Here is a 121279-nt window from a genome sequence, read left to right as displayed (position 1 = left end):
ACAGGTTCGCAAGCTTGAGATAGAGGCCGAGAAGGAAATTAAGTTACGACAGCTTGATTTGGAGGCCCTGAGGATCTCTTCTGGGCAGGGGGCAGCAAAACCTTTTGATGATTTTGCATCTTCTGTGGCTCCATCCAAATTAAGTTTTGATGTGAGTAAACATATTGCCTTGGTGCCAACATTTAGGGAGTCAGAAGTTGACTCCTACTTTAGTGCATTTGAGAGGATTGCTACTGCACTAAATTGGCCTAAGGATATGTGGTCTGTTTTGCTTCATTGTAAACTGGTAGGTAAAGCTCAGGAGGTTGTGTCCTCTCTTTCATTAGAGGAAAGCCTGCAGTATGATATACTTAAAGAGTCTATCCTTCGTGCTTATGAGCTTGTGCCAGAAGCCTACAGACAAAGATTTAGGAGCCACAAGAAATCTAGTGGTCAAACATTTGTTGAGTTTGCACGAGAAAAAGGGGTTCTCTTTGACAAGTGGTGCACCTCTAGTGATGTCAATGGTGACTTTGACTCTCTTCGTCAGTTAATGTTGTTGGAGGATTTTAAGAATGCTTTACCAGATAGAGTGGTAGTATTCCTCAATGAGCAGAAAGTGACTTCATTGCAAAAAGCAGCCATATTGGCTGATGAATTTGTGTTGACGCATAAAAATGTGTTTGTGTCTTCCTCCCGCTCAGACAGAGTTTCTGTTTCACGCCGGGTGGGACATGATCCTGGTTACCTCCCTTCTGAAAACCTTAAGAGTCCACCATCACCTCCCCGTGTAGATCGTGAGTGCTTCTACTGCCATAAGAAGGGTCATCTAATTGCTGATTGTCTTTCTTTGAAGCGTAAACAATCTACCCCGAGTTCTTCCCAGCCAAAAAGCGTGGCCCTAATTAAGAGTGTGTCACGACCCAGTCCGGACATCATTCTGTCACAAAATGAAGATAGAGAACCTGATTCCTGTTTCAAACCGTTCATTTCTGAGGGCTTTGTTTCATTAACAGGGCGTCCAGTGGATCGCCGGCCAGTAAGAATTCTGAGGGATACAGCTGGATCACAATCCATCATTCTTGAGGGTGTTTTACCCCTGTCAAGCTCATCGGCCTGTGCTTCAAGTGCACTTGTTCAGGGTGTAGGAATGGAGTTTGTGCCTGCCCCTTTACATAACATCTATGTTCACTCTTCGCTGGTCAGTGGGTTCTTTAAAGTTGCTGTCCTTCCAGTCTTACCAATAAATGGGGTTGACTTTATTTTGAGTAACGACCTGGCTGGTGGCAAGGTTTTTCCTGTTCCTGAGGTTCTGGACAGTCCTCATTCAAGCCCAGGGTCAGATGATGTTGCCCACAAGCACCCTGGCGTTTTTCCAGCATGTGTGGTTACCAGAGCCCAGTCCAAGAACAATGATCTGGACTTGTCTGACACTTTCCTGGTCACTGAATCACTTCCCAACAATGACCTAACAGAGCCTGAACGTTCACATAATCCACCTGACATGGAGTCACCCCGCTTTAGTTTTGGTGATGTCTGCCTGCCAGCGACCAGAGAAGAGTTTATTGCAGCACAAAAGACTGATGTTACCCTGTCAAAATGTCTCTCTTCTGTCCTTAGTCAGGAGGAAGCCCAGAAGAAGAGACTAGCCTACATAAGTGACAGTGGCTTACTGATTCGTCGTTGGGCCGGTGACATGGATGGTGAATGGAGTGCAACTTACCAAGTTGTGGTGCCTACAGCTTACCGCTCTCAGGTATTGTCGTTGGCTCATGACCACCCATGGTCAGGCCACATGGGGGTCACTAAAACCTATCAGAGAATCCTCAAACATTTCTTTTGGCCAGGACTTAAGTCTGATGTTGTCAGTTACTGTCGTACCTGTCATGTGTGCCAAGTAGCAGGAAAACCTAATCAAGTGATTCCTCCTGCTCCTCTCCATCCAATTCCTGTGATGGGGGAGCCATTTGAAAAGGTGATTGTTGATTGTGTGGGACCATTGCCAAAGACTAAAGCTGGGAACCAGTTTCTGTTAACCATTATGTGTGCTTCCACCAGATTCCCAGAAGCAATGCCACTACGGAAAATCACCGCTCCAGTTGTCACCAAAGCCTTGGTAAAGTTCTTTACTGTGTTTGGCCTGCCTAAAGTAGTTCAAACTGACCAAGGCACCAACTTTAAGTCTAAAGTGTTTGCCCAGGCTCTTAGAATGTTAGGTATTAAACATGTGACATCCAGTTCATACCATCCGGAAACCCAAGGGGCACTAGAGCGGTTTCACCAGACTATGAAGTCCATGTTACGCAAACACTGCTATGACTCTGAGAGGACATGGGATGACAGTGTCCCACTTGTTTTGTTCGCTGCCCGCGAGGCAGTCCAGGATTCCACAGGATTTAGTCCTGCTCAGTTAGTCTTCGGACATGAGGTCAGGGGTCCTCTGAAAGTCCTAAAAGAGCATTTGATCACCCCAGTGAAATCAGTCAAGAGTCTCCCAGAGTATGTTACTGAGCTCAGAAATCGTCTACAGCAAGCCTGCACTTTAGCAAGAGAGACATTAACCTCAACCCAGACCAGGATGAAGCAGCGCTATGATCGGAAAGCAGTTGTTCCCATGATTCAACCAGGTGACAAGGTCCTGGTCCTGTTGCCTATACCTGGCTCAACACTCTCCAACAAGTTTTCTGGTCCTTACATTGTGGAGAAGAAGCTCAGTGATACAAACTATGTTATCCACACCCCTGATCGCAGACGAGGAACTAGGGTGTGTCATGTCAACATGTTGAAACCGTACTACTCCAGAGAAGCTCAAGGAGGAACATCAACCGATCAGAACATGACAACCGTTTCACCGGTTGCTTTGATTACTGTGAGCTCTTCTGATGATGGCGATAATGGCTTGGTTATGCGTAATGCCACACCACAAGGGGCAAGGTTAAGTAACAGTGAGGTGCTGTCTAATTTACCTCACTACTTGACTCACCTCCCTGCTAACCAACACAGTGACATGGAAAAACTTTTAGGTGAGTTTCCTTGTCTGTTTACTGATGTTCCCTCACAGACTTCTGTTGTCATGCATGACATTGTTCTGACTAACCCTCGACCAATCAAGCAACATGCTTATCGGGTTAATCCAGTTAAGAGGGAAATCATGAAGAAGGAGGTTGACTATCTTGTGCAGAATGGCTTTGCAGTACCGAGTTCAAGCCCATGGAGTTCACCTTGTCTTCTAGATGCCAAGTCTGATGGAAGCCCCAGGTTTTGCACGGATTATCGCAGGGTGAATGCAGTCACTGTGCCAGATGCACATCCTTTGCCTCTAATTGACGACTGTATTGATGAAGTTGGGCCTGCAACTTATGTCACAAAGCTGGATTTGTTAAAAGGATATTGGCAAGTTCCTTTAACGCCACGTGCCTCTGAAATTTCTGCTTTTGTGACCCCTGACAACTTCCTCCAGTACACAGTCATGCCCTTTGGGATGTGTAATGCTCCTGCAACCTTTCAGAGGCTGGTAAATAAGGTGCTAGGAGATATTCCGAACTGTCGATCATACCTTGATGACATTGTTATTTACTCTGATGACTGGGTAAGTCATATATCTACACTAAGGGAAGTTTTCAGACGCCTTTCAGCAGCTTCCCTTACCTTAAATCTTGCCAAATGTGAATTTGGGAGGGGTACTGTGCTCTACCTCGGTCATCAGGTTGGTGGTGGACGAGTGTGCCCTGTAGACGCCAAGGTCTCAGCGATTACAGGATTCCCTGTACCTAGCACTAGGAGACAACTACGACGTTTCCTTGGAATGGCTGGATATTATCGTCGGTTCTGTAGAAATTTTTCTTCTGTTGCAGCTCCGCTAACTGCTTTGACCAGTCCCTCCCAGACCTTTGTGTGGACTGGTGAGTGCCAAAAGGCCTTTGAAAGTCTTAAAGGTATCCTGTGTTGCACCCCTGTTCTGTCTGCCCCAGATTTTTCCAGACCTTTTAAGCTTGAAGTTGATGCCAGTGCTGCTGGAGCTGGGGCTGTTCTCCTGCAGGAGGACGATGAAGGTATTGACCATCCTGTAAGTTACTTCTCTCGCAAGTTTGACAGACACCAGGTAAAGTATTCTACTATTGAGAAGGAGACTCTGGCATTACTGTTTGCCTTACAGCATTATGAGGTTTATCTGGGGTCGAGTGTTAAACCCATCCAGGTCTTTACTGACCACAACCCCTTGGTGTTTCTCTCAAGGATGTATAACAATAATCAGCGCCTCATGCGCTGGTCTCTCATTGTGCAAAACTACAACCTCGAAATTAACCATAAGAGGGGGTCAGAAAATATCCTTGCAGATGCTTTGTCCCGTGCTGTGTAAAATAGTGGAGATACTGTGTAGTTCCAAACATGTTTGGACTTATATGGGAGGGGGTGTTACATGCAGGCAGGTTTGTGTGTGTCTCTTGTTCCCTGTTGTGTTCCACAGGTATCAGCTGTGAGTGGGTCCACCTGTGCTGCCGGGCTGCCCTGCTGATTGGTTCATTGGAACTTACATCTGGCCAATCATCATTCAGGGACATGGTTATATATAGGCCAGCACACCTGTCTGCGCTCGCTCTCTCTCTCTCTCGCTCTCTGGATTGGTCTGTGTTTGTCAAGCAGAAAAAAACTAAAGGTAAAAGTATGTGGTGGGAGATTTTGGCGAAGTAGGTGAGTTTGGGGTACCCCATACATTTGTGCAGCACATAGTGGTTTTTGTTAATGCACACTAGGGTTATTGGTTGGTGCCACCCGCTGTATTTAATTTATTTAAGTCCTTTTTTTTAGATCAGAGACAGGTAGGCCTTTTGTTTGTTCTTTTGTTCTTAGCAGTTAAGTGTAGTTAGGCCTAGTTTTTTGTACTGTTTTCGATTCTTTTGGCACAACCACTCACTCCCAAGTCTCCCCCACATTTGTTTAGAGTTCATTTCTGTTGTTCCAGTTGTATTTGGTTTCTGATGAATAAAAGCATTTTTACTTTTCTCCACCACATGGACTCCTTCAAATTGTTTGGTTGAGGTGTTACAGCTTCCAGCATTCCCCTAGATTCCACCTCAATGGGGCCGTAACATTGGTATTTAATAAGATAAGATAAACCTTAATAAGTTCTCAGGTGATTCTCAGCACAAATTTAATTCCTGACAGTGTGGAGAAGGCTTTGAAACTCCATGTAGAACTTAATGTTTGGAAATAGAATTAGCAGTGTGCACGAATCAACAATTAATTGAATAAAAAGGGAAAATTCCCCAAAAGAAAAATTGTAATAATTACAGATATTATATTCTAGACACATCAACGTAAATGATAAGTTTGCAAGTTTGCTGTAAGACCATGAAGGTCTGTAATTAGAAAGACCACACATCCAAAAGTCAGTGTGATATTGTCTCATTTAACCAAACTTTCTAGAGTCGAGTCCCACATGTGAGCTCTCAACACTTTTGATTTGATTTTCCAAGCTGTGCCAAGCTAACGGCCGTGTTGGTGTTGGCGACTGTGACTCAGTCCAGACCAGCCAAGGTTAAACAAAGCAACCACGAACAATTTTCCAATATTGTGACGATGATATTCACTACACAGACAAAAGTATTGGGACAACTGACCATCACACCAACAGGGACTTTAATGGCATCTGATTCTAAACACACAGACAGCTTTGCAGCTCTAACAGCTTCCACTCTTCTGTGAAGGCTTTCCACAACATTTTGAAGTGTCTCCATGTGAATTTGTGCCCATTCATGTAGAAGCATTTGTGAGGTCAGACTCTGATATTGGACCAAAAGGCCTGGCTCACAATCTCTGTTCCAGTTCATCCCAAAGGTGTTGGATGGGGTTGAGGTCAGGACTCTGTGTGGGCCAGTCAAGTTCTTCCACACCAAACTCATCCAACCACGTCTTTATGGAGCTTTGCTTTGTGCACTGGGGCACAGTCATGCTGGAATAGAAAAGGGCCTTCAACAAACTGTTGCCACAAAGTTGGAAGCATAGCATTGTCCAAAATGTCTTGGTATGCTGAAGCATTAAGATTTCCCTTCACTGGAAGTCAGGGGCTGAGCCCAAACCCTGAAAAACAGCCCCATACCACACCTGAATTCAATAACAAAGAGATGTGTCCCAATACTTTTGTCTATTTATTGTGTGGCAGACATAGTTGATGGTCAAAATGGACAAAAACCCAAAACCATCAGATCACTGTTGGACTTCAGTGTTGACAAAATCCTCCATTTGCATCTCCTGAAAGTGTCTCTTATGTGTCATGACCTCAATGCTTCTCTTCCTCCCATCTTTCTCCACTTTCTGCTCAGGATTTTTCAACACTCACTGGATCATATACTCTGTATCCACAGCTGCCAAAACGGACAATGAGGCTCGAACGAGAATATGAAAATGAAATATGAAACAGTGGTGTGATAAACTGGTAGATAATCATCTTTTCATTAAACTTTCATCCCAAGTGACTTAAATATTCAAGAGCCCAATTACAGAGCTTGCATCTCTCTCCCTCACACACACACTCACACACTCGCTCTCACTCTCCTTCACTCTTGCTTTTCTTAACAAGAACAGTCGGGGGGGTGAGTGGCTCAGGGGTTGAGTGGGAGCATCATTATGGAGCGGTCACACGGGGGGCGTGGAAGGAGGTGACCCGTCGTCCCTCAACGAGGACGGGGAGCAGCAGGCCCGACGCGAGCCTGTCCAAACACTGGGATGAAAGAAGCAGAGGAGTGTGGATGGAAGACGGGCAGCAGATAAGACGTGTAGAGTGTGCATCCATGCAGGTCTGACGGATGGAGGGATGGTGGGAGACAGAGAAAGAGACAGAAACAGACAGACGAGCAGAGAGAGAGAGAGGAGTATAGATTTTCCAGGCAGATAGTGGAAAGATGTGTGCATCCTGATGAGTGCCACAAACAGGGCGCATGACTCTCTTGTCTGCCTGCGTGTGTGTGTGTGTGTGTGTGAGAGAGAGAGAGAGAGAGAGTGTATTAGCAGTCAGAGCACTGAAGCCCACGGGCGATTCCTGTGTGTGCTTGCGATAAAGGGAAAAAGGGAGGAAGTATAACGGGGGAAGCAGGGCATGGAGGAGGGGGTGCGGGGTGGGTGGGGTTGTATAGGGTGAGGGGTGGGTGAGAAGAGAGAGGAGGAAGTTGGTGGGTGGGGGGTGGTGTATATGGAGGGAGAGAGAGAGAGAAGAAGAGAGAGGAAAGAGCATCGAGCAGAGAGCTTCCTCTGTGCTGTCAAAGCCTCTGGATCACGTCCCCATTGGTCTTTCTCTCTCTCTCTCTCTCTCACACACACACACACACACACGTTTCCTCACCCAATTCCTCTCTTCTCCCTCAAACCAGCCCCTCTCCTCCCCTCCCCTCCCCTCCCTCTCATGAAAAGAGTGTCTTGGCAGGGTAATTAAGAATGGCCTCTAAACACAGGAGTATGGCAGGAACGCTCCAGATGAAAGTAAATGATTAAAATAATTACAGGCTGAGAGCTGACGAGCCGGAGTGTGGGGTGGCCGCCGGACATTTGTCGGTAATTAGATAATTAATCTGAATGCAAATGATGAGCCCTAACGAAGCAGTCAAGCTGAACCAGCGACAACTGCCGTGAGTGAAATGTGAAGGGGGGGGGGGGGGGAGCAGAGGAGAAAGAGGAAAGAGGGAAGAAAAACACATGAATATGAGTGTAAAATATCAAACCCCCCCTCCAAAAAAAAAACCCTCAGCATGAACAGACTCAAAAGCAGAAGCAGTGGATGCAGCAGTGTTGTAAATCAATAACTGTGACAGCTGTCAGAACCCCCCCCCCCCACACACACACACACACACTTCACCCCGTTTGTAACTTTCAGCCGTAGTGGCAAGCAGACATGAACACCTTGTTAAAAATATACAAAAGGCGAGCCAGCATGTGTTGTGCTGTGCAAAAAGCAAAGCGAAAGCAAAGCGAAAACAGTCTCCTCTCCCAAGGAGCTGAAAATGCCAAATGAAGGGTATGAACATGAAATGGCACCCGAGGAAGGAAAACAGAGCACGCTTTGCGCACCCTAAAATGCGTGAGCAAATTGTGGATTTACTCGCTCGCTGCTTGCACCTCCCGCACCTGCACGCACCTCATTATCTCTCTCTCTCTCTGTGTCTCTGTCTCACTCACAAATACTATCAGCATGGCGTACGTGCTCTGAGTAGATGTAAATAACAGACTTCATAGCTCATTCAGACGGATTGTATTTTGTTTTCTTTCTCAAGGCTGGTATAACAGGTGTAGATACACCTGTCAGCATCCTCCCAAAGACTGCGCATCACTTCTTTAGATTTAAGTAAAGATCTTCAGGAGGATTTATGATAAGTGATTTACTGAATCCCCAAATCTCATCTAAATGGAAGAGCAGCTGTGTTTCTACTCGTGCTGGGCCTCGTTTGAACATTTTCAGTTCGACTGCAGAGCTTTAATACAGATGCACAGACATCTGCACTTCATTTTCATTTCACGAGCTTCTAAAATGTTTAACGTAGTATAAACCCAACTAGAGCCACTAGAACCTCTGTTATGTAAATTACAGTATGGACAGCAGCAGAATTATGACTGTTTCTGGAGTCTCTTTAACTCTTCAGGTGAGATTAACAGCATCATTTAAAGGCTTTTGGTCTCATTTGGTGCTATGCTGTGAATATCTCCCAGCGACATTCTGCTGGATTGAGATCTGCTAACTATATAATCCACAGCACAATTCACATCACTTCTCACATGAGCTAATGACCTCTTGTGTCCTGTATAGAAACATCTGTATTTATGTTATCCAATCAGTTATCTGGGTTCTACTTTAATGTGTCACTTGTCTGTACATCTGCTGAAAACTACAGTTAAAGCCAACTCAATCCATACAGATCCAGTTTACCTAAGGCTGCAGTCAGAGGCAGACATGAGGGTTGGTAACCCCCCCCTTGTTAGTGCAAATTATACAACACATCCATTTACACCTTTAAGAGACTCTAGAGGACGTTTTACCTGTCCACCATTCTCATTAAATCCAGACAGATCGCCCACTCACTCACTCGTTCAGTCGGCCTCATCATAATCACTGGTGACTAACGATGTGTACAGGAAATACGCTGTTAGCAAAGCGTTTGGCTAGCAGCTTATGAAACATTAGCATTATTGGTGACAAGTAGCATCATTCCCCAGAATCTAAACTGCACGTGTCCAAAAGGCAACAATACTTTTGGGCTGATTTTTTTTTAAATGGGTTCTTAACAGGGGTGTCATGGTGTAAATGTGGACAAGACTTGAGATACTGGAAAAGTATTACACTATGCTTTAAACAAGATCAAACTACTTCCTCTCAGATGATCAGCTCACAATACAGTGATTTGGCAGAATTAAAGATTTCTCTGAAACAGACAGTATCAGGACTTGAACCTCCAGATCTAGCATTTCTTCGTGTTTATTTACATTTACAAGCAAGTGAAAGATAAAAAATAGATTCTCTTTTATGTTTAAAACGGGACAGATGTAGCTTAAAGTGAGCAGTCAAGGAACAACACAGGTGCTGCTTTACAGTCTTATCCTGAAAGTTTCTGACAATTAAATGTAGATGTAAAACATTATTAAAGAGTGGTTACAGACCTCTGAACTGCTGCCCACTTTTCCGTTGCTTTTCAATGAGTCAAATACAATGAGCAATGAAGAAACACAAAATGCCAATCGCGTCTCGTCAGTTTTCTCCTGATTGAAAATAATCCCCACCTATTGCTTTCACATCCACAAATAATGTTTTACAAACTAATTTCCACATGTAATTACAATCCATAAGTGGCACATGTTTTGCTTCGATGTCTCAAGAGCACAATCAAACAGTTTGTGCTTAAAGTTGATTGGAACAGTCAAAAAACCTTGAAAAAACAAACTTAATGAATGCAGTTTTGTCAAGCTGAATCTTTAAAGATGAGATGCATGAGATGAATGATCACAAGAAAGAATATCTGCAGAAAAGTTTCGATAACAACCAAAATAAAGAACATGCTTTGGGCTTGACTTGTTTAACTATTGGTCATTTTGAAATCAAAACAAATCAGATGTGACCATACTATGTTATACCACCACATAATAATCTAAACAACCACATTAAGAGCATTTACGAATTTCAAAGAATAAAAATGTACAATAGAGCTGGAAATATACAAAAACACGAATGCTTTGAGTATGAAACACACAGGTAAGTATTATCTTCCCATTGTTTGTGTCTATCAGCATGTCAGGGGATAAACTCAACATGCTATATAGTCTTTCAACGTCTGTCAGTCGCGGCAGTTTGTTTACTCCACGACCAGCTCAAACACCTCTGCCGCCTCAAACTCAGCGTTCATCTCTGCAGCCATTGCGTCCAGCTCTGTTTCGTCTATCTGCTGGACCTTCTTCCTCCTCCTCTTCTCCTTCACCACAGCCACTCCGGGGATGTTCGTGTCCGGTTCGGGGAAAGCTGATCCACAGTCATCCGCCTCGAGCAAAGACGTGAATGAGTTCAGACCAGACAAGGGTCCAGAAACCTCCAGACCTGTCTTGGATTGCCCGACTCTCCGGACCACCTCGGGGGTTTTCAGCTTTTCAAAGCCGAACAAGGTCTCACGGGAGTCAGGGCTGTTGAGAGACTTGTCGCTGAGCCTGCTGTAGGACCGGCGCACTTTCTGCGACCACACCGCATCCTCTGGGTCCAGGGCCGTCTGCTGGGGGCGAGAAAGGGGCGGCGGTGAAGAGGGGAGGATCGGTGAGGGCATAGTGGCCTTCGTCCTCTTCTTGGCCGAGGAGGAATCCCGACGGCCTGGTACAGGACCTGGGGTGGAGACATTTGGCTTCTTCTGCTGGATGCCTTCTGACCCCGAACGTCTTGGCGTGTTCTCCTTGTTGTGTTCCGACGGTGCGACAGTTTTTCTGGGTGCTATTTTCCTCACAGTGATGGAGCGTTTAACAGCAACAGAGGGCAGCGCCATTTTGTTGTCAGCTTTTGCGTTAGCCTGAGGAGGAGAACTCAATCGCGCTGACCGTCTTCGCTGTGAGTGGTTAAGGTTATTAGATTCCGCCATTGTGTTTTAAGGCTCCGCTCGTTAATACCGACCTTTTCCTGGCAAAGTAACGGATTCTTCTTGGATTTACTTTACAATTGACACAGTAGAATAACAACACGGGCGACAGGACAACAGCAGTCCGCTCAAATTGCCCGCCTATGTCGCATAGAAAGGACGAAGAAACTTTTTCCGGTGACGTCAACAGTGTGCGCCATCCATCTCAAAGTTTTGCTGTGTAATCTGCTCAGGGGAGGAAAAGAGACGTCTGCTATTTCAGACTATCGTTGAAATATATCAACTCATAGCTCTCGCAAAGAATGGAATATTTAATTGGGATCCAGGGTCCTGATTTCGTCCTGGTCGCTGCGGATAATGTTGCAGCCAGCAGCATCATTCAGATGAAACATGGTATGACAACGCGTTAGCTTAGCGATAGCCACTGAGCCGGTTATTTTAGCTACACCTGCTAGCAGACCAGTTTTCATAGTTTTTGTTGACATTAAAGTCGGCTTTGTTACTGATAAATTGCTCCTAGTGCCCATTCTCTTTTATCTTGACTTGTGGTGTGTGTAACCTTCCCTCTTGCCACATTATAACCGTAGTTTCTGAATGTAACGAGTCAGTGTGCTAGCAAAGCTAAACGTAGCCAAGTTACTGTAAGTTGAAATTCCTTAGCGGATAAATCTTTCTCATTCTGCTTTTACAGTCTTTGGATATTTTCCTGTCCTTAAGCAATTATAGTATTTATAAGACAATAACCATGTACTGCTCTGGGTTCATTTTTGACAATCAAACCAAGGTTAGCATAAGCTGAGCGAGCAGGCTTCCGACTATGAAAGTGAAAGTAACTGCTGATTTAACGCTGCTCACTCTGGTAGTCAGTAAATTGCCAATCAAATAATTTATGAACACAAGGATAATTAAGAAATGAATGTGTGTGTTTTTCAGACTATGACAAGATGTTCAAACTAAGTGAGAAGATTTTGCTGCTGTGCGTTGGAGAAGCAGGAGACACAGTACAGTTTGCAGAGTACATTCAGAAAAACGTTCAGCTTTACAAAATGAGGAATGGTAAGGACCTATGAGATGATACCTGTGTGCTAAAACCCTTCTTTCACCTTCAGAAGTCTCCAGTTTAAATCTAAAGTATCCACTCATTGACAGTGAAGTCATACTGAAAGGCAGAGTGTGTTTTCTGAAACACTGTTGACATTTTTTGCCTCTAATTTCATTAGGTTATGAACTCAGTCCAGCAGCAGCAGCGAACTTCACAAGAAAGAACCTTGCAGAATACCTTCGGAGCAGGGTAACTATCACGATACTCACAAAGTACTAACCCTCTGCAACGTGTAAATGAATATATAAACGACAAGAGCTCCAAGCTGTCTTTGTAGCTTCATCGAGTGAAATATCCTGGAGGGTCTCCACTAACTGAGTGGTTTTGTGGACACTGACTATTGATGATTTACACATCATAATTGCTAGTGATTCAAAATAAATAAATTAAGTTTGCTTGTAACGGCTCAAAGAGTCGACAAAGTCAGATCAGTGTTTTATGACAGCACACGTAAAACCCTTTAGGCCCTGGCATCCAGCGTGCAGGTAATAATTCATGTTCACACAAACTGTAGAGATTTAGCTGTCTCTTTAACTTAAATTAACTTTAAATTAACTTAATTTAACTGATATGATTCATTTTGTCTTATGAAAGAGTGGATTTTCTGTCGGCATTGACCTTTACTAAGTGCTATCAGTGTCCCATAACTCAGTAACTATTACTTTGTGAGATTTGTTTTCTCCTGCCTTTGGAAAATTGTGTTTGTTTTAGGTAACGGTATATTGAGAGATCTGACTGTGATAATAACCAATAATTCTTTGTGTTGAGGGCCACATTGTCTTGATTGATTCTCATTATCAGCATAACATAAAGAGATGATGACTTTTTGTAGCACAGCTTTATGTCTTCTCCACTTTTGGTCCTCACACCAGATATACAGTGAAGTTATAGCACTGAGTTTTGATTTCATTCTACTAACGTCTTGTGCTACACTGACAAATAGAATTAAGTGAAATTGAAAATTGTCTTTGAAAGTGAGACCACACATGGTCAGTCATGGAAAATGAGTTGAAGAGCCTTGTGGTGTCTCCAGGAATATAAATTCAACTTGCAAAGCTGCACTATCCACTCCATGTTGTATAGGCATGTATTCTTTCACCTGATCCATCTTTTATGCCTTTTGTGCACTTTTTTCTGTGACCTTAAACATTTTCTGACCCACTGTAAAGACTTTCAGCATCACTATCTTTGTAAATTTTCTCAGTAGCTAATGAATCTCTTGTACCAGTGGTCGGCATCGGAATTAACCACATTCATCGTGGGGTAATGAGTGAACACACGTAATACTGTACTGTAATTTCTATTTTAACTTAATTACCTTTCTCCGTTAGCGTTTGCAATCTCATTTTGCTTTAGGGAAGAAAAGATAGAATCACAAATTAATTCCCATAAGTTAAAGTAATGCTCCCTCCAAGTGGCATGGACAGTCACCATATGTGGTACGTTTATTCATCTCTATCAAAAATGTATTCATTTCTACTTTTAAATGATTTAATTGTTTGAAACAATTTCTTTTAACATCTAAACACAACCGAGGCCTTGTTTGTCTTGATGACGTGACTGCTGAGATGTGGTATTAAGGATGGTGAATTTCAGGTGGAATCTAAGTCTTACTTGCAGTAATGTGTGTGTTGTTATCAGCTTGAGACACTGAAGCTGAAACATCAGATGCATTTTGGCAGCAGCAGGTACATTTGTCAGCTGGTTGTGAATGATGACGAAGGTTTTTCCCTTTGAGACTTCATGACAACACCTGAGCCTCCAACCCCCCCCCCCCCCCCCCCCCTAACTGCACAATTGCTCCGGGTATATTGTTAAAATACCTTGATTTTGACCTTCGGTATCTTTTTTTTTTTTCTTTTTTTTTTTTTGTACCAAACAAAAACACTTGGAGGTGTGTTTTTTTTTTCCTCCTCCATTTGTTTGCATGTTTGTGAACTGGTTCGTTTATTTATGCTGAACATGTCTTGAAAAGTGCAGTGATTTTTGAAATTATTATGTGTGTCCTTGAGGCCTCGCGGAGCCCTGAGAGCCTCACAGAAGCAGAATACACTCATCTTTCAGGCAGTACAGAAGAGTGCACTCAAGCAAGAACTAGAATTAGGTATTTATATTGTATATTCAAACAAATGTAGAGATAAGCTCTCTCAATTCAGTTATTTGTTTACATATTTTATTAGTGAGTCCTGTGCTTTACACTTAAGTGTTGATTGGTGAAGTTTTTAGGGTCAGGATAGTTTCAATTACACCCTCACAAGTAAGAATATTGAACATATTCATTATGTCCCAATAATTCCAAATCAGTCCTCAAAGGGCTTTACAATCTGTTTAAGTGTAGAGGGAAAAATAGCAGAAACCCTTTAACAGGAACAGAACATGCCAGAGTGCTCAAAGTGTTAGTGTTAGCAAACTTTGATTAATCAAAAAAGTGAGAAAAGTTTCCTGATGTAAAATGTGTAAATTAAAGTATAGATAAACACGCCTAGAACCTGATGAACTTTTTGGTACTTGAAACTTTTCAGTACTCGATGTTGTAAACCATTTAATACCTACAACCCAAATCGCACGTCATGCATATTTTTGGCCCCTGCCATCCCAAAATCTGAGACTCTGTAGGATAAACGGCCATTTATATCTTAATGTTAGTTTTTTGGTCCATAAAATATCTTAAAACAGTGAATACGGGCCGTCACAGTTTCCCATGGTCCTTGATCTCATCTTGTATCTGATCAGTGGTCGCAGTAGGACTGGAAAAGCAGCAAGTCCTCACATTTGAGAAGCTAGAACAAGATAATGTTTGACATTTTTTGCTTAAAAGTGACTTAAAACCATGAATGAACCCACTATTAAAATATTTTATCTTCTTTTCAGTTTTCTGTTGAAAACCGTTTGTCGACTAATTGTTTCAGCCTTGCGCAGTTTACATGAGTTTTAACTTGTTGTGCGCAGTCACATTTGTGTTTTGAGATGTAAGCTCTGCTCCGCGTACACATTAATTTGTTAAGAGTGGTGCAGCCGCTGCCTGTCACAATAGCAGAAGGGTGAAAATAATTACAAAAAACAATTAGTGTGGCAGAGAAGGGAATGTGGGACACATCGAACGGGGGATAAGGGTAGAGCAGCGGCAGCGGCAGGAGGAGGTGTGTGTGTGTGTGGAGAGAGGGGGTGTTGGTGGTCCCAAGGGGGGACAGCCAGACCCAGTAGACAACACTATGTAGACTGGAGTGTGAGAACGAGTAGGAGTCAACGCACACACAAATACAATAAGCATGCACACAGAGGGACCTATAGGATCAGGATCATTTTATTCTGTCAAGGTTGTACATGTTGTGGAGGATAACATTTATATTCATGTCTTGCCATAAGCTGCAAGTGTATCGTTATTTTTGTGCCCCACGGTGACGAATTTGGTTTTATGAGTGCAGGATTTACTAATGCTGCGTTCTCAGGAGTGCTCAGAAAGTGAAGCAATAGCACTTTCTCCTCTGCATCCCACACCTTCCTCAAGCTATGCTCTTCTCACATTCATCAACCTCCAGAGTACATGGACATTTGCAAATTATGTTGTATAAACAGTTTTTTTTATGGTGTTTTTTTCCCCCCCAGAACATCTTGAGTATGTAGAATATGTAATGTGTGCTGTCTGCTCGAATGTGAAACAGAGACGAATTGTCTGCTCGAGTCCTGAATGGTTTGATAGCAGGTACGGAAGTAACATTTTTTAACTGATGTACAGGACACAGAGAAGCGTCTGAAGCGTTACTTAAATCTTTAGTGCAATTACTGCCCCACAGGTGCCATTGATGGTTCCTTATTTTCATCATCCATCAGTCCACATTAATAGATTAGTTGTTTGGTCTCCACAGTGTCAGAAATGAGATCATTTACCTTGAAAAGACAGCAGAAGTGTTGAAGTGAAGTAAATTACCTTTCTATTCTAACTAACATTTCACAGAATGATAAGATTTTTTATTTTAAGTTGTGCAGGACAGAAAATAACTGTCAATTTTATTAATTATTTCAGTCAATGTTAAAGACAAACTGCCAAAACTTCCCCAGTGAAATTCTCTCAAATGTGAGAATTTTGATGGGAATCTTTTGTTTTTAACTCCTTGGTGATCTAACATGCTATAATGAAAACAGAAATTTGAAGTTCATCTGTGAGGGTCGACAAGGAAAACGAAAGTAAAACGTGTGCGGCGTAAATGAACTTTGACATCACGAGCTGAAATTTGTCAACTAAAGCAAAATGTTGTGCTCAGTGGTTGAAAAAGCCTGTAGTCCAAGACTTGATTCTTGTCTGGGGAACTGGCGGCTTATGTTGGAATTTATTTTAATTAATCTGATTAAATCAATGCAGATTAAAGTTCAACCCGGACAGAAAGGAAAGATAATGATCTGCTTTTGTACAACAAATCTCCTTTCCCCCCCTTTTCTACCATCCTTAAATAATTCTCGGACTCCCTAAACCCCCCACAACAACAAAAAAAAAATCAGCACGTGATCTCACTGGCATGTCCAGACCCCTAGGTTAAAAACCACTGTCTGATAAATGAATCAGTGGTATATTGTTAATTCTGATGACCTTATTCCTGCAGGATAAATTACACATGAGTCCTTCAGTCTGAAAGATGTCGTACCCCAGTGGCTGCGGACCTCCGGGAGGTGTAGTTAGCTAAAGTCAGCTGAGCATGTCGGTGCAGAAGAAGCGAAACCCTGTTCATATACGACTGTGCGCTTACCAGCCTGCCGTCCAGAAAAACAACTCCGCTAACCTCTGGAGTACTGCATTCACTCAAGCTTTAGACAAAAAAAAAAACAGCAGTAATCACCTGAGGCCTTGACTCCGCTGCATGCATATCAGTAATGATACACATGAAATTCAGCACAAAGCAAAACAACCACTGCAAAGTTTTAGGGGCATAGAAACTCACTATCAGCTCTGTCCGTCTTTGTTTTAGATTCCTGTCTGATGTGCTGTAATATGTGCGCATGAATTGATGTTTAATTGACAGGTAGAGCAGCGAGATAGTCAAAAGTTTTGGTGAGTGTGGGAGGCATGAGACATGAAGTCAAACTGACAAATCAAAACTCAGGAGGCAGATGGTTTATAAATATCACATTTGATTTTTTTTTTTTTTTGGAGAATATGTAGAAGCCTAAAAGCCTTACAGTCATATAGGTGGTTGTTGGCTCTGCTGTATACTAAAGAAGTAAACTAAAAAAGAGTTTGAGCTGTTCGTGTTCAGATTTTTTTCTATAGGGCCAAGCAACAGTTTAGTCTCTGTGCTGTGGTGATCTACAGCTGGCCCTGTATGAGTTTGTACGATATATTTTCTTTTTTTTCTGAAGCACAGGCACGCAATGGGCACAAATAATTACTGGCGCCATATTGCACACGGCTCCCCTGCTCCTGCACAGATGAACAATTAATACAGCAGATTGAGGAGAAATGCCAATAAAGAGAACATGCCCCGGGGCAGAGTGCAAAAATAGGGGGGAAGGAGGGAGGAAAGGGAGGAAGGAGGGAGTGCTGGAACGTGAAAGAAGAGGAGTTTGGGGATGAGTTTGCGATGACCTAGCTTAGATTAGCACCAGTTGTGGTAAACAGCTGTCCACTGGTAACAAAACCTGCTTACCAGGGCCTCTAAAGCTCACTATTTAACACTATAAAAGAATAGTTTTTGTATAGTTTCCTTTAAAAAAAAAAGTGTAAATATTCCCATATTTTTTACTTGGTATGTTTTCACTCTATCTGCAATGGGAACTTCCCCATTGCAGGACTGATAAAGTCCTATCTTATCCACTACTAGATATCTTTGGACAGGCCCAGGCTAACAGTTTTCCTGTTTCCAGTCTTTGTGCTAAGCTAAGCAAAGCAGCTACCTTCTCTTATCCTGAACTTTTGGCAAATTAGTGTGTTTTTCAAAATTCCAGTCTATTTTTTGTGTCTGCTGAAAGTGATGGTGGCAGCACGCAGGTGAAGGTTTCATTTCATGGCAGGACGGTGGCCTTGTTTGGCTGAGAGCGAGAGCATCGCGGCGGGCGGGCGCGGGGGGGATAAAACATATGTGTATTGTTTGCATGTGAACCAGGGTGTGAGTTCAGGTGGCTGGGTTAACAAGGTGCCTGGTTCCCTCTGAGGTGACATGGGAAGGGAAGGTTATTTTGATGCCAAGTCCGCATTACTGTTACATTGTAACCAGTGAGACAGGTGTCTGGTGGGTGGGGGGGGTGACGCCACTGGGGCTTTCGCAGGCTCACGGAGGAGTTAAAGCGCACACATAAACACACACACACATAGATATTCATCCTGAGATTCACACCCGTTGTGCACCCTCACAAACACACTGTTTCTCTTTCTCCCGTGTGTGTGTGTGCACTCAAAACCATCGTTAACACACAGAGTAAAGCCGACTCCACAGGGAACGATCATCATTGCCCTTGTGGCAAACGTAGCGCTAACACACAAGTCATAGAAATAAGCAGGTCGGCTGAGAGATGAATTGAAATGAGAGGGCAGGTGTGTGGATCACAGCTCGCTTGGCTTCATATGAATCATATTTGCCTCACTGCACGACAGAGGAGGCAATTTTACATTTATTCCTGTTGCCTTTTAATAACCCCCCCCCCCCAAAAAACACTGCGGTGCTTCTACCTCCGTCAAGAATTTAGGCCATAAGTTGTTTTGAAATCGAAAAAATTGTCTAGCTTTAAAGGGATTTTTTTATTATTATTATTATTATTTCAAATGGGGAACACTGGCTCACAACAGCGAAAGGAGAAAATTAGTGTTTTGGAGGAAGAGAAGGGAGAAGAGGCTGGGAGCGTAAAAGATGTAATTTAACAAGAGGGAAGCGGGGGGGTGAGGAAGGGGCAAGAGAAATGACTTTAGAAGTTTTTAATGAGCCCTGGCGCTACTCCAGGGCACAGGGTGAAGGCGGAGGAGAGGGGAGGAGGGAGGGAGTTAAAGAAGGGATGAAGAGGGAGGGAGGGTGCGATGGAGGGAGCAACAGGGGTGTTGACTCCCAGCAGATGTCACACTGCCAGTGACACCCTAACGCCCCCCCCTTCCCAGCACACACACACACACACTCAAACACACACTCCTCTGTCCTGTCACGCCCTTTCACCTCTCCTCTCCCTACATCACTCTCCAGCTATTCCTCCCCTTGCCCTCCCCCCTGTTTATGCTGTGCTTGTGCAGTGTTGTGAAACTATTTTGAGCGACAATGAAGTGAGATGAGGTACAGCCAGTGACACCAGTATAACCGTACATATTGATGGCACTTCTGACTGTGGAAAAGAAGTAGTTATTTAAACGCAGTAATCTCACCGACTACACAGAGCAAATACTCGTGTGTTTAAAGGCATAAAGCTGCCCGGTGTAATGCAATGCTGGAAAGTTGGCATGACAACGTTTTATCTATCTTCATAACAATCACGATGTAAACAGCGGGGACACTGATTTTATGTTGACATCGGAGTCTGCACATGTGACATGTATGTGACGATGAAGCCTTGAGCCCGGTTAAACTTTGTCATCATGCTGAGGGTTGAGACTGGCCTTACAGTTGACTTAATTTTTGAACACAGTGTCTGCATTAGTAGCTGAAGGTGATAGAGTTGAGAGAAGAAGGCATGAAGGAGTTAAGGTGGGGTCTCATGATGAAAGATGCTATGTTATGGAAAGCTGCCTTGTATGCTGATGCTGCTTTGTGGGATCCAGTGTTTTCAGAGCTTGACCCGTGCTGGGACTGAAAGTCAAGTTACATGCGATAGCATATGAAACTGGAGTAAAGAAAAAAATGATTGGATTTCACAGTGAATTTGTCACTTGGAGTGGCTTTCAGAGCAGTTGGTTTTTATATCAGAATTTCTGAGTCTTTTTATGAACCAAAAAACTGCATCAGAAAGCCCAAATGTGATGATTGAAGAGTTTGGTGTGAACCATCCAACAGTAACATTGAATTTGATCAAACAAACGCCTTGTAAAAACCTTTCTTTTAGATTAGAATATTAATCCCCCCTTCCCTCCCCCCAATCTCTCCTCCGTTTCCAGACTCCGTATCATGTGAACCTGTTGCTGGCGGGCTACGATGACACAGACGGCCCAGGTCTCTACTACATGGACTACCTGTCTTCCCTGGCCAAGGCCCCCTTCGCTGCCCACGGCTACGGAGCTTTCCTCACTCTCTCCATTCTGGACCGGCACTACAGACCAGGTCAGTGCAGAGACAAGCCTCATGCATGATTCTCCTCTTTATTGTTCCCGTGAGGCTGACTGGCAAGACAAGTGAGAGGAATAAAGAATATGATTCGAGCTCGTACTGCTTCTGCGGCGGAGGCTATGCAGTCGGGCCACACTGTGGTCACGATACAGACTGATGGCTTGGTGAGGGGGTCTCGTTAAATAGAATTGTTTGACCTAATGGCAGGTGATAACAGCAGAAACAAGACAACAGTGTGGCCCTTTTGTCCATACACTGCAACATCCTCTTAATTCATCTGTTAATGATGCAACTTTCTCCTCTTTATTTAAATCTAATACGTGTCTTCCATCATTCCCATTTTGTCCCGATGTTTCGCGATTCTCATTTTCTCGTGTTTTGTTCTAGATCTGACCCGAGAAGAGGCAGTGGATCTGCTGAAGAAATGCATTGCAGAAGTGAGTTTTACGTTAATAATGAGCATCTTGTTTATTCCTGTATTATGTTGCTCAGCCTCTTGGATAGCAATTTAGCGCTGCAAAAAGCAGCCTCAGACCAGTTTTCATTGTGTTCACATGGCACAGTGGTACTGCTAAGAAGGAAAATTCACTCTCAATTTGGCTCGTGTGGATTTAGTTTTAATATTCTGAATCCACATCAAATACAAGACTGGAGCAGCACGTCAGTCTGTTCGGTCCACACCGACTCCGACCTCCGTCCGGCTGTCGAGTGCTGGGGACAGCTGGCAGCCAAACTGTCTTCAGCAGGCCGACTGACAGCACAATGAAAATAGTTTTCATGCAAGCTCAAACAAGAAGATAAACCAGTCAACTTTGTTTTATTCGTTGATTCATTGATGTTAAGGGGGGAATCTGCCCACAGTGAAACCGACATGCTCGCAGCCATGCCGGGAGTCTCGATCAGTCATTACAGATACCGTTAATAAGTTTGCAACATATAAACAGCAGGACATTTGTGTGATTTAAACAGCTGTCTGTGGAGATTATGCTTCACGAAGCATGCCAGAGGAAAAGAAAACAGACTTGAGTGTTAACAACAAAAAAAAAACAAAAACAACAAACGCGGGGGTCCTGCAGTGTCTCGGAGTCAATGTGGATTGATACTCTTAATAAAAGGGAAGACTGTGTCAGGGGTCAGCTGAATGACAGGTGTCAAAAACATGTTCTCTGTGGATTAGCCTTTTTAGCCTTAACCGTCAGTTTATTTAATCGCTTCTTTTTGATTTATTTATTTTTTTTTGACTCAAAGAGTTTCACTTGATTCTGCACCCGATTCTGCCTTTATTTTAACATTTCTGCCTCCGCTGTGTCTCTCCCTCTCTCTCTCTCTCTCTCTCTCTCTCTCTCTCTCTCTCTCTCTCCCTCCCTCCTCCAGCTGAACAAGCGCTTCATCCTGAACCTCCCGTCCTTCAACGTCCGTTTGATTGACAAGGAGGGCATCCACGACCTGGAGAAACTCACCTCTGGCACCGAGTGACCGCTCACTGCTCAGCTACCAACCCTCACGCCCTCGTTTCTTCCCCTTCTTTTTTTTTTCTTTTCTTTTTATTTTGTACCGTTGACCTCCTTGCTCTTTCTGTTCCAATAAAAAGTGACACACACAGTTGAGATACAAGCTCTTTGTCCCTGTGGTGCTTTCTCATTGCTCTCTATTCTACTCATCTGCGCATGGAAAGAGAACAGCCTTCTGGCTGTGTACTTTTGCACTTGTACTCAGTGAGGATGTGTGTGGGTAATGTACACTTGCTCATGCTTGTACACGTGTAATAAACACGCGTGCACATATAATGTTACTTAAAAAAAAGGAAAAGTAGTTTTCTCATAGAATTTTGCCTGAGTGACCAATCTGCATAGAAATATTGACAATATTTACTGTGAGGTTAAATGTTTTTAGTGTAAAGGTCTGTGTGCTTGTATAAATGCTTTATTGCTTTAAATCACAAAAGATTTAAAGCAACACAGCTCACAGGTGAATGTACTTAATGTTAGCTACTAACAAGCAAAAATCTGACATTGGTAGATAATAATAGCAGTGTATTCGTGTAGTCAATTAAAACGCAGCACCACTGGTGTTAGTGAATGAATAAACATCACCTGCACACAGTTGGCATCGATTGCAGAACTAATGAATCGGGTTACCTTGTGCAGGTGTTCCGACTGTGATTCACTCTGTACCCAAGCGAGGCCGTCAAAAACAAATCCAGGTACCCTTCAGGAAATAATTGTTTTTTAAAGTAGTGTAGCCTGTTTATTTCAACATCAACCAACAAACACCACACCTTGAATTTAAATAAACGTGATCCGTGACCCAGACTCACCTTCCAACACCATCCACATCCCAGTTGAAAGCTCTGGAAAAAGAACAGAATTTAGATTTTATTTGGGGTTTTTTATGTTTACTATGTTTCTGAGGTAAACAACAAACTTTAATGGCAAGATGTGATTTCTAGGGATGTCACAAAGAGGTGACGTGTCAGTAATCCAATTTTTTTTTGTTTTTTTTTTAAAAAAAAGGTGTTAAAATTTTGCATTTAATGGTTTACCATTAGGGTGTAAGTGAATCAAAATAAATATGTTGCTAATGTGTAATGCACACGTGGTGGACAGGGGGTTGTGAAAAATAAAATAATTCAAAAGAAAGTGTTGCATTCCTGCAGACTGTCAGAACAGATAATACCGAAAAGCAACCTTTTCATTAAACATATTTTCCAAGCATCAAATTCACAATATGAAACAACACCTAAATGCAGCACAGCCGCAAGCTGTGTGTCGGAGTGGCTCGTATTTTTAGTATGTGGCGCTGATAGTGTGCAGGAATTTAACACTCTTAAAAAAAAAAAATAAAAAAATGATATGTTACTGAAATTAGTTTTGTGAGATCAGGAGTGGGCCTGTAGGTGGGTTTGCAGAAGATGTTTGGGGCGGTGAAAAAAAATAACTTCAACTGTAATGATTTGCTAAAAAGTAGCTGCTGAAATAAATTAATTTTGACTGTGTACAGGCAGCGTTACAGTAAATGAGCACACTTGTATGAAGCTGTAAATGGAAAAACCAGGCCAAGTTGGTAACAGCTGAATGTGTGTGTGTGTGTGTGTGTGTGTGTGTGTGGCTTTATCATCATCTCCTCTCTCCACCACAGACAGGTGATTAATAAACATTAAACAATCCCTCCTCTCTCAAACACACCGGAATCTGACGGGAAGAGCAGCATATGTTTGCCTGGAGGCACGGGGAGAGATGGAGAGCGGCCCCGCTGAGTGTCAGATAGAGGGAATAGGAGAGGGGCTGAGGGGGGGTGAGGAGGGTGAGGAGGAGGAGGAGGAGGAGGAGGAGGGGCTCGGTTACAAGAGAGGGAGATGAAGGGACGAGGGGGGGAATTGACACAAGAGGGTAATGAGATGGGAGGAGAGAAAGGGACATACGGCAGGTAGGGATGAGTGATGTTTGAGAGTGTACGAGCAGGCGACGTGTGTGTGTGTGTGTGTGTGTGTGTATGTGTGTGTGTGTGTGTGTGTGCTGTCCCTGGAAAGCAGTAATTGTGTCAAGTATCTCGTCCTGTGCAGGTGAGAGGCGGGTGTTGGGGAGAAGTGCAGAACATATGGGTTGAGGGGGAGCCAAGGTGTGACTTGTTGGGCACTTGGGCTTGAGGGGGGGGGTTACACCACTGTCCCCGTTCTCCCAGGTACAGCAGCTGTCTCCCCGGGCCCCTGCTGGAGCCCTACATGCATAGAGGGCCCTTGGGGTGCACGCAGAAAATTGGTCCAAAGCATGATGCATGAATGGCCTCCAATTCAGGCTGCTTTAAGATGTGCTCAGCGTCCACGAGACAAGTGCTAAAAATTGATTTACCGTTAAATACACTCCCAGAAAATTCATCATCATTTTAGCATTACATTAAATGCACAGTATGTAATTTCTGCGTCTTTAAAAGACATCAGTGACCACAAAAGATGTAGTTTGATAACTCAGCGAGACTAGTGTTGGATCAGGGGAGTTGTCTTCATAGCTTAATGAAAATCTATGTGACGTGACTCCAGCAGAAATGTTCGCAGATGAGCTAATGTTTTAGATTTTATTCATGTTAATTTTAGTCATGTTTTTCACGGCTTTCTTCCTCACTCTCTGACGTAACATCTGGTGTTTCCCAGGAAGTCATAGCAACAGACGACAAAATGAAACGCACTGTTCCTAAATTGTAAATTACGTTTTTCTCTGGTTTTGAACATAGTTGGAGTAATTAAAGTACACAACTCAATTGGATTTAGCTTTGAGCTAAATGCAAACATCAGCTAGCATGCTCACAATAATCATGATAACTTGTTTACCATATTCACCATCGTAATTTAGCGTGTTAGCATGCTAAACTTTGCTAATTAGAACAAAGCACATGTCAGGCTGATGGGAATGCCATTTTTTAAATTTGGTTATAAAATGAAGTCTTGAACAAATGAGGAGTTTGACCTGCCAGATGAAAAGTTGGTACAATTTGTTCTTAAGGAACATAAATTTGGTGGCTCTATGTCCCAATACACTTGTTGAAATTTTGAGAAATATTACTGGATAATGGAAAACTTTGATGATGGCAATGAATGAAAAGCTTGGAGATCACTAAAATTAGTAAAATTCATCCTCTGGGCACCACAAATGTCTGTACAAAATTTCAATCAATTCAATAGCTGCTGAGACATTTCAGTCGGGACAAAAGTGGTGCACAAATCAGCGTTGCCATCCCCAGATACATGCAGCTAGCATGGCTGACAATGCCATGCATTTACTGTTTTATCCTTTTCAATTTCATTTTAAATTTAATATCTTTTCATTTTGGACTGTTTGTCAGATAACACAAACAAACTGAAGATATCACTTTGGACTCTGGGCAACTCTAATGGACATCTTTCACTGTTTTCTAGCATTTTATAGACTAAGCAATTAACCAAATAATCAAATAAATAAATGGGCACATCAGTCAATAATGACATTAATTGTCGGCTGCAGCCCTCGCTATGACCTTCCTGTTCAAGTCACATTAGACTTTGCCTAAAGGGATCAATAAAAAATATCATTATTGGGACAAATGGAAAGAGGAAGCTTTTAAAATGAGGACACAATAAAAGCCCACTGTCACCTTTGAATTTAGTTGAAGTTGAAGCTAGCAGTTGCATTTAAAGGTACCTGAAGGTACCATTACTTTTTATTGTTCTGATATCCAAGCTCAAAACATAAAAACATAGTCATGAAACTTAACCAATCCGTTCTTAATTGTTTAATAATATATTACATTTATGCCGTAATACAATAATAATAACAACAGTAATAACATTAATAATAAACATACACAGAAAGTACAAAATGATTTGTGTTATTCTCTTAAGTTACCAACACGTAGTACTTCAAAATAAAAGAAAACAGTTCTCCTTTAGCTGCCTTTGACTCCTCCTTACCCCATTGCTAGAGAACCCAGAGAACTCAATTTCCCACAACCACCAAATTAAAAAAGAACTACATACGGAAGCTGTCCAATCAGAGTGGAGTTAAAAGTCCCCCAGAGGTCCAAAGGAGCAAAGAGCGGGTTGTTGTCTCGGATATGGCTTGCAACACTTCCCGGATGAGTTCAGTCCAAAAATGCGTATGAGTGTGTGTGTGTGTGTGTGAGAAAGCACAAATAAAGTGACATGTTCACCAGAATTTTAAAAAAAAGAAAGAAAGAAGGTAAGAGGGCGGGAGGTAAATATGAGCATATGTAGGAACTCATCCTGTAGAGATGTTTTGTAGACGCCATCATGACACAAACCAGCTACTGAGAAGAGAGGTCCATGCGTCGTTTTGAGTGAGGTGGCCGCGGACACACATTACAGTACAGATATCATCGTGAGCCCCACCGCCTGCTCGACGAGAGGGACCGCAGGGCTCTCTGGGAGGTACAAGTCTCAGTTTTTATCCTGAGGGCGAAGGTGAAGACACAGAGGGGCACCAGTCAGTCTCACCCACCCCACACCCCTTCACCCCTCTCTCTTCCTTCCTGCCTCTCATCCACCCATCAGCACATCCGTGTGTCCGCCCTCTATTTGCGGTGCTTCATCTCCTTGTCGTGGTGGCTCTTCCCTCCACCCTCTCCCTTGTCCAGCATTTTGATCGCCTCCATCAGGTAGCTCTGGAAGGCGGAGAGAGCGGCGCAGATGGCGGGAGTGCCGAAGCCGTGGGTGAGCAGACTGAAGTGGGTGAGGCTTCCCTGGACGCCGGGCTCCAGGCAGGGGGTGGGCCGACTGCCGCCCAGTGGGGAGCGGTCCTGGGACATCAGGTCCATAAACTCCTTACAGATCTCCCTGAGAGGGAAAGAGACGAGATAGCGGTTTTTTAATGATGATCAGAAACAGGATTCAGCGTCGTCAAAAAGTTTGGGTTTCAATTATCGCTGAAAAAACTGAAGGTTCTGACATTTTACTGGACTTTGGCGGAATCAGAGAACTAAACGATCCGCTATTTCCCTTCCAATGGTTTTGATTCTCAAGAAAAAGAGCAAGCTGTTTTCACATTAGTTGTGCACCAAATGTCAAAATGTGGTGGCTGTGCTGAATAAACCTTTGAGGGACTTTTATTCAGTGTGCTGGTGTCTTTTCTGTGATACTGTTTCTGCCCATTGCTGCTCGATGGAGGCACGCTGTGCATTTTGTGAAGATCAGGTAGAATTTGTTTAAGTAAACCTTTATCACATTCTCATGAATCAGATTAAGTCTGTAACTGATAACTGAGTCATTTAAATGTTTAAATGTAGTTCTCTATAAAGAAAAAAAGCATAGCACCCTCATTGGTATATAGCACTACTTGTGGTGAAAAATAAAACTCTTAAAGAGACACTCTTTAGGAGTCTGACAACAATGATAAAAACTGAAGCAGCAGAGGATGAGATACGCTGACTGTCACTCCTGAAATACTTCTTAAAATCCATGCTAAAACTAAGCAAGTACCAGCGATGTCACTTGAATTCTCTCTCACTTGACCACCCTCCCTTAGAGCATCAGAGGGCAATTTTAAAACTTTCTCACAGGCCAGGCAGCGCTCCCCGTGACTGGCAGATTGACTCTGAAGTGTAAAATCAGCGGAGTGCTCCTTTAAATGTGCTGCGGCGCGGATGAAGCACTCACTTGGTGGCGAGCAGCATGCTGCGCCGTGTGGGGAGCTGGTCCGGCTCGCTCTGCCTGCACAGATACTCAGCTGTGGCTCTGGCCGGAAACTCTGTCTCGCAGACGTAACCGAAGTCTCGTGCCAGATGAACGGCCTCACCTGGAGGAGGAGGAGGAGGAGGAGGAGGAGGAGGAGGAGAGTGTGTCGATTAAAACAGAGAGAAATCAGTCAAACTAGCACGGCAACGAAAGGGACGATCTGCTGCTCCCCCTGTCTGTGTTTAGGGCCCAGAGGTCAGAGCTTCAGCTTCAGCTTCATATGACATAACTGTCAATAAAAACACGGTCGACTGCTCGGGTCGGGTCGGGTCACGAGGCAAACTCTGCAGCCACCTTTCTCGCTTTCACTCACAAGCAGCTCGCTGCTCTTTGGCTTTGTGAGACGGCCGCAGCTTGAGCTTTTCAAACGACGCCCTCCACGTGTGTGTGTGTGTGTGTGTGTGTGTGTGTGTGTGTGTGGACGTGCACAGCTGTCCATGCTCTGACTGTTTATTCATGTCTGCTCATGCGAGGACATTTCTATGTGAATATGTGTCTCAATCTGTCGGTATGTATGCAGGTCACTCTGTGTGTGTGTGTGTGTGTGTGTGTGTGTTTTCCCTACCCTCCACCAGAGATGTTAGGAGAGTGACGTTGGCTGCCTTGCGTCGCCCGGCGGGCAGGTTGAGGCCAATCTTCTCCAGACGCTCTCTCAGACAGCGGCCACCATTCTTTGACTTTGCCCTGAGGGGGGACAGGGAGACAGAGAGAGCAGTTTTTAGGAGCAGGTCCTCGAGTGTGTGTGTGTGTGTGTGTGTGTGTGTGTGTGTCCTACCCGCTGTCTGTTTGTCTTTATGAGTTTTGCTGTGGGTGTCAGCAGTGGCTGTGAAGCTGAAATCTTCCTACAGTATGTTCCCTGACAACACTGCTGGCGTCTTGTGTTTTTCATTTTTTTTCTTCGTTTTTTTAATCTTTTGGTTCTTCCCCAAGTTTAAGAACATTTTAATATTTATCGACACAAATATTTATTATGGGCATTAATATGATGCAGATGAAGTATTTAGACCCTTTACTTGGTGTAAAAATACATCCTGCATTCATCAAAATCTTACTTAAGTACAGAAAATACACCACAATTATCAGAAGAAAAGTATATATTGTTATATTTTATGTACATATATTGATGTATTACTGCGGAAGTTGCATTTGACTGCTAATTTGACCTACTTTGTATACTGCTGGGTGTTTGTCTATACCAATGCATTATAGTCTAAAGTAAAGCAGAAATACTCAAATAAAGTACAAGTACATGTTGTCAGTGGAGTAGTTGTATCTCTGTGCTGAGGAGAAACTCAATATGTTCTGTCCTTTAGATCTTTTAATGATGTCCTTTTAAAGTATTTCAGCCTGAAACCCAAATCATGAAGTTGTTCTCTTGCCCCGAGGCTGCAGTTCATTAAACCGCATTGCTTCTCTTGTGATTTAGTCCCATGACCCATTTTGGGTCCTCAGTCATGGCCCCGCTGTTAAAGTTAAAGGGCTCTTATTCTGAAAAGCTCAAGGAAAGAAAACAGTATAAAAGATCCTCATGTATGATAGCACCACGAGCCCCCGTCATGCGGTTTAAAGTGTTTCGTAGAAAAACTTAAAGGTGCGATGCGAAATCATTTTATCACTGTCATACTGTTGTTGCATATGTAAAATAAAAAAAAAAGATGTTTTGGTGGCTTCTGTCTTTCCCCCTGCAGTGCTGTTCGTGCGACAGTCGCTCGGAGTTTAGACTACGTTTTCATTAAACCTCAGTTCTTGTTTTCCTATTTAACTCTTTCACCGAAAAGCATAAATATTACCTGAACTCAGAAACCTCCAGAAAACTTCCGCTTCTTTCTCACTTGAAGAACATCAACAACTCAGCAGCCTTAATGTGAAGCTGGACTTGGCGGCACACACTTTAAAATGAGGCCGCGGGAAACCTGTTTGGACTCGGACCCCAGTGTGGTCAACCATCTCACAGACACGTCTGACACCTCCTGACTCCCCACACATCCCAGAATGACTTTCGACAACATTCAGAGCAGGGTCACATAGTTACAGCTCGTATGTACTGAAGATGAACCAGCCAGCTCGGTCGTGTCCTTTACTCAGGCTGCTGCCGTTTCACAGCTTTGTTGTTTATTTGGGCATCTTTTCCCGTTTCCTGTCCTCTGTAAGCCATGACAGTCAAACTGAGGACAGCTTTTCCTTCGCCTTCTCACACTTTTCCATTTTGACATCCTGGCCTAATGGGTTGAAACCCTCCAATATAAAAGCTGACGCCACCGCCATCAGTTTAAGGAATATTTTTGTTTTTGAGCGCTTTTTTTCTGGATAAAACCAACTGGCACCCTCTCATTCCCCATCTTCCTCTCACCTGCGGAGGACTCCGCCCAGCAGAGACGCGTTGAGGCACTCGGGCGGGGAGAGGCGTCGCTGCACCTCCCCGACGGTCACCTTGTACTTGGAGGTGGAGCTGAGCAGCGATAGGCGGCCCGGGACCGAACAGAAGACCTCGGCCGGGTTGGACACGGCTCCCACACCGAGACCCTCCTTGCCGATGGACAAGGCCGAGAGGGACGAGCCGTTCAGCTTGGACGGGATGGGAACTTGGGAGAAACGAAGGGAAATACAAACTTTACATACTTTTAGGCAATTTGGATTGTTTGTGTCAGACGAACGTCAGAGTCAAACGGCAACAGAACCAGGATGCAAATGGAAAAGGCCGAATTTAGATCATCAATCTCAACATAAGGCTCGTGCAGTGACAACAGCATTGTGTGAATGACAGCGTGCTCCTCCTCTCCTGACTAATCTATTCAGTGTAACGTTCTCCCCTGCGTCGACAGCTCTAATTCTGGAGTGCTGCTTGTTGATTCTGTTGTTTAAACTGCAGGTGGTTTCATTTTAACTGCGCATTCTCAAATAGCTTTAGTTCACACCTCGAGGAGCTCAGTTCACACTCACTTTTCTGCACTGCGGTAAACTTTTCAAGACTCTTGCTAAACATGAGTTTTTCTGTCTGTCTTGTTTTGAAGGAGAGAGAAAGTGGTGACGGTGGTGAGGCTGGGGGTCAAAGCCAAAATCATCTGAACACTTTCTTCCAGCTGCTTTAGGCAATGAATTCTTGGACTAACGGGGCCTTTTCTTGAGAAGTGTCCCCTCGATTTGGTAGCAAATCGTTAGTTACAGCTAAGGTTTCTTTTAAAAATTAAAATCAGTATCTGTTTAGCTTTTCTTTCAACGTCTTTGTTATGCCATCTTTTAAGGTGTTAATTGATGATCGTGAAATTAGCTATGGAGCCTTAATCTTAAATCCTTTGGCTTTGTGGGTAGAAATGCTCTGAATCGGGAGGATGGACAGGAATCAGTTAACACTTATGAGGACTACATTTTCCATCAAAGAAATAAATATGACGTAGATGTGTGCCTCACTGGTTTTCAGACTTCATTTCTGGCTTGTAGTCACCGAAATCACCTGTGAATTAGCTCTGCTGTAGCCGTGCAGAAGCAGATTTGGATTTATGCGCCCACAGTTTTGTTATTGGTGCTCACAACACTGACAAATCACATTCAAACCATCCACAAACCTCCTCTCATCGGAAATCCTGTTGGCTGAAGGGATTTTAACTTAAAGAGAAAATTGTAGATGGAAAAAAATATTTATATATTGTGAATGTGATTCTGTTTCAATGCTGTGAGCACCAGCAAACCAAATTCCACCACATGATTTTTGACGTGGAATTTATGTCTTTATTACAACAGCAGAGAGGATAAGAAAGAAGAAATATGGGAAAAGATATGCTACAAAGATGCTCCTGAAAACATGAACGAGCCCTTTGAGGGTTTAAAGGTGCTTGCAGTTCCAGTATTCAATACATCCCAGTGGATTGTTTAAAGGAATGTGAAACATGTTCCTAAATTTTCCTGACGGCTCTGCATTTCCTCGCTTTTCCTTTCTGTCTCTGTACACTTTATAGCCTGGGACGCCGGCTTTCCCCTCTCATTCGGCGGGTGGCCTCCTTACGACGCCCTGCTGCACAGCACAGACTCCCCAAACCGAATAATAATAATAAAACCCTCTTAAAATCCCCTCGTTCAGCCTGATCAGCAGCCGGTGAGGCCACAGAGAGTTTCTCCCTCCTTCTCGTCCGTCTGGCCCTCCTCTCATCCTCTCATCATCTTTCACTCTCTCGCTTGACTCTTTCTCTTGCCTCCCACTCTTTATCTTGCCGCCTTCCCTTGTCATTTTTCCACACTCTGCCTCGCTCTGTTCTCCCTCTTGGATTTCCTTATTCATGAGGGCTTTAGGTTCGCTCTGCTATCTGCTGCTCTGCTCGTCGCAGAGATTCTCTCTGCAGTAACTCATCAGTTCTAAGTGTTTGGCAAACAAGTGGAGTCGCTGTCAGTTTCAAGCTTTCGAGCAGCTTGAGTCAAGCTACAAATCTACAATATGAGCCTCCTCCTCCTCCTCCTCCTCCTCCTCCTCCTGAGAACTGATTTGGAGAATTACATTTTTGTTTGGGCGAAAACTTTGTGCCGCTGAAAGGCTCAACCCGGCGACGGGTGTGGGTGGTTGAATGATTTAGAACTGGGAGGCCAAAAAAATATTCAAAATATGAGCACATGATGTTCACGCTGGGTTTAAATTATCGCCTTTAATCAGTGAGAGAAAAAAATAATTTTGAGGAAAGATTATTACAGAAATTCTTCATTTGAAAGGAAATTCTGTCAGCAAAAGCTCCTTTAATTTTCAGTCGTTTTATAACACAGTCGTGCTTGACTTTGGCGTATTTCAGAGCAAATCAGTTTTTGTTTGCAGCACCACACATCCAAAAAGGCCGCGTCTGCCTGATTTTTCTCGTTTCTTTTCGGGCTGAACGAGGTATTCAAAGTATCACACTCCACCAGCAACAAATCCGTCTTGAATTTTCTAATCGTGCCCCTGTGTCTCCTGCAACTCACACTCAGTAATATTAGAGTGATCACACTCTGCAAATTTCCCCACAACTCCTCTTTTATCATGTTCCCCTCCCTTTTTCTTCTTCGCCCCACTTCTCTCTCCTCTTCGCTCTAATCTGTCGCTTCTCTCTCTCACTCACTCACACACACACACACACACACACACACACACACACACACTCTCATATGACCATGAACAGTTCATTAAGAATGTGTGCCTTTGGGGTGAAGTCTGCAGCTGAGTATTAGAGGACTTCTTGACTTCAAATGAAATAGCAAAACAGAATTATTTATAGTGTGTGTGTGTGTGAGTGTGTGTGAGAGAGAGTGTGTGTGTGTGTGAGAGAGAGACTGGTGTTAGAGTGCCCCTAAACACAAAACCCCCTTCAGCATGTATAGCACAATTATATAGGTGCACACTTAGACACGAATGCACACATACACACTCAATCTTTCTTCCTCTGTCACACACACACACACACACACACACACACACACACACACACAGAGCTCTCCGACCTCTTACCTTTTTTAATGACAGAGTGGTCGAGGATGCCCAAGGCTGATCCTTCCTCCATTCCCTGTGTCAGACAGACAGACAGTCACTATCATTTATCCACCGGCCTCACAACCAGCACACACACTCACACACACTCACAGCTTGTCTCTCAGGCCAAAGCAAGATGGAGGGTCCGGCACATATGAACACACTCTCTCACACTCTCGTTCGATTCAGTTTCGATTCATGCAAAATGGAGAGCAGATGAGAATTGTTGGAAGTCGTGATGGGTGATGTGACATTTTAAACTGTTTATCCGTATTTCTGCACAGCTCTGACAAAAAGGTGTTTGGGCATTTAATATTTTTAATTTGTAGAATCACATACATCTTGAATTTCCCTCGGGATCAATAAAGTATCTATCCATCTATCTATCTACATGGGTTTTTTATGTTATTCATGAGATTCGTGTGGTGCAAATGTTTGTTTCATTTTCTGGACAAGAAAAGTTGCTGTTTCAATTTTTAAATGCAACAAATCTTACCATTCAGTTAACGAAATTATGTCAAATTTTACAGTTTCAAATAACCAACAGTTATTTATTTATTCTGTTTTTGCGCAGAAACAAAATAATTTCCAGTGCGTGGACGTCAAAATGCGCTGACGCTTCTCTCAGTTAAGGCCAAAGTGTGACTCGAAAACCACCACAAATCACGGATTCAGACAATAAAAGAAAGCCTTCGCGATTTATTTGATCTTTTCATTCATAAAACTGTCTCGCAGGGCGATCTCGGATGTCTCCTTTGTGCTGAATTTATAAGAGGATTCAAACGCGAAGGATATAATCCATTAATCAAATAAAAGCTCCTCGTCAAGTGGGAGCGTTTAGCAGCGACACGCCCGGGTTGACTCCTCGCCTGGCGCTCCTCTCCAACGTTTCTTCTCCATTAATGACCGTGCAGATCAATTGGTCTCGCTGTGTTTGTCTGTGCGCGGAGGCAACAAACAGCGTCTGCAGCTGCACCTGCTGCAGAGAAGCTGACTGCTCAATAAACCATACAAACTATTCTTCTTCTCCCCGAAAAGAAAACCTGCAGAAGGCGAGAGGCTTTGCGGTGTGAGCAGCAGCACTTTGTGTCCGCGGCGTCGCATCATGCAAATGTCACCAAAACAAACGCGTTTGTTTTTCTTTTGTTTTTATTATTTAGAGAGAAAACTTTTACATTTCAGACGAGTAAGAAATATTTTCAAGCGGCCTGTATGAAATCACAACACCCACAACCCCGCGGCTTTCTGTATATCTACAATATGAATTCCAGTTATTAAACGTCGGTGTAAAATTTTGGACAAACTAGAAAAATCTAACATGTCATGTCAGGAAACTCATTCAACGGGCCACCTAAAATGTACACCTGACAACACTGGGGTTGGTTATCTAATGTGTTGTTATTCGTTTAATTTGGTGAACGAATGTTTTAAGAGAACAGAAACAATTTCTCCTGCTGTTCTTGTAGAAATGAATGTTTCAGACCTGACATCTCTCTCTCTCTCTCTTTGTTTGTTTTTAATTTGTTTGGGTTTTTCTTGTGGAAGCGACGCTCAGCTGTTGTCCTTCTGGTTTTCATGAGACGCAAAAACTCGAGAGAATTTATTTTTTTTGGGGGGGGGGTTCAGATAAAATAAGTTAAAAGTCTGCAGGAGGCTAAAAAAAATCAAAACAAAATACAGGTGGGAAATTTCCAAAAATTATAAAAATGTTTCATAAAATGTGATATTTTTCCATTAAAGGTGTTTACTTATTTTTCCATCAATGTGGGCTTCTTCGTCATAAATTGTGTGGTTTGAGTAAAAGAAGGAAATGAAGGATAAATTGCCTCAAGGCCTCGTTGCCAACTTCCACGTATTTTTAAGTATAAGACACTTTTTTGCTATTATTTTCCATTAAATTCTTGCTATTTAAAAAATAAGGCTGCAGAGGAAGTTTTGTCCAGAAAACGTTCCTGTTCATTTGCGCTCTTTGATTTTGACTTTTACGCACGATCTCGCCAGTGCGCAGCGCCACCGCAATAAAACCAAAATAAATCAGCAAATAAAGTCACCTGAAGATCCTCCAGGCCGTGATGTCCCAGGTGCATCCCGAGAGGACCGTCCCCGAGAGCGGCAGCGCCTTCCCCGAGACCGTGCAGCAGCCGTGGGACAGCTGGATACTCCCGTCGGGGGTCGAGGCTCAGAGCCCGGTGCGACTGTGACAGGAGTCCCCCCTCCTCGGAGCGCGACCTCTGCGAGTGCCATGCCGCTTGCTGATGTTGATGGATGGAGTTGATGGAGGGGTAGGGGTCTGACAGGTGGGAATACGCTGAGTCTTGGCTCTGGGAGTATGGCAGGGAGGACTGGGGATAAGGGGGAGGGAAGTACGGAGGCTGGAAGTCGGAGGCCGGAGTGTGGCAGAGTGGGGGAGCCGAGGAGTAGGCGGCCTGGTTCAGGGAGGACAGCTGGGAGAGGCGCCCACTCGGCGAGGAGCCGCTTAGTCCGTCTGCGCGGTCCTGCAGAAAATCAAAAAGTTTCCTTCACATCAGGAGCTCAAACTGCTCTCCCAAAGGTGCAAAACGGGACTAACTGTTTCATCAAATGTCAGATAAGTTCTGCGCCCCGGAAATGCATCATTTTTTTTATTAATACCAAGGACGGATTTCGTCTAGAAAAAGTCAAACTAAGAAAAAAAAATACTGAATGATTTTATTATGACACTAAGCCGGGATGAAACATGAATAAATGTATTTCCAGATGTATTTCAGGGTTGGAAACAGCAGCGCTTGAAGTGATGCGCGCTGGCAGAAGACGCCTTTGGCATCGCTGCTGAACGGTGTCAGACAGGTCACCAAGAAGCTGCACAAAGGACAGGTGATGCACAACAACAACACGCCGCTCCGGGAGGGGGTGCATCTCCAAATAATCTGCCACCATGTCAACAAAACCACACTGACCCCGCAACTGCAAATTAAAGGGAGGAAAAAAAATAACGTTGATTCAAGCTGACAAGGCGCAGAAAAACAAATGTGATTTGATTTTAACTTGACAAGTTTAAACCCTCGTGTAAAAGAAACACCAGCGTGCATCTGCTTGTGTAAAAACATCTAACCTACATTCCAGCTCACACACGTCCTGGTAAAATTGGATTTTTTTTAAAAAAGAAAAAAAGAAGCTGGGTCACCCAAATCAATGCTGCTGTTGGTGGTGGAGCAGCATCCATTATGTGCCGGCCAGAGAGGCCCGCTGCCAGGTTAAAAGCACACACACAGCATGTGTGCCACACGCCAACCACACTCAGCGATCTTCTTATCATTTTAGTCGAACAAACTTTTACATTTGAAGCTTTTAAACGCGACTGCGCTCCTCCGGCGGGACGGACGGAGCGTCAGCTGCCTCGGCGCGTCGCAGCTTTCTGCAGTGAGTGGACACTTCACTGTCAGTCGGTCTCACTTGCTGTGACACCGTGCAGACAAAGAGCATCTCAGCGGACAGATGCGCAGCGTCGCAACACGAAACTCACAGTCAGGGAGGCTGATTGGGAATTACGGACACTTCTATGAAGACTAAAAACAACAATATTTACCAGAAATATATTTAACTGTCAGTCACATGCAATCACCAGGAAACATTATGCTCTGCGGGCTGACAGTTGATATCACACGTAAAAATGCAACGCACTAATCAAATCATAAAGTCACTTTTTCTACCCCTTAATTTAATCGAAAATGACTTTTTTTAAGTGGTGATGGCACATTGTACGTATGTTTGTTTGTTTTTTAGGTCAAGTCTACTGACAGTCCGTACAGAAACTAAAGTCGTTAGTAAATCCGAGTTAGATTGGTTAATAAACAAACATCAGTAGTCTGTAGAGCCTTAGAACACGAGTTTCTTATCAAACTCACCATAGCCGAATAGGTGTGGATTAACATCTGGACCACTCTGAATTTCCCCCCCAAATTTAAAACTCAACAGGATGCGCAGGCGTCCGACGACTGAAAGATGCCACCAGATGCTCCCAGATGTAATCCAGGCTTCTTTAAAGGTCCATGAAAATACAAAGGTGTTGTTTACTTCTCCTTAAGTCTCTGTTTCACGGAGCTCTTTGCGCACAGATGAAGAAGCTGCTGCCAGATACACACACGCGCGCACAACACACACAGAGTCCTCGAGCCTCTCCATGAGCGCACTACTTATAGGTTTTGCGCGCACTCGGCAGAATGAGGGGAGGGGTCGACGGGGTCCACTTCTCTTAAAGAGATATATTCATTCAATTAACGGCCATTAATCCGCACACAAGCCGTACTTTTACATTTATTATTTTGTTCCGTTTAAAAAATGGCCCTGGTTCAAATCCTGGATATTACGCACCGCGAGATACCATAAAATATCACTGTTTAAATATGTTTAGCTACCTAAGAAGCACCTTAAGTGACATAAATCACGCTTAAGCGTAAAAAATAAACATTCTCAGATTTTTAACGTCTAACTCACGACTGTGGTCGCTTTACGCGCTGATGCTCAGACTCATCTTGTCAAAATTCTTGCTGCTTAAAAGTTTAAAACTCCAAATAACCTAATTTTCTCCAAACACGTCATCCACATCATCCCGTTTATTAAATTTTCTGGATTCGGCTTCTCTTAAAAACAACCCCAAAGGCTATTTTTTACGCAGTGATGATGGTTTTCGGCGTAACACAACAGCTGAAATAAAATAAAATTGCGAAACGAGAACACAAAACTCTGATGTTCATTTTACCTGCACACCGTCAGTCTTGGACCTGGATTTCCAGAGCATGGTGGTGCTGGTGGTGCTCAGTGTGGGTGTGAAGCTGCAGCTGAAGGGGTTAATGTGACGCAGTGGATGGAGAGGAGACGGGCTGAAGGTGCAAGAGAGGAGTGAGTTAGTTTGAGAGACGATGCAGGAGTTTGTATGGATGGGTGTCGGAGAGGGGGGTGGAGGGTGGGAGGTGACAGGAGTCGCGGATGGGGTGGCTAAAAAGTTTTGTCACGGTTTATGCATGGACTGTGGGATCGGGGATGAGGTGAGGATGAGGCCGGTGAGGATCACAGATATTTACAAACCGTGAGTTTCCTCATTTGAGAGACAATGCAACAATTTCACAGCGTGTTTTTTTTTGTACGTTTCTCAACATAAAATATTCTCCACATTTATCCAAACAGCTGCACAACAACAAATACGAATCTGCGTTTAATATTCAAACGAGACGAGTCACTCGCTTCCGTCTGCTTTCTCTTCATCTGATTGCCAAAGAAGGACCAGCTGAGTTGCCTTCCTGAATTAGAACCAGGCAGCAGAATGAAGGGGATAAAATCAAACACGGGAAACAGAAAAATGCAAACGACAGACAGAAGCAGAGACTTGTCAGCTATCAGGAGCGTCGAGGCACATTAGAGCCACACAAGTCTCAGTGCGCCATCTTGTGGTTGCTGACAGAATAGAGTGACTGCTGCGGTCACTCTGACTTCTGTCCATTCACTTCATGTAAGACTGCAGTTGTCTTCAGGTCAGAGTGGTGGACGTGTTACTTCGCAACACTTTTTGACTGTCCCACCTGTCTGTCTGTGGCTCTCAGAAGACAAGGTCCCAGCCTTTAAACAGTTTGTGGGAAAAATGTTAATCAAAGCCATGAGAAAAAATAAGTAATAAAGGCAGAAAGAGGTTCTGGTTGGTTTTCTAACAAAATAGGTCTTTATTTTTTTTAATTGTTTTTTAACGGCATTAACCTTACATAACTGACATGTAACCAACAGTGTGTGTCTTCATAGCACGGCTGTCTAAACACTCGTATTCTACTGAAAAAAGTGTTCATATCGTGATTTTCAGTTCTCTTTTCAATGCAAGCTCATTCGAGAAGACCAGCAGGATCTGAGGCTTTTCATTCTTTCTTTGCAAGAAAGTCCCGGTCAACGGGTGACACATCATGCATGTCAGACGGTTACACGCAATAAACACACAAGTTTGCCTGCAGCAGCCAGCCCTCCTTTATTGCTGTTTTCAACTCTGAAAGTCAGAAATCCTCCATTAGAGAGCACATGGTCTGTTGGCTGCTGTTTGGCTTCACTTGGCTCCCACTGATTTCTTCAGGTTCCTCATACAGCTCAAAGCTCCTTTATCGTTTCTCATCACGTCTCCAATCTCCAGTTTGCAGACTGGGCATTGGTCTGCCATGGCACACAGAGCTTCCTCTAGCGCCCCCTGTGTCTCCTGGTCAGGTAGTGCGCTGCACTGCGACAGCATGGTGAGTGTGTGTTTGAGCCAACCTTCCTCTCTGATCAGGGTGGCGATCCAGGGCTGAGCACGAACGCAGCCTCCCAAAGCCTGCAGACCCAGCCTCCAGAGCTCTGCAGCCTCATCCCAACTCTCCTCCCAGCTGAGGCTCACCTTAACCGGACCGGGGCTACAGCCAGAGTCCAGGGCGCCGCGGAGGAACCGGAGAGCTGCTGAGAAAAACCTCCTCTGGCTGGCTTCAACTGAGCCTTGGGGGGAAAAAAAAGTATGCATTGTTGTAGAGTCTCATATTTTAGAACCAAAGCTACCGGTAACAGACATTTTGTGCCTATACTTACATTTAAATGCGACAAAAAAACAAACACATAAGTAGATATAAAAACAATTAGTCATAAGACATGCAGCCAACATTCTGTGGGGTTTTGAGGGTCACAGTAATGTTTACAGCCCCCAGTCTCCATCTTGTGCACAGCAGCATTTCCAGCCAACGCCAAGCCTACACAATCTGCATTCCCACAGGCTTTTTTCAAAGCAAAGGAAGGAAACGCACAGGGGTGACTAAAAACATTATTATCGGTTGCATTCCATTTAGCTGCCTTTTCAGGGTTGTGGTATTGTGAATGTTAAGCTCACAGAACAGAACAGAGCCACCGTTAACGTGACCGGCAACATCAGTGATTTTTCCATCAATGACGTGTCAAAATGTCTTGCTGTCAATAACTGGAACTTGCATCAACAACATTTGAATAAAAATACAAAAACAAGCAATAGAACAAATTTAGGTTTGCTGTATTGCACTGCACAATTAGTGAAGAATTTAAATGAAATTCACAACACACAAAGTGTGTGATTAACCAAAACAACAGAACTCGTTTTCACCTGAAGGCGCTGATTTGAGTCTGCCAATCATGAGACCCAGCGTGCAGTAATTTGCTGCCAGGACCTGCAGATGGGGTTTATGCACCAAAACAGGAAGCGCTTCACTCAGAAGGGCCTCCAGCGTTCGAAAACACGAGTCCTTCCTGGAAAACAAAACAGGAATATTTCACACCATCGTAAGCTTTTACCTTATTAATTGTTATTAATGAAACACATCTGACCTAAAAACAACGGGCAGGTTTGTAAACCGGCTACCTGACTCTCTCTGGCTCTGTGACGGCGAAGTTAAGGAGGGCCGAGCAGGCTGTCTCCATGCTGGGATCCCTGGTCGACATCACTACACTTTTCCCCTTGAGGGAAGTCCAGCACTTTGACAGAAAGTCCACCAGCAGGGCCGGGGTGTCAAGGGTCAGCAGCACCTTCCTGGGACCTTCCTCTGCTGACAGGTGGCACAGAGCCGGGAGGAGATATCTGAAGAGAGGGAGGAGGACGCAAGGGAAGGAGAGACAGACTGTCAGATGACCAGCATGATTGTCGGAATTTTATTTTACCTTTATGACCAATTCTTTCTGATATGCAAACTTTGTACCTCAGAGCCTCTTTGCCCGTCCACGTCCCTCTCTCTTCTGTGACGGACATCTGAGCCATCCAATCAGAGAGGCCCTGCTCTGGACTCTCACCCTGCAAGTGGCACCGGGAGTATCCGATCAGGAACGGCAAGAGCCCAGTCACTTCCTCCTTCAGACAAGAAGTCTCCTCGGCCAGCCATGAGCACAGAGAGCGGAATGTGGCGAAGATAAAAGGGTCGCCATATCGACTTGGATCCACCTACGACAACAGGAAGAGAGTTGTAGAAAAGTGCATCGCAGACTAAATCTGAGGAGAGTTAACGTTCTGCAAGAACAATTACAAACCTCAACATACTGAAGGAAATCATTTGCACGATTTATTTTAGAAATAAATATTTACATTCTCTCCTTGGCTGTTTCATGAAATGTTCTACACATGCTATTCTCTCAAAACCTCCCTTGTCTATCAAAATATTTCATTTTTACACTTTTCCCCTGGCAGTGAGCTTATTATCATATTCAGCTAGCTAGTTCATGAAGTAAACAATGATTATTGTTTACTAAGAATTTTATTGTATACTCATAATTTCTTAGGAATGTACATTTTTGGCACAACTGGTGACTAAATGTCCAGAAGCAGCCACAAAGAGCTTGTTGGGTAAGAGCAGAAGCTTGAATGTCTTCCTCTCACCTGCTGCAGGTGGTACATTAAAGCTGAGAAGGCCTCCTCCAGCACCCCGAGGACCTGCCTGCTCTGCTGCAGACTGAGTGAAGAGATGGAGCTCCGAGGAGGTGCAGTGGCCGGGGACTCTCCCGAACAGCAGGCCTGCTCTATGGCAGCCTCCATGATTCGGTAGCAGCCTGGAAATGAAAAGACTGAGCTTAAGTAACAGAGGAGGTGTTAAACATGTTTAATAATTCTTGTGTGGGAACATTTTTTTTGGTGGCTTGAAAAAATCTCCAGGGGACTTATCAGTATTTCTAAAACCTTGGATGCAGCTTTCAGCTTAGCATGACAGATTAACAGACACAAGCATACACATTTAAATAAGGCAAACAGCTAAGGAAACTGTGTGGGGCAGACATTTTATCTGTCACCGTTTGGCAGTTTCACTCCAAAGATGTGCAGATGTACTGCAGATAGCTGCCTGTAGACAGGTTATGCTGTGTCCATGTGCTTATAGAAAATCAACACCCAGAAACTCAAAGTCAGTTGCTAATTGTTCAGAATGGGCAGATAATACATAATTACAATCAATATACTATTTTAAATAAGAACGCTACCTGTGACAGTGTGCTGCAGCTCTGGACTCAGTTCGTTACCAGGCGGTTCCTCCAAACCCATCCTGACCTCCACACAGGCCCGGTTCACCAGTAAGCAGCAGAACTTTGGCGGTCCCACCAGCTCCCATCCATACAAATCGAGCAGACAAGCACTGAGCACCAGGATCGACCCAATTTGCCTTGGAGTCACCTTGGCTTGCAGCATTGGTCTAAGTGCACCCCATACTCGGGCCACAACTCCCTTCAGCTCCTCATTCTCTACTGACACTCCCACTGGGGGAAGAAACTGCACCAACTGGGCACACATGTCCAGCCTGGTCTGGTCTCTGGCTTGGCAGAAGTCTTTGGAGAGCCTGACCAGCAGATTGAGGAGCTCTGCAGGGTGTTTACTCCACGCTTTGTTCTTGGTTTTACCTGAGAGGAGGCAACCAAGCAAGGCAAGCCCCTTCTCATGGCTCAAAGTCTGGCTTTGTTCCAATGCCTGGCACAGAGCAGGTATGGCACCCCTGCTCAGCAGCTGGTCAGGACCTCTGGGTAAGGCACACACAGCTGTGAGAACCTGGTAGCAGTCAGCAGCCATGGCCTTGTCGAGCTTGGAGGAGGGGAGGCTTTCTTGAGATGTTGACTCTTTGTTTGCTTCACTTCCATCATCACCCCTTTGCTTGCTGGTGTTGCCCTCTCCTGCTGATTTTACCACACTGGCCGAATCGCTTTCTGGGTTTAAACTCTCTGCTGATTGGACCTTACAATCTGGATTCTGCCTAATTCTTCCAACTTGGTCCTGCTCCTGGGTTGCCTGTTTCTGCTGGCTCACAGGACCATTTGCTAAAATGCCAAGTAGGAGCGGGATGGTGGTGAGGAGCTGGGGATGGGAAGCCATGTCAGGGTCTGTGCTCAAGGCAGCCAACAGAGCCGTGCCAAGTGAAAGGAGTTCGTGTGGGGGTAAGCTGGAGTCGTCCTTCCCTCTGACTGCAGTCACCAAAAGTCGAGCCGGAAGGTTCAGGCCCACGGCCTCGAAGATGCGTCTTAAGGTGGGTTTGTCTAGCTGGTTTGCTGGACACAAGCGAGTTATCTGAAGACAGCAAGAGGAAGAAGGAAAAAAACAAAACTACAGCCATCTGTCAAAACTGAGGACTAAAACAGCAACCCTTCAAGACGTTGTCTCTGTACATGTAAACGCATATAAATGTCCTTTCAATATCAATAAAAATTGCTTAAAATTAATTTTCTTCAACCAACTAATCGATTAGTTAATCGTTCTCGCACTACTTGTGGCTAACTACTTAAAACTCAACTAAAAGGAAAAAAGAGGATCATATTTCTGTCCTCAGTGCCCTTAGCTTAAGCACCTGCATGTGTGCAAATATGGAGCAAATTAAATTTCCCATTTTATTTGCTTTTAACCCGTCCTCCCCTTCGTTTTTTCCTAATTTGAACATTACTACAATGATTTTCCTAGATGTTAGTCATTAACAGGCTACATCTCTCTACATTAATTTGACATGCAAACTGTGCCCTACTAATAATATTAATCCTGTGTAGACACTTACCAGCAGAAGAGCAGCCAATGTGTGACTGTCATTTTTAGCATGTCTGAGTGAATGAAGACATCTCTCCAACAACTCTCTCTGGGCATCAGTCAAACCACCTCCTGTATCCCCCTCTGAACCTCCACGACCTTCTCCTCCTCCTCCCTGCTGGTCTTTTCCATGAGGCTGGCCGTTCACAACAGGTGTAACGTCGGTAATGTCAGTCATTATAACCCTTGGTAACTGGCGGCTTCTGAAAGAGGAATAAAGCGTATACACTTAAAAAATGGAGCTTGAAATCAAACTGACAATCACACCATTAGCTCCACGCAGTTGGGGATACAACGAGAGAAGCCTAATTAAATGATTTTCAGTTGGTTTGCTGAGTCATTCTAGGTAATGGCTGCCAACAATCCGATTTAAAAAAAATCAATTTATAAACGTTCGTAAAACGACTTACTTTTGTTGTTTACCCACGCGCTGGAACTGCTCATGAGCACTTCCCGGAAATGAATTGTCAACACAACGTTACAAGAAACCAATGAAAACGGTCCAACTACGGCAGACAACCAATCACAAGAGGGATACTTGGAAGGCGGAGACGCCATTTTGGTCCGTATTGTAGCGTAGGAAAGGCGAAGCGGCATTATTTTTGAGGTCATGGAATACAGTTTTACTCCCCTTTCGTTTCTAGTGTTATTCATATCTCATGAACGACTAGCGTTCGACAGGTTAACTGTTTTTGCGTAGCTGAATCCGTTCGCCATTGGCAGCTGGTCGACAGGTGGCGCAGGGCGGAAGTGGCAGGATTAATTTTGACCGTTTTCAGAGAGACAGCGAGACAATTTTAGAGACAGCGCAGACAACACTAGAATTAGAGTAGATGTCTGTGCAAGGTAACTTGTATGCAAATTTGATTTACAGCATATTCCTTCTCAGAAGTATCGTTAATTTGAACTATTTGCCCATATCAACCTTCAACAGTTATGTCACTCGTGCCTTATTCTGAAACAGCGGCCACCGGAAGCATTATTTATCACCCAGACTGGCTTGACACTGGTCACACAGGCACATCAAGTGTATAAGAGAGAAATAGTGACCTAATTGACTGTACTGGAGGCAACAACAGCGACGACACAACACAGCAGACCGACGGAAGTGAAAGACTGTGCCATTTGCTGTAAATGTAAGTCCTTGTACACTTTCCTGTCTTTAATGGTGTCGTCACAATTACCTTTACCGAAACGCACGGGATGAATCCGTGTGCTCGCACGGTGTGTAGTGAAAGCGAGTGGCAGCAGCTGTTAGCCTCAAGGTGCTTTAAACCGAGGTGATCCCGGATTATGCAGGTGCAGTACCTTATGGTGTTCAGCCTCAGCCCTCTTGTTTCAGCACTGGGACTTCGGTAAACCTGCTAAAAACAAAACCAAGAACTGTCTAACGTTAGGTACGAAGTGTCATTATTATTGATTCAAATTGTTCCCGTTTGCGATAGTGCAGTGGACAACGCAGGTTGTATCTATCGGCCTATTTTAAACATTATTATTATTTTTATTGTTATTTTTTACAGCGAAAACCCTTGTGTCTTGAATAAACCCTCTCTGTTATTGTCAGGCTGGTAAGATACATAATGCACAAGCCCACCATTTTGGATGAAATGTCTCAGAGATATTATCCCAGTGGCTTTTACTCATGCGTTTCATCTGCTTGTCAGACGCTCGTTCATGCAGTCACTGATGCACTTATTTGCACTTTAATCGGTCAGTTAATCCATACTCTGTAAGAATCAGCCATTCTCATAGAGTAGAGCTTGACTGCCACTTATTTTAACGATTAGTTTGTTCAAATCTCAGCCACCGGAGCCTGAAGCGATGTTCCTTATTTAGTCAAATGAAGAGCTTAAAAACCTTTAGGATTTGATTATTTTAATATGAAAATGGTAGACATTCAACTCTTTGTCTTTTTAGACTTTACCAGCAGTTGTTTGGCATTAATGAATTGCTTTTATATTATATATTGGGCTCCTAATAAATTTCAGCTCAGTGTTTATAGTCCCCCATAGGAACTTTGTCTTGAAGCATAAGAAAAACAAAGACTTTAATACAATTAAAGTCATTACTTACAAGGAGTGGCATCCAATATCACTGAAAACAGTGTATGAGAGCAATGATTCAGCTAAGTTAGTTAGAGGTATGAACATGTTAATATGCCTACTGTCTGCTGTTCCTGCCAGACAAAATAAATACAATGAATTGGAGAATAGTGACTAAAATGAAAAAGCTGGTTAAGTGAAAGCAGCCCAAGTACAAGTTAAGCTGATATGAGTCTTCAGGTGAAAAATCCATAAGAAGATGGAGACGTAGTAGAGTATCTTTATATCCACTCAGAGGTTTAACTCAGCTGTTAGGCAAATTTGCAGTGGCCTCATGGTGTATTTACACAGAGGTTTGTGGTATTGCTGTGATACTTGTACTACATCCAATTAAAAAGTATTCTAGGATTAGATTAGTTGTTGTAAGGTCAGTTTTGTGGTTGTCACAGAAAAATGGGAGTATTATTTTGTTTACTTTTTAAAATTTTATTTTATGTTTTTTCAGACACTCTGCCTGAGACATAAATAAAAACAGCCCAGTTTTTCTTGCATGTTGCATGTAGCAGCCAGAGGAAGCTGTGCGTGGGACTGGGTGTCATTGCAGAGAAAGCTCCACCAACCTGTCTGCCCAGAAGCCAGTACTGACAATTGTGCTACTGACTGCTGAAACTGGGAGAGAGGAAGAGGACGAAGAAATAACCAAAGGGAGACAGAGACAGGGAGGGGGGGAGGGAGGGAGAGAGGGAGGGAGAACTTGTCCTTTCCGGATATAAGGGGGTGTCGGGCTTTGGTCACAGAGATCATTGTGCAAGTTCCTCAGGGGGAAGCAGCCATTGAAATGTCTCTAATGGCTGAGCTGTCATCAGCCCAGGTGACCAAGTGCACCTGAGCATCACTCGTGCCGCACACACTCAAAGTCACCATCCGCCTGGAGCAGTTTTTACCCTGTGCAGTAAAAATCTGCCGTGCTGTGACTGAAGCAAGGAGGACAGAAACGTGACCGAATCCCTCAAATCTTTTCTCTGGATTATTTTTCCTGGGAGTTTTTTTTTCACCACTTTGTTGGCTCACCTGGGAGAGAAAAAAAGCAGGAGGACAAATGACTGTTTGTGAATTTGTTTGAGCTGTTGATTATAGCACAGAAAGAGACTACAGAGGCTCAAGCATCTGTATGCAGGAATCCAGTTTCCCATGTGGAGGCAGACCATACAGGTTTGTGTCAGCAGTTTCTGATCTGCACCTGATGATCACAACTTTGCTGTGTGTTTTTTTTTTTTGTTTGTTTGTTTTTGTTTTAACAGCATCTTTTTTGAGTTATATTATTGCAACGTTATGGTTTTATCAGGTATAATTTAGTTGTGGTTCATGTATGTGTTTTCAGCTTAGACCAACTGATTTGCTGTCGTGACATTACAATCTTAATTGTTACTGAAGTCAGCTGCTATCTTGATCTTTTTACTGCAAAGTAGTTACTCTGCACGGATAACCACTATCTGTGTGTCTTAAATACTGCACACTGAAGATAAGAGTCTGATTATTTCCAGCCATATGCATATTTAGTGTCTAGTGGTCTCATGGTGAGACGATGTAGAGAAGAGGTCTGCTGATGTCTTGCACAAAGTGTCCCAGGACCTTTACTGTTCATGCCTCCCCCTTTTCTTAAACTCCCTTTTGCTGCATGAGATTGGAAAGAGGGAAAAACTGCATCACGGCTCATTTGCTAAGACAAACTCCATGCTTTTCTCATTGAATTATAAATAAGCTTTGCTGAAGCGTTAGTTTACTTGAAAGAACAGAATTTTATCTATGTTTATTTACCTCAAGATATCAGATTCACACAAGTGCAAGAACATAATGTTAAGTGTTGCAGTACAACAATTGTCATCTTGCTTCACTTTTGTGACTCATTGATCTGACTGATGATTCTGTAATCATAGCTAATGGCTTCGAAATGAGAAACTTCCCCTGTGACGCTTCCTGGAGGAAAGGACAGTAGGAGGTTAACTGGCCTGTGACTGAGTCTCAAGCATAACTTAAAGATAAAGTAACTTTGTGTATTGTTTGTGTGGTTGACCCAAGTCTGGTTTTTCTTTTACATGGACTGACTTGCATGAAGTGTCATAAGGATCACAGGCAGCAGTGTGGAGGCCCGGTGGGAGATGCAGTTGTTTGATAAAACTGCTGAGAGAGATAAGAGCTCAGCAGAGAGGTGGAAATATTTATTTTTTGCAGATATGGCAACCCTCCAAAGTGTGGTAATCTAAGGTAGTACCTAAGGTACCTCTACTCACTCTGACGTCCGTTACAAGCATACGGGTGAAATGTAAATAAGAACAGAATGCAGTCATTTGCAAACAAACTGTATTTACAGACACCTGTTTCTACAAACTGTTCCCGAGCCCGTGTAGCAGTATCCTTTATACAAACATGTGTTTGACTGGGTGGTGAACCTCGCCCCAGTCCTGTGGAGGATGCTCCTTTCATAACCAGTCGTGACACTGTCAGCTGTTACCATGAGCCAAACAGATGTTTTGTTTATTTTGTTTTTTATTAATATTCCATGAATCATCCAGCGTGCTGTTGCACCCGTCTCTGATTGTTTGAAAGTTGTTGCTGGAATAAATGTAGATTTACAAAAATCAGTGACAATGACGTGGTAGAACAATAAAAATGTTGTCTTTGTAGTGTTTTCAGTTGGGTTTATGTTAAAAAGGAGGTGCAAATTATCACATTTTCTTTTATTTAAGTTTTACTTTTTTTTGGAATCGGGGTTGTAGGTTGCAGTGTTACCAAACGAGACGCTAATACCTAAAGATCGACTAGTTGAGATTGTTCTTGTTGCACAGTGAGTTGAGCTGTGCCTTTGGCTAAGACAAAGGGACTTGTAGTAATACGTAAATTAACTTGTGGTTTCCCTTTTCCTTTTCTCACTTTTGTGTCGCTTCAACCACGAGTTAACAGGAGGGAGCTCACAGGATTCTGAGTCATGTTTCGGTAAACAGGATATCAACAGGCCTGTTGCATAGTGAAACAGACTTGATGTATTTGTTCAGCTGTGCTCAAATGAGATATTTCTTTCTGTGTCATAATTACAGCAGGAGGCAGAAGCCAGAATTATTATGACGTGGGAAGATGAGGAATGTTTGCTTCCTATAGAACTTTGAACAAAATTTCCTTCTTCCTTTGACCATATCACTTTCATTAAAATGAATCTCAAGATCAAATAATACATATTATTTTGAAAGGAAATTAATGTAACACATCCCTGTTCTTTGCTCTGTCTACATACTGTAGTGTGTCCAGTTGACTTTTAATTCAGATCCCATGGGTTATCTGTCAGTATTCAGGTAGAGAAGGAGGAAAAACCTGAATAATTCATATCAGGCGGTCGATTTGGCTGTCACTGTGAAAATATTAATGAGAGTATTTTTGTCCCACTGTCATGAATTACATCAGTTAAATTCTTCCTGTGTAAAACAAAGATGCTAGTAACTAATTTTGTTCGTTTTTAGTCACATTTTCTGTGGAATCATTAATTTGGACAGTAAAATTTTGTAAATCCATAATGTAATGTCATGTTTCCACTGAAAGTCAGCACATGGTAATATTGAATTATTGCTCACTTTTGTTCTGATGTGAATGATAACAAATGAGCTGTGTGTTAAATCTTTTTCTCTTTTTCCAGTGTTCTGTTTGAGCTGCTGAGCCTGTACAGGCCCCGGAGGCGGCCATGTTGGATCTCTTTCTGGGAGCGCTGGTGTTGACCCGTCTTCACCTGTCATCTCACAGCACCCTGCTGCCGACTTAACTCCCCGCTCCCTCTCTTTACCCACATCTCTTTCTGCCGAAAGGGAGGAAGGTAAATGTGACGTGTTTCACAGGTTGTTGTTTTTGTTTAGAAGGTGTGCTCGTGTACTTTCGAGCAGGTATTTGAGTATTTGAAAAAAATACTTGTTTGCTTTATTGTGAAGCGTAAAAACAAGACCTTGTGGTTTTACGTGGGGTTACATGACTGACAATCAATTGGCTGTTTCATCTTTGAACAGAGACACAGGCTTGCTGTTTAGTCTCTCTTCCACCTTCTGTGTGATGCTAAGCACACTGGCTGCTAGCAAAATGTCCAACTATTTCTTTTTTCTTCTTCTAGATCCTTGTGGAAAATGTCCTATGCAGGCCACAAGCTGCTTACCTGGAGCTTACCTCAGCTCCTCCTCCTTCCACTGACCTACCTCTGGCTGTTGACCCTTCCCACAGGTAAAATAGGCCAATCTTTACCCTTTACTCAACTGGCAAAACTACGTTTGATGACTGAGAACCGATAAGGCAGTTTGCATCCGTGCCTGCCAAACTGACGGCACCGCAGGTTTACACGCCTTTGATTACTCAAGGTGGGGTCTTCATCCTTCTTAGATTCTTATTGTGACAGTTGGATGGTTTTAGTCGGTGTTTACAGTCCCACTCATCTGATGCAGACAGATGGAAGACTGTTTACACTCCTACTGTGTGTTTGTGTGTGTGTGCGTACGCACTGTCTGATGCCACTCTGCTCAGTGGGTTACAGTGTGAAACAGGACAATAGAGGCTCTGTGAGTAGACATTGTGTGTGTGTGTGTGTGTGTGTGTGTTGAGAAGTGGGGGTCAGAGTGGACAAGGGGTGGGACGACTACACTGAGGCAAAGTGGTCCTTTCTCAAACAGACTACAGTACCTCTCTGTGTGTTTTTGTAGGTGGCTAGACCCAGTGTTTTTCCAGGCCTGAATTACACCGACTGATAAAGTCAACCTTAGCGCTTGCGTTGCCATGGTAGCAACAGTTATAGCACCTGCTGAGACGGTCGGATGAACCGTTTTGTTTGTTTCTTCGTTTTTCTTTTAAAACTACCAGAACTGATGATGGCCTTGCCATGAGCAGGAGAAGCTCTCAGCTGACTAATCTTGCACTCAGCTGAATCGGGTTTTTTTTGTTTGTTTGTTTGTTTTTTTTTTAAATATCTAGAAATATTGTTGCAACTCGTGTTGACAAAGCACAGGATAGAAAGTAAAATATTAAAATTGCTGAGTTTTGAGACTGTGCAGCATATCAATACAGTGTGACTGTAATCGCATTCCTGTTCCAGACTCTTTAAAAGTAATTCCAGATGCAACTTCCTTCTGTTGCTAGTTCACATGAAGAGGGTATACGTGGCAAAACACAGGATGGAAAGGAAAATGCAATGCATTTATCGTTGAGGTTATCGCTGAAGGCAGTTTTTTGACAGGTCAGTTTTAGTTACTGCCGCCACAGTTCAGCAACCAACTATTTCTAGTGTTTTTTCCTGTTGTGAGTCGAGTGCAGGACAGAGTAAGGTTCCAGTTGCCCGTGGAATGATGCAAAAGACCAAATATAGCCTAACTTTTTTTATTCAAAGCACACAAATTTTGTTTGGCTCCACTGTAAACAGATGTACCGGTTTGTCCTCAGTTGTAGTTTCGACAAAGAGCTACTCAAGCGGTGCTTACTGTTGCCAGAGATCTGGAACTACTGTTACCACCAAATCAGCCAAGACTGAGAGATAGATTTGCTTTGTGTGGATGTCGATTTAAGCAGTGGTGAAATACAAGCTTCCATTTCTCCTCGTCTGTGGTATTTCATAGTCTGTGTTGTTTTATTGTTCCTGCACTCACAATGAATTTCTCATGTGGGACAATGAATGGATTGATCTGAGCTCACTTGATACTGCAAAGGCTTGAATAGGAACAGTTTCACCAGCCAGCGTTAATGGCCTTGATAACTGTACCAGCTTCGCTGCACTGCTGATATGAGCCTGATATGGTGTGGCTCAGAGGATGGAGTTTCGTGCGTACTGTGCTTTGGGTTTTAATCAGTGTCTTGTTTTGTCAGGGAAAAGCCTCACTTCCTCTCTCTGCTGCTGACTTGGCTGACTGCTCAAACTGCGGCTGCATGTCGGCTTTTCTCAGAAAAGTTCAGTCAGAGCATAATCTGTGAAAAGTCTCACTGGTCGGCATTGGAATTTGCTGTCAGTTTTTTCTTTATCCCTTTGAATTTGAACATACCAGCAGTACCCGTCAATGACCTGACTTATATAAACAAGTAAAATCTCGGAAAGCCTGGGAATCACAGCCCGCTGGCGGGTCCATGATGTTGTCTTTGGCAGATTCTTTTGATCAGACTACACGCTCCACTTCTAGAATTTCTCTGCATGCAAATTGGCTCATAACCTTCAACTCTCATCCTCCTTTTCACCCCATTTCATGACCAACGTCCATCCTTTTCTATAAACTATGACCGCATTGTAAAGGGATTGAGCTCTCACAGTGATTTGTCAAACAATTTTGGCAAGGCACGACAGTACATCATTGTTTTCCTCTTTGTTCTGTTGCTGTCCAGGTGTGTCAGCAAACCTCTGCCGGGTGACCGGTGGGGTGCTGGGGATCCACTGGAGCAGCACCATCGCCCTGGGCTGGCACCCTCTGGCGGACGGGAGAGGCGGGGCGACGTGTTGGGAGTCCTGCTGCTTGAAGCCGAGCTGCAACGCCGTGTGGAGCCTCGGCGGGCGATGTGTGCTTCTCAGCTGCACGCGGGTCAGGGGTTGCCCCATCACCTCCCTGCCCCAGCCCCACCAGGAGTCCCTCGGCCTCCTTCAGCTGCTCTCAAGGGTACAGAGAAGCAACATTTAGGTTCATTTAATGACCAAATTCTTTACATTGTAAAGACAATGTTTATATTGTAGTTGACATAATATTTTTCTACAATTCTTTTTTCGCTGTAACTTGAAGGGTCCGGTCTTCTCAAGACGTAGAAGAGCTTCTCACTCAAAGCTTGCAGGAAAGAAGACAAAAGACGCAGGACTTGCCAGCACGGTAACTTCACACAATAATATTTCCTTTGATTCTTGCTTTGTTTGCTTGTAGGGGATACTTTTAATTATTTAGCCTTTTTCTACCAGTGCTAAAATAAGTTAGCCATTCTTCCTCCCTTGTGTAAATTCTTCCTGTGGAGTATACAAGTTTGTCACATCTTTCAAACCTACAGTTTTAAACCGTTTTTTTTTTTTTTTTAACAGGAAATTCCCATCCTGGACACAGCTCACCCAACTTCAACTGTACCCAACACCATTGCATTTCTTCAAACTGCCCAGAAGAACCTTAGCCTGTTAACCAATGGGAGCACAGAAGCTGCTCCTGCGCCATCACAGCAGAACTCCACGGCAGACACCACCGTGGATGCTTCTGCGTCTTCCAACAGCAGTGACATCAGCACACCCATGGCGACCGCTATCATCGCAACTCCAACTCCGGCTGGTAAGGAAGCCTTTTTCTGCAGCAGTTGGTGTCACATGCCCGCACAGCCATCGCCTATTTCCAGCTCGTTTGGTGATCCATCTCGTCTTCATTTATTAATTATGAGCTAATGTATAATGTAGCAGCACCGTGTGACGTTCACATGAATCTCAAGGCCTTTCTTTACAAACGTGGCTTAAACACTGTGCATCTTTGTTATTTGAGCTTGCATTTTGCTGTCACGCGCACTCAAAAATAACAGTTACTGCTCCCGAATGAAAATGAGGACGTACTTTACTCACATATTTTATGGCAGACTGCTCAGATGTTATGTCCAGATGGAAGCAACATGCGCTTTGGGTGTGAGCCCAAATGATTGTAAGCACTAGGAATGTGCTGAGACATTCTGGGCTTCTACAAACAGGAATAACTTGTCTGAGAAGTTTCTCGTCCCTGAAGGACAACATCTCTTTTGCATTGTCAACAATGCACACACAAATTAGTATGTCAGTACATATCAAATCTTTGCACCTCTTTTCACTAACAACAGACGTAGTAGAGTAACCAATAACAAACTTAGCAACTGTAAACATAGAAGTTGTGCAAAGGTCGACTGCAATTTATGAGGAGCTTGGACTTGCATGAACAATGAGGTTTACTGGTCATGTGTGGTAATGCACAGCCTGTCAGAACGGGTGCATAATATGTCATGAGTTTTTTCAGGTGACTAAATAATGCTGTCACTGTTGTCAGTTATTTATTTATTTTTTTAAATTGAATCTCAGTTTGGGCTTGAAGAAGAAAGATTTTCTAATGGAAAGATTTTCTTTTTTTGGAGCTTGATCCATACTCAGGACTAAAATTCAAGATATTTCCGGATAAATTCAAATCATTTTCTTTGGTGCTTTGAAATTACTCTGTGTTTAAATTGATTCTTGCCTGTGTTATTCATTGGTGCTAATGAATACCTCACTCAGTGATGACTTCCTGTGTTTTGTTTGTCATGCTTTACTTCTGACCTTATCTCTGACCCCTTCTTATTTTCCACGGCAGTGAGGGAGCTGGTGGTGTCAGCAGGAGAGAGTGTGGAGGTCACTCTGCCCGCAAACGAGGTCGAACTCAACGCCTTTGTGGTTCCAACACCCCCTGAAGGTAAAACTGTGGACAAAGTCATGTCTTTTCAGCTGTTCTGACATGTGCAGTAATATGTATCAGCATTTTATTGCGGGTGGAGGTTTGGTTTTTTTTTTTGGTTTTTTTTTTGTTTGTTTTTTTAAGTCGGTTATAAAGTGATGGAGGTACAACCTGACTGACAGTTGTATTTCTGAGTCGCCATCTGCGTCCTGTACGTCACGCCGAACGCTTGCCAGAGAATTTCAAATCCAGCCTGGAAAAAGACTGAATGCTTACGTAGAGGAACGCGCGTCATGATTTGGTTAATCCCATGATCCCTCTTCGACATGCTGACACTGAAATCTCTCATCTGGAAATGATCCTTATCTGATAGATTTTAATTAACTGCATGAGCAGTTTTGTTCAATGTGCTTATTTATTTAATGTTGCTGCCTTTTCACAGGGACAAACTACGCGTTTGACTGGCGTCTGATAACTCATCCCAAAGATTACAGCGGGGAGATGGAAGGGAAGCACAGCACGACACTTAAACTCAGCAAGGTACGGATGAGAGCGTTCATTTTCGCGTTCTGTTAAAGATGAAACACGCAGGTGGAGTATAAAAGAAAAAGTTTCAGTTTTGTGTACGAGACAGATGCCATCTTAAATAGATCGCTTCCTGTTTCTGCTTGCCCTCATTTGCTTGCTCTCTCTTTTCTCTCTCAGCTGACTGTGGGTTTGTATGAGTTTGAGGTGACAGTGGACGGGGAAGGAGCCCACGGTGAAGGTTACGTCAACGTCACAGTCAAACCAGGTGAGGGCTGACATTCAGCCCCGTGCGAACAAAGCAAAACAACTGAAATCCAATGCAATGCACCGGCCTTGAAGTGAATATCAGTTTGATTAAGCACACAGTGTTCTTGTTCTTGATTTCCAAGCTCTTTGTTCAACTCAATAGATATCTTTGAGGCTGTATTTTTTTCGTGTTAAGAAAATATCCTGTCAAATGTCCTCCAGTCCATGTTCTTGAGGGAAATCTTCTGTTATCTCTTCTTGTTCAGTTTTCCTGTGTTTGAAACATTTCCTCTTTCCACATGATATAATTTTTAAAAATTTCCAGTGACTGTAAATACAGGAAAAAAAATAATCTGATCTAAAATCTAACTAATTATGTTGGCTGTCGTATGCTTGGCACTCGTATACAGAGTGGAAGCCCCTTGAGGCAAATTTGTGATATCAGGCTGTGTAAAGAAAACTGACTTGATTGACTTGACTAACATGATGTGTGTGTGATGATGTGGCAAAAACCTGTTGGGGGGGAATCACAGTGACATATGGCCAACATGGGAAAACTTATGCAAATGGGAGCTATCACAAGTGACTGTTGTTGTTTTTTTTCTTTTTTAAAAAAGGAAAAGGTATTGTTGATTTTAACTGCTATAAAAATAATCATATCCGTCCACAGCTTTGCTTCTTGTTGGCTGAGTAAACTCAGATCTTATCGCTGGAAGAGGAGGCTGCTTTCCTCCCACACACAGTTTTATTTGTGACTCTTGCCACGACTTCTCATACTGCCTCAGTCACAGCTGATGAACAGCTCAGTAAGCGAGGTAATTTCTTGTTTTCCACCTGACAGAGCCGCGGGTAAACAAGCCTCCAGTTGCCGTAGTTTCCCCAAAGTTCCAGGAGATCTCCTTGCCAACCAGCTCTACGGTCATAGACGGCAGCCGTGAGTGTCTCGCATGCCAAACATATTTGACACCAGCTAAAGGGAGCAACTTTGTACATTATTTTTCCCCCTCTTGTGCTCTTAAATGTATTTCCCCTCTGCCCCTCCACCTCCTCTTATGTCCTTCTTCCTGCTTACAGAGAGCACTGATGATGATAAGGTGGTGGTGTGGCACTGGGAGGAGGTTAAAGGTCCCCTGAGGGAGGAGAAGGTTTCTGCTGACACCCCCGTCCTCACCCTCACCAGCCTGGTGCCTGGAAACTACACATTCAGGTACAGGTGGAACTTTGACAGCATTGTTTTAGCTTTAAGAGGACCCAAAGTCGCAGATTCGTGTTAAGGTGGACAAGTTAAACTGGCAATAAATATTATAGCTCTTCAGTTTGTGTGTTTAACCTAATTAATGTCCTTTCTCAGCTTGACAGTGACGGACTCAGATGGAGCCACAAACTCGACACAGGCCACCCTCTCAGTCAACAAAGCCAAGGACTACCGGCCTGTGGCCAATGCTGGCCCGAACCAGGTCTGAAATGTCTTCTATTGTTGAGGCTCTGTTCTTATTGTAGGAATATGAAGAAGAAAATGTTGTTTTTGTTTTGTTTTATTTATTTATTTATTTTTTTTTAATCATTTAGGTCATCCAGTTGCCACGCAACTCCATAACTCTGTACGGGAACCAAAGCACTGACGACCATGATTCCCTGTCCTATGAGTGGTCCCTCAGCCCTGAGAGCAAAGACAAGGTGGTGGAGATGCAGGTGAGACACCTGAGGACGATGCATATAATTAATTCATCAGTTAATGCTCATTTTTCAGTTTATGTTCCCCTAGATAAGAGGCTTGTGGCTAACAGTTGCCACTTTCTGTGCTTTTCAGGGCGTACGGACGCCGACCTTGCAGCTGTCGGCTATGCAGGAAGGAGACTACACCTTCCAGCTGACCGTGACGGACTCGGCTGGACAGCAGGACACCGCCCAGGTCACCGTCATTGTGCAGCCAGGTGAGCAGAGCTCCTGTTTAAGGCCACCTGTGAACTTTACAGTCAGTGAAGGCTTGAGAGGAATATTTGGTCAATCAGTCGCCGAAGGGCAGTTTGTGCTCCTCGCTTCTTTACGACTGTCACTCGTACTTTTATTGATGGTCACTGACTCGTGTGTTTTAAATCTGCTTATTCAGCTGTGTAAACGTGTTGATCACTTCATCAACGCATGAAATGGGAACAGTACATACGTATGTAAACATGGCCCCTATTAAGTGTGAAGCTGATTTGAGTCATTCTGTTGTCGTGGTTGGTTTGGTTTGGCGTTTTGTCTCAGTGAACACGTACACACTCGGTCTGATAGGCACACAGTGTAGACTGCAAACACACAGGACCTGTAATGTGAACTTCCTTCATCCCTCAGCAAGGTCAAACTCTCTCAACCATTTCAGTTGTTAGGTGATTTGATCAGGTGATCTGAATGCAGTTGGAGTGCTTTTATGTCATAGTAGTTTATTTGTGGGATGTTATTTCTTACTACTTTACTCCATGTTTGTACCATTTATTAAAAAGATTGTTGTTTCTTTCACTTTCTCTTTCACCTCTGACTGAAAAATTGGTCCATCTGGCAAACCATTGATTTGTCAGTTATGCGTAATAACCAAGCTCACCAAACATTTAAGTGCACTGAAAATCCAACAACTGTCGACCTCTGGTTTGAAAGGCTTTTCAATGGTGCACCATTGATTCCATTTTGATGACGGCTGAGGGATGTTGTGCTTTGTTAGCTTGCGGCAGTTTTTGGATGAAAGGCTCAATGTGGTTTTCATTTAAGCTTTGAGCTCAAACTGCAGCTTTTGGCAGCCATTAGCCCACTCAGTACTGTGTTTTTAGGTTCCTCACCCTGATGTCCCTCTCACTCTCCTTCCTCCAGAAAACAATAAGCCACCAGTAGCGGATGCAGGACCGGAGAAAGAGCTAACGTTGCCGGTCGATCACACCACACTGGATGGCAGTAAGAGCAGAGACGACCAGAAGATTGCCACCTACCACTGGAAACAAACCAAGTCAGTCACACACAGACTAATACTCACGTCTGCGTCAAGCTATTTGCGTTTGCTGCAGACACTGAAATGCAGTCACTTAAAAGTTTCATTGCAAATTCAACATAATGCAGTTATCAAATGTACAGAAACATCTGTTACGCCTTATTGTTCAGCGTCCTCAAAGCTTACACAGCTGAATTGTCTTTCACCGTCTCTTTCTGTGTTTCTGTCCATCTTTTCCCTCGCCAGGGGTCCTGACGGTGTGAAGATTGAGAACGCAGACGGTGCTGTTGCCACGGTGACAGGTCTCGAGGTCGGCACGTACGAGTTCACCCTGACGGTAACTGATGAGAGGAAGCTGCAGAGTAGCGACACGGTCACGGTCATCGTCAGAGAAGGTTAGGACAGTGAGTGTGTGTGTGTGTGTGTGTGTGTGTGTGTGGACCAATCTGTCTGTCTCAGCTGGCAAGGGAGTCAGACAGGAAGAGAATTATGGTTGTCAAATATGAATTTGTAATCAAGGATGTCTTTTCACTTTTTACTTTTCTGTGTGTGTGTGCGTTTAAAGCAGAAGTCGCTCTTGTTTCTCAGTATTTCTTGTTCAAGATAAGACGACAGCGATTTTACATGCGTAGGTCATCTTTGTTTAATACACGGTGGACGTGTTTATTTGTTTGGCCATCAAAACACAGTAAAACATTTTCAGACATACTGCACAGCACACATACATATATACATATTCATGATTTTTTTTTTATATCTGCTCACACATACACAAAGATATATAATCATACAGTTACACACACAGGCTGTGCACATACAGGCTTAATACACACATGCAATACAATACACCCCAGTGAACACGCAGTATTTAAGAGTGTTGTTTGTAATGTTTTTCAACCAGAGGTGGATCAGTCCCCAGTGGCCCACGTTGTGTCGAGTCCACCCATCACTCTGCCTGTCAGGACCGCCACGCTAGATGGATCTCGCTCTACTGATGACAAGGGTGGAGTCAGCTACCTGTGGAGCAGAGATGACAGCAGCCCTGCTGCTGGGGTGAGACTGACCTGTGAACAAAATCTAAAACGAAAGGGAAACATGAGGCATCCGCAGAATTAGACCGCGAGCACACATTACAAACATTTTAACGCTTTATTTTTTTCTCTCAATAGGATGTCCTGAACAACTCTGACCACCAGGCAGTGCTGTTTCTGGGAAACCTGGTGGAAGGAAAGTACAGCTTCACCCTGACTGTAACTGACAGTAAGGGACAGACCAGCTCTGACAGGGGCACAGTGGAGGTCAAACCAGGTAAAGTCAACAGACACAAACCTACAAAACACACACACACACTAAGAGACAGACTTCCACGGTGATATAAAACTGTTTTTTCAGTCTCTTTCTTGTTTTGTGAAGGCCGTTTTCAGTGAAATTAGAGCATTTTATAACATAATGCATCTAGTGCTGGAAGTTTATTTTATTTTAGTTTATTTTTGCCTTCAAACAAGTCCATGCATACAAATGGCTTCCACACTGCAAGAGACTCAGACAACCAACAGCAGAAGGTTGAGTGGGTCAGTGTGCAGCATACGGTGAACAGACACAAACGCAGCCAGAACCTAATCCATCGCTTGGCGCTTTGGCCTCTTTCCCAGATTTCAGAGTGTCACATGGATCCCGCCTGCAGTCAGCCTGTTTTTCTCATGTCAGTGTTTCCCTCTCTTTATTACTTTCTCTTTCCCACTACACTCCTCTTCTCATACTCTACTTTCTCATTTCTCTCTCTCATTATCAGACATATGGGAGCGTGACCTGGTGGAGTTGGTGTTGGAAGTCTCCATATCGCAGGTCTCCCACCGTCAGCGGGACATGCTGCTGCGTCAGGTCGGGGTTTTACTGGGCGTGCTCGACAGCGACATCATTGTGCGAGAGATCAGTGCGTTTAATGAGCACAGGTGAGTCACTCTGCTGGCCTTAAATGTAAACAAAGATCTGTTCTGGGTGTTCTCTTATATTTTTCCCCACAAGGCTGAAAGTGAGATTTTTGATTTGCTTTGATGGATGGACATTACTGTTGAAGTGAGAATTTTTCCTTTCTTCCTATCTCCTCAGTACTCGTCTGGTCTTCCTGGTGTCAGGTGGCCCAGGGCGCCCCCCTCTGTCTGGCCGCAGCGTTGCACTTGGCCTCCGCAACAAACTGCGCAAACAGAAGAACGACTTTCTCATCTACAAGGCGCGACGGGTGGATACAGTCAGTGAGTAGCAGATAAATACAGTTTGTAAGAGACACACAGAACAAAGGAGGAGGAGAAATTAAGTGGTACTTTAGTTTACATGCATGGATGGATTGTGCTGTATTGGTATGGTACATGTTGCTTCTTAATTCTCTCAGTGTCCCTTCATCTGTTGCTCTCTCTCTCTGCCTCCTCTCCCTCCTCAGTCTGCCAGTTAAACTGCTCGAGTCACGGCGAGTGTGATGCGTTCACGCGGCGCTGCGTCTGCCACCCTTTCTGGATGGAGAACTTCATCAGAGCTCAGCTTGGAGATGCCGAGAGCAACTGTGGTGAGCTGAGACGACTCGTAAAGAAATGTTTTAGTTGGTCACTGCGTTACAAATTAATGACATACTTTGCTTTTGTGTCTAATGAATGTTTTATTTTCAGAGTGGAGCGTACTTTATGTGACCATAGCATCCTTCATGATTGTGGTTGCTATAGCAACAGTTGTCTGGGGTTTGGTGTGTTGCTGCAACAGGTGAGGAACTGTAACTTTAAACTGTCTATAACTTCTGTTAAACTCTTGGGATTCATGATTTCCTTCTTTAACTTGCTCTTCACAAACTGATTATGTCTGGTGTGTTTTTTTGTTTTTTTGTCATTTTTAATTCCTGAAAGGCGTAAGAACAAAGTGCGCAGAAGCAAAAGCAGATATAAAATACTTGAAGCTGATGAGCAAGACAGTCTGGAGCTACAGCCACCAAGAGCTGGTACAGCACACACACACACACACTGTAGTTCACTCTTTTATTAATGTACAAGGCACTGTTGCACATCAGCAGCTACAAATCACTGTGGAGAATAGAAATAGATAATAGAAAATAGAAAACAGAAAATATTGTGTTTAGTCCACAGCATCGTTTTGACATCATACCGTTTCTTTCTCTTCGCCACCGGCCCACCAGTCCGTCTGAAGCCCGTCCCTGCTCCCACCTCCTCCGCCCTCATGCACTCGGACTCTGACCTGGACAGCGATGACGGGCAGGGCGGGGTCCCGTGGACGGAACAGGAGCGCGGGCATCTACTGCGGCCCCAGAACGGCTCCCTGAGGAACGGCCAGGGGCCAGCAAGGGGCAAAAAGCAGAGAGAGGAGCTGCTATAGCAAGGGAGGAGGAGGAGGAGGGGTGGAGAGCTCGGCGCTGCCCTCACACACACACCTCCTCCGGCTGTCACACCCCTCTTTTCCTCACTCTTCCTGTTTCTCTTTTGTTGTTCTTTCAACACAAAAACCTCACGCCTCTCATCCACGAAGACAGACTGTGTGATAGCTGAATTTATGAAGAGAAAGAGGGGAGAAACATGCTGTTGGAAAAAAAATAAAAAAGTACTGAAATTTCCCTGCCCTCATGCTGAGCCAACATGGAGGAGAACTAGGGGGTGAGCACTGTTTTGAATGATATAAAAATAATAATTATTTAACACAGAGACATGAAGAATGTACTGTTACCCCTCTTACTGAAGACACATGTTGGTTAGAGACTGTGAGAGGGGAAGTAGACTGAGTGACACACGACTTTACCTTGAATGACACGAAAAACCAGCCACTGGACACGCTCACACCTTGCCTCTTGTAGACACGCACCTGCGCACGCAAAGACGTCGTATTCACACTGTCCCGGGTCAGCCTGATGCTACCAAACACTGCCATCTCAAAAGTCAAACTCTGCTCTTTAAGTTGCCAACATGGTGACTCGGTAGAAAGGAAAAACCATAACCAAAACAAAGCTACCATTAGCAAAGGACCCTCTTCTTCCAAAAACAAACAAACAAACAAAAAAATGTGCATGAAGAGTGACAGATTGTAGTTCTGGCACAGTTTGACACTGGAATGATTGCCTGCATGTTTGTATGTTGGGTGTATGTGTGGGTTGTTCTCCTGAGCAGTTTGTATGTTTTTACGTCTGTTATTAACCCACAGAAGAGTCACGATGTTGTCTGTTGCTGCCGTCGGAGGCAGAGGATCTTTTAAACAAAACACCTTGCTTTAAATCTGAAGGCTTCTCCCTGGATTAAGTCGCTGGAACACACACTGGAACACACTATGTTAATGAGTCTGGTCTCCATGGAGACGGTAATGAGGAGTACAGACAAGCTGTAGGCTGTGATTAGATGTCGATGCACTTTGATTTCATGTCTGTCGTCCGTCTTCAATCTCATTTTGTCCCCTGGTGGTTGAAAAGGAAGATCTGTGATGGTCGTAGTTGGAAGGTTCAGCCATAAACACAGGACTTTACTGCATTCACAATGAATACTTGATTTCCTTGGCTTTAAAGATCAAAGGATATACTTTAGCAAATGTGAACGCAAGTGCAGAATCATCTCAGTAATTTTTGCCCGACTCTATTTTTTGAATGAAAAAAGATGGCGGAAGCGTAATGTAATGTTTTAATCTTGTGAAGTAACTGCAACTTCAACAACAAAAACAAAACGGAGGGAAATCTAAAAATTAGACCTTAAAACAGGCATTGCTAAACTTCCATTAGGGACGAAAGTTGTCTGACAAGAGTAACCTGAAGCTGTGTTTAATTGTGAGAATGAATTTATTTCCTCCCACAGTCTGCTCCTGTCTTGTTTGTAGGAAGAAATGATTTGTTTAATCTGAGGGACGATGGGCGTAAACACAGCAGGAAGAAGGAAGGCCGTCAGAAGAGAGAGACAAAAACAAGAGAAGCTTCATCTGTTGGCGATGGGTGTTTTCTGATCGGGTTTGCACCGATGTAGGACTTTTACCAAGCGACTCTTCGCCCGCAGCCTCGCACTGTGTGATTGCTTTGTCTCTGAAAGTGGCCACTTTTTCTTTTATTGCTGAATGTTTATAGGATACACCACTGAGACAGTTTCAGCTTGTGTGAAATCAGCCATCATTAAAAAGAATTTAACTTTTTTTTTTTTTTTAAGTGTATTTGTCACTGTTAAGTCATCTCATGCTGCACTAGTTTGTTCTCAGGCACCCAGTGCACATCAGGTCACGGTGGGGGTGTTTTGTTTTTAAATATTTCATTTGGACTTGCTGAATTTATCTGGCTGTCTTTTGCTTAGTGTGAAGCAAATTAAAACCAAGTGCACCCAAGTGCCAACTCTGTAAAAATGCCATTTTACACTTTTCATATTCTTCCCGTGGTTTTTTTTTTGTTGTTTGTTTGTTTTCTTGTTTTGCACATCAGCTTTCGGAGTAATTTCCAAGAATTGATGTTGAGACCCAGAAAAATTACAGTTTCGGACTCTTTCAAGGATAATTGTTTACCAATTTGACGATACAAAAGTTTGCTTTTCTTTTGTTACGTGAGTGACATTGACCAGTCACTTCTGGGATTAGTCGAAGTGAATTGACCTTGACTCTGATGGAGTCCACTGTGAAGGCGAACCGACAAAACGGGGAGCAACCGTTAAATGAAGGGTGTTTGTTGTTTCCGTGTGACCAGACCTGACGCGACTGGATAATCTGTAAATTAAAATAAAATATTTCAGTTTCTTCTTGATTTTTTTTTTTTTTTCCTGAGAGATGTGTGCTTGTTTCTTGTTTCAGGTTCTGAGTAAAAACGTTGACTTTGACAGCTTGTGGCAAAAATAAATTTAACTCCCAGAGAAAAAAAAAAAAAAAAAATGTTTTTAATGGTTACCATGGCAGGAAACTTCCCTTCACTGTAGCATGATCTATTGTTAATTATTGCACCTTAGCACAGGTGCACCATGTACAATACTGCATCCTCATACTGTTATTGTTACCTCTGTGAGTGCTGTTTGCTACCCGACCCCCTTGAATACACATTTTGCACAAACTGATATAAGCCAACATCACATTCACACATCTCCATCATCTCCACTGTTTTCTCTGTGACTTTTATAAGCCCGTTAACCCCGATGGTTGTCCTTTGCTGCTCCATTAACCCGAAGCCTGACATGATGGCGTCCATAACAATTGATGATGGAAGCGTGCAGCTTAAGTTATGCAATTTCACCTCATGATGACAGCAGAGGTCAGCAAACACATCACTGCCTCTGAAAGTTTAAATAGCAGGCCTGGAAGTTGTCCTGTACTATTATGTCGACGTGTTTTGTACCTCTGCTGGAGGTTTGTTTACTCCTCTTCCTTTCCAAGTAGCTGAAACTTCACTTTACCTTTGTTTACAGCACGTAAGGGTTGTAACAGTCGATTAATCGATTAGTTGAGTGACAGGAAAAACAATTTTAAATGAAAAATGCTAAATATTCACCATCTTATGATTTGGTGAGGATTTTGTGTTTTCCTCTGTTTATCCAACTGTAAGGAATAATATTAACATTAAAAAGTTAATTTTGTACACGAGAGGCACCTTTGCTTGCTTGCTAGATTTTAAGTTATGTGCATACTTTGAACAATACACTCATGGGAGAGAAAAAAACATTTAGTTTACTGAGTCCACAGGCCATGACAGCCCAGAAAACATGCTGGAACAGAACACAATAAAACACTCCCTTCAGTCTTTATGCTAAAGTGCACACATATGGATATGCAGTATTTGTGACTGTCCCAGAGACATTAAGCCGAGTATTCTTTAAAGTAAACAAAAAACAATGTCATGATGGCGTGCCTCTGCTGCGTATCCTTCAGACGTGTGATAAGAGGAAGAAAAGCGGTTGTTTCGTCTTTTTCTTCTTTTCCTTAAATTGCTGCCCTCAGACTCTCGCGCTCCTTATATGGGAAAGGAATTAGTTGCGCGAACAAGGGCGGAAACGCGGCGCGGTGACAGCTGGGTAAATTCACTCACATACAGGAAGAAAAAGACGAAGCCCAGTCTGTCCTGCAAGCCTGCAGCAACACTCCCACGGCGAAGTTGACTGCGATATTCAACACCAAATCACTGCTTAACCAGTATAGCAGGTAAGTGGGGTGTGACCGCTGCGATGCGAGGTTTGTAGCTCATTTAACGGTTACGCTACAGCGTCAAAATGACGCGAAATGGACAACAGTCTGTCGCCGCGGCATCGGATAATTCGGAAATAATTTATTGAAATCGGTGTGATGCTAACACACCCGGCTAGCCGAGGCTGCTACACTGTTAGCCGCAGAATCTGACGCTTGGCCGTTAACTGACCCAGATCCGTAAAATGTTTTCGTTCTTCTGTTCTTTTCTGAGTTGTTCACTATAGAGATGCTGGCTCGCTGAAATGTGGAAACTTCTCTTTTTTCTGCAGACTACAGTAGCATTAGCTAACAGAGGGAGGGGTGTGTGTGAGGGAGAGAGAAAAAACCAGGAAATGCCGAAACAGATAGAAGACGTTCAACAACAGGGAGGGGAGGAGGGGGGTACAGCAGACAGAAATCGGGCTAATTAATTATACTTATCTCTAACTTGGGACGTCTTTGTTGCTTTGTCAAACAAGCAGTTCGACAGGAGTCAGCGCAGATTTAATTTAACTAGCTCCTCTGTTGTCGCCAGTGGTGTTTTGACACATTTTGCATACCCGGGAGACTGCTTCCTCGTCGATGAAGCAACCGTCAAGAACGAGTTAATGTTAATGAGGGACGAATGTGCTAACTCTGAGAATATTCATGCAGTCAAAACGTCTCATCTGACGCTCATAATGTAATCGAGGCGACGTGTACGTAACGGTTCATGGGCTGGTTGGTGGGGGGAAATAAACTCGCCGGGTCACAGAATTTCGCACGACACCCACCGGTTCCGCTAGCTAGCTTTAGTCTGGCTAGCATCCGTCTGATTGAAACTCCAGTGATCGCATTAACATCAGCGGCTTGAACTTGATTTGTTTGGAGTCTTGAGCCCACCGAAGTAGGACTGTTAGGGATGTTATAGCTCACCGCCATTGCTTTGGCCTACTTCTGCCTCTGCGACAAGGAAGAGATGCTGTGTGTTTTGTTTTACTCAGTGCAAACAGTTGGAAAAAGGTCGACGGTGGCTTCTTTATGTCAGAATACCCCCCCCCCCCCGGCAGAAATCAACCCTCACACAGGTCAAACCTACTTCACTGCCCCTCCATGCTGATTTCTGTGCACAGATGTGAGTCTATAAATACAGCTGGCGGGGTTTAACATATTGGAGGACGACAATCAAGCTATAATGCAGTGGAAGCAAATATAATCCATGGTTAAATAAATCTTTCCAAGGAATTTAATATCTGAACAGATTTTGTGTTAGTGCGACTGTTTTAAATTAATTCAAACGCCACTGGATAGTTTTTAGAAGGCAGAGAGTAGCAGAACATGCCCTTCTGCAAAGGAGAGTACACAAATCTTAACCTCATAATCGTATTGTCCCTTTGTAAAATAAGCTTTAATGCTGGTCTTATGACCCTCATCATTGCATATGATTCATGCACTTACATGCTTTGTAGATGTTGCATCTGCTGTACTTTAATATTCTTAGTCTGAAATCTAGTTTAAAGTAAGACTGGTGATATAACAAACAAACTAACAAATGCATTACAAGATCAGAACTAACAATGCATTTGTCTCTCATCGAGTTCTGACCCCCTCACCTGTTTCTGGCAAAAAGCAAATATATACAAGTAAATATATAGTATTAATTCTTTAAAGGCTCAGTATTTTCATATAACAGCTGGGTGATGTAATTTGTAATTACATCACCCAGCACCTGTCAATCAAACAGGACTAAATACTGTATTTATTGGGAACGTGGGACAACACAGTCGGATCCGTTTACCTCTGGTTTTGCCTGTTTTATGGGATTTGTTGACAAGGAGGAAAAATGCAAAGTAGAGAGTTTTCTCCACCTCCGAAATTGCGTTTAAGCCCCAGTTTTGGTCATCTTGCTTTTTATAGTGCTTAAATCAAAGGAAAATGTTTTGAAAGGCATGATTCCCTGGCTCGAGCCATTGCTATATTTGCCCGCATGTCTCTGGAAAGTTGTTTCCACTTCCTTGACAGCAATGTTTCCTTTCTGGTCAGCACTTGGCTTGGGCATATGTGGTCTTTTACTTCAGTGCACTTTAGGAAATGTTCTGCAGGACCTAAACTGATGGAACAGGAAATCCAACAAGCCCAAGTGTGTCTCACTGAGGGATTTGCAGTTTGGCAGAACACTAACAAGGAAGTTTGTCAGTGTTGGTTATGAACAGTACAGTTTGTCATCTGCAGTACTTAAAGCGCTTTAAGCAAGTCACACATTTAGGTACTTGTGTTTTTTTGTTTGTTTTTTTGTATCTTTTCCTTCAGCATACACCTTTTATGGGCCACTCCCTTCCTGATTGCCACTGAGTCATCTCTCAGCCGAGAGCAGGAAATGTCACGGTTGAACTCTGGCAACTGCGGGTATACCATAAATCCACCTTTGGCCCTGATCATTTAGGCTTTTAGGTGAAGGGTTGTAGGGGCGTGAGCCCTGTTATGATCTAATTTTATCTCCACGCCTTATGGAGAAATTAATTTGCAACTGAAGAGGAAAGAGAAGAGTTGAGGCATTTTACAATCGGACTGCCAGCTCTGCTGCAGGAAGAGCACTGCTGTGTCTATCAAAGTGTTTTGTCTTTTAGTTTTAAATGTGACACCTTTCCTGCATTAGCTCAGTCAGTTATCTGAGTTATGGTAGTAATAAAATGCTGTTTATACTGCCCTAATGATATGACTTCATATCATTCATATCTTCATAACACAGAGATACTTCAGTTTTGGCACTAACACCATTAATGATCCTTTTTTGGGAAAAAAAACAACAACACATTTTCTTGTGTTGTCTTAACACAAGAAGAAGAGGAAGAAGTCTAGCCAAACAAGGGTCTTAAATGATCTTTTTCTTTATTAGCTCAGGAACTATCTCAAAGATAAAACACAGACACACACAGATTATGAATTTGACCAAACGTTGTGGTAGCACAAATTACAAGATGGTGTTTGACAGCCTGCCCAAAGTGGATTGCAACCCATTTACACAACTATAACTCTTTTACCTCCATTATTCTAACCAGGAAAGTGCAAACGGACTTGACTCTGGCTTCGTCCCTCCCAGTCTTTGAGATATCTAAAGATTTAGTTCAGTCCCTCCGTAGTGAAAGTGAGATGGTAGTGGCAGCTTTATCTCACTTGGTCTCATTAGTGAGAGTGTTCTGTGTGCCTCCATTCACCGTCAGCCAGGTGTAAGTACCTGAGACCTGAAACACTCTCGGCTGCACTAATGAAGGCAGGGTCAGGTTACAGCTGCCTTACGTAATGTTAGCCTTTCTCACCTGACGTGTGTGTAGCTGCGACTGTAGGATTATGCTAGAAGTTGTCTTGTGCTTTCAGGGGTAAGTTAAGAGAATCGATTTGCATGCTGGCACACAGACTGTAGAGACTAGACTGTAGTTGCTTCTCTCAAAGCTCGACGTTGGTTTTGTTGCAAGCATCTGCAAACGACATAGTTGGGATGAGCGGGCAGGCCAGCGTGCTGCAGAGAGTCTGCAGTAACTGGTAATGATGTGCATACCTTCACTCAGCAAGACCTGACCTGCTTACAGACACATTCTTCCTTGTTTTTTGTTACTCAATCACAAACTGGGAATTCTGTGGCTTCCACTACTGGGCCTAAAGAGCTTTCTTAAACGTTGCAGATTTACATATAGGAAAAAAAATGAACTCCATTGTGTGTAGCTTCCTCTGTATACTGTGTAATAATAATAATAACAGTGACCTTGCAGGTGAATTTTTATGTCACACTGTGTAAGATTGGTTTGATTCGCCTGCCGTGCCCTACGCAAGTGTTGAAAGATAAATCTGAATGGTCACAAGATTATTAACAGAGAAGAGCGAGAGGAAAGGCACATTTCTGATTCAACTGATTTTCTTTTTGTTCATATATGCACTTTGTAATCCCTTTACAAAGTTATTGTTATGAATTGGTGGATAATTTTAACTATTTTGACCCCTTGAAATACGCAAGAAAATCAGCTACCACCATGAGACTTCCTGAAGTAGAGACACTGGTGTTGTTGACGTCGAATTGCAGGCAGACGCACATGTCCACCAAACCCCGTAGGACTGAATCAACCAAGGAAAAACTTGCCCAGCATCCAGTGCACTGCTGTTTGTTATCCTATCAACATGAACAATTTCTTAGATGCAGTAATTGCAGCCACCTTGATTCTCAGGAGTAATTCACCTCCCAATTAGAAGATGACTAGAACAGGAAGTAACACTGTGCCTGGGTAATTAAGAGCTGTTCTGAATATAAACACGGGGTCAAACATAATAACAATAATTGAAAAGAAAAAGATTTGTTTCCAGGTGATGGGGTGTAGTGTGTGTATATCCTGCACTCTATAATATAGTGTTTTAAGTCTTGTTCACAGTCCAGCAACTGAACTGAGCATCAGTGGGTCAGTCGGCACAAACTTGTGTTCATTGCCAAACAAAAAAAAAGATTTATATGACCTCATCATGCTCATACTTAATTATTTCGTTGTTTGTGCCCTCCTTCATGGTTTTGTCCACCTCACAGATATGGCTGAGTTGGCGAGTCTGGTGCAGCGGCTGGAGGTGGCAGTGAACCGCCTGGAGTCCATGTCCGGCCCAGGAGGCAGCGCTGGAGATTCAGCTGGTGGAGGTAACGATCACAAATTAGGAGTCTGGTCGCTCTGACTCCTGCTGTTAGTCAGCGTAGACTAAACCTGAGCCCGATGGGAGCTTCTGGGCTTTTTCAATGTTGCCAGTCAACATTTGATTATCCTTCATCAACAAGCAGTTAAACAGACCACTTATGCCGTTGCACAGGAATAGTCTGGATGTCAGCATTTGTGAACTGTGACCTCTTCAGGGTGTAGTGATGCAGCTTAAATACCTTGCGGTGTTGATGCTCTGCCCACCAGCTTTTTAATGTTTTCAGCTGCTTATTCCATTTTTTTCCCCACATCTCACAGTCACAGTTTGTATCTTGTGTGTTTTTCTTCTCTGTAGCCGTATCAGCGTACGTTGAGGCCTTTGACGTGATCGTCAGCGGACCCGTGGCCCAGTACCTGTCCCTCAGCCAGAAGATCGGGGGTGACGTCCAGAAACACGTAAGTTACGCTTCAGATGCTGAGAATGTGCCGGTTAAGTACGACTGGTTCATTTCTGCACAGAAAATCATTTGTTCTCCAACATGCTTCTGTTGAGATGGTTTCCCTCTGCTGTCACAGGCAGAAATGATGAAGCAGGCGATCACCAGTCAGAGACAGCTCCTCATAAAGGCCTCCTCCTGCCAGAAGCCCTCTGATGTGAGTTAAACACACTTTGCGAATGCTCGTTCAGTTGATGTCTTGGTTAAATGAGCAACAGCGATCCAATCAGTTTGCATAATTGATAATGTTTTCGTCCTTGCAGCCCCTTCACTCTCCTGTACAGGTTCTCTGTCGTGGCGTTGCTTCCTGATGTTATATTCAGATTTAAATGATGGCACCAATACAACATTTTTATTTACGTTATGTGTGAGGGTTCAGAAATGACCTCGGGTTAAGTATTGTTCTTTGGGGGCCAGTGCTTTAGAGTGTTTAGAGTGTTTGTTTGAAACATTATGTCTTTTTGATTTTATCAATCTAAGAAACTGAAACAACTCAAGCCAAACTTTCTGTCGTTTCTTTCCCCTCCAGGCAGTTTTGACGTCCCTCTTGCAGCCAGTGTCCAAAGCGATCCAGCAGGTGCAGGCGTTTCGCGAGCAGAACCGCAGCTCGCCGCTTTTCAACCACCTGTCTGCCGTGAGCGAGAGCGTGCCCGCCCTCGGATGGGTCGCCATGGTGAGGCTGGAAGATTTTTGGCTCTTGGCTTGTGTTGTACCAGAGTAGCCCCGTGTTTGTGTGCGTGTGGGGGCAGATAAATGAGTGTGTAATGGCCGGAAACAAGCCTCGCTTTTGATTCTGTCATCGCTGACTGGTGAGCAGCAGTTTCTTGGCTGACAGCACCAACAGAGCTCCACTGTTACAGTTTAGATGATTAACTCTTTGTTTTGATCTCTATGAATAATTCATCGGGTTTTCATATGCACATAAAGGATACATTCATTCTTTATACGCAGTATCGTGAAGATCTCATTATAAACACAGCATGTGACCTGAATTTATTACTTTTACCCCCTGTTTTCTGCTGTTGTAAGCAGTTTAAAGGAACATTTTTCAAAATGCATAATCAGGTAGATGAGAGGGTTAATGCCACACTCATGTTTCTTGGCTAAATATTAATCTACAGCCAGCAGCGGCTTGGCTGTGCACAAATACTGGAAAGCAGCTCCTCTTACGCGGATTTAGCCAACTGTATATTATGTCCTGTATTTATGTTTAATTCAGATATAAACTGAAGTGTTGAACAGAGCCATACTGGCTGTTTTCACCCCCCGCTTCCAGTCTATATGTTGAGCTAACTGTCTTTTGGCTCTAGCTTCATATTTAGTGCATAGACGTGAGTTTGGTATTGCAGCATAGCTCCCAAAATGTCAAACTAGTTCCTTTTTAATTGGTGAACTTAATTTTTAAACTTTGAAGAGAACCAGACGAGCTTTGTATCCCCCAGTGTCCAGTCTATTTTGTTAATTCTAAGCTAAACTCGTTGCCTCCCTGTCTGCAAAAAAGCAAAAATGTGCACTTCTTAAAGTGTCAAACTATTGATTTAATGTTGGTTTAGGCATGGATGCAGTTGTGTTGAGCTTTTTTTTTTGTGTGTGTCCCAGGCTCCTAAGCCGTGTCCCTACGTGAAAGAGATGCAGGACGCCGCCATGTTCTACACCAACCGTGTGCTCAAGGATTACAAGGAAAAGTAAGTGAAGCCTGAGTGTATTGCAGTTCCTACTTTGTCCACAGCGGAGACACGCCGATTTTTAGATGTGACACAAAAATCTTGCAGGCTTCCTTTTGCATCATTTGTTATTGAATTGTCATAATTCTGGATAACTTAAAGAGTCCAGTTATATTTCATATGCAGCTGAGCAGTTTGCTCAACCCATCTGTCTTCCATCTCTGCTTCCTCCAGGCTCTTTTTAAGTACGGTTTTACTGAGTCAGCGCTGCCACGCGACACGCTGACTCATGCTGGTGCTTCCTGCATTTAGGTCTAAAATCAAACCCTCTGTGTTTTGTATGAGTGGACTTGCTGAGTCGCAGTCAAGTTAGAAGGTAAAAGTTATCCAGCTTAGATCGGCCTGTTTGTGCTCATCAGTTGCATTACAGTAAAGCTGTATATAAATGGAAGGCTCACAACAGTCAGTTCACACAGTGTGAGATCAGTGGTCAATGCGGGTTAGAAAATGTGACATGTTGTATTTCAATAAGTATATTTCTGGTTCTGTTGGTGTGTGTGGACGGACTCATGCACTGCGTGTTTTCCTGTGAAAAAAGAGCAATAAACTGCTATAGCAAAGCAAAAAGAAGCATAACTAAGACAAAAGTCAAGGTTTGAATGAGAAAAGACAATCAGCAGACAACCCTGTTGCTGTCTCTTCCTGTCAGGGACAAGACACATGTGGACTGGGTGAAGGCCTACGTCTCCATCTGGACTGAGCTGCAAAACTACATCAAACAGCACCACACCACCGGACTGACCTGGAGCAAGAGTGTGAGTCTCAACAAAACAATTACACTTAAGAACCCTCTGTGCTCCACGCTCGCTTGTTCAATTGACTTTAGAGACCTTGGAGGCAGGAATGGTCTCCCCTCCTGTCCTTATCTCACATTAGTCTCATAACAGTAATAGCAAAGTTCCCTATGTAGACAAAAGTATCCAGACACACCTTTTTATGGGGCTGTTCTTCAGGGGTTGGACTCAGCCCCTTTACTTCAGCATACCAAGACATTTTGGACAATGCTATGCTTCCAACTTTGTGGCAACAGTTTGTTGAAGGCCCTTTTCTATTCCAGCATGACTGTGCCCCAGTGCACAAAGCAAAGCTCCATAAAGACATGGTTGGATGAGTTTGGTGTGGAAGAACTTGACTGGAAAGCCTTCCCAGAGGAGTGGAAGCAGTTATAGCTGCAAAGCTGTCTGTGTATTTAGAATGAGATGTCATTAAAGTCCCGGTTGATGTGATGGTCAGGTGTCCCGAATGACCATGAATTTGATGGCTTACATTGTCCATCGTCCCTCTTTGAATCTTCACAGGTAATTCTCACTGAGGCTTAAAAGCCCCCACAAGCAGTATTCGGGACAAACCATATTTATCAAACGACTCGCATGTACTCACAGTGAAGTAAAAGGGTAACCCTGAAGAGCAAAAATAAATACGGTCCTTGTTCTTGCTTTTATGGTCTGAGTAGTTTGGTGTTATTACCCTCAGTGAAATCACTGATATCTGATTATCTGTCAATTACTTTTTTCTAAGCATCAATGTTAAAACGTGTCAGCTGAATCACATGCTGTGACATTAGATGGCTTCAACGTTTCTAATGCTCTGTCCACTTCAGGGTCCCATAGCTTCAGCCTCCGCGGCTCCCCCAAGTGCTCCTGCTGGTGGATGTCCTCCCCCACCTCCCCCCGGTCCTCCTCCTCCTCCCATGGACATCGGCGGACCCTCTGGCGGCGGCGGCGATGCAGGTGCTGACGACCGTAACGCTTTGTTCGCCTCCATCAACAAGGGAGCCGACATCACCAAGGGTAGGCTGTCTCAGTGACCGGAGCCGCTGATCACTTTTATACTTTTACCTCAGTAAAGTTTTAATCACAAAATGTACTCGAAGTACCAAAATTGAAAGCAGAAAAATGTCCCCTGTCTTTTGATTACTATTTCACTGTTTATTTTAATATGGCTGGTCATGGTGGCGCTAATTTTAACCACGAGTCAAAAATTGTAACTGAGTTAAAAGTTAAAAGTACAAAACTTTTAACGTACAAATACTTTAAATTGTACTTCCTTGACCTCTCCAGGCCTAAAGCATGTCAGTGATGACCAGAAGACCCACAAGAATCCCACACTGAGGGGTCAGGCTGCTCCGGTACGCACCGGACCAAAACCTTTCTGTTCCCCGACTCCCCGACCTGCCGCGACTGCCGCCCCGAGCCGCACGCAGCCCCCCGTGTTGGAGCTGGAAGGGAAGAAGTGGAAAGTGGTGAGTTGTTGGTTCACTCTCACTAAAACTCTTAGCCTGAGCTGAGTTTATTTTAACTTGTGGTTAGTTTCCCTGTTGGGGAAAAAAAGGACAGGCCAGATTAACTACAGTAGAGCTGTTGTTCCTGTGCTTTCGCTTGAAGTGATTTGTTTATGCAGAAGGCTCTCAGACAACCACAATGAGCCATGGAACCGGAATAGTATTTTGTAAAGTTGCCAAATTTTTTTGTTTTGTTTTGGGGTTTTTTTTATTAGCCTTTTATAGTAACTCTGTTTTGTCCTGCTTTAGTCTCATATTGTCAAATGAATCATTTAGGTGTATTTTCTTCACACATTTTTTTCCCTCTTGCCCTCTGCAGGAGAACCAGGAGGGAGTGCAGGACCTGGTGATCAGCGACACTGAGCTGAAACAAGTGGTTTATGCTTTCAAGTGTAACAAGAGCACCCTGCAGGTCAAGGGCAAAATCAACTCCATCACTCTAGGTAAGAACAAAGCTATGTGTCGGATGTTTGGAGGGGGTGAAACTCACTCGGTCTGAGACTTGAAGGGGAGGCCTGTGAGGTTAACAGGTACTGTGTGAGGTGAAGGCATGACAGGTGCATCCCTGTGTTGTGAAAACAGGAAGTTAGTTGTGTTTTGCTCTCAAAGCTGTCAGTGGTTTGAGCAGGCTGTGGCCAGTGACTGTGTATGAAGATGGGAGACGATGTGAGAGCTTCCCAAAAGTGAAGCCAGAGCATCTTGATCACCCCCTGGTGTCCAGTAGTATCGGTCATAATTCACCGATACTGACACCGAGCACACGTCCAATAAAATTTCCCCCAAAGAGAAACAAGACAAAGAATAACTAAAGTAATAATTCATTAATGTTGATTACCAATGGAAAACCTGGTCGTGTTTATCAACACCTGTTAAGATCAACACGTGTGTGTGTCTGTCCTCTAAATGTGTGTTTGTTCCTCTCCATCAGACAACTGTAAGAAAATGGGCCTGGTGTTTGATGATGTCGTGGGCATCATAGAGATCATCAACTGCAGGGATGTCCGGATCCAGGTGTGTAAGAGATGCAGTGTGATAACAAAACTGTTACGGGCACCAGGACCCGCATGTGGCTCAGCAGACTTTTGCCAGACACCTCCTGGCTTTGTTGGATTTCATATCACTCAGTGGTTTCTGCTGTCTCACCACTCCTCTGAATATCAACAGCCGGCTTTATATTCATGTAGTTATACAAGGCAAGCCGCTCGGCGCTAACCAGCAGCCATCTCATGCACAGTATATACATGTTCATTTTGTCGCCTTTTTATCTCCAGGTCATGGGCAGAGTCCCCACTATCTCCATCAACAAGACGGACGGTTGCCATGTCTACTTGAGCAAGGACTCCCTGAGCTGTGAGATCATCAGCGCCAAGAGCTCAGAGATGAACGTTCTGGTACCCAACAAAGACGGAGAATTTGTGAGTATCTTTTCAGGATCAGAAGACTCCCATGAAAAGACGTAAGAAAGGCATCATTTCCTTTTGTCAGAGGAACCTTTACTGAAAACAGCCATGTCCTTGTGTTTTAGTAAATTAACCCTTTTTTTTGTTTGTTTATCTAAAACTATTTGTGAGCCGTTATCATAGATTTACATCCTCAGTGGAGTCCTAGAGCCACAAACAAAATGAAAATATAGAATGTTTGCCGACTGGTCCTGCATCACCAGCATATGACGGGTACGTTACATCATGGCTTCCCTCTTTCTTACGCTCCTCTTGCAGACGGAGATCCCCGTTCCTGAGCAGTTCAAGACCGTCTGGGACGGCAGCAAGCTCGTTACCACAGCAACAGAGATCGCCGGGTAGACGGGCCAGGGGCTGCATGTGAAATAGCCGCCCCTCCTCCACACCATCCCCACCCTGTTTTTGCGACCGCCTTCCTGACTGATCCACCACCCCCACCAGCTAACTCTCACACTGTAGACTGAGATTTGGACCTCATGCGTCAAATGTCCCTCGCCCTGAGCAGCCAATCACAGCTTAAGCTGTCCCTTCCGTAAAGCCAATGAGAGGACTGCTCGCTCTTACCTGGAGCAAATCCTCCAGCCAATCAGCAGGGAGCAGCTTGTCATTTAAATTGGTTTTCCCTGTGAGCCAGTGAGCGCTTTTCAAAAACATTCATTTTGTTTTGCCAATAGCTGGGATGCTCTGTATGATATATTTTCTTTTTATCTGGATGATGCTAAGCTAAATTTAACATGTAAAATAGCCAGCATTGGAACAGGGATATTCCTTTCTCTGCTACAAAATCACCGCAGCCAATCAGGACGCTTCAGGCTGCTCTTCTTTTCTTTCTGCTCTTCCTGGTTGGGAGGGGCTGCTAGGTTTTTGTTCCATTATATGCAATTCATTGGTGAAGCACTTGTCAAACCCTTTGCCACAGGGGATGATGGCATCCATATCACCTCTGCTGAAGTTAAGTGTAACAATATTAACATTCATAGAGGATAATAATATGAAAAAAAGTCAACACTCTCAGAGCACTTAAATAGGAATAAAAACAGAGTTGTGTCACAAAAACCACTGTGTTGTAGCACATCATGAAGCTCTCCATCCAGATGATGTTGAAACAGATAAAATAGCAGGAACACCATCAAACCCACACACAGGACATTCCCGAGTAATAAGAAAAACATTCCATATAAGGAGGCATGTAAGAAAAAGTTTGCGACAAAGAGCCAAGAGATGTTCGCACAAAGTGGAAGAGAACGGCAAGACTGAAGGACATAATCGTTGTTGAGAAATGCTTCACCTCCACCTCAGTCTGTAGATTGGAAATATCAGCTGTAACCATCTGTATAGATGTGAATAAATACTGAATTAGTCTTAAAATATTAGCCTGACCATCGTCTCTCCACTCGCCATGAGCCATGTCTGCACTCTTCGGTCGTCTTCAGCTCTCGAAGCTGCGAGGTTCATCTCTGAACTTTCTTTTATATCGTCTCTCTTTTTCTTTTACCTCTTTTTTTTTTTGTTGTTTGTTTTTTGTTATTTTTGGGTCCAAAATCAGAATTCTGCTCATTAGTACTGGAGACATCATTAAAAACGTTGCAATAAAGTGTGTCCTTTGGTTTGTCTTTATTGGATTAAACATGTAATATGTACAAAGAGCGCAAATTGATGTACGTTAGTCTGTTAAAAGAGGGGACGGAGGGGGGGAAAGAGAGAAAATGCTCAGTGCAACATTTCTTAAAAACAGTTTTTGTTCATCAGAACAGCTACCTCTCGAAATAACACCGACAGTCTAGTGTTAGTGAAACAGCAGCACATTCACAAATTAGCAGCTAAAATCACAAAGCATCACAAAGACGGCATCGACATGTGCTTTCTGCATCCCTGCTCTGGTTATTCATTTATTTACTCTTACTGTTCATTATATTGCTTTAGAAACAGAATTTATGCTGACTCTGCTGAAGTCTGATGGATTTCGTTATTTCTAGCGTAAATAAGGCAGCAGGTGCGCGTTGAACCACTCTCTGCTGAACTGGAGGTGGTCTCCCTCTGTTTCCAGAAAAACCAGCTTTCCAGCTTTGTCCATTGCTGCCAGGCCCAGACGATCCTGCAAGCAGAAACGACTCGGTTTTAAAGTTTGATCTTTACACCTTCAAATGTAACTCTGAAGGCCCCTGAAAGCCGTCTGTAGTGTGAGATGCTAAAGCACTGAGTTCGAAAGATTCAGTCAGGACCTTTTTAACTGTGTAAACGGCAATCGTGTTACAGCATTTTTCGGCTTGAATTAAAAAATGTCCAACACATTAACTTTCACTGGTTCCACATTTGCAATTTGTTCAGCAATTCAGTTATGAACAAAGTGACACGAATATGGACGAGTTCCAGTTTCATGTTTCAGATTTTCCTGATGATCCAGATTTGTGTTCACGAAAACTTAACGACACGTCGTGAAATAACATGTAAAGCTTTGTCAGATTTTTTAATATGAATCCACGAGTTAAAAGGAAACGACAGCCACAACGTCTGCTGTATTTCCTCAAAAGTCAGTACAACACGGTTACCTCTTTGTAGAGAACGCTCTCCTGCAGAGTTTCAGTCTCCTTGGCCTGACCGGTTTTCAGGAAGCCGAACCACTACGGCAAGAATCAGGACGAGACAGTTTGAGATGCTGCTTTATTGCACTCGGACACAGCTTATAGACAAAGCAGTTGATGTGATGCAGAACCACTGTGGAGTGTGTGCATGCGTGTGTGTGTGTGTGTTACCTCGGTAACAACAGGATCCACCACAGTGTCCTGCAGGAACTTGACCATGACGAACTTCTCCAGCAGCTGGAGGTTCTTCTTATACGTTTCATTCACAGCCTTTAAATCAGAACACCAGGTCTTAAAAAACATACTGATGTTTACAGAGAGTATCTGCATAACTATATATGTATACATATTAAAACAACAACAACACAAACACTGGGAGACAAGAAGAGAACACAGAAAATTATTTCCATTCTGATTTTGACTAATATTCACTCTTCAAATTCCTTATGTATTATTCCATACTACTAAAAAAGTATTCTTTATCAATCAGTTAGTTTGACAAATGGGATGCCGTTAAAAAAAAAAGCCAGCAAGTCAACCTTACGATACGCATATTTTGTCAAGCTACTTTTTCCATGGTGAAGAACAAACATTTTCACACACACACACACGTCTGCTCTCGGTATCTGAACTACTTCGTCCGCCTTGGTGAAAGCGCTGCGGCTGCATACTGACCCTCTCCTGATTGATGTCGGCCAGGAAGAGGCTGTGCTTCTTGTACAGGTCGTCGTTAAGGGGGTCGTGCCAGTACTGCGCCTGCACCAGGCTGATAACCACAAGACACAACAAGCCCGTCAGTGCTGCACATCAGGCAAACAGAACAAACAGACCAAAGAACTGTGCACGGTAACAAACACACAGACAGGAAGTGAAAGACGACGTACTGTTTTTGAACCAAGTCGGTGTAAGCCCCGCTGTTCAGAGCTTTGCGTATCATGTCGCAGATGTGGGAGCTCTCTCCGGGACACCTGGGCAGCCCGTACACACCTGAGGAGTGAAAAACACTACGGGTTATCATATTGATTTTAGTTTTGGAACAAAAAATGCAATGACAACACAGACAAGACTTTTCAAATCACTGATGGTTTTGTTTTTGGACTGAATATGAGCAGATTGCATGTGCCTCTTGGAGTCAGTCTGTGGTACAAAAAGATTGTTCGAGAATTCTACTACCACATTTGATGCTAAGAATCTAAAATTCTGCATTCACTCACCCTGCAGACCGGTGTAGAAATAGAAATAGAAATGTTTTATTGCAGAGGGAAGTGAGCCGGACTGACATTTTGGTTTTTTGTCATGACTTTACCTTGTTGCTGACCACCGATGGAGATCAGGGTTTTCATTGGTGGAGAGGGGCAGCGCTGAGCCACGGCTCTCCTGTGAGGAAGAGGAACCGGGAAAAGTCAAAATGAGCTTCCTCATTTTCATCAGGATACAAATACTTCAAGAGAAGAGAATAAAGCTCAGGACTTTTGAACCTTAATATCTTGACTTTCTCAAGCACAGTTAAATCCTGCATCCTGAATTTGTCCAGTTTCTACCACATTAACATAACAAAACCAGAACACTGGTTACATACAGAAACTGTCCTCCCTGGGAGAAGCCCATAGCATTGTATCCTCCCTTCAACTTGGGGTCCTGAGCCAGCTGACTGCACACCATGGACACCTGCTCATTCACATCCATGAAAAACCCATTTTCTGTGTCCTGCAGGAGGAGAGACATGAAAAGTTGGAAGCGTGACGGACAGATTAAAGCAAGAGAACGAGCACCGTCCGCGAGGAGAAACGCTGAGAGATTGAGTCACGGCGTGTCGACGGATCAAAGCAGAAAGCGACGTAGTCATGCTGGTTTGCTATGAATATTAACGCTGAAATATCACATAGTGAACTTATAAAGGAGCCATTTTTCTGATGCAACCTGTGCCACTAGCACTGCAAATACCACAGAATAGGAGTCCTCACATGTCATGTGGACGTATCAATCGAACCTGATGTAGGACGAACCAGACCACCACGTCACCTGAGACCGCACTGCTGCTTGTCTTGTAATTCTCTTTCTATATTTATTTCTGTTCTTGCTTTAGCTTTATATACTTTTACAATTATTGGTTTTCAGATTTTTCTCTGTTTATCCGTACGTGTCTAAGACTGTCGGTTCACATGTGACATTCTCGGCTAAACGTGCACTGAGCGTTTGTTTGTGCAAGATGAGGAAATGATTATTTTCTGCTTAAGGCTCTGAGTGAATTCAGGCACCTTGCACAGAATCGTAAAACAACAGTATTTGCCCTGTAGACGCTCCACCCCCGACAACACAGACCTGCACTACAAACACTTTACACCTTCAAGTGCAATATTACAGACTACTTCCTGGATTACCTCATACTAGCACACACTTGCACATGCATATTTATGCTGCACATGCTAAAACTGGCTTCTTTATTTATTTTTCTCAAATGTTTAGTTTTTATATTGTATTTGTACTTAGCTCATATATATTCTATTTTTTACTTCGCTTATATTTCTATTTTATTCAACTTTTCATTTCATATTTTTGTATTCTACTTATTGCTCCTAATTTCTTACCATAAACATGTAAATGTGAGCTGGTATGACAATAAACTTCCTTGATCCTTGATCCTGATCTTTGATATTTGATGAAACATTGATGAAACATCCAGTCAAAGTACCTTCACAACATCCTTTCCAATCATCAGCGAGAGCACGTAGACGCCAGGGATCTCCTCCTCGATCATCTTCTTTATGGCCCCCATGCTGAGCGGGTTACAGCAGTTGTCACCTGGCAGACACGTAAATATTCACTTTAATATCATTTCAACTGTTAAACTAAACCTGACTCTCCTCTTACTTGTCGTTTTTTGGTCTTCTTATTTGATTTACTGATAGTAAGAAAAAGGAACAGCAGCTTTATTACGTAACCTTATCAAAAGAAGATCATCATAAGCAAAAGCTTTTTTCTTTTTTCAGGAATATTCTGGCTCACGTTAACATGTTTTAGGTTTGCCGTACTCAACTCAAAAACAAAAAAATATCACAAATGTCTGGTCGTCTTTGCACATTTTAATGCAGAAATGGTACATGATAGATCTTTAAGACACAGAGAAGCTTCAGTGGAGTCATAACAACTTATGTAACCTGAAAGAGGTACCTCAGAGGCGTCTAAATCACTGTTGTTCAAGGAGACCAGAAAGTGTTGTTGTTTTCTCATTTCCCCTGATGGTATTTAGAGTTTCAATGGGCAACCTTCCAGGTGTAAGTATAACTCTGAGGCTGCACACCTCATCTCATCTTATCTCATCTCACGCCACACGTCAGGCAAAGCTTGTACTGCACTGAAACAGAGCCACTGACAGTGTAAACGTTCATGTTTATAAGAAGCTGTGCTTTTGTTGGTTTTTTTGCTTTCACTTTCGCTCCAGTACAGGCAATAACACGGGCGGATTGGACACATAATTAACCGCCATGGGAGTTGCTCTCCGGCAGTAAACCCTTCCTGTTGTTGCTGTCTGAAGACCAAACTGATATCACTTTTAACATTTTGTCCCTTTACAAGTCAAACAAGATCAAGAGTTGCTTTTTTTTAGTTTCTTATCTCCTTATAAGTTTAGGCTTGTGACTCAAAGGAGACAAACATGTGCACCCTAATGACTACTTTGTCTGTGTGTCCATCATTACAAACTCTTGACTCTGCAGTGTGATGTGCAGCCTCATCTTTAGAGAAGATCTCAATCTTTCCAAGGATAGCAAATAAACATCAGTTTGAGTTTTGTAATGAAAATGTTGCAAAATCCATTTATATTCGTTTATATTTGATGGAACGGAGTTCAAGCAATAAAGAACTGACACACGCTGATAATATCTATTGTGATATACTGTCGGACAGAGTTGAATAAAATTATTGTTTCAACCATAAGGAGAAACAAAAGGGTGGAGGTGGATGTTAAGGAGCTAAAAAGAGTAATTGTGAAGGCAAATTATTCCATTTAATGTCAGCAAGACGAATGCGATGAATGAGCGACACGGTCACTCACCCATCCCGTGCCACAGCACCAGCGGTACGGTCCCATTGTTGGAGTTATGAACTGGGCTGCCAGCACCCAGCAGAACTGGACTGGCCAGGAGAAGACACAGGAGGGCTGCTGTCATCCTGCACCCTGAAACAAAAATACATCCCTTATTCACTTTGCACCGTTTCATCGAGACACATCTCGTGCAAAACTCGTGTAAATGAGTAAAGTGTGGCCCATGATCTAATATCTGTTTATGTCCTTAAACGCAAAACAAAATCCAATGCCTTTCAATGCCTGTGGACTCTGTATACATTAACGCAGTTGTGTCTGGTTTATTGCCTTACAATAAGCTGTATAAACAGGTTAGTGTTAGCCGTACATGTTAAGTTTGTTGTCAGACTTTCTATTTTTATTGTGCTCTCTTTGTCCTGTAAAACAAAATGTATTCAAAATGGGTTGACCATCAGCCAGAAGGTGCAGCCATGATGTGAAAAACAGAAAGTAAGCTGCGTGTGCCTACAGTGCTTTCAGTTCATTATAACGGCACAGACATTATCTGGTGGATCAGCACAGCAACCCGACTGAAACATGGCGAAGTAAGCCCGAACAAGCTAACTAACGGATGTAAGAGCTGCACATTAACGAAATCAATGACTAAATACGTGTTTTGGAAATGTGGAGTAGCACAGGTACGCTTTGAAGAAGGTTAAAATCAACCCAACACTTTAAAAATGCATACAGTTTAAATGTACTAGGTTGATCTAACCTCCCAAATTCTGTGACATTTCTAAAACAGATTACTCACCGCTCATGTTCTTCAAGCTTGCTGTATTCTTCCTGATTCTGTGTGTTATAATTTAGATCACGTGAATACGTGACGAACAGCCAATGAGATGTAAGGGGCGGGGCTTGTAGCAAAGTAGGCGGAAATGTCTAACTTGTGACTAGCATTTTTTGTAACAATACTGACGCGGTGTTCTAGTTTTATTTAGCCAAATCTGTGCCGGACTTATGGTTGCTTAACATCTTGGTAGCTTTTACTTTAAACTGAACGTGGATACGTTACGGCCTGAAGTGTCATTTTAACATATAAACACTACGGTCTCGCTGCTAGCCAATTTAGCTTGCCATGCTAGCTAGTTGTGAAAATCATCGACCACAACATTGCAGTGCGGATTATTTAGCCACTTAACTACAAGTTCAAATACTGACCGGCTTTAAGGTGGACATAACTAATAGAGAGGATTCCAGGTTGTAAAATAGAGGATGTCTATTCAGTATGAGGAGCCTGCATTAACCGGGAGTTACGATGTTGTGGGTTCGTTTCCCAAAAGTTTTGGCTACGGGGTGGAGGAGCCAGACATGGAGGAGAGCTCCTCATCAGCTGACAAACCGAGGATACTGCTGATGGGACTGAGACGGAGTGGAAAGTCATCCATTCAGAAGGTAAATTACCTCAACCAAGGAGCACATCTCTGAACTCACTTGACTGGAAAACAGCTAATACAACAGTAAACCCCACCTTGATGGCGGTTATAATGTTTAGTTTTTTGTTTGTGAAAGTGTTTTAGGGGGGTGTGGATTCAACTTCACGATAGTACCGGAAGCTGTAGTAGTCTTGCTGCTCTTGAATACTATTTCCTTGTACTGAACGGTGCTTTTAATACTTAATTGGGTGAAATATTCAAAAAACTTCCTGGTATGTCCTCATAAAGTTGAACAACAACTCAAAAAACAGCAATCAGTATTACGGTAAAACAGACAAATGTGTGATGATTTAATAATATCTAATTTGCTTCATGTTTTGGTCAGAATTCACCTAATCTGTTAATGTAAAAAATGTATATTTCTTAAAAATGCAAAACTCAAAAACTGAATTGTCAGCAAGTTAATTGGAATGGACAGTAAGATGATCAACTTCTTAATTTTCTATGGTGATGCAATAGATTTTCTGGAAAACTGATTGAGAAATATTCTGTACAACAGATTACGCTCTGTCGTTTTAACATTGATTCAGGAGGAAAAATGTGCTCCCTTTAATTTGAGAAATCGGAGCTACAGATATGGACAGATATATAACAGGTGTCATGTACTGTGTAAACAGAGTATATAGAAGTATCTGTAGCAGAATTATAATATAGAGAAACAGAAAGACATTATTAAGTAAATAGAATACAAACGCACCGCTTAACATTAAGCATGGTAAGTTAAAAGGTTTTTGACAAAGATAGACTAAGAGAATGAAGACGGTGAATCACAGAAGACTTGAATTAACCAAGACGATAACCCTTATGCGCCTCTGGCCAGGTCGTATTCCACAAGATGTCACCCAATGAGACGCTGTTCCTCGAAAGCACCAACAAAATCTACAAGGATGACATCTCCAGCAGCTCCTTTGTCAACTTCCAGATCTGGGACTTTCCCGGCCAGGTGGACTTTTTCGACCCCACATTTGACAGCGAGATGATCTTCAAAGGAACCGGCGCGTTGATCTTTGTCATTGACGCTCAGGTAGGATGACATTAGTTTAAGTTGCTGCTTACATTGCAGGTCTGAAAGGCTTCCTGTGTGAGATCAGTCACCTTCTCCCCTGAATATGTCTCTTATTTTTAGGACGACTACGTCGAGGCTCTTGGGCGGTTGCATCTCACTGTGTCCAGAGCCTACAAAGTCAATCCAGACATCAACTTTGAGGTGTTCATCCATAAAGTAGACGGTCTCTCAGATGACCACAAAATAGAAACACAAAGAGACATTCATCAGAGGGCCAACGATGATCTGGCAGATGCCAGCCTGGAGAAAGTACACCTCAGGTGAGTGTGGGACATGTCTGCACAGGTCTGGTTTTTGCGCTCGAAGTCAAACAGGGTGAAAGTTGTATGTGCTCTGCTAAAGCACCAGAAAGGAGGGGAAATGTTGTAACCCAACAACTGAGCCAATTCGGAATTCGATTATTTGTCATAGTTCTTTTATGCACTGAATGGAGTAAATCCCTGTAGGTCAGCAGGAAAATCATCGCACCTCGTAATGAAGACGATGCTAATCCTGCTCCTTTAACCAAATTAAACTGTTGTGCTGACTGAATCTTAGCTGAAATGAAAAAGGCAGTAAAGGAAAGCTTTGTTAAGGGTTCAACTCACCAACCTGATGTATTTTTCTTTCGTTTTCTTTTAGTGTAAAAGCATCACATGCGCTAAACACGAGCCTGTTGTGTGAACTTAACTGACGTCACGTCATGCCGCGTGATTTCTGATTAACTGAACTCACTTCGGGCCTCTCTGAAGTTCTCAGTGTGTGAAATTACCAAATGCGCCATAAAGCTGCACTTACTATTGTTTTCATATTAAGAATGGATGTAAAAACTGTGTTTAACATAAAAGTGGCAGACACACAAAGATTTATCACGCAGTTTCTCTCAGATCTGCCAAGACTTTTAACTACGGTAATCAGATTGTTGTGGTGTTCTGGCCTGTAATCTCTGCTCTCGTCAGCCTCATTTCCCGGAGCGGGCAGATCTTTTTCATGGGTGAAAAAAATTTTTAAAAATGCTCTGTAGGCTTCCTGCTCAGCACCAGGCTGCAGACAGACAAAATAAGCAGCTAGTTTTGTCAGGTTAGCAGCTAAAGAACCAAATATTAAGAGAAATAAAACAGGAGCACCCTGGCTGTCATTTAATTATAAAATTCCAGTGCAGCACGAAGCATCATTTCTGCCGGGACCAACACTCAGTCACACCCAATAGTAAAGGAGGTTGTTCCAGTGTCTGATTCAGAAGAAGCTTAGCAGAGTTCAGTGCATCAGTGCATTCAGAGCTTAAAGTCGCAGCCGTTAGAAGAGTGAACAGAAACGAGTTGCGCTGATCTCAGTTTCCATCGCACTTAAGTTTTGTGGTTTGGTCACTTTGGGACAAATCTCACTTCATAAAATTCACGGGCTGCCTGTTTTGCTCTGTGTGCCAAGCTGCACGTCCATCCATCCATCCATTTTCTATACCGCTTATCCGTCAGGGTCGCGGGGGGGCTGGAGCCTATCCCAGCTGACTACGGGCGAGAGGCGGGGTACACCCTGGACTGGTCGCCAGTCAATCGCAGGGCCAACACACAAAGACAAACAACCACACACTCTCATACTCACACCTAGGGGCAATTTAGAGTAGCCAATTAACCTAATATGCATGTTTTTGGTATTGTGGGAGGAAGCCGGAGTACCCGGAGAAAACCCACGCAGGCACAGGGAGAACATTCAAACTCCACATAGAAGGGCCCAGACCGGGATTCGAACCTGGAACCCTCTATGAGGCGACAGTGCTAACCACTGCACCACCGTGCCGCCCCCAAGCTGCACGTGCAAAATGCAAGTCTGATAAGTTGAAACAGTCATGAAAAACAGCAAATATTGGACTTGATCTGTGAGGTTACCAGATTTGATGTGTAAATAAGCAGCTGTTATCAACCATATTAACCTTCTAAAGTGATAACATGCCAGTGCTGTGCTTTTTAAGGGCACCCAGCTTCCCCTAAGCTGTCCAAAATTTGTGAATGCAGTTTTAAAATGTACCCCAATGTTGTACAACTCCTACATCTAACAAATGGAGCTGTTTCTGTGGTTGATTCCTGCCTGTGGTGTCAGACATTTCTGCCACGGTGGATCGGTGGTAGTCATGGAGTATTTGAGCTGAGGCTTTGGCACCAACTTGTTAGTTTTGTTGTGTTTTAACTCTACTCTCCTGCTTCCCCTTCCTCAGTTTCTACCTAACCAGCATCTATGACCACTCCATATTCGAGGCCTTCAGTAAAGTCGTCCAGAAGCTCATTCCTCAGCTGCCGACGCTGGAGAACCTGTTGAACATTTTCATCTCTGTATGTTGTTTCATTTTTGTTACTTTACATTACCTACCAAAAAAAGCCATGTGTCTTGTTTGTACCTTCTCTCGTTGACATCCTTCATGTTTTGCAGCATTCTGGCATCGAGAAAGCCTTCCTGTTTGATGTTGTTAGTAAGATTTACATCGCCACAGACAGCTCTCCTGTTGACATGCAGTCCTACGAACTCTGCTGCGATATGATAGATGTTGTCATTGATGTCTCCTGCATTTACGGGTGAGATGAAGTATACTGTACTCCAAGTGCTGGCAGCGATCGTGTCCGTTTTCTGCAGCGTTTGAGGGCCTCGTTCTGTCTTCTCCTTGGCAGGCTAATGCAGGATGGCAGCGGCTGTGCCTATGACAAGGAGTCTTTGGCTATCATCAAGCTCAACAACACTACAGTCCTTTATTTGAAAGAGGTCACCAAGTTCCTCGCACTCGTCTGCATCCTCAGAGAGGAGAGTTTTGAGAGGAAAGGTGTGTAGATTTACTAAAACAGTCTTTACCCACAGTTTTGGGCACTGTTTTGGGCTTTACATGTATTATCTTTTTTCTCTCTCTAGGTTTGATTGAATACAATTTCCATTGTTTCCGAAAAGCCATCCACGAAGTGTTTGAAGTTGGCACCTCGCCGCAAGTCGTCAGCTCGTCCAGCAAGAGCCTGACAGGCCTGAAGTACGCCGCACTGAACGGGAGTGCCGTTTAAAGGGCGATGATGGTGAGACGAGGGACGAGTGTGAGTTTACCTAAAGTGCACGATGAAATAATAATGGAAGCACGCGTGCCTGCTGTCCGTCACACGTTGCCTTTACTGAGTGAAACTGAATGTGAATCAGTTGGAGACGCTGAGCTGCAGCTGATGAACTGAACTCAGAAAACTGAACTGAAAATGGACTAAATGTGAGCTGAATCTGTACAGTCTCACAGGTGACATATGCCAAACAAAAAAAAAACAAAAAAGGAAAAAAAACAACAGTGGTACCTACTTTCTGCACATCATTTATCTGTATTGAAATGTCTAAGAATTCTGTCAGCTGTGTTTACCTTCTCGGCCAGTTAATTCCGTGTACTTTCGCGACATAAAACTCAACGGATTTAAGCTCAAACTTTATTTCCAGTAGCCTCACTTTCTCTGCAACAGTACAAACTTCTTTCATGTTCCTGCTCATTTTACCTTGCAATACCGATTGCTGTAGGTGGATTGAAACCCGTGTATGGAGGGAAAGCACAGTGTTTGTTTCTACAGTGTGTTGATAATGACTCATGTGACCAGTGCTCTGCTCAGGATCTCCACAGACCAGAACTGTGCCAGTTACGCCATTAGAGTCTTGGTGGGTCAGCAGAAGGGGCGACAGCATGTTGGTCTTAATGGAGTCTGGAAATAAGTGATGATGCTTTTCCCTTTGGACAACCTGCCGTGCCTGCTGACAGCTGACTTCTTGTAGCTTCATGACTGTTTTGACCAAATTTACGCTACGCAGCGATTCAGTTTTCTTTTTGGCGTGAGTGTTGAGTCTGGCCTGAATGATGTTTCAGGGAACCCGAGTGTTTGTTTATTTTATTGTACATAATTCTTTAATAAAATAAATAAAGTATGTTTCATATTTTTGCTGATTCATGCTAAACCAGATCTTTGATATAGAAGTTCATTCACTCTCTAATTTTTCCATAATTAATCTCTTATTATTATTATTCTTTTTTTAGAAAGTTATAATGACTGTGAGATAAATTTGTAGTTATGATGCACTAAGTCATAACCCTGAGAAGTTATATAAATAATTACCTAATTAGCAGACAATGTCAGAATTTTGAGAAGGATTTTCATAACTTTATGAGTTTCTTACGATTATGAGCCACAAAGTCCTAATTATGAGAAACTTTCTTGTAATTAGTTATAAAATTATAAAATATATCCACTTTTCACTCATAATAATCTCTCATAATCTCATAATTATGATAAAGCGTGTCTCATCATCAGTTTTGTCATAATTTTGACAATTTCTTTAGGGCACTGTTTCTTGAGAAATGAAATACTTAAAAATTACTTAATTTCAATTTATCCCCAAATTTTTCATCTTTCTGAGACCATAACTAACTGTAATACAGTTCCTAATATTTTAGCTTTAGTAGAAGGTGGCCCATAATTATGGGATACCAAGTTTTTACATGATGAAGTATTTTTTTGCTCCATAATTTTTACATGATAGTAAGTCATAATAGACATCATTTCCTTATTAGGTGAAGATAAAGTTATTGTCTCATATATAAGTAAAAGAATAATATTTAAGAATTAACCATACTACATATGCATGTAGAATTTTTTAAGACTGTAATAACTAGTTAAAGACTTTTAACTTCTTGTTTCCTTTAAAATCCAGATACTGTACATGCATCCAACTGAACTGTTGTAATTAACAGGTTCGAACAGCAGATGGCAGAATATTTACATGTGAATGTTTGACTTTTCAGATCGATCCAGAGGATTTTCACCCTCACTCACGCCTGGCCTGTGATTCAGGTAAGTTAATATTTTCTACAAATCTCCCACCAGGAAATTAGAGATCTGGCAGCCCATAGACAGCCCCTACAAATGAGCATAAAGATGCACTTGTGTGAATTAAAACCCTCCATCGCATCAGATGCACATGTGCTGCACATCCTGACTTAATGGGTGGTGGCAGGATGGAGCCACAGCTGAAGCCTCTAATCGTCCCCAGACCTCCTGCTCACCACTGTGGAAAATGGAGGTCAATGGGAGAGAAAATGATATCTTGCTGTCCAAGACCCTGCAGTTTGCTCGTGACCACAAAAAAATTCTCCTGTAACTGAGAAAAGTCAGAAGAAAACCCTGACATGAGAGTGAAAGATAATACAGAGAGTGTGGAGGGGTTTAAATCTGTTGTTCATCGTCTCCTATGGATGGTAAACTGGTAAAATAATTAAAAACATTCAAAGCATTCAAATTTCCTCATTACAGTTTAGCCAACTTGTCCAATTATTTTGTCATGCTTTTATTTTTAAGGTCAAGAACGTCCTTCAACACGTCTATAAACCAAGTTTTAGCGCACGTATAAGCAGTTATAAAGGCGTGTGTGGAGAGAAATCCTCTCTAAGGTGTATGCACTTAATAACTACAGCTGTGCCATCATCAGTCATTTAACTGCTAGTTCATAATCTGCTTCAGGATGGGTTATATTTCTTGACAAATATGAAAAAAATGAATTAATACCTGCATACAGCTACCACTTTATAAACTCTGTAGTAGCTGAAGTAAAACAAAGTAAAACATTACAACAGTTTAACAGGCTGTTGTCCAAATGTCAGCAAATATTTTCTCATATATTAATTATGCGCCTTCACATCGAAGTCCCACCCACGTGACTTTGACTGAGATATGACGTGAGATTAAAAAATGCTGTCGCGCGCATTTCGCCATGCAGTACCCCACTGCGAGGTTATTACAGGCTATTTTCCATTTAGAGAGATAATAAAGTGGTTTACATCAGCAGCTGGACGCCAGACGTCTTCTATGTACTTAAAATATTAAATTACATCCAAAAAAACACACACTGGGTCTACCTTCTTTCAGCTTGAACTCCCCACAAGGTGAAGTAAGACAGAAGGAGTGGAAAGACGGAGGAAGAAAGGGGCGGCGTTTGGAGGAATGGTTTGGTTTTACGCACCAGACACAGATGCTTCAGTCAGTGGAAACCCGTCAGTCTTCAGCGAGCAGGAGTCCGCGAAGAGGATTTAATTATCTGTCATATTATACAGCAGAGCAGCACAAACCGCTCAGGTCCCGCGCAGACCGACTTTCCTGCGAGCATCTCGCCGGGCTGCTGGTGCGCACGGAGAGGTACGTTCGTTTACCTTCTTGTGGGACACTTTCAGCGTTGTGATGTGAGAAAGGAGACGATTTAAGTGACTTTAAAGTGTGTTAGGCTGAGTTTGCAGTGTTGCGCAATCTCTTGAAACATGTCCACCTGTCTTCACCTGCTGCAACACGGCGCATTACTGAAGAAACTAATACATTTTGAATTTTTTTTTTCTAATCAATATAGGAAGGTTTTTAAATTAGCAACACTCTTCTCTATTTTCTCGGATTTCCCTATAAAGCGTTATAATGTTATAATGTTTCAATAATAGTATAATAAAGCTTTAATAAGAAAATAAGCTTTTCAGATCATCAAAATGTCATTAATGAGAGGAAACCGCTGCAGACTTTCGACTAAAACCCTTTTATTTATGAGTTATACATCCTTATAGAGACCAAGACTCATGAGCATTAATTTATTAATCAACCGACATTTATAACCACATCATTAACAACACCTGTCTGTGGGATTTTTTCACAACCTGTTCCTAAATGACAGTAAATGATTTGTTCACCACAAAGACATTAGTATCCCTTTAAGTACCACTTTATTGACAGCATAATCATCGGAATCTCTCAAGAACTGCATGTTTCCGGGTCAAATATTTGACCCCCACCACCTCCACCCCCCCACATCCAGGATGGACCAGAAAGGATGTCCTTTCTTTAGACTGAGGAAATAGTGGATGTTGTTGGGGGTTAGGGGTGGGGTGGGGTGTAGAGGGGCTGAACGGGATCTAAAGTGAGTAACTGATACTGTGAATAAGTACTGCTTCCCTTGTTTTTCAAGTAGGATTTATGAGAAGAAGAACAAGGAGACCTTTGAGGAAACATGTTTCAATTAGTTGAACGGGGAGGAACGCAAAATAAGGGTTCATATCTCCAGCCAGAATGAAAGTTCAATATGCACCGCGGTCATCTGTCATCTCTTTAATTTATTTGTTTGAAAGGCCCGTTAACAAGCCGCTCAGTCTTGTTGAGTTAGAGTGATGTCACGTCTCCTTCAGATTACAAATTTTCTTCCGGAGACTCAGCAAAACCTCGTCCTCACCCCTCCACCTCCACCTCCCGCACCGCTCATAGTTTCCGTCACCGCACACCATCTCCATACCAGCAGTCCAATCCATTTGGGTGAAATGAATACATTCATTGAAACAAACCAGCTTTGGTTGCTTTCACCTCTTGATGTGTGTTTGTTGGTGCTGGTGAGGGGGGTCATTTTTTCTTTCACACAGAAAGGAATTCCTGACTTTTGTCCTTTCTCTTTTAGAAAACACAGGGCGGAAGAAAAATGCTTTCTCTTTTATTTGCCTTTTTCCCCTCTTCTTCTTCTTCTTCTCAGAGTTGCAACCACACAATTTTGCCACGTTTTGACCACAGTCGCATTCCTCTGAAATTCTTGCATTGGGCGAAGGTTGGGCCTGTACACAATCACTGGGGACGAGCCAGAGACAAATAATAAATAAAGTCACTGAATCAGTTACTTGAAGATGATTTTGGATTGTCAAGTGACTGCAGTCGTAAAAGCAGACGTCGCTGTCTTTTCCGTTTCCTGTTTCTCCTGTAGAGCCCGGTAAGAGTTTTAGAGGAGCAACTAGACATCCTGAGAATCCGCCTTATTTGTTTTGTTTGTCTGTCTGTTTGTTAGCTAGCCTGGCTCTGTCCAAAGAAAGCACTGACTAAACACACTAATCATCGTGTTAGTTTGCCATTTTAGGGGGTGTATGTGACAAACTGTTTCTTGGGAAGGAACATTTCCAAGAAACTGTGCATTAAGTATGATTCTGCAGCAAACATCTAGTTTAGCATAAGACCTAAAAGCAACCAAGGTCCAAAAATATGCCCAAAGCTTACTAATTAATATGCTTTAAGTGCATGTTTAATTCATACACGAATAGAAATGTAAAAACAACAATTTGTGGCTTCACATGCTGAGACTATTTCATGGAGCCAAGAGAATGTGGCTCCTCACTTCCATTTAAAACTAAAAAAAATTCAGATTGCCTTTCTGTTATTGTTCAGATTAAACAAACTAGATATGATGTTAGAGGTCTTTTGTTATCCTTAGACAGAGCCAAGCTAGCTGTTTCTGCCTGTTTAGTCTGTATGCTAAGCTAACCAGCTGGTTGTACTGTACAGACACCAAAGTGGTGTCAATCTTCTTGTCTAACTCTGGATAAGACAGCAGTTAAACCCATAATGTCTAATTACTCTTTTAATGAGTCAGAGGAAAGATTTCAAATTTGTCTGGCGCACAGTGTCCACTTTACTTTGCAGTAGCAGTTAATGCACTTCCAGCAGGTTTAAATAGTAGTACTTTTCTTGTTCTCAACGTTTTGCCCTCTGAAGGTCTCCAAGTCAAAGATGAAGCTTAAGTCAAAATCAAATAAATCCAGCAGCAAACATAAGACTGGGACAGCAGGCCCAGCAGTCTCTCAGAAAACAAACATTTCTTACCATTAACACCCAGGTCTTGACCCGCCCACTGCCAGCTGGCAGCTGATGGGAAAATATGTTTACTAGTGTATTTGTTTAGGATAATTGTTGTCAGTATTTAGGATCAGGTTGGCTGTTTATTTGCACGGGTCAGCGTTCGCCTGCAAGCACAATCCAAGTGCGACAGATGTGCTGCCAAGAGTAACATCACCAAAGATAGCTCATTTTGAGAGACTTCATGACCACACTTGATTAGAGTCTTTGTAATCCTCCTTTCTGCTTTTATCCTTTTCCTCGTCATCAAAACATTGGGAGATTTCAAATACATCAATGTCAGTCTGTACAACCACTCAGACTAAAATGTCTCAGCAACTACTGCATGCACACGCACTCGTGGTCCCCAGAGGATGAATCACACAATCCCAGACTTTTAGCAATAATAATAAAAAAAAAATCCTAATTTTAATTTGTTCAATTTGTTTATGACTTAATACACGCAAAACTCGCAACATTTCCATCTGCCTCGGTTGTTCTTTGTGCTTGGCGCTAATTAGCAAATTAGCAAATTAGCATGCTAACCTGCTGAACTAAGATAGTCAGCACTCTACAAATATGAACACAAACCCTACGTGCCGAACATTAACATGTTAGCATTGTCATGGTAGAAAGAATGGAAAGAATTTTGAGATTTGAATTATGGGAAGGAAAAAAACAAAGACTTGTTTACTTGCTTTCTGACTGAGGTCTGTTTGTCAGTTTAGTCAACAGCCGCGGAGGTGAAACTGCAGCTGCAGCCTTCATTGTTCGGCTGGATAAACAAACAGCCAGCTGGAGACTCATAAAACTAAACCAGGCACGTACTCTGTCTTTAAAGGTGCTTCATGCCTTCATGTTACAGGCTTTGCAGGTTATATGTCATTAACATCCAATGACACTGATCATATTTATGGTTTCAATTAAAGTCAGCGTGAGTTCACTGATTTCTCTCAAAAGACGACCTGAAGTTAAAGTTAGCTGACCTTATGAGAACGTTCTTTCTTCATTCAAATAATAATTTCACAGATATGCCAGCTCAGTATCTTTAGATAACATCAGTGTTTTCATTCTCATGGGCTCTTTATTCAGAGATGAGCACATGTGCGTTATTATGTTTTCCTTGATTTTTTGACATTGATTTGACCTCGTAATGATTTCACTCAGGAAACCGCAGATATTTTTCATGTTTAAGTAACCAAAATGATGTTACAGTTCTGCCAACTCACGCGTCTCAGAATATCGGAATTGTTTAAAGCACCATGAAGCAATTCAACCTGACAAGATGTTCAATGAGCAACAACAAAATGTATGTGTGTTCATTTTGATTTGTGTGCGTGCAGCTGAAATTGGCCTTGTGATCTGCAGGAAGCCGCACCACATCGAGCGTCTTTGTACTGGGATGAAAGGGAGCGCAGTCATCTGACAGCCCATAAGAGACCAGTCTTGTTTTCCTTTTTTTCCCCCTTCTGTAACAGTTTATAGCTGCAATCATGAGGGTGTCACTTTGCCTTCAGTGCTGCAGGGCTGCTCTGTTGTTAGCACGTTCTACACTGTGAATATTCCCATTCACCTCCCCAAATCCAGGTTATGCACCGCAGGAGTCACACAACATCAGGACTGTGCTGAGCTTTCAGAGGCCGTTAAAGCACCCTAATCCATTTCAGGGAGAATAAACAGTAAAGCGGGGTGGTATTTAAAAACCAACTTTGTCACACATCTGCCGGTTTCGTGCGAGTGCACACACAGTTTAGGTTATTTAGGAGTGTCAAAGCAATAAGGGAAAGCAGCGATTGTAAGTTGAAACATTACTAAAACAAGAGTCCAGCCACGCTAACAGGGTTCGGGTTCCCCTGCAGGGTTCGGGCCACATCGTTTGGACTGTAGCAATGAGAAACTGAAAAATATCTCTCAGAGGTATTTCCAAGTCAGAGATATTGTGAATTTCTGACAGCAACTATATAATTCACTTGGTCAGAAGAACTACAGAGATGTGAAAAATCCACTGGCAACATGGCTGCAAAGCTGCTGTCAGTTGCTGCCAGTTAGCCTACGTCTAAATGCCAATATTAACAATAACGCAAGTTCACCCAATTTAAGAGAAGCTATATACAGTTTATGTGTAATTTCTGTCGTTAACCAACCACTTAAAGTACTTAACAAAAGTAGCCAATTTAAGCTCTTGAAATGACTTGACTGCAAGTTTCTGTCAGAGTGGACTAATGTGTAAATGAGAGCTAAAAGCTGACATTAGCATACTAACATGGTGATGATGTGAACATGCTGATGTTTAGCAGCTGTAACGTGTACCATGTTTTCACCAACATGTTAGCATGCCAGCATTCGCTAAACAGCACTAAACACAAAGTACAGCCGAGGCTGATGGGAAGGCCATTTGCTCTGCAGGGTATTTGGTTGTGAAAGTATTCAACAAACAGAATTTTTTGACCTGATGATTGCGTTGATTAAAAAAAAAAAAAACAGACAATCACTGAAATTGTTACAGTTTCTTCTGAGGGTAACATGAACATCTGAACCAAATTTCTTGGAAATCCATCCAATAGTTGTTGAGGCATTTCACTCAAAGCCACAAATGTCAGCGGCATTGTGGTGCTAGCGGAAAAGTCAATAGATCACCAAACTCATTAGGATCTCTGCACAAAATGTTCATGACAATCCATCCAATAGTTGGCTGAGACCAAAGTCTGGACCAACCATCAGCAGCTAAAAGACCACTTTGTTTGCCACTTTCCTGTTTTAGCTGCTCTCTCAGATCTTTAGTAGGGATTACAGTGAAGGAGTCAAAAACAGAAAGGAGTCTGTACAGCTCACATTCAGGTGCTGTTCAAGAGAGAGGGAATGTAATAATGTCACCCCAAAAAAGGCACTGAGGCTGTTTTATGAAGCATGAATTAATACTCTGCAGCCATGGCAGATTTAACACTTACATGCATATTTGTCCCTCTAGATTTTATTACGTGTGACAGCAGTTTTCATCATGGAATACTGTGGTTTGTAAACCTCAGACACAAGTCTAAATTCCTGCACTGGGAAAATAAACACTAACACCCAGCAGCAGCTCTCATGGCTCACAGAGTTCCTGGCTCTGGTTGTAAGAACCTGTCAGGTTGCCGAGGAGTAAAACAAGAGCAGCCAGCCATGAAGGGACATGAGACGGGAGGCCTGGTAGCTGATCCTGGGAGACGGTTGCCATTTGGCTGCCACTACAAAGCTCTCAGAGCCAAGTGGCTCCGGTAAATCTTTCACCGGGACAGACAGTGTATTGGTGAAGAATTCAACATGTCCACTCATCAAGGTGAATTGTGGCCTTAAACAGTTTCGGCAGCCATGCTAACACAGAGAGAGAGAGAGAGCACTTGGACAGGATGGATGAGTGTTTGGTTTAATGTCTCGCAGCAAGGAGGAGAACAGGGGTGACAAGTATTCTTGGGTGCGGTCCAAGAGGACACCTGTAAAGTGAACGCCTCTCAAACAAGTACAAATACATGTGAGTCAGTGAGTTTACACCAGGCAGTAACGTCCTCGATGACAACTTCTGATGGGATCAAACAAACATTTTTCTCTATGGTTGACAAAGAAGCCGCCTTTGTTTTTTTTGTTTTTTTACGGAAAAGAAACAAATTGATGATTTAGAATTTGCCATGGCCATTTCGAAAAGTTTTGCTTAAGCTTTTCTTTACTCATCAGCTCTCACAGTTGTGCGATATTTTTAAGGGAGTCTGTGGATATTGAGCTTACGAGTTCAATGGAAATCGCACTGCATGTTTCGTGTGTTCTCACTAAAGAAGTCGTTCGAGTAGGCGGTCGTTTAACGTGGCCCAGGACACTTTGGCAAACACTTTGCTAAAATAATGAGGCGATATGCGATCCAGACAACCTCAGAATGTGGTCTGAACAGGTGCCCTCAATCTTGGATGCATTTATACCACTTGTGATTGGATCGATCGAAGACGTGTGTCAGACAACTGATAAGAACTTTGTGGTCTTTGATGTGAAAATGTATGGAAACCACTTTTTCTATTAATAATATTATGTATTTCTTAATGAAATAGTTTGATGACACCTTTAGAGCTCACTAATTCCCCCTGCTGGCTCTTCTCCATACGTCACATTCAGGTTCTCACTCGACTGTTTCTACAGTCTTACATTTTCCTATTGTGTGGCAGACTTTGAAGTTATAATGGATTGTCCTTGTAGGAACCATAAAATATAGTTTTTCAATAGTGATGGATTTTAATAAGGGGCTTCCATGTTTTGGCACCAGTCCTATAAGAATTCCCTATCGGATGTCTGAAGGAAAGTTTGATGACAGACAACAGCTGGAGACCACATATGTTTGCAGATGTTGTGGCTCAGGAAGAGAAACATAAAGCTCAAAACCAGCAGACTATGTCCGGAAGGAAAACTATTGTTCTATCACTGCATTCACTGTAGACGTGGATGGACGAGAATAGAAAACCGACTCTGTTTAGACGCTTTAGGGGGGAAATTGGGTTGATTTCGCCGATGCAGACAGCAGTGTGACAGAAAACAGACATTGGATGTGATGTTTTGTCTCAGTTCGGTTTTCCTCCTAGTTTTGTTGACCTAGCTTGATGCTCTTGAAGAGGAAGCCGTGCTATTATCAGCAGGGAGGGATGTACAGCATGAACGGTGTCCTCAGTGCTGTGCTAACACAGCATAAAGAGAAAAAAAACAAGCTCTACAAGGGCTCGGAGGAGAGGCAGTTTCTGCTTCTGGCTTCGTCTTGAGGACATGGCTGGGAGCAGACAGTGTTTATCTTTTTATGTTTATCTGACATTGCTGCATCATTGGTTATTAGAAATAAAATGTTTGATAGCAGGCAGACGTGAGGAATGTAAACTGCACTTTCAAGAAGACTCCTGAACAGACCAGATGCAAATACTTGGAGGTTACAGAGCACGAAGCCCCGTACCTGTAAAATGAAGCTTTGAGGATCGGGAAACCTTTGATTTATTAATACTTCAGTGTTTGCCTTTGTAATTGTTCCAGACATTGTGATCCTGAGCATGAGCGTATGCGCAAACTTACCATAATCTTGATCCACACTGTATATATCTTCCTGAGCTCTGCCTTCCCTGTCTTAGCTGTTCCACAGGAGGGTGTTTTAACCCCCTCCACTTCATTTCCTCGCTCATTTCCCTTTGCTGCTGCAGAACACGGGGTCGCATACCCCTTGTGATACCTCGCTGTGTCCAGTAATATTTGCACCTGTCTGCTCCACAAACTATCAATCAAGTCATTATTCTCTGATAGGACTTAACAAATGTAGCCCAGACTAATTAACATCTTTTTACCTGCAAATTACAATAAAACTTCCTCACTCATTGGCATTTTGGAGCTGATGTGTGGCTTTCAACCACACTCCTGTAAAGCAAAAGCATCTTCTCTGAGTCACATTTATCCTCGTCAGGTCGCTGATGAGCTAAAATTTCAGCATTTATCTTCATGGTCAGTATGCTGTCAGATGACAAATCATGTTTGGAGTTAAGCTTGAATTTCATCCACCACATTTCCCCATTGAGATTGTGTTTAGCGTCATGCAGCCGGGCACACAAGACTCAAATGCTCCATAATGAGGCAAGTGGGATTTAAAAGATTAAAAGACATTTTGAGAAACTACGCTTCAGTTAAAAACTGGCCAAAGTTGTGCATTTGGAGGAAATCCTGCTGAAATGAAGTGCCATCATGGGAGATGTTGTATTTGTTTGTAGTTTAGAGTCAGTTCTTGTGAAGACAAACCAGTGAAAACACTCTGTGTCAAGTGACTGAATTGAAGTTATGCATTTGAGAGTTGTGGACAAAAAGAATAAACTGGATGAATGACTGGTTGTTTCCCTTTGAACACAAGCCAAACAAAAGAAAAAGCCCGCGAGAGATCCACAGAAATAGAGAACACCGTTTCAGTCCGGCTCCCAACAATTAATATTGTTTAGTTGTTCTTTCTCAATGCCAAACCGCCACAGGGGGTTTCGAACAAAGACGAAGGGGAGGGAGAGAGAGAGGCAGACGTTATAAGCTTTCACATATTAGTGATTAATGATGAAACAGGAGAAGCAGATATATCATTGCTGATTTACAACAAGTCAGCCATAACTCTTAAAGTTAGTCAAAGCTTTCGTTCAGCCCTTTCGTTGCCTGCAGGAAAAGCTTTATTCTCTTCTCTGTAGAACTTTCTTAACAATATTTAACCCTTAACTGCAGTATGATGTCTTTTAGTAAGCCATCTCTGTTTCTTGCATGGAGAAGGTTAATATAAAAAGGACTGTAAATGACTTTTGTACGGCAGTTTCACCATTTTTTCCAAGTCGCCAATAACCTCCTCGTCCTCCTCTCAGATTGGTCGTCACGTCAACCGTTGTGTGTCGCGCTGATGATATCCAGCTTTTCCTCCCCACTAAACCCATCGTGATTGCAACTCATCACAGAAATAAAACCACTGATGCAAACCGACTCAACTCTGATCAGTCTGATATGATCACTGCTTCCAAATCCCAATCAGTTCAATTCAATTTATTTGTATAACGGCTAATCACAACAAGAGTTATGACACTTTTTAGAGCAGGTCAAGACCAAACCCCCACCAGAACCACCCACAACTTCTGTTTTTATTATTTTTTTTCATGGCAGCCTCCAGCTCAAACATTTGGCTTGTCTCTGCCCATTCATGTACTTCTCTGCCACTGACATGTTGCTCCACGCTTTCAGACTTGACTGCTGCAATAGGATTCTTTATGGTACATCATCAGAAATCCTAAGCAAACTGCAGCATGTCCAAAACACTGCGGCTCGCCTGCTCATTCACCTCCATGACCACACATCGCCCTTGTCCTCCACCACCACACATCCTCTGACATACTTCCTGTTCCCACTGTCCGGGGATAAGCACCCTACCTGGGATGTTTGGCCCTTCTCGTTAGCTGCACCCTCCCTGTAGAGCTTTGTCCCCAAACACATCCATAACTGCTCCAATCTGCGTTCAAGAAGTTACTCAAATCTCCCCTTGTGTATCTGCTTGTTGATGGGCGCTTTTACCACCCTGTGTATTCAGTTTGTCTTTAGTTGTCTGCAGCATTGCAGAACTATCGTGCAAAGTGTTTAACTATCACGACAACTGCTCTATTGCTCTCTAAAATGTTTTTTGTCGCCCATTTGTGTTTCTCCCATTGGTCTTTATTTCCCAGCTGTATATCCAGAAACTGTCTGCCTCCCTTCATCCTGCTTTCTCTCTCTGTCTCACTAATCTCACTCCTCCTCCTCCTCCCCCTTCCTGCGCTGTCTTTTCGCCGATAGCGACACTAAACTGCGCCTGTGATTTCTCTGCTTTGCAGGAGGTCAGCCAGAGGAAGACATCATGAGTGACCGACTGAACTGCAAAAACTGTAACGAGTCCCTGTGTGGACGCAAATACATCCAGGTGGAGGACAAGCCTCACTGTGTCCCCTGCTACGACCGCCTGTACGCCAACACCTGTCAGGAGTGTAAAGAAATCATCGGCCATAATGCCAAGGTGAGCTCAACTCACGCAGTGGTGGAATGATGTAAAGTACATTTACTCAAGTATTGTACTTCAGTGCATTTTGAAGTAATTTTGAAGTATTTGCACGTTTCTGCTTCTACCTTCATTTCATTTCAGTGGGAAATGACGTGTTTTAATGGTTACTTTACCCATTAAGATTTTATATTACAAAGAATGACAAGATTCATAAATTAGAGGTGCAGCTAACAATGATTTCCTTGTGGTTTAATCTCAGTATCAGTTTCTTAATTTAACAATTATATATTTGGTCTATTAAACTTCAATCACGGTTTCCCGTAGCCCAAGGCAACGTCTTTAAACATGTTGTTGTGTTCAACCAATAGTCCAAATTCCAAAGACACCCAAATTCTCAGCTGAGACCAGAAAACAGTTGACACTTCATTTCCTGTTGGACAAGTAATCATTTCAGATCATAAATATGATGTATTGCTTTGCGTAAAAGTACTGAAAAATACATAAAATTCAGCGACAACATTAAAATACTGCTTACGTGTAAATACCTCTCCAATATTTATGAAATAATAGTAATATAAGTATTAAATTATATTCAAATGATAATACTTGGGTACTTTTACTCAAGTAACACACTGAATTCAGGATTTTAACTTTTAGCAGAGTATTTTTACATTGTAGTATTTCACTTTCTACCTAAGTAAATGATCTGAGTGCTTCTTCCATCGCTGATATTGTGCACATGTGAAAGCACTGTGATCAGTTTTCTTCGTTCCTGGAAACCATAACTCTAACCTACAGAACACCAAATTGTGTTTAAGCTGCCAAAAAGCTGTAGTGAGTGAGAATTAAAGACACTGTACTGAAGGAAACACCCACGGACGCCACGAGGCCATCAGTGTCCTGTGAGTTATGGACTCCCTGTGAGGGACTGACTGTAAACTATGTTCCTGCTTGCTTTGGCCGTCCCTCCTCTGCACAAGACACAACAACATTCATCCTTCATCCGTCTCCGTCCCTCTGTTTTAACTTGTTTCTTTTACCGTGAAACCCCACGCCTCAAAAATAGGTTTTTCACCTACCGTTCAACGGGGCCATTTATCACAGAGCTTGCTTGAACTGCAGATGAACTGGAACACAAGCAGCTGTTAGTGGGGGAAAAAATTACAAAGTGGTTTATTCTGATTTTTAAGAAAATAACGATGAGGACAAGGGAATGTACAAAAACTGCTCTCATGCCTCAGTCAACTCTTCCCTGTTTGGAGGACAGCAGGGTGGAACTTTGGGTTTAGACTCCCATGTCAACAAACATCCAAAACTCTTAAGTGTCCTTGTGCAGCCAACTGAATCATGCGGTTGACCGTGACCTCTGACCTCCGAGCAGACAGGGAGGCAGGAAATAGAAAATATCCCTGTGAGGAACAATAACATCTTTGGTGTTTTTATTAACTTAGGGTAAATTACTCGAGCTCCTGCTGAAGGACAAAGGTGCCGTTCTTTCATGCTCTTCTTATCATTAACAAACCCTGTGAGAAAACCACAACACACAAAGCAACTAGTCGTCATAATCTGGCCATGAAGGTGCTGTACTGGAGGTTTTTTGTTATCATTAGCACGGTTTTATTCCTGACTGGTTTTACATTCCCTCCATGTTGTCTCTCTCCCCTTCCTCACAGGAGCTCTTCTATGAGAACAGATACTACCACGCACACTGTTTTCGCTGTTGCCGCTGCGACCGCTCTCTGGCTGACGAGCCCTTCACCAGCCAGGGCGACGCGCTGGTGTGCAGCGACTGCTACTGCAACGAGTTTTCCTCCAAGTGCGTGGCCTGCGACAAGATAGTCATGCCAGGTAGTGACAGTAAAGGCTGGCTGTATCATTTCTCCCAACCCACCCATCCGTCCGGCAACCAGTCCACAGACCTCCCTGGGGACGGATTCTTGAGTAATCATCGAAATGAAAGTTCACACCCTGTCTGTGCAAGGATAAAGGAAGCTAATGAGTTTTTGTCATCCGGGGTGTGACGGCTTAGATGTGACAGAATGATTGTTTTCTTGCTCCGCTGAAAATATCTCCCAGCAGGGTTTTCGGCCCTGGGCGCTGTGACGACAGGAGCGGTGTCGGATGACTGAAAATTACCCTGGGCCTGTGGGTACTGTGGGACATTATAACTCACCAGTTCGTCTCTGAACTGAGCAGTCATTTTCTTCAGTTTCTGTTGCGCCTGGAATGCCTTTAAAAAGCTGATGCCCTCTCCCCCCGTTTTTCTCATAGTGCAGCCAAGTTCAAGTTCAAAACACCGTCATGCCTTCGGGCTGCGTTTCAGGCCCCAAAAGTCGTAAAACAAGGCCAGTGATTAAAGGATCCAACGTCTGATTTCATAAGCGTAACTGGCTCCTAGCTCTCATGAGTCCCTGAAGTGAGGCATGTGTTTCTGAGCAAATGTTTGTGTATATGGGAGTGGACAAACACACACTTATGAAATGGTTAAAGCTGTAAAAATAAATTAAAAGCAGCCCCAGCCAGGGCATTGCTTTGTTACAGCTTGTCAGATTGCTTGTATGCAAGATAAGCTGATGTAATTGTACGGAGCAGGAGGGCCGTGTAAGAACAGGTTTAGCCGTCACACCGAATCATCAACGCAATAAGATTTCATTCCAGCTTATAGTTCCAGCTTGGCGGGGCCAACGTGGGGAAGATATGAACAATCACAAACATCTCAGTGTTCATTTTCATCTGCTTCTTTTCTCTGGCAGGGTCAAGGATGTTGGAGTACGACGGCTCAGCGTGGCACGAGGACTGTTTTATGTGTCACAGTTGTGAGAAGCCCATCGGTGCTGAGGCCTTCATCCCAGATAAAAACAACTACTACTGTGTGCCGTGTTACGAGGGCAGGGTTGCTCCTCAGTGCAGCCACTGCAAAAAGGTGAACCCGGCCGCACATTCAGCATGATAGCCGATGTTTTAAAAGGAATCCAGGGCTGAAGCCTGAAGCAATTTCCTAAAGTTATTTCACTTACAGAAAATATAAATAAGCAGCATATCCTCACATTTTAGAAGCATTTCTTTTAAACTTTGTCATGGTATGCCGACCATATCTAGTTTTATTCTGACCGATTCTGAGTTTCAATTTAAACCACTCCGAATAATATTTAATATTTTGTTTTTAAACATCCATATGTCAAATTACGGGATAAGAATAAGAAAAAATCTTTCAGAAGCACCACATACTTTAACTCAAGCTTTATGAAGGGAAACCCAAAAGAAAAAGCCATCTGGGACATCACAGCGCTATCAAAATGTTGCCAGGTATCACCAGAAACGTATCCCAACCTGTCGCATTTTATTGACCGTCTGTATTTGCCTCCTGCAGGCTCTGACTAAAGGAGGGGTGACCTATAAGGACGAGGTGTGGCACAAAGAGTGTTTCCTCTGCACTGGATGCAAAGCTCCCCTGGCTGGCCAACCCTTCACCTCACAGGGTGAAAGTCCATACTGTGTCAAGTGCTTCAGCAGCCTGTATGCCAAAAAGTGTGCCGCCTGCAACACAGCCATCACAGGTCAGTGACGTGTTCAGGATCACCAAGTTAAGTTGTTGTCTGTTGGATAACACAGGGGGCATGTTTTTTTTTTATTGTTTCTCATATCTCATTTTCTTCCAATGAGTCCTGTGTGAATCACTACAATCACCTACACAAACAGGTGTAGACAGTCAGGTGACTCAGGATTTACATTTTGGCTTTGATCCTTCCTGTGTTGTTTTGCACATGTCCTCTCTTTGTGTTGCAGTTTTTACCTATGTTGTCCAAGCAAATTGGGTCACAATAAAAACCAAGCTATTCTGTGTTTCGCTTTAAATGTAAACAATCAGCAGTAGAAAACTGGCAGAAACTTAATACAGTTTTGATACTTTGTGAGGAGAGCGACCAATAAACAGTGAGGCTGATATCAATAAGATAAAAAGCAATAAAGATGGATTAAGATGGATGAAGACAATCGGAATCCCTCTCAGCGATGGCAGACTCTGACAATATTGAATTGCTGATAAAATGCTGATCATAAAAAGCACCAAACAGCCTTTGATTTCATAGCTTCAAGTGCAAGAAGGTTGAATTAGATGCTTTTTAATCACAGCTCACAACAAGAACAAGAATATCTGCAGGCTGTCAGAGCTGCAGTGTTTTCGTATGGTTGCTGCCAACTGCTGATGTTATCTTGAAGTAATTTATGCAATTTCCGCAATGTTGCAAGGCTGTTATTAAAATCTGTTTTCCACCCCTAGTGAAACATCTCTTCATTAGTTGCTGATGTGTTGTGTTCATGTCTCGCAGGGTTCGGGGATGGGAAGTACGTTTCTTTTGAGGACCGGCAGTGGCACCAGCCGTGCTTCAAGTGTTCGCGCTGCTCGGTGTCGCTGGTGGGCTCCGGCTTCTTCCCCGACCGCGACCAGATTCTGTGCACAGACTGCAACAATGACGACTGACCACCACTGACTACGTCAGTTAACACCTGCAGACATTGAACACTGCTGAGACCAGCAGTGAAACTTCTAAACCTCAGCCTTGCACATGAACACTGCGTTATCACTAATTTCACTCAGTGCAAAGCTGATTCAAAGCTCAGTATTTACAACTCAAAACTCTCATCAGCTTTTAGCACATTGAAATGTATGTATAAATTCTACAGAAATGTCCTGTGATGTACGTGTACGACTAAGTTTTTCTTTATTTTTTGTTATGTTTTGCACATCCAAGACTAAATAGAATACAGAGAAGATACAGGTGAAGTTTTAAATTAAAACTTTGATCCATAAAAGTGGCAATGCACCAACACTTCATTCATGACTGCTAGATAGAACCAAATATTTAAATGTTATGACTTGACCTATGCTTTGCAAACCTCTTCCTCCCTTTTTTGAAAAATATTCCAGCTTACAGATCTGTCTTCTTCCTCCACTGCTTGTTGTATGTAAACTTATTTGCTGAAAATGAACTTATTTTCTTTTCAGCTTACTCCAATCTTTACTGGTGTACATTCAATAAAAATATCACAAAGCAAAGACCGGTGTGTTAATTGACTACTAAATGATGTATTTGTTTGTTGTCTATATGAACTCAACACATGCACTTGAATGTATGATTGGTGTCAGTTAGTCGAGGAAATAAAATCATCAGTGTTCTGCAGCACTGGCTTCCTGCTGCACAGTCTTTCCTTTTTATTTTTTTTTATCTTTTTTTATTTTACTGGTATCTTTTTTGGGTCTTTTAGGGCTTTGACAAGAATCTCCAGCTAAGTTAGCGGCACGCAGACACCATGGTGCTTTAAGTTAGACGCTAACACCGTTGTTAGCCATCATGCTCATGATCGCAACGCTAACATGCTGGTGTTTAGCAGGTCCGAGGTTTGCCGTGTTCACCTTATTAGCTTAGCATGTTAGTATGCTAACATTTGCTAATTGGCGCCAAAGAGTACAGCTGAAACTGATGTGGAAGTCATTAGTTTTGCAGGCCACAAAATTGAAAAAAGTGACTGGATCACAAAGGTTGTTGTAATTTCTCCTGAAGGGGACACCGATGTCTGCAGCAAATTCTATGGCAATCAATCGGACAGATCTTTCACTCATAACTACAAACCGTAATGTAGTGGTAGACAAACAGATGGGGTCAGTAGGATGCAACATCTGAGAACCATGAATGCTTAAACCATCTTAATAAATCCATTTCAGTCAGGACAAAAGAGGAGGTCAAACAGCTACTGTGGCTAATTGACACTGAAAACTTGAAGGCTGTAGTTGTCATTAAAGTGAAAATGCTTGCAAATCACCGCTCTATAACACACTTAAAGAATGTGCAAAAGTGTTCTTCTGTCGAGTTACACCCTGTATCTCAGAGGCAGCTCTTTGTGCAGGAGCGGTTAAAGTCGTATTTCTTATTCTATCTCACTAGGAAACAATCCATTTTCTCAAAAATCGTATTTTCTCGTGTGAAGAACACCAAGGACTTAAAGCTAAATAAATATCAGCTAAATTTGCTGATACCGAATGAAAACCACTCTATAATCTTAAAACGTTCTTCAACAAAAAACCCTTTTTCTTAAAGAAGAAAGAAAAAAATCAGGCCCATGGTACCCTTGAAAAACCCGTATCTCGTTTCCCAAAGATGATTTTCTGTGGGTAGTCTCGTGCTGAATTTCCCTTACTAGTACTTACATAATCTAGATAAATATTTACAGTTCAGAACCTCTGTACTGATCTGCTCTGATTGTGTTTATACGGAGGCTGTGCCAGGCTGGTTTCCACATCAGGAGGAAAGAGCAGAAAACCACCTGACAAAATGATGGACAAAGTTTTCCATAAAAGCGATTTTGCTCTGCAGTACTTTCATTTCTCTGCTGGCTAGATACATGAGCATTTGTACCGGCTGTGTCCAGAAAATGTCTCATTTAACTGCATTTAACATACATTTAACAGCAGTCTTAGGAACAAATAAAAAAAGTCCAGTTAAATCCAAATTAGAGGATTTTTAGTTAATCCAGTGTAAAAAAAACAAAATGGTGACAAAGAATATAACACTGTCTCCGGCAGGTGTTAATGTGAAAATATGAGCACTCTCCTCAATCCAGGCCTCCGGTATTCCCAAAATGTAGCTGTCAAGAAGTGATGCATTCCTGTTATGTCCTGCTTCTGATCATCATTTATGAACGAGTGGAAAAGTGATGACTTCCTGCAACAAAGCCTGTTCTTTATACCGTTCGAATCTTATCACAAAATCAACTCCAGATGAAAATCGAAAAGGTCCATGTGGTGCTGTTACTTGTCTGAGCTTTTCCCATGACTCTTCCTGAAATATTTTTGACCTTGTTTGTGAGGATAAAAGAAAACAGTCTTGTTTGGTCCCAGGAGGAGGAGGAGGAGGAGGGTAGGAAAGATTGGGGGTCGAAGCTCCTCTGAATATTTAAGATTTCACGTCATCCCGCTCAGCCTCTGAGGGGCCCGAGGACTCAAACTCAGCTGGATCCCACTCATGGAGGCTGTTAAAGTAATTAGACTGCATTACTCTGTACTGTACTGCATATTTCCTAATGTTGCCTAACATCCGTAGATGATGTATGTACTATGTACAGTAATTCACATTTGAGAATTTGCCAGACCAACATACTGTTTCTGTGGGATTTACCCTGTTTAAACTTTTGACTGATGAGGACTATTCTAAAAAGGGTCAGTTCACTTAAATTACCAAAACACATTTGTCATTTACCCCTTGTGGTTTCTAGCCAGGCTGATCCCTTCCCTTCCCTTTTATTTTCCTGGTTTTCAGACACGCATCCCCTCTTTCTGCCAACGTAACAGAAGTGAATATTATCTGTGGTGCTCACAAGGTTAAAAATTAAACAGCAACATCTCTTTCAGAGACAAAGTCCCTCTCGCTTTGTTTAATCCACTCCACCGTCAACAGTTTACAAGAGGCAACTTCTTCGGTAGACGTTAGTTCCAGTGAAAACTGTTGACAGGGACACCTGAGATTTATCATCTGTATTCTTCTATGCTTGATTGCGCCAGTTAATTCAGTTCAGTAAATTTTGACTGTATTAGGTAAGATACTAGTGGTAGAAATCTTTATCGTATCTTTAAACCTCAGCAAAATTACCTGCACGGTAAGATATCGTATGCAGTTTGTCCTTTTGCACAAAAGCTGGGACAACGTGGACGAGATGTCCTTAGCGAGCTCAAAGGAACAGATATTGGACAATCTGTGACAACTGGAAAAACTCAGTCTGTTTAGGAAAATTATGTGATACCATCAAAAGCTCCAGAACAGCTACTGAATGGACGCTGTGTAGAGACTGTTGGTAATGCCTGTTTTTAGCTGATTGGGCGAGTTAAATCCTGGTCAACAATAAAACATATTGCCATGATCCAGTCCTGGTAGCTGATTTGCAACATCACCCTCAATGGCCTAATCCACCCGGTAATATGAAAGGAACAGTTAAGTGGTGGCAAAATAGATACTGAGATTAGCTGAAGAGAGGATATGAACACATCTCCGACTTTTTAATCACATGCTGGCTGGCCTTCATTAGGGAGATTTAACAACACTACAAAAAAATGAGAACACAGTAGACTATTGGCGCTCCATTTCCAGTAAAAGGTCGGTGAGGTCGAAATGAAGTTGTTTTCAATACTTTACTCGTTATTCATCATTAAGCTGCAGTTGTTTTTCATAGAGGGGACTGACTGAACACACATGCTGGTTTTCAACAACACGATCACTCATTTCGATCGGGGAGCCTCCCTAGACTAGTCTTGGTGATCTGCTTTCAGACACCGACCATCCTGAAACATTTGTACGATAAGTTCAAGAGTCAAACTACAGACCATTTGGCAGCAACCACATTCTTTCAAGCCTGCTAATCTGGACTCAAAAACACAAAAAAAGAAGCCTAAAAGCTATACAGCTGAGCCATTTAACTTCAGGAATCCTGTTTGGCTCCAAACAGCTCAGTTAAAGTTTCGCCTTGGTCAATTCTTTCCAAATAGTTTCCTGAAGTGAAAAAAGATGAAACAAAGATTTGCTGTTAAGTGGCAAAACACACATTGTACATTCACGCCTCATTACTCACACACCCCAAACGCATGGAATGAGTTGTGACGTGAGCGTGACTTTCCAGTCAGATCGCGTTACGTAGAGGTGTTGAATAGTTTTAATGTGACTTGTGAGTGAGTCATGGACTGACATGTAGCCTGGTCTCGGCGGCATCACCATGTTGGATACGGCTGAAGCAGACATGACAGGAGAGGAGGAATTAATGCTGCGGGCAGAAAAATGTGAAGTATGTCTCCAAACCTGTGTTAGTGATCAATGCACTGCCATTAGTTATGACTCACACATACAGTTCAGGAAGGGAAGTATTCACAGCACTCCTCAAAATGTCATCTGCCTCTTAAAACAGTCATGTGGCAAAAAATAAAGATTTAAATTAAAGCAGTGTACAGCCATGCTAGCAGCTCTTTCGGGTTGTACTCTGAGCTAAAAGCTAACATCGGCATGCTAATTTTGCACACAATGACGAAGCTAAATTCTGAAGTTTAGCAAATGTAATGAGTGCCTTGTCAGACATCTTAGTTTAGCTTGTTAGCATGCTAACATTTGCCAATATGCAGCAAACACAAACCACAGCCGATAAATCAGACTGATGCTAATGTAGCGCTGCAATAAGCTAGCAGTTATCCGCACACAAGTACTGCACAAATTAGATGAGATCCTGAGAGGAGCTTAAGTTTCTCATGAGACTGTGAACATTTCATAGCACATAACTGTTATTTTGCAAAAACTGAATCACATCAACCTCACTCACGCTGGAGGATGCCCAATTGTTATATACGCATATGTGTACGAGATCAGCAAAGTCATTAGGATTCATCCTCCTGGAACCGTGAATGTGTAGGCCAAATTTCAGTGCGATACATCCCGTCGATGTTGCAGTATTTCTAAACCAAAGTGGACCATCTGACTGACACTGTCATCCAAAGCTGTGGCTGCCTGCGGGAGAAATAAAGCAATAAAAAATACATTATTGTGTCATTCATAGCAGATGAAATGTGACTCTGGGATGGAGTGGTGGTGGAACAGCACGAAACCAAGGAGCGCATTCCGGGGATGAACTCTTCCCAGTCAGTCCCTCCATCATATGTGTTTGTCAGCAGCTCTGGTTCCTGACGGCGCCTCTCTCCATCCCCCAGCATGGTGAGGTTTCGGGCCAGTTGTGACTAATGTACAGCTCGCTACAAAATTCAAGTACGTCCAGTTTTGATTTATTCTAAATGGAGTTTGAAAATCTCTGTTTTTGAGCCAAAGGGCCAAAAAAAAAAATGGAGGGACAAGAAATGGCTCACTGAGACAACCTTCAAGGATTGGAAACTGAGCCAAAAGGCAATTAGCTTAACGTGTACCACCAAACTGGAGTCAAAGGGAAACAACTAGTCTGCTCAGGTTTGGTCAAAAGGCAAAAAATACACCGAGCGGCACCTCTAGAGCTCACATTCGTACAACCAATGCACAAACAGAGATGTAAAAACAAAATGTTTTTTATGGGGGAGTTAAGCACCAGACTATTTCTTGGGTTTCACCTCCATCTACTCATTATTTACAGTATAGTCAACCCTGTGCTTTGGCGCCGCCTAGTGAAAGAATTATATACTGCTGACTTTATGTAGAATAAAAACGTGTTAAAAACTGTAACTTTTACAAACATCTGTTTGTACCCTTGTACAAAAAAATAAAACTTTTCTAGTGTTTGCATCAACTGTTTATTAAAACAGCCAGAGATGTTAGTTTACAACTGACAAAAGACAGACAACATTGTGTAAATAGCACTGCGCTGTCAATAGCTTGTGCTCTGAGAGGTCTATTTACTTAAGTAACTATTTTCATAAAACAAACAGAGAACTGTCAGAAGAGAATGTGCCGGCTATTCCCTGTATTACTTAAGTAAACACTTAAATCTGGACTCTTCCATATTATAACCTTTTACGGACCATACGCGTGGTGACCCCACCCAACAGGCATCTGCCAACAAGAAACAACTGAGATGTCGGGTGATTCAGCAAATTCACAACATCCAACAATTGCTATGAGTGATGAAAGGCACTGGCTTTACTAACAGCTACAGACATTTAAGTACAAAACCAAAACATATTCACATATGTGGCATTTTATCATTTTTTTATTTTGAAAAACAAACCATGTATTAAAAGAATCCTGGGCATTCAGGGGCCATGTAACTATGTGGTGCTTAACAAAAAAGCAAAAATTCTTACAGTGGGAAACATGGAAATTAACTACATAATAAATACAATCTTTTTTTAACACTATACAAGATGGTGTGTTACTGGAAGTTGGCCTCATTGGACCTCAAGTAACATGCAACAACTGATTTCTACTTAATTGGCAGGTCAAAATCTCAACCGTAACCAAAGGTAGGTGATGGGGGGGAATGTTTCAAGCAATACACACAGTACAGGCTGAAATATGACAACTTGGGGGTGGGGGCATAAAAAGTTCACAGAGATCTTGCGTTTCTCTTCACGTGTCCTCGGGTATTCAGCTGTTCCAGTCGTCTTTAAGTAGAATAATCCTGCAGGAGGACAGAGGATGAGGAATGAGAAGAACCACTTGAGTGAAGACAGCGATCACAGTCAGAGCTCCGACAATAAGTCAGTCAATCGACTGCCGGAAAATTAATCAGGAACTTCTTCAGGAAAATTGAACTGAGTCAGTTTAAGCAAAAAGGCCAACATATTCACCATTTCCACCTTGCAAAATGGGAAAATCAATGCTTTTCTTTGTCCTACATTAGTAATTTAGTTGACTTTTGAACCGTTATTCACACACAGAACAAAACATGCAAAGATGCCAGCAGTGACATTTTACAGTCAAATTTAGTCAGCAACCAGCAACTCAAAAATAGCATTTTCAGGTAAATAAAAGCAAAAGAACTCAACTTACAGCTCTTGGTTTCTTGTTAACTTTCATGTCAAATCTGCAACAAAAACGTAAGACTGCGTTAGATATCAACACATCATAAACTGGGTTTTGATGATTTAACAAAAAAAAAAAAAGCCAGTATCACTACTGCAGACCTGGGCACAAAGGGCCGGTGTGGCTGCGGGTTTTTGCTCCAACCAACCAAGAGCACACAGTTTGACCAATCAACTGTCTGAAGACTGAGATCAGTTGATTAAATGAGTCAAGTCTGGTGTGCTGCTGCTTGGTTGGAAAGAAAACCTGCAGCCACACCGGCCCTTTGTGGAACAGTTTGCCCAGGTCTGTATCATGAAGAAGCCTAAAAACAAGCCCAAAACAAGACCACTAAATGGCGATGTGCTTATTCTTGTTGGTGCAGAAATCTGTAACCAGACAGGCATCTGACAAGACCAGCAATGTTGTTTTTTTTCTTCAAATTGCTAGAACTGAAGGACACACTTAAAAATGGATGTGGTGTAGGAAAGGTATGAAAATACCCCAGCAACAAGCAGGAATATCTAATGGAATTTAGAGTGCAGGATGCTGATGTGCATTCAAAGTTAAAGAAAGAAGTGTTGGACATGCAGTATGACTGAATAACTAACAGGCTCAAACTCAAACTCTGGGTCACCAGAAGCAGACCGAGAGCAGAACAAACAGTGGAAAAGTTGAGGATGGGGTTTTACAGCAGGCAGAATGTTGACACCACAGGAGCAGGAAGTAAAATTCAGACTTACTCAAAGTCATAATCAAACATGGCAGAAGGACTGGGGAAGGGGGAGGGCAGCATTAGGGAAAGGAAGAAAGCAGCAGCAGTTAGTTCACCAACCTGAATCTAAAGCCCTACGTCTACATAATACTGCAGTCCAGACTTTACAGAGTTTCACAACCACATCTTCACAGTCTGTTAAGTGAAGCACCTGCTGTGTTAATATAAGGTTAGAACAGCGACACCTGAGTCAGGAAAAACAGGATCGACATCAACTAGATGGGTAACACAGGTACATTTAACGCTGCTGAGCATCTTATTAGGTCTTTCATTGTAATGTGAAAAGCATAAACAACAATTCTACGTGGTAAACCACTTGTTGACTGTTTGTTCACTCAATTAAATTACACTGACTCTTATAATAACAAAACAGGACTGACACAAAGTAAGCTCTTTATGCTTGACTGGGTCAGTTTCCGTAGCTAAACAACTGAATTCTTGGAACATTAAAACTTCTGTCAGGAAGCGTCTGAATTTAAATCAGAAAGAATCTTGTATTAGCGAGTTCCAATGACTTAGCCATGGAATCAAAATAAGGTGCATGAAAACACACTGTCCATCTTACAGCAAAACCCACTTTCCCACAGTAACCTCTTGTGTGCATGCAGATATACTCAGCTATGAACACTTAGTTCCTTAATCAAGAAATTGTGAACTTATATGTCAATTAACAACAGAATATGAAGTAAAAAGGTTGCACAGCATGCTGACACACTGTGTCTTGTACCCTGATTGTGTACCTATGTCTGTTTTTGTTCTTCCTCTTCTTGTGGCTCCCATGATGGCTGCCTGAGGAGGAAGAGGAGGCAGCCTTCTGAGGCTTTAGGTCCTGCAGTGTCGAGTCCACGTCTTCTGTGTCCTCTTGGCTGGGCTCATTCTCTTGGTTCTGGAGATCTGGAGAGGCATCGCTTTCCGTGCCACTCCCTGCCTCACCTGATGCCACCCCAACGACAGCACAAAGTAAGCGTCAGAAAACGCCCGAGACAATGCAGAAGAAATGACTTCAATGCTGCTTAGCTTGAGAAATTTCCAAAACTAACTCACGTTTTTCGTTCATGTGATCCGGTATCCCTCCGAGTGCACATACTGCCTGCAAATCGACAAAGAGAGTGCAGCTACATTAGCATTTCATTTCTCGTCTCGCAGCAAATGTAACTCATAGATCCTGTAGAAAAGGAGGGACTTACTGCAACTGATGTGACAGATGACTTGCTGAATAATCGCTCTGCCTCCTTGAATTTCCTATTCCTTCTATCAGTCTTACTATTGGAGTTCCTGTTAATATCACAGAAATATAGTAAGTTAGGAAAGTAGCTTATGATCAGGTGGAATGACAGACTTGCAACACCATGCACCTGATCACTAATAACATAAGACTTCAGTGCTGAAACGTTTCGCGTATCATTTTTCATCTAAAAACAAAGCTTGACCCTGACCCCAAACCCTGAACGTGGTCATTTTAAGTTGATTGTACTCGTTTCAGAGCTGTATGATGCGTAAAATTGTTCATACGTTTATGTACACTTTAAAAAAAATGCTGAGTGAGAGAGAGAGCAATGTAGCTGATATTTACTTTTGATTGGTGAGGTATCGGTCCCATCCTCTGATGATGTTGCCATACATCTGGGTGTCTTCTAGGTAGCTCCCTTCAAATGCATATATTTGTCTTTCCAGATTCACCAGTGTCTCCTAAATATTAAAGAAATTAGATCAAAGTGGAATTAACTGTGGAAAGGGAGTGGGTGCTGTGCACAGATGATCCAACAGACGTGTAGGGACGTTGGTCACATTCCTCATCTGCCGAACTAGGCATTGCCGTATGTAAAGCTAAGATAACGCGAGAACTTCGACTTACCGGGCAGGAGCTAAGCTATAACTATGCTAGTTAGCCGGCACTGTAGGGGCGCAAAAGCGCTGTAACAACGGCCGTGAGCGCGATAAAGGTCGTAAAATTACACATTATATGTATTCGACAACCTAGTTAAACTCCATTGCTGTAATCAAACATTACCAAGAGAGTCAACATTAGATAGACAAATAATAGCAGAATCGTCTCAACACACAGCCAGCGTTAGCAACTGCTATCATTAGCTTAGCACGTAGCGAGGCCTCGGCTAGCAAACGGCAAACGCCGAGCTTAAAGTTAACTGTGACTCTGAATGGTAAAACAATTAATGTCGCTTTCATCTTTGACGAAATTGAGCTAAACTGTACTAACAGCGAGTTCTTGTTTCCTCTTCACCAGCTCAGCGAGCTCCCGGCGGGTGTCGGGGATCTGTGGCGGAGTTGTTTTTGCATGCATCGCCATGATGGATGTAGTTTGTAGAAACAAAACAGAGGCGGTTTGGTATATAGCGCCCGATAAACCGCAAAGTCACCGACAGGTGGCGCTAAAAGACAACAGGACGTCAGCTCTCGCCAAACTCTTGTTTTTACGGCGCCATAGCAACGCGATCTGTTGAGTTGAGTTTTCCTGTGCGTTCAGATTTACTGACTTCATTAAAAACTTCCTACGTGATATCCAACTCAGCTATGGGCAACATGTACCGCGGATTAAAAAAAAGTGAGTCTGAGTGAAAACTTTTTTTTTCCCCAGCTAAAATTATAATGTGATGTAATGGCTGTTTTGATTTGAAAGCAGATAATACCCCGGCTTATACAGTTTCACCTTCAATACCAACGAAATACCAAAGAGTGCTGCTAACAAACCAAGAAAAGAAGGGCTTTTCATCTCAAGCTAAGAGATTCCCTTCACAAGAATATCTGGTAGGGGGACTCGACTCTCCCAACGTTGTTATAAATTAACAGCTCGACAAAACTAACAGTGCCACATAAATGTAATGATGTGTGTTTGTTTCAGAATGAAAATCCAGGACCAGGCAGCTATGACTGCTTCTCCTGTGCTGAAGGGAAAAGTCCTTCCTTCTCAAAGAAAGGCACCACAGGCTTTGTTGCTGGCAAGGTCAGGCCCCAACCCATTTGGCAACGACTGAATGGATTGTCATTAAATTTATTGCACACATTTATGTTCCCCTTAGGATGGATTGTAAGAATAATAACTTTAGCGATCGCTTAGCTTTTTCTTCTGGTGCCATCAGCAGGTCAAAATTTTAATTTCAAAGCACAGATGACCTAAGATCCAGAATGTTTGGCCATGAAGCTGAGTTTAGATTCTGCTGATTGCCTGTGATTACACAAAATATTTTTATGAACATCAGCTGGAGCATTAAAGTGGTTTTGTCATATCATTCACTCCAACAGGCTCCTAGGGCTTCCAGTAACCCACAGAGAGACATCCCAGGACCAAATGCATACAACCTACAGAGCTCCCTCATACACAAATATGACTTCAACCATGGCGTCTCCAGGGTGTTCAGGTTGCCTGTGGGAGTGCAGCTGGATGGTCTGAAGCACAGAACTCCAGCCCCGAATCAATATGATGTATGTATATGAATTACTCAAGTTGCTTTTTGAGACTTTGTTATACACAGAGTATTTAATTTGAAGCTTTTTGTTTCTTCTGTATGGACAGGTCAGTTGTGCTACCAGACAGAGATTCTCCTCAGTGGTTGGTACATCAGCTTTCCTGTCGAAAACTGGACGTGACTCTTTTTGCCCAAACAATGATGTGCCGTCACCATGTAATTACCTCTGTTTCTCTAAGTCACACAGAATTTCATTTTATAGTGTTGCTTTGAGATCACCCTTTTTTCCATCTAATTTCTCTCATTTTAATTGTGTTTATCCTTTCTAAATCTCACTTCATAAACTTATTGCAGGCCATTATGAAGTAAGCAATGTAAGCCAGCAGGGCCCCAAGGCAGTCTTGTCCCCCTTCAAATCAAAAAGTCAGAGAATCCTTGCTCCGGTAGACAACCGTGTACCAGGTCCAGGGGCCTACAGTCCCCATCAGAGCCCTGCAGTGGTGAAGGGCACCATCCGTCCGTAAGTAAACACGTAATATTTATGGCTTTGGGGTTGTGTTACTAAGTTGTTTTGATAGTTTAAAAATGTATGTACTGTTAACTTTGTTTCAAGGAGGGGGTTTTATTTGGCAATATCAGCACCTCCGCTGATTGTACCTAAGGACCCTCCCTTGCCAGGCCCTGGGCAGTACAACATAAGGAATTATGACAACCCGTCTAAGCGTCCCATCCCCACTGCTGCATTTGCATCCAGGACTGAAAGAATACTCCTGAACCCACAGGCTGATGCAAGGCCAGGCCCAGGTAATAAAAAACTTAAACATATGTCATATAAGCAGCACTTAAATCATATCATATAATCATTTTTGTTGTTGATTGGCACTTTTCATATTTCTCTGAATAGCTAGACAAATACAGGTGGTGTGATGTTTCTAGAGCATCTACAGAAAACTTCTTGAAGACACTGAGCAATAAACACCAGATTATGTTATCTATAAAAGAGAAAAGGGTTTTTCTAGACTGATTATTTCATGCACATTTGCAGATTAGTCTGGGATGCTGACATCTGCACAATATTCACACGCAAGTTTATTTTGTAGTAGTCATGTGCTAATTTGCTTTAAATGCTAATACAGCTTTAATAAATAAATTAAGATTAGATTAGGTTTGCAGTAAATTTGCATCCCTACTCTGGGAGCTGCTGAGTGTGGTAAGTGTAGGAAGGTGCTGATTTAAGTGTATGTAAATGAGGCAGGTTAAGGAAAAGTAGGTGCACATGAAAGTTTAATGACAGCATTTCATCATAAAACAACTCCTGGAATTTGCCCAGGATTTTTTGCTTTAACCCTATGACTTCCACTTTTTAAATCTCGCTGTTTATCTGCTTGTAAATAGTCTAGTTAAGTCCAAGTCCAAAACCAAGTCAACTCAAGTCTGAATCAAGTCACAAGTCCTTAAAGTTAGAGTCGAGTCCGAGTCCTGAGCTCGAGTACTACAAGCCTGGTTGGGTCACCGTTTTGTAATGAGCCATCACGTTTGATATCTTCAGAAATGTCATAAATGCATGTGTAAGAGAAACTAAAACCGTTCTGCATTGTCCATCATAAATCTTGAATACAACTAGATGCAAACTCGAGATTAAGAGGTAGCTGTTTTTTTGACATTGAGCTGTCACTGTTCTAATATCTAAAATTCTTCTTGATTTAAACTTTCAGACAAAATTAGAAATGATGCATTCAGCATATGACTCATTTTTGGTGGGAGTAACTCCCACTGTCCATGTGTCTTATACTTCATCTTGCTGCAGGAGAAAAACAAGTTTGTCAAAAACTTCTAAGTCTTCTATTAGCATTAGTAAGAAGTCTTAATTAGAGTATATTAGTTGTTCACATGATTGCAATAAGTTGGATTTTTTCTCCTTCTTTTCAGGTTTCTATGATCCGCACATTTTGCCAAAGCAGTCCTTCTTGTACAATGACTCCGGAATCTGGATTCCTGCATGAAGCTTTTCAGGAAAACTGCACTCCAATAATAATTTTTCACACATTTGTATGACTGCATCAAAATGTGTGTGTGCATATGTCTCTTTGTTATACCTGGGTTCATATACCTCTGACATTTTCTTTTAGATCGGTTGAGAAAAGAAGGCTGAAAAATTAAATGTTTGCAAACACTTTCGTATTTCAGTGTATTAGTAGACCAATAAGCTCTTAGACTGTTGAGATGTTTTGGAAGATGAGTCATATTCAGTATAAGTGGTGTTGTAAGGGAATGCCAAAACACTTGAAAAGCCATACATTTTATCCTCACCCCAGTTTCCTGATGCAGTAAGCTGGAGATGATAGAGCAGTAAGTGTGGCTGCAGTCAACAAACAGCTGCTGGTCCAGTCACTGGTACGCCACAGTAACAGCTGAGAGCTTGAGATGACACCACCATGCCAACTGCCAGAGGGCAGACAGAGGGGTGGAGTGTGACTCTGTATGTGAGCAATGTGACTGACTGGGCATGAGGCAGGGATGGTGTTTAACCCCAAAGACAAATGGACATATCAGTCACTCCCCATATCAGATTGTTAGGTTGTTGGTCAGGGGCTGCCACACTCTTGCACTTTTGTGTCATTTTAAAGCAGCAATCTGACATTTTTGGGAAATAAAATTACACAAGAAGCTTGAATCTACTGTCATTCTCTAAACAGCTGTAATCAGTATTTTTTTTGATTGTGAAAGCAGTCATTCGCAGTGAGAATTATCACCTGAATCTGCAGATTCCTTCAGCTTTGTGGAGCATTATAATGAGTTTCAGGTCACTGTTCAGCTACCTGGTGCACAACTTTATAGTTTTGTTTCATTCTCACTGCCTTCATGGTGTTGTTTTTCACCACAGCTGCCAGCTGTTTTCGGTGAAAAAGCTCTAAACACACATCAAAAAATCAGACAGACACAGTTAGCAACTAGTTGCTGAACGTAGTGGTGTATTAAACAGCTAAAGACCCGGATATTTGCCTCAGAAGCTGGTAGAGCCCAAAAATGGAGATAAAAGAACAAACGTTGACTTGAATTCATCAGGTTGCCAGAAACAGAGCCCTGAATGAGTGTTTATTTTGCTCTGTAACTGTTTGAAATGTAACTTTAGTATCTGTTTGCTAACAACTTAGCTATATCCCAGATCGCCTTTCTGTGTTCATTTTGCATGTCTTGACAATAAGCTTGATTTGATTTGATATCAACTTAAAAGGTGATAATATGTCAATATTTCATTCACAAGAATCTGTTTCCACTGCCCCCTGTAGGCCAAAAAATAAATGTTATGGCAAGTTCAAATATGAGGTTACAGCTGGCACACAGTTAGCTTAGCTCAAGCTTAGCGTAATGACAGGAAACATGTTAACTTGGCTTTTGTCCAGCAGTAACAAAAGCAGCCTGCGAGCACCTCTAAAGCTCACCAATTAACATGTTATAAAAAGAACTATTGTTTTGTAGTTACTTACTGTTGGTTGCCTGGCAACTGCAAAAAGGTGAGTTTTAGACGTGCCAGTGGCCTAATTATGTTACCTGTAGACAGAAAAAAGGCTAACTGTTTCCACCTCCTTCTAGTCATTATGCTAAGGTAACCACCTACTAGCTGTAGCTTCGTATTCACCATGCAGATATGAAATTCATCCTAATTAAGTTCTCTGTCAAAAAAAACAACAACAAATAAGCCTGTTTCCCAAAATGTCAAACTTGTGCTTTAAGACAAAGTTTTCACTCTGGAAGGTGGTTCAAACTTTGTGCATGTGCATTTTGTGTTCACCAGATGCTACTGAGAACATGGAAATTAATGTCATGGTGAGTTATTATTTATACCTCGTGCATATTTCCATCTGCAAAGACAAAGGAGGCGATCCAAGTTAAACCACAGTGTCATCTGCTCACAAAGAAATCAGCTGGAGATTTTCCCCCTGCTCTGCTCTCAATAACCACACCAACTGCAGACATGCTTGACTCCCACACTGTAGCAGCTGTGGTTATATTCAGACTCTGACTTCAGCAGCGCGCTCTCCAAATATGTGTACTTGCCCTGTAAAAGTGAACCATTGTGTACTTGGGGGTTTTACAATGAAATCAACATTTTATAACTACCTTCTTTCAGACAGAAACATGCTCTCCCCCTTGTTCAAATGCACAGGGAGGATCCAAACAAATGTTTTAAGTGTAACTGCAGGCTTTTTTGTCAAGGTTCTTTTTGTAGTGCTTTTGTGGTAGCGTGTAGGAGGGGCAATTAACTACATGCCTCTATGGGTTTATGGGACGCTCTCTGAACCTCCCTGTCTCAGTCAGGTGCAGGCGAGTATGGACGTGCACTCCCTCAAAGGAAGTCTCATTGATTGAGCTCTTTGCTGTAGGAGAAAGATTGCAGACTGAATCAGTTGCTCGTCGACCTTAGCTAAAATTTAAGTGCTCTATACAGTTATGATAGGTTACATTTAGCTCTAAATTGTTGCCAATAACAGTCTGAGGGATCGTATAAAACTAATTGGTGTTGCTAAAGTAATGCTGCCTGCATCAGAGTCAAGAGTTTGTCAGCTTGAGCTTACGTCTGTTGCTTGGCAATACATCA

The 121279-nt window shown here is 42.8% G+C and overlaps 11 protein-coding genes and 1 long non-coding RNA gene across 21 annotated transcripts; 7 read left to right on the top strand and 5 right to left on the bottom strand.

The window, feature by feature from the left end:
• Positions 1-9423: 9423 nt before the first annotated feature.
• cdca5 (cell division cycle associated 5) lies at positions 9424-11075 on the bottom strand. The gene has a single exon (XM_046418008.1). It carries the CDS (start codon positions 11073-11075, stop codon positions 10311-10313), a length of 765 nt encoding a protein of 254 aa, XP_046273964.1. The 3' UTR covers positions 9424-10310.
• Positions 11076-11218: 143 nt separating this feature from the next.
• On the top strand, positions 11219-22019 carry psmb2 (proteasome 20S subunit beta 2). The gene is made up of 6 exons (XM_046418009.1): positions 11219-11465; positions 12006-12128; positions 12293-12363; positions 20237-20399; positions 20793-20842; positions 21780-22019. Exons 1-6 carry the CDS (start codon positions 11375-11377, stop codon positions 21879-21881), a joined length of 600 nt encoding a protein of 199 aa, XP_046273965.1. The 5' UTR covers positions 11219-11374; the 3' UTR covers positions 21882-22019.
• Positions 22020-25624: 3605 nt separating this feature from the next.
• On the bottom strand, positions 25625-38659 carry tfap2e (transcription factor AP-2 epsilon). 2 transcript variants are annotated; one of them, XM_046417556.1, is made up of 7 exons: positions 36991-37521; positions 35158-35601; positions 33086-33140; positions 29975-30206; positions 28190-28308; positions 27547-27685; positions 25625-26727 (listed from the first exon to the last, which is right to left on the bottom strand). In XM_046417556.1, the coding sequence occupies exons 1-7, from the start codon at positions 37015-37017 to the stop codon at positions 26466-26468; spliced, it is 1278 nt and encodes a 425-aa protein (XP_046273512.1). In that variant the 5' UTR covers positions 37018-37521; the 3' UTR covers positions 25625-26465. The 2 variants fall into 2 exon arrangements, with proteins under 2 accessions (XP_046273512.1, XP_046273511.1); XM_046417555.1 differs by lacking the exon at positions 36991-37521 and adding an exon at positions 37845-38659 and having other exon boundaries at positions 25627-26727.
• Positions 38660-38775: 116 nt separating this feature from the next.
• ncdn (neurochondrin) lies at positions 38776-44199 on the bottom strand. 3 transcript variants are annotated; one of them, XM_046417550.1, is made up of 8 exons: positions 44060-44197; positions 43621-43852; positions 42071-43142; positions 41478-41647; positions 40807-41045; positions 40473-40688; positions 40218-40360; positions 38776-39586 (listed from the first exon to the last, which is right to left on the bottom strand). In XM_046417550.1, the coding sequence occupies exons 2-8, from the start codon at positions 43825-43827 to the stop codon at positions 39168-39170; spliced, it is 2466 nt and encodes an 821-aa protein (XP_046273506.1). In that variant the 5' UTR covers positions 43828-43852; positions 44060-44197; the 3' UTR covers positions 38776-39167. The 3 variants fall into 3 exon arrangements, with proteins under 3 accessions (XP_046273506.1, XP_046273507.1, XP_046273509.1); XM_046417553.1 differs by lacking the exon at positions 38776-39586 and adding an exon at positions 39670-39858 and having other exon boundaries at positions 44060-44199; XM_046417551.1 differs by lacking the exon at positions 44060-44197 and having other exon boundaries at positions 43621-44018.
• A 49-nt stretch (positions 44200-44248) lies between these two features.
• On the top strand, positions 44249-63593 carry kiaa0319l (KIAA0319-like ortholog). 4 transcript variants are annotated; one of them, XM_046417547.1, is made up of 25 exons: positions 44249-44495; positions 44614-44785; positions 49377-49550; positions 49839-49945; positions 52079-52347; positions 52468-52551; positions 52755-52992; positions 54025-54123; positions 54548-54645; positions 54811-54898; positions 55721-55813; positions 55954-56086; positions 56231-56336; positions 56449-56571; positions 56690-56813; positions 57727-57859; positions 58088-58236; positions 58743-58894; positions 59011-59149; positions 59634-59793; positions 59951-60093; positions 60279-60401; positions 60502-60592; positions 60733-60824; positions 61020-63593. In XM_046417547.1, the coding sequence occupies exons 4-25, from the start codon at positions 49852-49854 to the stop codon at positions 61214-61216; spliced, it is 2928 nt and encodes a 975-aa protein (XP_046273503.1). In that variant the 5' UTR covers positions 44249-44495; positions 44614-44785; positions 49377-49550; positions 49839-49851; the 3' UTR covers positions 61217-63593. The 4 variants fall into 4 exon arrangements, with proteins under 4 accessions (XP_046273503.1, XP_046273505.1, XP_046273504.1 ...); XM_046417549.1 differs by having other exon boundaries at positions 44584-44785; XM_046417548.1 differs by adding an exon at positions 46197-46903 and having other exon boundaries at positions 44249-44785.
• A 1227-nt stretch (positions 63594-64820) lies between these two features.
• On the top strand, positions 64821-77201 carry cap1 (CAP, adenylate cyclase-associated protein 1 (yeast)). The gene is made up of 13 exons (XM_046417554.1): positions 64821-64975; positions 69546-69650; positions 70001-70101; positions 70222-70299; positions 70672-70815; positions 71742-71827; positions 72516-72621; positions 73467-73656; positions 73927-74108; positions 74467-74590; positions 75076-75158; positions 75419-75562; positions 75866-77201. Exons 2-13 carry the CDS (start codon positions 69548-69550, stop codon positions 75947-75949), a joined length of 1425 nt encoding a protein of 474 aa, XP_046273510.1. The 5' UTR covers positions 64821-64975; positions 69546-69547; the 3' UTR covers positions 75950-77201.
• Position 77202: 1 nt separating this feature from the next.
• Positions 77203-83164, bottom strand: ppt1 (palmitoyl-protein thioesterase 1 (ceroid-lipofuscinosis, neuronal 1, infantile)). Its single transcript, XM_046417558.1, has 10 exons — positions 83028-83164; positions 82244-82366; positions 80882-80991; positions 79769-79896; positions 79496-79566; positions 79074-79176; positions 78865-78955; positions 78361-78459; positions 78157-78228; positions 77203-77702 (listed from the first exon to the last, which is right to left on the bottom strand). The coding sequence occupies exons 1-10, from the start codon at positions 83032-83034 to the stop codon at positions 77580-77582; spliced, it is 927 nt and encodes a 308-aa protein (XP_046273514.1). The 5' UTR covers positions 83035-83164; the 3' UTR covers positions 77203-77579.
• Positions 83165-83313: 149 nt separating this feature from the next.
• rragcb (Ras-related GTP binding Cb) lies at positions 83314-88688 on the top strand. The gene is made up of 7 exons (XM_046417557.1): positions 83314-83668; positions 84530-84733; positions 84836-85035; positions 86967-87081; positions 87179-87321; positions 87415-87563; positions 87650-88688. The coding sequence occupies exons 1-7, from the start codon at positions 83489-83491 to the stop codon at positions 87790-87792; spliced, it is 1134 nt and encodes a 377-aa protein (XP_046273513.1). The 5' UTR covers positions 83314-83488; the 3' UTR covers positions 87793-88688.
• Positions 88689-90664: 1976 nt separating this feature from the next.
• fhl3b (four and a half LIM domains 3b) lies at positions 90665-106022 on the top strand. Its single transcript, XM_046417559.1, has 6 exons — positions 90665-90942; positions 100803-100981; positions 102640-102814; positions 103720-103889; positions 104337-104523; positions 105295-106022. The coding sequence occupies exons 2-6, from the start codon at positions 100826-100828 to the stop codon at positions 105444-105446; spliced, it is 840 nt and encodes a 279-aa protein (XP_046273515.1). The 5' UTR covers positions 90665-90942; positions 100803-100825; the 3' UTR covers positions 105447-106022.
• Positions 106023-109563: 3541 nt separating this feature from the next.
• On the top strand, positions 109564-110985 carry LOC124074526. The gene is made up of 2 exons (XR_006845870.1): positions 109564-109792; positions 110552-110985. It is a non-coding gene; the product is annotated as an uncharacterized LOC124074526 (long non-coding RNA).
• A 265-nt stretch (positions 110986-111250) lies between these two features.
• Positions 111251-115604, bottom strand: meaf6 (MYST/Esa1-associated factor 6). 2 transcript variants are annotated; one of them, XM_046417040.1, is made up of 8 exons: positions 115473-115604; positions 114828-114943; positions 114442-114529; positions 114299-114344; positions 113995-114187; positions 113223-113252; positions 112468-112501; positions 111251-112096 (listed from the first exon to the last, which is right to left on the bottom strand). In XM_046417040.1, the coding sequence occupies exons 1-8, from the start codon at positions 115560-115562 to the stop codon at positions 112082-112084; spliced, it is 612 nt and encodes a 203-aa protein (XP_046272996.1). In that variant the 5' UTR covers positions 115563-115604; the 3' UTR covers positions 111251-112081. The 2 variants fall into 2 exon arrangements, with proteins under 2 accessions (XP_046272996.1, XP_046272997.1); XM_046417041.1 differs by lacking the exon at positions 113223-113252.
• A 78-nt stretch (positions 115605-115682) lies between these two features.
• stpg1 (sperm-tail PG-rich repeat containing 1) lies at positions 115683-118853 on the top strand. Of its 3 annotated transcripts, none has more exons than XM_046417038.1 (8): positions 115683-115817; positions 115896-116020; positions 116115-116216; positions 116516-116695; positions 116787-116895; positions 117034-117199; positions 117293-117483; positions 118609-118853. In XM_046417038.1, the coding sequence occupies exons 1-8, from the start codon at positions 115787-115789 to the stop codon at positions 118680-118682; spliced, it is 978 nt and encodes a 325-aa protein (XP_046272994.1). In that variant the 5' UTR covers positions 115683-115786; the 3' UTR covers positions 118683-118853. The 3 variants fall into 3 exon arrangements, with proteins under 3 accessions (XP_046272994.1, XP_046272993.1, XP_046272995.1); XM_046417037.1 differs by having other exon boundaries at positions 115688-115817; positions 115893-116020; XM_046417039.1 differs by lacking the exon at positions 118609-118853 and adding an exon at positions 117584-118329 and having other exon boundaries at positions 115688-115817; positions 115893-116020.
• Positions 118854-121279: the final 2426 nt, after the last annotated feature.

This window comes from Scatophagus argus, chromosome 17, assembly GCF_020382885.2.
Source record: "Scatophagus argus isolate fScaArg1 chromosome 17, fScaArg1.pri, whole genome shotgun sequence".
Lineage (NCBI taxonomy): Eukaryota > Metazoa > Chordata > Actinopteri > Scatophagidae > Scatophagus > Scatophagus argus.
This window is presented reverse-complemented; position numbering and strand designations above follow the sequence as displayed.

Bases quoted from the DNA above. Each gene is read 5' to 3' on its own strand.
- cdca5 (XM_046418008.1), bottom strand. From the start codon at position 11,075: ATGGCGGAATCTAATAACCTTAACCACTCACAGCGAAGACGGTCAGCG.
- psmb2 (XM_046418009.1), top strand. From the start codon at position 11,375: ATGGAATATTTAATTGGGATCCAGGGTCCTGATTTCGTCCTGGTCGCT. The intron at 12,129-12,292 runs GTAAGGACCTAT...TAATTTCATTAG, and splicing joins GCTTTACAAAATGAGGAATG to GTTATGAACTCAGTCCAGCA. The intron at 12,364-20,236 runs GTAACTATCACG...CTCCGTTTCCAG, and splicing joins CAGAATACCTTCGGAGCAGG to ACTCCGTATCATGTGAACCT.
- tfap2e (XM_046417555.1), bottom strand. From the start codon at position 37,883: ATGCTCTGGAAATCCAGGTCCAAGACTGACGGTGTGCAG. The intron at 28,309-29,974 runs GTGAGAGGAAGA...GTCCCCCCTCAG, and splicing joins CTGGGCGGAGTCCTCCGCAG to GGCAAAGTCAAAGAATGGTG. The intron at 27,686-28,189 runs GTAGGGAAAACA...CTCCTCCTCCAG, and splicing joins CCTAACATCTCTGGTGGAGG to GTGAGGCCGTTCATCTGGCA.
- ncdn (XM_046417550.1), bottom strand. From the start codon at position 43,827: ATGACTGACATTACCGACGTTACACCTGTTGTGAACGGCCAGCCTCAT. The intron at 41,046-41,477 runs GTGAGAGGAAGA...CTGTTGTCGTAG, and splicing joins TAATGTACCACCTGCAGCAG to GTGGATCCAAGTCGATATGG. The intron at 39,587-40,217 runs GTGAAAACGAGT...TTTCCCCCCAAG, and splicing joins ACTCAAATCAGCGCCTTCAG to GCTCAGTTGAAGCCAGCCAG.
- kiaa0319l (XM_046417547.1), top strand. From the start codon at position 49,852: ATGTCCTATGCAGGCCACAAGCTGCTTACCTGGAGCTTACCTCAGCTC. The intron at 52,993-54,024 runs GTAAGGAAGCCT...TTTCCACGGCAG, and splicing joins CGCAACTCCAACTCCGGCTG to TGAGGGAGCTGGTGGTGTCA. The intron at 59,794-59,950 runs GTGAGTCACTCT...CTATCTCCTCAG, and splicing joins AGTGCGTTTAATGAGCACAG to TACTCGTCTGGTCTTCCTGG.
- cap1 (XM_046417554.1), top strand. From the start codon at position 69,548: ATGGCTGAGTTGGCGAGTCTGGTGCAGCGGCTGGAGGTGGCAGTGAAC. The intron at 70,300-70,671 runs GTGAGTTAAACA...TTTCCCCTCCAG, and splicing joins CCTGCCAGAAGCCCTCTGAT to GCAGTTTTGACGTCCCTCTT. The intron at 75,563-75,865 runs GTGAGTATCTTT...CTCCTCTTGCAG, and splicing joins CCAACAAAGACGGAGAATTT to ACGGAGATCCCCGTTCCTGA.
- ppt1 (XM_046417558.1), bottom strand. The intron at 79,567-79,768 runs GTATGTAACCAG...TCTTCCTCACAG, and splicing joins TCCCAGGGAGGACAGTTTCT to GAGAGCCGTGGCTCAGCGCT. The intron at 78,460-78,864 runs GTCAGTATGCAG...TCTGATTTAAAG, and splicing joins CCGACATCAATCAGGAGAGG to GCTGTGAATGAAACGTATAA.
- rragcb (XM_046417557.1), top strand. From the start codon at position 83,489: ATGTCTATTCAGTATGAGGAGCCTGCATTAACCGGGAGTTACGATGTT. The intron at 85,036-86,966 runs GTGAGTGTGGGA...CCCCTTCCTCAG, and splicing joins CTGGAGAAAGTACACCTCAG to TTTCTACCTAACCAGCATCT. The intron at 87,082-87,178 runs GTATGTTGTTTC...CATGTTTTGCAG, and splicing joins TGTTGAACATTTTCATCTCT to CATTCTGGCATCGAGAAAGC.
- fhl3b (XM_046417559.1), top strand. From the start codon at position 100,826: ATGAGTGACCGACTGAACTGCAAAAACTGTAACGAGTCCCTGTGTGGA. The intron at 102,815-103,719 runs GTAGTGACAGTA...TTTCTCTGGCAG, and splicing joins CGACAAGATAGTCATGCCAG to GGTCAAGGATGTTGGAGTAC. The intron at 103,890-104,336 runs GTGAACCCGGCC...TGCCTCCTGCAG, and splicing joins AGTGCAGCCACTGCAAAAAG to GCTCTGACTAAAGGAGGGGT.
- meaf6 (XM_046417040.1), bottom strand. From the start codon at position 115,562: ATGGCGATGCATGCAAAAACAACTCCGCCACAGATCCCCGACACCCGC. The intron at 114,944-115,472 runs GTTAGTACAGTT...TTTAATATTTAG, and splicing joins AGAGGAAACAAGAACTCGCT to GAGACACTGGTGAATCTGGA. The intron at 112,502-113,222 runs GTAAGTCTGAAT...TTTTTGTTGCAG, and splicing joins ATGTTTGATTATGACTTTGA to ATTTGACATGAAAGTTAACA.
- stpg1 (XM_046417037.1), top strand. From the start codon at position 115,787: ATGGGCAACATGTACCGCGGATTAAAAAAAA. The intron at 116,696-116,786 runs GTATGTATATGA...CTGTATGGACAG, and splicing joins CAGCCCCGAATCAATATGAT to GTCAGTTGTGCTACCAGACA. The intron at 117,200-117,292 runs GTAAGTAAACAC...CTTTGTTTCAAG, and splicing joins GTGAAGGGCACCATCCGTCC to GAGGGGGTTTTATTTGGCAA.